Source organism: Tamandua tetradactyla, chromosome 6, assembly GCF_023851605.1.
Source record: "Tamandua tetradactyla isolate mTamTet1 chromosome 6, mTamTet1.pri, whole genome shotgun sequence".
Classification (NCBI taxonomy): domain Eukaryota; kingdom Metazoa; phylum Chordata; class Mammalia; order Pilosa; family Myrmecophagidae; genus Tamandua; species Tamandua tetradactyla.
The window spans coordinates 119191325-119313220 of NC_135332.1; the positions used below are offsets into that span (position 1 = coordinate 119191325).

General features: G+C 36.2%; 1 long non-coding RNA gene, 1 other non-coding gene and 1 pseudogene across 3 annotated transcripts; 1 reads left to right on the forward strand and 2 right to left on the reverse strand.

Moving 5' to 3' along the window:
* Positions 1-24662: 24662 nt before the first annotated feature.
* Positions 24663-121593, reverse strand: LOC143686315 (uncharacterized). 2 transcript variants are annotated; one of them, XR_013177021.1, is made up of 4 exons: positions 121371-121593; positions 27823-27925; positions 26845-27050; positions 24663-25403 (listed from the first exon to the last, which is right to left on the reverse strand). It is a non-coding gene; the product is annotated as an uncharacterized LOC143686315 (long non-coding RNA). The 2 variants fall into 2 exon arrangements; XR_013177022.1 differs by having other exon boundaries at positions 27823-28027.
* Positions 85701-85803, reverse strand: LOC143689142 (U6 spliceosomal RNA). Its single transcript, XR_013178608.1, has one exon. It is a non-coding gene; the product is annotated as a U6 spliceosomal RNA (small nuclear RNA).
* LOC143685716 (DET1 homolog pseudogene) lies at positions 96928-116043 on the forward strand (annotated as a pseudogene).
* Positions 121594-121896: the final 303 nt, after the last annotated feature.

The window sequence follows — 121896 nt, forward strand, 5'->3', positions numbered from 1 at the left end:
CCAGAATGCCCCAAAATACATGAGGAATACACTGCAAACACTGAAAAGGGAAATAGACTCATATACTATTATAGTTGGAGACTTCAATTCACCACTCTCATCAATGGACAGAACATCTAGACAGAGGATTAATAAAGAAATAGAGAATCTGAATATTACTATAAATGAGCTAGACTTAACAGACATTTATAGGACATTAAATCCCACAACAGCAGGATACACCTTTTTCTCAAGTGCTCATGGATCATTCTCAAAGATAGACCATATGCTGGGTCACAAAGCAAGTCTTAACAAATTTAAAAAGATTGAAATCACACACAACACTTTCTTGGATCATAAAGGAATGAAGTTGGAAATCAATAATAGGTGGAGTGCCAGAAAATTCACAAATACGTGGAGGCTCAACAACACACTCTTAAACAACGAGTGGGTCAAAGAAGAAATTGCAAGAGAAATTAGCAAATACCTCGAGGCGAATTAAAATGAAAACACAACATATCAAAACTTATGGGACGCAGCAAAGGCAGTGCTAAGAGGAAAATTTATTGCCCTAAATGCCTATATCAGAAAAGAAGTAAAGGCAAAAATGCAGGAATTAACTGTCCACTTGGAAGAACTGGAGAAAGAACAGCAAACTAATCCCAAAGCAAGCAAAAGGAAAGAAATAACAAAGATTAGAGCACAAATAAATGAAATTGAAAACATGAAAACAATAGAGAAAATCAATAAGACCAGAAGTTGGTTCTATGAGAAAATCAATAAGATTGATGGGCCCTTAGCAAGATTGACAGAAAGAAGAAGAGAGAGGATGTAAATAAATAAGATCAGAAATGGAAGAGGAGACATAACTACTGAGCTCACAGAAATAGAGGTAATAACAGGATACTATGAACAACTTTACGCTAATAAATACAACAATTTAGAGGAAATGGACGGGTTCCTGGAAAGACATGAACAACCAACTTTGACTCAAGAAGACAAAGATGACCTCAACAAACCAATCACAAGTAAAGAAATTGAATTAGTCATTCAAAAGCTTCCTAAAAAGAAAAGTCCAGGACCAGACGGCTTCACATGTGAATTCTATCAAACATTCCAGAAAGAATTAGTACCAATTCTCCTCAAACTCTTCAAAAAATTTGAAGCGGAGGGAAAACTACCTAATTCATTCTATGAAGCCAACATCACCCTCATACCAAAACCAGGCAAATATATTACAAAAAAAGAAAACTACAGGTCAATCTCTCTAATGAATATAGATGCAAAAATCCTCAATAAAATTCTAGCAAATTGTATCCAACAACACATTAAAAGAATTATTCATCATGACCAAGCAGGATTCATCCCAGGTATGCAAGGATGGTTCAATATAAGAAAATCAATTAATGTAATACATCATATCAACAAATCAAAGCAGAAAAATCACATGATCATCTCAATTGATGCAGAGAAGGCATTTGACAAGATTCAAAATCCTTTCCTGTTGAAAACACTTCAAAGGATAGGAATACAAGGGAACTTCCTTAAAATGATAGAGGGAATATATGAAAAACCCACAGCTAATATCATCCTCAATGGGGAAAAATTGAAAACTTTCCCCCTAAGATCAGGAAGAAGACAAGGATGTCCACTATCACCACTATTATTCAACATTGTGTTGGAGGTTCTAGCCAGAGCAATTAGACAAGAAAAAGAAATACAAGGCATCAAAATTGGAAAGGAAGAAGTAAAACTATCACTGTTTGCAGACGATATGATACTATATGTCAAAAACCCAGAAAAATCCACAACAAAACTACTAGAGCTAATAAATGAGTACAGCAAAGTAGCAGGTTACAACATCAACATTCAAAATTCTGTAGCATTTCTATACACTAGTAATGAACAAGCTGAGGGGGAAGTCAAGAAACAAATCCCATTTACAATTGCAACTAAAAGAATGAAATAGCTAGGAAATAATTTAACTAAAGAGACAAAAAACCTATATAAAGAAAACTACAAAAAACTGTTAAAATAAATCACAGTATACCTAAATAGATGGAAGGGCATACCGTGTTCATGGATTGGAAGACTAAATATAGTTAAGATGTCAATCCTACCTAAATTGATTTACAGATTCAATGCAATACCAATCAAAATCCCAACAACTTATTTTTCAGAAATAGAAAAACCAATAAGCAAATTTATCTGGAAGGGCAGGGTGCCCCTAATTGCTAAAAGTATCTTGAGAAAAAAAAACGAAGCTGGAGGTCTTGCACTGCCTGACTTTAAGGCATATTATGAAGCCACAGTGGTCAAAACAGCATGGTATTGGCATAAAGATAGATATATCGACCAATGGAATTGAATAGCGTGCTCAGATATAGACCCTCTCATCTATGGACATTTGATCTTTGATAAGGCAGTCAAGCCAACTCAACTGGGACAGAACAGTCTCTTCAATAAATGGTGCCTAGAGAACTGGATATCCATATGCAAAAGAATGAAAGAAGACCCATCTCTCACACCCTATACAAAAGTTAACTCAAAATGGATCAAAGATCTAAACATTAGGTCTAAGACCATAAAACAGTTAGAGGAAAATGTAGGGAGATATCTTATGGATCTTACAACTGGAGGCGGTTTTATGGACCTTAAACCTAAAGCAAGAGCACTGAAGAAGGAAATAAATAAATGGGAGCTCCTCAAAATTAAGCACTTTTGTGCATAAAAGAACTTCATCAAGAAAATAGAAAGACAGCCTACACAATGGGAGACAATATTTGGAAATGACATATCAGATAAAGGTCTAGTATCCAGAATTTATAAAGAGATTGTTCAACTCAACAACAAAAAGACAGCCAACCCAATTACAAAATGGGAAAAAGACTTGAACAGACACCTATCAGAAGAGGAAATACGGATGGCCAAGAGGCACATGAAGAGATGCTCAATGTCCCTGGCCATTACAGAAATGCAAATCAAAACCACAATGAGATATCATCTCACACCCACCAGAATGGCCATTATCAACAAAACAGAAAATGACAAGTGCTGGAGAGGATGCGGAGAAAGAGGCACACTTATCCACTGTTGGTGGGAATGTCAAAGGGTGCAACCACTGTGGAAAACAGTTTGGCGGTTCCTCAAAAAGCTGAATATAGAATTGCCATACGACCCAGCAATACCACTGCTGGGTATCTACTCAAAGGACTTAAGGGCAAAGAACCAAACGGACATTTGCACACCAATGTTTATAGCAGCGTTATTTACAATTGCAAAGAGATGGAAACAGCCGAAATCTCCATCAACGGAAGAGTGGCTAAACAAACTGTGGTATATACATACGATGGAATATTATGCAGCTTTAAGACAAGATAAACTTATGAACCATGTAATAACATGGATGGACCTAGAGAATATTATGCTGAGTGAATCCAGCCAAAAACTAAAGGACAAATACTGTATGGTCCCACTGATGTGAACGGACATTCGAGAATAAACTTGAAATATGTCATTGGTAACAGAGTTCAGCAGGAGTTAGAAACAGGGTAAGACAATGGGTAATTGAAGCTGAAGGGATACAGACTGTGCAACAGGACTAGATACAAAAACTCAAAAATGGACAGCACAATAATACCTAATTGTAAAGTAATCATGTTAAAACACTGAATGAAGCTGCATCCCAGCTATAGGTTTTTGTTTTGTTTTGTTTTGTTTTGTTTTTACTATTATTACTTTTATTTTTTTCTCTATATTAGTATTCTATATCTTTTTTGGTTGTGTTGCTAGTTCTTCTAAACCGATGCAAATGTACTAAGAAACGATGATCATGCATCTATGTGATGATGTTAAGAATTACTGATTGCATATGTAGAATGGTATGATTTCTAAATGTTGGGTTAATTTCTTTTTTTCCATTAATTAATAAAAAAAAATAATAAATTTAGTTTGAAATGTTAGTGATCAATGAAAGTGAGGGGTAAGGGTTGTGGTAGGTATAATCTTTTTTTTATTTCCTGTGTTTGTTTTATTTCTTTTTCTTTTGAATTTTTATTTCTTTTTCTGAAGTAATGCAAATGTTCTAAGAAATGATGCATATGCAACTAAGTGATGATATTGTGAATTACTGATTATATATGTTGATGTTTTATTTGGTTTGTTAGTTTTTTTAATTAATAAATAAATTTTAAAAAATTAAAAAAAATTATTGCTTTTTTCTTTCTTTGCTTTGCTTTGTATGTGTGTATAGACAGTATTTTACAAAAAAAAAAAAAGTAAAAGGAACACTACAGGCATCTTTAGTAATATTAGATAAAATAAATTCCTGAAATCAAAACACTGAAAATGTTAACTAAGATAAGTCACTATTATAGCAAAGTTGATATTTGTAATAACATTCTACTTGATATTTTGAGAGTATACACAGTTTTGATAGTTAATCAGATGGTATTTAAGATAGTGTTTATATTTAGAATTTAAGAAACTCTGATATCTGTATGTAAATTTTCCTTCCTTGCTTTAATTTTAAATTGGTTTATGAAAAATTGTATAAACAGTCTTTACAATGATTATTTAGATATTTTATTTAAATATGCCTGTGATAAGCTAAGATACCCTTTTTAGGTGGCTAAGATGTTCATATGTTTCATATGTTAATTGTAAAAACATTTTATCTTTATATTTTCCTAGAATCAGAAAAATGTTTAGTAACAGAGATCATTACTATAGCAACCTTGTTATTTGTAACACATTTTTACTTGATATTTGGGAACATTCACATAGATCATTATTATAGCAATATTGATATTTATAATAGCTTTCTACTTGATATTTTAAGAACATTCAGTTTTGGCAACTGATCAAATGGTATTTAAGTTAGTTTTTAATATTTAGAATTTAAGAAACTCTGCTATCTGAATTTGTAGATTTTTTCCTTGTTGCCTCAATTTTAAATTGGTTTATGAAACTTACTGTACAAGCACAGGTTTCACAATTGTTATTTGGATATTTTATTTAAATGTGTCTATGGGTAAGCTAGTGAAAATATCCAGTTTTGGTGGTTTTAAGTGTATTGTTTGTTTTCTTAAATAATTTTTTTTTTAAGCCAGGAACCTACTGGTTAATGCAAATAAAGTGACATATTTTTTTTTCAAAAAAAAGGGTGGTGTGACCATGGCTCAGTGGCAGAGTTCTCACCTGCCATGCCAGAGACCCAGGTTCAATTCCTGGTGCCCATCCATGCAAAAAAAAAAACAAAAAAAAACCAACCTCACCAGGAATGGAATTAATAAATATTATTTGATAGGATCAAATGTGACAAACACGCCATTATTCCAATGAAATTGCTCCCCAAAGTTTACATTATGAACCTAATCATTAGAACATATCAGATAAATCATTATAGAAGAGGATTAATTCTAGAAAATAAGTGACTATAATTTTCTCAAATCAAAATTATGAAAGTCAAGGAAAGACTGAGGAATTGTTTCATATTGAAGGAGGCTAAGAAACATGGCAATGAAATGGAACAAGTGCTCCTATACAAACGAATTCCAAGACAGTATAGCAAAACTTGAATGGAGTCTTAGATTGAAGGTAGTAATGCATCAGTGTTGGTGGTTATTATGGTTGTGTAAGAGAATGCCCTTCTGGAGGAACTACACATTGCAGTATTTGGGGATATTTGCCTTCATACTGGTAATTTATCCCAACTGAGTCAAGAAATAAAAAAGTTTTTTTTGTATCATTCTTGCAATTTTTGTGTACATTTAAAATTATGTCGAAAGAAAATGAAATAAAATCGTGTATTGTGAAAGTAACATTTAATTATATTTAAGAAGATGCTCAATCATTTATAAAACCTACTAAAAGAAATTATTATTATTTACTGGAAAATTATTTAAGAAAGAAGTTATAACTTTAAGGTAGAGTCCTTATAAGTATTTATTTTTATTTTTAATAATACATTTAAAAAGTTATCACCCGAATAGGATAAGCAAAAACTTAAAAGTAGAATAATTTCAGAAATTAGACGTGGAAGGCAAAAAAAAAAAAAACTATTCACAGAAAAATTAATATTTCTGATCCAATGATTTGAAAGTGAATTATTAAATCAGGCAATTTTTTAATCTTTTAAAATAACTAACTATGCAGAGTTATCACTACCAAGGAATGAGAATTGCCACAAATAAAACCATTATAAAACTGTGATTATGTCTCCTTTTCCTCTTGGGTCTTCACGATTTCTGAGCGACAACAACAAGAATCACCCTACCAATAATTATGCCCCTATAATGTAGACCCAAACACACTGAGTTCTGTCAATGAGACCTCTAGGGAATGGTCATTTCCCTAGATACTGACAACCAGCATTAGTTGAGTGTAACCCATTCCATATGCAGTAGCCTTCCTCTTTGCTGCTGACAGCGGACCTCTTCTGTGGACACTGCCCTACAACCCGCCAACTGACTCAAAAAGATTTTTGATCCTATTGTTCTGGCTACCATACAGATAATTTTGCCACGGTCCCACATGTTGGGCTGTGAGCAGGAACATCTTTTCTCAAAATACTCAGACAAATTTCTCCAGGGGCTTATTGGAAGGGGTCTTCTTATAAAGGGAAGAATTTAAGGGAAACTGTGTACCAATTGCTGAGATAGTGGGCTGAGACCACACAAAGGAGATTGGGACTGGATTTCCTATCCCATTTAGTCCTTGCAGTGGTGTAAATTGGATTGGATGCTAAAGTCTATCTGTCTGGAGCTTTATATTTCCATACCCTGAGAACCTCTGGCTCTGTAACTTACTATTTTTGTCTGTCATGTGGAGATTAAAACTTGGCATATATGACTGTTGCACACATCCCATTGGGCCACATATTCATTGACTGCACACAATTGTGGGGATGCAAAGATTGAATTCTAAATAGCCTACATAGTAATTCTATTAATTTTAAAGAAGGAGAAAGCAGATTTGGGGGATGAATAATAGCCTCTGTTACCCCAATTCAAAATATTGTTTTCCAAGGTAGGATGTAGCAAGAAGATATTCTGAAAAAATCTTCCTGGTTTAGTTTTCCTCAGATTTTAGTACCTAGTAAATGAGGAACTCCTGAGATGCTCAAACTGTCATCTTGATTAATATAAAAGTTTGCTTTAATGACATAAGGTAGATTTTAATTTTGTATAAATACTTGGCCATGGTGGAGTGGAGAATAATTAGGCATATATGATAAAGGACCATGCCCAGTCAGTCTCACAAAGTATGGAAGCATTCAGCAGAAACACAGTCTAGCCAAGGTGTTTGTTGCAAGCGCTCCTGCAAGGGCTGGGACATGATGATGGACTAGAAGAAGGTAACCAAGATCTTAATCTATGACTTATTTTTCCTCTTCCACTGTCATTTTAAATAGCATACCATTAAAGAGATAAGATACTAAGAAGGGGCCTCTTTTTAGACTCCTGCCCATCTCCCAACTGTCCTCCCTCAGCTCCCTTCCTTTTTGAGTTAAGGACAGGTAAAAGAAAACAAAATTAAAAATTATATACATCCATTTAACCTGAAAATATTTGAAATGTTTGTTCCTTTTTAATATGCTATTAAAATTAAAATAACTGGAGACTTATCCTCAGCATGTCCATGTTGTAAAGTAAAACCCTCGGCCATCAGTAAAATACCAGGAAGTGTGATGCACCCAGGAGCAGACTTAAATCCTGAAAACTCTCTAGAGCTGGTCATTGAATAATTAGCTTATTTACAAATAATTATAAGACTTTGATTATACTCTCATGAAGGTTATGATAGTTTAGGAGATGTATTAAATGGCATTATAAGAGTAATGGAAGTGTGGTATCCAGATTGAGTATAAACCGAATGGGAAGTGTAGGCAGTATGTTCTCTGATATACTAGTTTGAAACTCTTATTTACCCCAGAAAAGCCATGTTCTTTTCCTAATCCAGTCTTGTGGGGGCAGACCTATTGTTTAGGGCAAAGATCTTGGATTAGATTGTTTCCATGGAGACTGACCCACTCAATTGGGGGTATGACCTTTTGATTAGATAGAGATGTGATTCTGTCCATTCAAGGTTGGTCTTGATTAGTTAACAGGCAGTCTTTAAAAAGAGAGACATTTTGGAGTTGCTTAAAGCTGACAGAGACACAGACTTTGGAAATGCCTGGAGCACTAACAGAGAGCAGATGTCTACACATAGATGTTTGGAGATGTGGAGCCAAGCATGTCGCCATGTGCCTTCCCATGAGATGCTAATAAGCCAGAACCCAAAGTTTTGCCCCAGAGAAACTATGTGAAGGCCCACAGATTTTTAGAGAGGAAACCACTGGAAAGAGAAACTGGAAGCTAGGGAATCAGGAACAAGGGCCAGCAGGAGTCAACCACATGCCTTCCCATATGACAGACATTGGCTATTTTTGGAGCCAAGGTATATTCCTCTGGATGCCTTAGTTTGGACATTTTTATGGCAGAACTATACACTTGTAACTTAATAAATCCCTTATAAAAGCCAACCTATTTCTGATATATTGCATCTTGGTAGCTTTAGCAAATTAAAACATCTGAGCTTGGAGGACAGAACTATTGTCCCTAAGTACACTGCACTGATCAGTGAAGATTTCATGGAGGAGTCGTTGGAGCCCTCAGGGCTCCTGATTCCAGAGCAAATAAGAACATTCTTTGGGACCAGAACGTATAACTTTACTTCCTTGACTTCATTCAAGGAAAATTTCCCCTAGTAGTCTCTTTCTTGTTCATTTAGATCAGGGTCAGCAAATTCCTGACTGTGATATGTTTTGTATGACCTGTAGGCTAAGCATGGCTTTAACAGGCTTTTACAGATGAGCATTCACCATCTGTACGATAGGGAACACTAACTTTGATCTCCAACTAAGCAAAATTTTATCTCCATAAATAAAAACTCTACCATTTTCATTAGTAGACATAATACAATAACAAAAATTTCTCTTAATTATGATTTTTATACTTTGGATTTTATCAATAAAATTCTTATGAAATCTGGTTTCTCTTTTTTTTTTTTTATCAAAGTACCTATATAATAGTCTTGATATAATAGTCACTTGGCCTTCAAAGACTAAAATATTTACTACTTGCCCCTTTACAGAAAGATAAGTAAGATAACTCACCCCTGAGATAACTTAAGCAAAGTTTACTGATTTACATCTTGGCCTCAAGTTTTGCCTAAACTACAGATGTCTGCTAGGAAAATATTATTGCTAAGATTTCACTAGAATTTTCTATTTTGTTTTAGCTCTTCTCCCACAGAGATCCATCTCTTCCCAAAAGCTTATTTTATAGATTCTCCCAACCTGTTTTGACAAGCACGGCTTAGCTTGTTTAAAGCCCAGTTCTGTTGTAAATATTTTAGGATTATAGAGTGTTAACAAAAAAAATATCCACAGACAGGGAATTTTCTCACAGTGAAATCGAGGGGCCCCCAGATTCCTAAAGGCCTCAGTACTAGGAATGTTTAATCCTGATCTGGGTGCCAGGCGCACAGGGCGAGGACTGGAGCAGACTGGGTTTTTTCATCACATTCACTTGAATTTTTTTCAGCCATTGTATGTTTGCCATGTTAGAAGGGAAAGCAGTGGCTTTTATGTACAGATCCAATATGCTGCTAATTTTTTGCTCTGTGAAATATTTGAAAATATATTCAGAAAATCCTGCATAGGAAATGCTTCTGTTCTCATAGAACAACATATCTTTGTGCTACCAACATACTAGAGCAACAATAATTAATATAAGTAGAAATAATAAATATAGTTGTTAAATATTTATCTGGAATTATATATAATGAATATATTATTTATTATATTAGGTGTGCTGCATATAATATAATAAAACATATAAATATTAAAATAACAAAAATGTACTATTTACTGAGTGGTGGTCATTGTCTTAAAAACTTTGTTATAGAAACTAATATGATCCTCATTGTATTCATGAGAAAATTAAGTCTTAGAAAAGATATGTAACTTCTCTAAGGTCACACCCAGGCAGCAAATAGGAGAGCCGAATTTCAACCCAGCCCTATTTGCCATCAGATTTGTGTTTTAACCACTCTACTCTATTGCCTTTTGGTGCACTTTTCCAGTGAAAACTATTCTCTGCAAGAATCTGAAAACCAGGTTTATCACCCATCATTGCTTCCACGTCACTCGTAGAAATCACTCTATATGATGTCTGAACTTCCCCAGTGTGAAGCATCCCCATCTTGTGTGCTGAGAAATAATAAACAGATTATTTTAACTGTATTATATGTTTTCAAATTTCCATGTCAACATATTGAAGGAGGCAATGCTACTCCTCTTAAATGGCCTGCATGACCGTTATCTTACAGAATAAAAATGTCATCAGGCTGCCTGATTAGGTAAGGTTCAGATATCAGTCAGCAATGTGCAAAGATTATTACTGGTTTTGACTTATGGTAGGTTTTCTTTTAGCAATTCATTGTCTCTCCTTTAAATCTGACCTCTGTTGGGCTTCCTTGTATATTCCTGAACATTACTGGTTGAAAGATTCAATTACCTTTTGACCAGCAAACACCTCACGCTTAATGTAAATTGGTGGATGAAAAATTACTCACAATGAGAGGGGTTTGCCTCACTCCTCTCATTTGTTCCAGGACTCTGAATCCTGTGAGATAAGCATAATGAAAGATAGCTTGGGGCATGCAATTAGAAGAATGAAACTTGAGGACACTATGTTGAGTGAAATAAGCCAGAAACAAAAAGACAAATATTATAACGCCTCACTAACAGGGATTGACGATAATGTGCAAACTCTGAGAACTGAATTCAAGAGAATCAGTTATCAGGTGAAGTCCTAACGTAAACGTTCTTAGATTGTAAGCTCTTATAGGAGTCACATCTATTCTGGAGTTGTAGTTGTTATTTCTAAATTCTGAGATGCTAAGCTCTTTGTGTATAACCTAGTCCTTCCCTGGAACTTTGGGTATTTGTAAGATACCTGAGACTCAGAGTTAGAGTTCTGCAGCTATGAAAGTCAGTATTACCCTGTATAGCAACTATTAAAAACACTGAAAAAGCAATCAGTCTTTAATTAGAGATACTAATGAAGCTGATCTGGGTAGGTCTAAGGTAAATCAGACTAAATGGCAAAGGATGATTGTATTTTATAACTTCAACTTTGGTGTGAGACCAAAGGAAGAGATGTTTATTTGATGCAAAATTTATGTTTTCAGTAGCACACTATCTAATTTAACTTGGATAGTCAGCTTATTTGAACACCATAACTTCATGGAACCCTGAGTAAGAAGAGAGATCCTATTGGTTTGTACAGGTGGTTGTGATGCCCTGAAACCTCCCAGAATAACCTTGGCAGAAGATTAAAAAGTATTTGCAAAGTCCCCTTGAGGAAATGGCAAAAAAGGTGGAAATATTAAACTACCCCACCTGGGGAAGACCTGATATGCTCACAAGCATTGGGGACTGCCAATTTAATAGGCCAGGCTGTCAATCTTGGGGTTTGCCCTTATGAGACTTATTCCTGCTAAGGAGAAGCTAAACCTACGTATCATTATGCCTAAGAGTCACCCCCAGAGAAACTCTTTTTTTGCTCAGATGTGGCCTCTCTTTCTAAGCCAACTCCACAGGTGAACTCACTGCCCTCCCTACCATGCCCTACCAAGGTGGGCCATGACTCCCAGGGGTATAAATCTCCCTGGCAATGTGGGACATGACCCCCAGAGATTAGCCTTGTCCTGGCATCATGGAATTGAGAAAGACTTCTTGACCAAAAGGGGAAATAGAAATGAAATAAAATAAAGTTTCAGTGGCTGAGAGATTTCAAATAGAGTCGAGAGGTCATGCTGGAGGTTATTCTTATGCAGTATAGAGATATCCCTTTTCATTTTGGGGGGCACTGGAGTAGCTAAAGGAAATATCTGAAACTATTGAACTGTAATCCAATAGCTTTGATTCTTGAAGATGATTGAATAACTATACAGCTTTTAAGGTGTGACCATGTGATTGTGAAAACCTTGTGACTGACACCCCCTTTATCCAATGGAAGGACAGATTAGAGGAAAAAAAAGAAAGAAATTAAATGACTAATGGGGGAGACTATGGGATGTTTGAGGTGTTCTTTTTTTACTTTAATTTTAATATTAATTTTAATTTTTAGAGCAGTGAAAATGTTCAAAAATTGATTTTGATGACAAATACAGAGCTATATGATGATACTGTGAAACACTGAATATACAATTTGGATAATTACATGGTTTGTGGAAATATAATATGTATCAATAAAATTGCATATTATTATGTCCCCCTAAAAAAATAGAAAGAAAAGTAATGATTAGTTGGTCTAATTAAGTTTAATTATTCATTCTTATTATTGGGAGTATAAAAATGTCATTAATTATTATTTAAGTCTCCATTGCTTAGAAACAAATAAATCTGCTGCTATTTAATGTTTGGCAGTTTGAGCTCCTTCATTTAGTTCTATTCTCTCCTAAAATGTTCTACAGTGATAATAAAGGTGTTTTTTAAGGCATCAACTCAAAAGCACAAATGAATGGGTGATATGCAAGCCTGAAAAATGCTAAATTGGTAACTACTGAACAAACCTTAAGAAACTGCTAAACATTTACCACTTTGGGCAGAAGACTGAAGTAGTTTGTTTGGGAAATTAAGCCAGGAAGCTAGTTAGTAAACCAGCAAAAATATTTTTAAAAAAGATACTCATGCCAGGTGTTCTCCAAGGAATCAACTGGCTAGACCATCCTGCCTTCAAATTCCTAGTCAGCAAATCCAGCAAACATACACAAAACTTCTAAACAGCCTTTTGGTGTTTTACTCCTAAATATAAGTACTAGTCAAAGATTATGAGATACTTGAAGATACATATAACAAAAACAACAAAATTGGAAAAAACAGGAAACATGTAAGGAATGCAAAGCAAATTAAAAGTGAAAAATAAAATTAACTTCTGCTCAGAACTGTCAGAAGAAAAATGCATCCATGCAAAATGTCCCAGAAAAGAGAAAAGCTCATAAGACAGCAGCATATAAACAAAAAATATTCTGAATAGAAGGGATGGAAATTAATCTTAAGGAAATATCATGCAAAATAGAGCAATTTGAAAAATGGATAATAAAAAATATAAACTGAAAAAAAAAAACAATCCAGTAAGTCTGACATCTAACTCATAGAATTCATATAGAGAGACAAATGAGGAAAATGGAGGGAAGGAAATTACAGAAAAGAAATAATAATTATTTAATAAAGGTTTTCAAACTGAGATGAATTTCCAGAAAGTAAGAGGTTATTAATGGCCAAGCAAGCATGGATAAAAACTTACAACCAAGGCGCATCAATGTGAAAACTCTGAATGCTGTACCCAAAGAAAACACCCTATTATTTTTCAGAAAGGAGAAAAAAAAACAGTTTCAGACAAAAGGTCAAGTTTCAGAATGGTATAAACTTCCCACCACCAAGACCGAAAACTAGAAAATAATTTTTCCTTCATAATTCAGATAATGATATTCAACTCGAATTCTACACTGAAGCAAACTATTAGATCAGTGTGAGAATAGAATATATAAATCTTAAGGCAGGAGAGAACTCAAACATTTACTCTATAAGGATGTTTTAAAGGAAGAAAACCCTATTGAAATGAAAGATTAGACAAAGAAAGAGGAAAACATGGTATCTTCAAACAGAAGGGACAATCAAAAAGAGAGACCTAGAGAGCAATCGGTACTGACTGAAGTAGTTCCAAAAGTTCTGGAAGCATTTCTTCAAAAATGTGGAGAGTATGAATTAAAAAAAAAGGAAAAAAGAAACAAATGAAGTTGAAAAAGGTAAAATAATTTCATTTAGGACTCAGCTGTGAATTGCATTTTACGGTCATAAAAGTGCAAACATTAATACTAATTCAAACAAAGATTTGTGCAACTCTTGGGAAGATGGAGAAGTGGGAAACGTGTGGAAGAAGCAAGATATGGAGGTGTGAAAGAAAATTAAATTCTCGTCTTTCATTTCATGCAGAAGGCAATGCAAAAAATTAAAATTGAAAGAAGTACCAATCAAATCTACTATTTGTTATTAAAGTTAAGGAGGTAATTAACAAAAGACATCACAAAGGAGTTGAAATGGATCGCCCTTTGAAAGTAATGGGCTAGAGGACTGGGCAAGTTGGGAGTAGGGCATAGGAGAATACTCTTTGACTTACATGACTTGTGAAATGATGTGTGTGGAGAGCCGCCTCCCGGGTCAGGCCTAGTGGTCGCGCTGCAGCCTGCTCTAGAGTTCCCCCCGCCCATCGAGTGAGTCAAGATGGCGCCCGCATCCTGTTTCCGCGTATGACGTACGCGCCCACCAACCCTATCTTCCAATCACCTCTGTATACGTGGCACTAACCTATTGGGTTTGGGCACAGTATATAAGAGGTTACCCGGACAGGGTGGGTGGAGACGACCCACAGGGAGCCGTACCTGACGGCCGCACAGAGGTTGTCTCCCCGCGGGGTGCTTAGGCCCGCGTGGAACCTGTAACAGAGAATGCAAGCTTAACTCCAGTAAAGGTCTGTGCTCACAACTGCTACGTGTCTTGGATCTGTGTTTCTCACCAGCGCGGATTTGTCTGCGTCTCTCTGTCTCTCCTCATTGTCTCACCCGCCGGCCGGAGGCTTGACGCTGAGCGAGAAGTCGCGGACAAGTGGTGGCCCATACGGGGACCCCTTCTGCTGCCTTTCCCCGAGCTGGTGAGGACGTGCTTCTTGAGTTCGCAGCGGACTTCCCGTGCCTGATCACCGCGAGAAGGTAAGTGCTTCCTATTACGTGAGAGTTAAGGGCTGTGGGCGTTCAGGTAGCCCCAGTGAATCGGGAGAGCTCCCCGATTGATTAAAGACAGTGCCGACTGCAAGCATGGGGCAGTCAGGAAGTTCACCTTTATTACCCCCTTTAAAAACCCTTTTGAAGCAGCGGGGCATCTCGGTTAGGAAGAGTTCCCTCCTGCGGTTCTTAGACGATGTTGCTGCTTTTGCACCTTGGTTCGCCCACTCCGGGAGCCTTAGTCTGCCTTCTTGGTTAAAACTTGGTAATGACATAGAACGGGCGCGCCGGACGGGCCTTTGTATGGACCCGATCCTGGTCCCTATATGGGAGACCGTCCGTGCTTGTCTTGAGGCAGAAACTGCTACGGGCCTTAGTCCGTTCCCTGCCCTGCTAGAGGCACGGCACGCGCTTCAGGAAACTCGGTCGGCTTCGTCTGCAGACGGCTCCTGTAAGAGTGAGCCGCCACCTTGCAAGCCGCCAGAGTCAGACGTTAGTTCGGACGACTCTGACTCGGAGTCAGATAGTAATGACACCGAGGGTGCAGACGCGCCTCCGCTGATCGATTGGGGGAGGCCCCCTGTCTCACCCACGCAGCCTTCCGCCCCGCCAGCGCCTGCTGCAGGGGCGCGGCGGCTTCCGGTGAATGGTTTTGGTGATCTCGCCAAAAACCCTCACCACGGGCTCCCTCTGGTGGCCGAATCAGGTAATTACAGTGGCTGCTCTCCAACTTCTAAGCGCTTGTTAAAAGGAATGGGATATGTCCCCGGCAAAGGCTTAGGAGCCTCATTGCACGGGCGCGCAAGGCCTATACAAGCTGTCTCCAATTCTGACAGACGAGGCCTGGGTTTTTCCTAGGGGCCACTGAGGGGAGATTCCCACCCACACCTATAAAACTAAAATGGAAGACCAGTACCCCGGTATGGGTGCCTCAGTGGCCATTATCACAGGAAAAGCTGTCAGCATTGCATACTCTAGTGTCTATACAGCTAAAAAAGGGCCACATCATTCCCTCCACATAGAGGTCTAGTCCGATGGAAGGATGTCCTGTCAGGACAATGGCAAGGCCCTGACCCAGTGCTCAGCTGGGCCAGAGGCTCTGTTTGTGTTTTTCCCCAGGAACCAGGACGTCAACCTGTGTGGGTTCCGGAAAGACTGGTGAGAACCGTGACGTCGCCCGAGGACGCCAAGGAACTGTTGCCCAGAAAATTGATAAGCCTCCAACCAGAGCCACCGGATCCGGTCTCCAACTCTGCTGATGATGGCGACGACCGAAAAGATGACAACAACAGTGCAAGTGACCCTCCGACCGAGTAGAAGAGAGACTAACTTTAACCCCACTTTTCCCACTACGAGCTACTGTGGGACCAAGTCACCTCATGGTTCTCTTGGCCCAGGTTGACCACTTGGATTCTTTTAGCAGTGGGACTCTTAGTAACTCTGCTCATTGTTAAATGTTTGTTAGAACGCTTGTTCCAGACGCAGCAACAGCTACGCGTCACCACTATGTTGGCTATGTCACTCGCCCCTGATGCTCCTGGCAACGACCGTCCCGCTACCCAGTCCTTCCCCTCACTGTATGACCCGTCCCGGCCACTCAGGGCGGGGCGCTCGAAAACAGGATCTGCTGCAAAGTCCATGGCTGTGTCCCGGGTGTAAAAGGCGGCACCAGAAGTCATAATTTTTGTCTAAAGGATGATCTCTAAGGCAGAGTCACGGTCCTGGCCAGACTAGACTCCGGCCATTGCACAGAGACATCTAGTGACACTCTCGACTCTGGTTGCCGCTCTCCTGAGCCCCGCTTAGCCCAGTTGCGAGGCGAAGCACTGCAGGGAGAGTCACGTTGTTTCCAGTTCACGGGCTCTCCGGTCTCTATATGAGGAGGCATTCTGGTTGGTGCCTAGCAAGCCTAGTCCAGACTCCCCAAAGCACCAAAACAAGTAGTGGGCTAATCAAGCTCACGGGAGCTCACTCATCAATGGAGACACTGGGTCTAAGAAAGGGTCTACGGACCAAAAATAATAAAAAAGGGGGAGATGTGGAGAGCCGCCTCCCGGGTCAGGCCTAGTGGTCGCGCTGCAGCCTGCTCTAGAGTTCCCCCCGCCCATCGAGTGAGTCAAGATGGCGCCCGCATCCTGTTTCCGCGTATGACGTACGCGCCCACCAACCCTATCTTCCAATCACCTCTGTATACGTGGCACTAACCTATTGGGTTTGGGCACAGTATATAAGAGGTTACCCGGACAGGGTGGGTGGAGACGACCCACAGGGAGCCGTACCTGACGGCCGCACAGAGGTTGTCTCCCCGCGGGGTGCTTAGGCCCGTGTGGAACCTGTAACAGAGAATGCAAGCTTAACTCCAGTAAAGGTCTGTGCTCACAACTGCTACGTGTCTTGGATCTGTGTTTCTCACCAGCGCGGATTTGTCTGCGTCTCTCTGTCTCTCCTCATTGTCTCACCCGCCGGCCGGAGGCTTGACGCTGAGCGAGAAGTCGCGGACAAGATGTGATTCCCTAAATTATGTTCATGCAATCTTAGATTAAAATTAAGACATATCAGAAACAGGTTAGGAGCTTGTTAAAACACTGTTCCCAAAATGGGCTTCCTGTGGGCAGGCAAATTTTACTGTATCTACCCAAATTCACTTCCTTCCCCATCTCAAATACAGGTTTAGAACTTGAAACAGAGGGACCTAATTAATTTGAAAGCCCATGGAGGGCTTTTCTAAAGCATATGTAATTTATCTTGGTCTTGAAGGATGAGAAACATTAAGCAGCAAAGAGAGAGCGACTAGCACATGAAAAGGGTGTGAAGATAAATGGAAATGAACTCAGCAGCCACTGTGTAGGGGTGGGGATCTGGGAAGGAGGAGTCAGAGAGGCTGGGCTGAAGAGCCAAGGCCCAGGGGTTCATGATGAGACTGGACAGATAGCAGGAGCCTAATCATTCAGGGCCTTGAGAATTGTATTAGGGATTTATGGCCTTGTCCTAAGTTAAGGAAAACATGTAGCACTGCTTTAATAAAAGGGTAAAAACCTTTACTATTTTCTTCGTGTGTGTTTCTTGAGCATAGAGGTAGAAGGAGGGAAGCTGAAAGACTTGAAAGGAAAGCTAAGGATGAAACTTACTCATTTGAATGTGCAGACAATAGGCAGAAGTGGCATTTATTTAAAATCCTCTGTTTTGAGAGAAAAGTGTTACCAGGGAGGAGGATTGTTTGTCTACGAAATCTATTGTTTTCTTGGAATCTTTTCGTTCCCTGTTTGCTACATATTACATTTATCAACATTAGGATCAAAAATAGAATCAAGCGTGCCTTAGGAAAGCTGGCTGACTTACAAGTAAGAAAAATTTCCTGATTTATGAAATATTTTACTTGGATTATTTTGCAAAATATTAGCTTTGGGTTATAGAGTATTTAAGAACAAATCCATTCCTATATGTTCAGGAAGGTTGTGAGATTTTACACTCACACCAAAAGTTTATTTAGAATGGGTTTGGAAGATCCTGTTCTCAACTAGATTGTCTGTTTTGGTCCAGCAAATGTTAAATGGCATGTCTGCCCAGGTGATACAGCCTGGGACAGCTATTAAATATAAAACAAATAGTTGAAACATGTCTGGTGTATTTTTTGTGTCAAATCTTTTAGAGATGACCTATGAATTCAATGATTCAAAACACTGTGTCAAATAAGGAAGAATATTTTTTAAATACTTCTTACTAGACAATGACAGTTTTAAGAACATTCTCAAGTAAAAAGCAATCCAAAATTTAAAACATTAGAAATGCAGAATGGTAGAATATAGATATAATAGTAAAAACATCAAAAAAGGCTGTTATAGAAGATTAACCAGACTTCACCTTTTGAAACACTGTCACAGAAGAGAAAACTCATACCACTGCAAGCTGATCCAGGAAACTCTCAGAGCCCACTTCACGCAGGTTAGTTCATGCTTCAGAAATGTGAAAAACTTTAATGTCACATTCAAAACAGGATTTCTCAGAAAGATTCTGGGGGTTCTGATTTAAATTCCTGGGCTGGGGGAAGTGTGTCCTGAGACCAATACTTATTTTGATTTTGGATTAAATTCTGGACATGATTCAAGTATGCATTTTGCATGACAAGACATGCAAATGAAAGAAGGAAATAGATAAAGAGGGAAAGGAAGGAAGGAAGGAAGGGAGGGAGGGAGGGAGGAGAGGAAGGAAAGGAAAAAAGGAAAGAAGGGAGGAGAGGATGGGTGGGGAGGGGCGGGAAGGGGCAATAGGAAGGAGAAGATGACGATGATGAAGATGAATCTTCAGATGAGCTTAAGGAACTAGGGATATCTGGCATCCCAGACCTTTCCCAAACACCCTGATGTGCACCCCCCACCTCCTTTCCTGAAAAAGAATTTTAATGTGTTGTACAATGGAGATGCAGCTTAGTGCCAGGGGCACATTCCAAAGAAGATTTTAGTGTGGACTTCCCATCCCTGTCTATTATTTATAACTCACAGAAGCCAAAGCAAATGCAGTAGAGCAAAATCCTACAGGATGTGCAGGCATATTGCTAAGAGAGAAAGTGAATGCTGCATCCAGATTTAAGAATAATGAACTGACATTATTCCTGGTGTCAGCTACTAATTGGTTCCTGTAAACAAAATACACAGATAGCCAGCTATCCTTTTAAAGCACTGTTGTGAGCTTGTGGCATGCCTGATTGAAAAAAAGGAGGGAGGTCACATTTGATCAGGCCCTAAAGCAATTCCCAAACACCCCATGCAAATAGGAATCAGGTGGCACATTTTGTATAAGTCACAATTGCAGAAACCTTATGTGAAAATAAACTCTTCTAGTAGGCAGTACTTGCAAATAACCAGTGGTTGGTCCAATTCCAAGGAAAGGTATGGTATATGTTATGGATTGTTGACCACTTGTGTAACTTTCCTTTTTTGCACTTTCTAATGAGAACTGTTGGTTTTTCTCCTAAATTTATCTTAAACATCATTTTATTTCAGGCACTGCTAGTATGTTGAATGATTACAGTTGTCTTTAATCACACAGGTTTGTAGAGTCACAACCATATGTAGTTGAGAAAAACAGAAATCATTAAGCAATCTTGATCTTGGAGCTAGAGGGAAAAGCTGGGTGACTTTAAGTTGCCTAGACAGGTAAGTGGGCTCAGTACAATGGTGGTAATAATTGAAATGGTTGCACTGAATGCAGCAATAGAGCAGACACTATTTGTCACCTACCTACTATCCATTTTTCTCTTTTTTCATGTTAATAAAACCTACACTTTGTATAAGGCAGAAACCTGCTCAGCTGAAAAACTATGTCTTCAACCTTTCCTTGCAACCTTATGGTCCATTGTGTATAGTTTTGACCAGTGAATGGAAAATGTAATTTGATAGTGATTTCTATGAAAATTTTGCTTTTCTCTTATTGACTTTATCCTCCCACTTTGTGACTTTTGTCTTTTTTTTTCACTTTAAATAGTTTCATTTACACTCTTTGCCTTATTAGCATTGTGTTTGTAGAGCTTCAGTTGTAAAAGTCAATTTATATACTCAAGAAATTCAATTTACAAATACATGAGAATGAAATTCACTTGTTACAGAGGATAGAGAGAAAGAAAGAAGGAGCCTAGGACACTGATAACATCATGGAGATACTATACCTGTACTAGATTGTCTAAATCTGGATTCCTCATTTTGTGAGAAAAAATAACCATTACTTGGATAAACCACTGTTAGTAGATTTTGCTAATTCAAGGACTTATTGGAATTGTGACAAGTGAAAAAATAATAGGTGGGGTATAGTGTATGTGAAAGGTGTCTTGAGTCTTTTGGGAAAAAAAGTTTGAATGTGGAAAACATTGTTGTTCAGATTTCTCAGCCCCTTCTCTTCTTTGAAAAATACCCCTCCTTTTTAAGATATCAATCTTCTTTCCACAAACACACATCCCACTTCAAAACGTTCAAAATAGAAGCCACCACTTTAAAAATAACTTGATTCCAAATTCATGGGGATTAATGGAGTTATGAGCCATGGAAAGCATATGATTATATTCATAAGTTTTCCCACTTTAATCTCAAAAATTGGTTCAGGAATGAGGAAGGAGAAATTGCCCTCCTTCCCTAGAATTTTCAAACCTGTGTTGAAAGAATGAAGAGCCTGTGGTGGCTGGGAGCTATGTACCCCACAAAAACATTCTTAATCTTAATCCATTCCTTCAGTTGTGAACCCATTGTAAATAGGAGCTTTTGATGTAGTTATTTCAGTTAAGTTGTGGCTCAGTTGGAGCAGGATGGGTCTTAATCCTGTTAGTGGGGTCCTTTATAAGCAGAATGAAATTTGAACACACAGAGAGAATGTCAAGGAAGAAGTCAGAAGTCAATGGAACACAGAGAAGCCAGGAGAGGCAGCCATGTGCATTGCTATATGACAACAGAGCCAAGGACCAAGGATCACCAGCAGCCAGCCCCAGAATGCCATAGTCTCCTGGGAGAAAGCATCCCCTTGATGATGCCTTGATCTTGGACTTCTCCTAGCTTCATAACCATGAGCCAAAAAAATTCTTATTGTTTAAGCTAAATTATTACACGATATTTGCTTTAGCAACCAGGAAACTAAAAAAGCCTTTTCCTATCTTGTCAGAAATTTCGAAGATAAGAAGTTGGAGCTTTCATAATCCTATGAAGAGGGAATATTGGGAAGTTCAACCCAGCTAGAGAACCAAAGATGGGAAACACTGAAAATTCTGACTGTGAATGAATTCATGGACCCATTTCTTTCTACACTTATTGTGACTCTTTAAACCAAAGAATCTTCCCGCTTGCTTAATTAACTTTAACCAAGTTAGATATATTTCATTTACAGTCCAAATAATTTTGACTCTTTAAGGTAGCAGCACCAGATTTTACTTCTATTTTAAAAGGCAGACCAATTTAAAATTTGTGGCATCTATAATTTAAACATTAGCACAGTCATCATGGTCTTTTGTGAACAGATTTGTTATTCTGTATCAGAAATGTGTAAAGTATAGTCATTACTTTATTTTAAAATGTTCCATGATTGAAATCTTAGCTAATTAATAGCTCTAAATTCCAAAGATTTTAAATTTTTTGGAATTTGAAAACTATTTAAATAGTTTTAATTCCAGATGCAGTTTTGCTAACAGTATTCTCTGGAAATTATTACTCATAATCTACTGATGACTGTGAAATTAATTTTTCCCCCCCCTACCTTTTGGATTTCTATCTAATAGCTCAAGTTTTTAAACAGCCAGTCTAGTTCTATTAAACCAACATAGTTAATTAAGTCACGCAAAATAGTTTGTGCCCAAAAACATTTCTATTTTGAATAAAAGCTTAGTGGGTTCTCAGAAAATATTTTAGTTGCTATTATAAATTGCTATTATAAATTAATACCATTGCTATTATAAATCAATGTTTCGTAAACATGGGCAACAACAACCAAAAATCAACTTCAAAAAGAAACCATTTTGGGGAACACCCAGTGTTGGCAAAAATAATAATAAATAATGTGTAAATAATACTATAACTGGGTAATAAATTAATTTGTCTGACTTTTACACTATACACAATGAAAAGTCTACACAACTACATAGCATCCAAAACAATTACATAAAACAAATAATATGCTGTTGTAGTAAAGCCAAGTAACTATCAAGAATTGAACTATGGTACTGACCACTATAAGACTTTTTGCTTTGTCATTAGTATACCAACTCAACTCTCTAACCCTTGTTATCTATCTAAACCATGCAATCATTATATGGTACATGAAACTAAAACCACTTGGATTTCATTTGTACAAAAGTTCATCTACATATTAGGCTTAATTTCTCCTCTCTTGTATACAACCTGGTAATACTGTATATCACAGTGTTTTAACATGAGGTTAAAACACTAATTCAGAAAGTAGTTTATTCTATAAAAGTGTATATCAATTTGAATTATACCTATGAAGGTGTTCTTACTTTGTAATTGTAAAGAAATTTCACAAAGATGCAAAACAGAATTGGGACAATTATTGCCACTTTGATTTTAGAACAATCTAGTGTGAAACACTTTGGAGACATGATTACTCTAGACTCACATTATGGACACAAATGTAAAGATGAGCCCCTGAATTGTAGGGTTATAAAGTAATAGTAAATATGTTGATGGTCAGTATTTATCTTAGTTTATTAGCAAAATGAGAGCAAATATAAAAACTCAGAAATGGACAGCACTATATTACCTAACTGTAATACAATTATATTAAAACACTGAATGAAGCTGCATGTGAGAATGATAGAGGGAGGAGGGCTGGGGGCATAAATGAAATCAGAAAGAAAGATAGACAATAAAGATTGAGATGATACAATCTAGGAATGCCTAGAGTGTATAATAATAGTGACTAAATGTACAAATTTTAAAAATGTTTTTGCATGAGGAAGAACAAAGGAATGTCATTACTGCAGGGTGCTGAAAATAGATGGTAATTAATACTTTAAAATTTCAACTTATGTGCGAGACTAAAGCAAAAAATGTTTATTTGGTACAAAATCTATATTTTGACTAGTGCATTTCCTAATATAACTTATGTAGATAGCTTGATTGAACACCGTAAGTACTTGGAACCTTGGTAGGACATGAGATTTTGTTGGTTTGTCCAGAGTGATGCCCCAATGAATCCCAGAGTGATTTGATCAGTGAGTTGAAAGGTATTTGCAAAGTCCCCTTCAGGGAATAGTGAGAACGGGGAGAAATTCAACTTCCCCAGGTTGAATTCTTAATATTCTCACAAGGAGTGTGGACAACCAAAGCTATAGGCTGAGCCCCCAGTCTTGGGGTTTGTTCATATGAAACTTAACCCCACAAAGGATAGGTCAAGCCTACTTAAAATTAGGCCTAAGAGTCACTCCCAAGAGAGCCTCTTTTGTTGCTCAGATGTGGCCCCTCTCTCCAGCCAACACAACGAGCAGTCTCACCACCCTCCCCCTGTCTACGTGGAACATGACTCCCAGGGGGCAGGCCTTCCTGGCAATGTGGGACAAAAATCCTAGAATGAGCTGAGACTCAGCATCAAGGGATTGAGAAAAATCCTAGAATGAGCTGAGACTCAGCATCAAGGGATTGAGAGAAACTTCTCAACCAAAAGGGGGAAGAGGGAAATGAGAGAAAATGTCAATGGCTAAGAGATTCCAAACAGACTCGAGAGTTTATCCTGGAGGTTATTCTTATGCATTAAGTAGATATCACCTTGTTATTCAAGATGTAATGGAGAAGCTGGAGGGAACTGTCTGAAAATGTAGAGCTGTGTTCCAGTAGCCATGTTTCTTGATGATGACTGAATAATGATATAGCTTTCACAGTGTGACTGTATAATTGTGAAAACTTTGTGTCTGATGCTCCTTTTATCTACCTTGTCAACAGATGAGTAGAATATATGGAATAAAAATCAATAATAGGGGGAACAAATTTTGTTTGAAATTTGTTTCGAATTTAGCTTGAAATGCTAGTGATCAATGAAAGGGAGGGTAAGGGATATAGTATATATACATTTTTTTTCTGTTTTCATTTTATTTCTTTTTCTGAATAGATGCAAATGTTCCAAGAAATTATTATGATGATAAATATGCAACTATGTGATGGTATTGTGAATTATTGATTATATATGTAGAACGGAATGATCAAAATAGGAATGTTTGCATTTGCTTTGTGTTTTTTGGTATTTAAAAAAATAAAATTAAAAAAATTTTTAAAAGTGCTTGGTACACAGAAAAAAAAACATAGAGAATGTGTTTGTAGCTAGACAAATCTTTAATTTGTAGATGATTTACAACTGCATGCCAATAAACCAAATCTTTAGATTAAGAAAAATGAGAGCAAATAAATTTCCATTTTTGGCTAGAATGATGTAATTTGTACTGGTATTAGGTTTCTGCTCTAAATAAATAAAAATTTGAAAAGAAAAACCTTCGAATACAACTGGTTCAAACATTTTTTGGACACAAAAAACACAACATAATATTCTATCTTCTCTGATAGAAGGGAAATAAATATGGAAAGGCTTACAACTGTCCCAGATTTCTGGCTGTAGGCAATTTTCAGATTGTAGTACATGAAGGGAGATCACAACACAGTAATAGCAATCTTATCAATCTTGAAAAAAACAACTTTGGGACTTATACTACTTGAATTCAAGACTTATTATAAAGCTACTACAATCAAGATTGATATGGGTGTAATGATACATCAATTGATCATTGAAACTAAACAGAGTTCAGAAATAGACAAATGCAATTGTTCAATTAATTTTTTAAAGAGTGCTTTCATTCTAGAATATTTTCATTGGATATAGAATTATTGACTGACATTTATTTTCTTTCAGCATCTTAAAGAGGTTACTCCATTGTCTTCTGACCTTTATGGTTTCTGATGAGAAGTTTGCTGGAATTGGATTTGTTTTCCTTGTTTATGAACTGTGTCATTTTTCTCCGACTGCTTTCAAAATTTTCAGCAGGTTGTTTGTGATCTGCCTGGGCATGGTTCTCTTTGATTTTATTCTGTATGGGTCCATGAAGCATCTTGAATCTGTAAACATATATCTTTCATCAAATTTGCAAAATTTTCAGACATTATTTTTTCATATTTTTTTTCTGGTTACATGCTCCTCTCTTTCTGAGACTTTAATACTTATAATAATTGACTTTAAAAAATTTTCCCAGACATCTATGTTGAAATGTTTATTTAGTTTTTCAATCTTCTTCTCCCTATTCTTAAGATTGTATAATTTAGTTTGATCTGGCTTCATTTACTCTTTTCTTTATCATCCCCTGGTTGTCATTAAACCTAGCCAGGGAATTTATTTTTAGATATTAGATATTTAGTTCTATAATTTATATTTAGCTATTTTTTGTTTTTGTCTTTTATTCAGTTATTTTTATAGTTCACATACCTTTGCTGAGATTTCCTATCTTTTCATTCATTATGAGCACTTTTGCCTTTACTTCACTAAGCAGAGTTAAAATAGCAGTTCAGGTGCCCTTGTCCAATCATTTTAGCATCTCCATTATCTTGGGTACCTGTTGATTGTCTTTTCACTTAAGGTTGAATAACATTTTCCTGACTTATGTTATGTCAAGTAATTTTCTTATATATCCTGGACATTGTGAATATTATGTTGTGTGCCTTCTGGATTATGTTATATAGCTCCAAAGAATTGATATTTTGGTTTTATCAGACAATTAACTTGGTTAAACTCAAATCTAGGCAGCAGCTTAAATAATACAGTTCTATAAGCTTTAGTTGTAAATTGCTTAATAGTTTTCTCAAGTAGAAATAGTTCCAAGAACATCATGGATTTATGGTAAATTTGCACATAAAATAAGTGTCTTTGGTATCTTTTCTGGAAGTCCCGTCAATCTTCAGAGACCATGTACCCCCAAGACTCCTTTGTATGATCCTAGAAAGGGGGTAAAATTTTCTAACAGAATTTTGGCCACTTGACATCATAACAAAGGATAAGACTTCATATATCTTTAATATATAGAAAACAATTAGAAATGCACTCTGTCAGTTGTTTGCCTCTGACTGTTGACTCCTCTCCAAAGATTGTCTGTCTTTGTTTAGTCTCCAGAGCATTAGGGAATTTTTGTTGCTGTTCTTGCAGATTTTATGACTGTTATTTATGGGACAATAAGTTCATTAGGCACTCACTTCTCCATGTCCATTGACATCTATTAATTTCTAATGGAGAAAATCCAAGGAAATTTTTCTTTACTTTGTATATATTTGCATCATATTAAAGTTGGGACCCTGCTAGGAAGTTCTTATTTCTTATGCTTGGAAAACAAGTAGCAAATGTGTCCACATGCAAAGCTTGAGAAAATTTTCCCAATTCCTTAATTTAAGCGAAATGTGACGATGGGTAATTTGAGTTCTATGATGTAAAATAGAGGTGCAAAATTGTGCATTAACTCTAAAATGACCAATATACCATACTTTTACTGCCTTTCTGCTCTGCAGCTCTCACCTGGTTTGCAATTTTTCTTGGATCTTTCACCGTACTCAAATCTATATTTTAGTACTTCTTAATAGTGCTAGTGACTCTCCAACCAGACATAACCTGTTTCTTTCCAGGTCTTATTCTGCTCTCACAGGCCATGCCCCAGTAATCAGATTCTTAAGCTTCATGAATATAGCTGACGTTTTTTCTTCTCAAATCTTCTCCACCATCTCCTAGAGAAGGATAAACAAAGTCCACAAAGTTCTGAACTCTTTGAATTTCTTATTCATGGGTTCAAATAATCTGTCTATCCACTATGATTTTTTAAACAAATTATTGTATAGTCCTAAAGAATTTGGATGCAAATTGTCAAGCTTTTGTCTTGGAAAGAGTCCCCTTTACTATGGGTGCTCCTTTAGGACTTGGATGATACCCATGCCTACTCTTTCAGGGATTTACATTCCATAATGTAAAGCTGGATTTGATATCTCAAAGTCACTTTCAGTTCTAAGGCACAATGATATACTCTGCATCATATCTTTATCACGATACCCCCCCAAAATTATTTTATTTAACAGTGTATATTAGTTAAATAATAACTAACAGCCTTTTTGATACATAGACACTGTTTAGAGAATTCAACTGTGCTCCTTTTCATACTATTCTAAAAATCACAAAATTAAAAGAACCCATGTTAATAATTAGGGGCTGATTTATTGCTTAACTGCACAAGAAGTCTGCCATTAACCTAACAGAAGTTCCATGCAGAAAAATTATTCTGCTGGGGAAAAAGCCAAAATGAAAATTAGCCCTGTGCTGAAAGAGAACCTATTATGGCTGATTTGATGATATTAATGGCATTTTCCTTCCTTTACAGTATTGTAAAACCTAAACATTTTATGAGATTCTATTTCTTGTATTGAGGGGAAGAACTGCATTATTCTAAGACCTCTGTAAATTTTATGGCATAGGTTAATAGTGATTTTATTCTCATATTTTACTTACTGAGTTTAGGGAGTTTCTTTCCTTTGATCAAAAGCTGTGAAGCAAGAACCACTCAGGGCTCCAGATCCTGCTTGCCAACCATTGGCGCTCATGATAGTTCACACTGCCAAGTGGACAGAGACCAATCATTTTCTGGTTCCCAATTTCTGAGTCCTGCACTGTAGGTTAGGTCAGCCCATAAAGTTGACTTTGTGTGTATAGTACCCTGAAATGGCATAATTGACACATTTTTCTTCCTGTACATGGCAGCAGAAAAGAAGAACATGTTCCTTTAATTGATCTGCTGAAACCTTGGACCACAGGGAAATAAATCTTTCAATCCTTGAGTTATAAGTACTGTAGTTTTCCTATGGCAGTGAGGATCTTTTAATTTACTTTTCAGTGTAATACTAAACCTTAGTTTTCAGCATTCTCAAATACTGATGAACACTAGGAATAATTCTTATCTGCAACTATTTTATAACTATTACTCTTTCTAATATTGGATTCTCCTACTTAGCATGTCCAGAATGCATATCTCTAACAATGATCTCATTCAAAAGAACATAGAAGTAGAATAAATTAAGTATATGTATATATATAGCCATTCTTCAGTCTCACCCAAAGCACCTATTATTCAACCAGATTCAATTATCTGAGAAGCAAATTATCAATAAAATAAAATTAAAAGCCTGCGGCAGATTAAATTGTAGAGACTTAATTCTTTGCTTTTCTCTCTCTCTATTTTGTGGGTTTTCTAAGTAAAAATGAGCTATAATTCCTTCTCCCTTTGGGCTTGGACATTTGACTTGTTTTGGTCAACAGATATTAATGAATGTGGCATAACAAAGGCAAAATAAGAATTGCATTAATGGGTTTGTTCTGCTGTACTTTTGCCATCACCAAGAGAAGTACTTGCAGCTAGCTCTGTGGTCCAAGAAGACGAGATACATATGTGGGAGGTGTGCATGGCTCACCTGCTAACATCCAGCCTATATACTGATATCACCATATCAATAATTGATAAAATTCCTAGACAGAAAATCATCAAGAATATAGAAAATCTGTACAACACAATCAAGCAACAATCAATGAACAGGATTTGGTTGACATATATACAGGACACTCCATATAACAGAAGAATAAATGTATTTCTTCAAAAGACCATGAAACAGCCACCAAGATAGACCATATTTTGGGCCATAAAATGAACTTCAACACATTTTAAATAACTTAAATAATAGAGTGTTTTCTTTTAGTATAAATAAAAAACAAAAAAGCAACAGGATGTTACGTATAAATACATGGAAATTGAACAACATACCTCTAAATAACATAATTCTTACCTCTAGTAACTAGTGAAAAAAGAGCAAAATAAACTAAAAGTAAGTAGAAGGAATGCTTTATTATTATAAAGACCAGAGAAGGTATCAGTGAAATTGAACTTGGAAAAATAATAAAGATAAATAGTGAAACATACATATAAAGAAAAATTAACACTAATTTTACACAATTTATTCCAGAAAACAGAAGAGGAGGGAACACTTTTAAAATCACTTTAGGAGAAAAACATTACACTGATGTCAAAACCAGAAGGCAGTAAAAAAGAAAAAAGAGGAGAAAATTGCAAATCAATATCTCAACAAAATGAGATGCAAAAATCCTAATAACATATTAGCAAACTTAAAACAGCAACGTATAAAAAGAATTATACACCATGACTAAGTGTGATTTATTCCAATTATGCCAGGCTAGCTTAACATTCAAAAATCAATGTAATCCATCATATCAACAAGCTAGAGAAGAAAAATTATATAATCCAGCTAGTTGGAACAGAAAAAGCATTTGACTAAACCCAACATGCATTCATGATTTGAAACAAAACCCCCTAGTAAGTTAGGAATAGAGGGGAATTACCTGAACTTGATATAGAGCATCACCAAATACCTACAGCTAGCATCATACTTAATAATTTCCTCCTAAGTTTGGGATCAGGAAAGAATGTTCATTCTCACCATTCATATGTGAAATACTAGTGGAAGTTCTAGCTATTTGGCCATTCTTTTTCTAGACAAAATTAAGAAAAAGAAATAAAAGTCAGGTGTATTGAAAAGGAAAAAATACAACTATCTTCATTTACATATGACAAGATTGTGTAGAAAAATCACAAGAAATCTACAAAAACAAACAAACAAAACACTATTAGCCTAGTAAATGAAGTTTCTGTTACAGGATACAAGATCAAGACACACAAAATCACATTTCTTGTATACTAAAAATGAACATGTGGAAACTATAGTTTTAAGTGCACTATCATCTGTAATCACTTGAAATAAAATGAAATACTTAGGCATACATTTAATAAAATATGTAAAAGATTTGTATGCTGAAAATAAAAATAAATACTTATATTGTCTAAATAAATGGAGAGAAATAATGTGTTCATGGATTGGAAGACTCAATATAACAAACATATTAATTCTTTCCAAAGTCATCCATAGATTTAATACAATTCTTATCAAAATCACATCTAGGACTTTGTAGATACAGACAATCTTATTCTAAAATTTATATGAAAAGGCCGCTAGAATAGCCAAAGCTATCACAACAAAGAAAAATAAATTTGGACTAATTCTTAGCTTCAAAGAGTTTATATTCTACTAAGAAATACTTGTACCAAGGCTTAGTGTAAGATGTTAATAATGAAGAAATAAAAATGCTGGAAGAATTTAAAAAGCAAATAAATCCTAAGAAGACCTCATAGAAGACTTGACACTTGTAAGACCTTTAAATAAGAAAATAGCATTTAAAATAAATAGAGCTATGAACTTGTGTTTTGGAAACCATAACTTAATTCTGTAAACTAACATATTCCTGGTGTCATTTGCCACTTGGGAAAAAATGTTGTGAAAAACTTTTTTTTTTTTTCTGGATATAAATCCCTTAAATATTGAAAAGGTGATTATATTTCAAACTTGGGGCTTTTTTTTTTCGACCTTTGAAGGAAATATTAAATTGATTTAAAAACTTTTGGAATATTTTAGAGTAATCATTTGTGTGTTCTGAGTATAAAGCATATACTCAGAACACCTGACTGTGTTCCAAACCCAAGTATAAATTTCTTCCAGAAAATAGAAGAGGAGAGAATTATTTTGTAGTATCTCTGTCTCTTCTCACCTTCATGAATACAATTATTTGAAGGAAGTATGAAGTTTCAAAAAGCTTTGTGGATTTTTTATCAAATTTATTTCTGATTATGTGCAGTCTGGATAAAAAAAAAAACCTCTAGGTGGAATGCATATAGAAAGTGGTAGAAAGTCTAAGCAAATGAATTTTGTTTGTTATATTCACTTTTGACTGCAAGCCCTAATTGTATTTAGAAAGTGGCAGAGAGTTGAAGGAAGTGAATTTTGTTTGTAATAGTCATTGTTGACCATGAGCCCTGAATGAATATGGAGAATTGTAAAAAAAAAAAAAAAAAAAAGGAGTTAAAGAAATGAATTCTGTCATAGGCAGTGCTGAACAAAATTTAATAAGTGTTTACTATGTATTTCAAAAAAAAAAGAAAGCTGTTGTGTCAAATCAAATATTCATACAAAACTAAAGTTTAGTTTCTCCCTGTTAATAAAGATTATTAGTCTGATCTTAATGCAGTGTTTAAAAAGTTTCTCTTAAACATCTGAGTACTCTGTCTAGAAAAGAAAGATAATAGACTTGTTCTTAGAATAATATCCTTATTAAAACAAAGATAATATCCTTGTCATGAGAGTAATACCCTTGTTAATGTTTATGTTGGCCTTATCCTTTATTTCAGAAGACATGTCTTCTCACTGTTAAGGGAAACACTGTTACAAAATAATTTGCTTTTTTCACCTTGTAAAAGTAAGGTGCTAAAATGGTTTACCCTATTGCATAGGAGGTGTTGGGAAGTATTACAATAGTTAAAAGACATTTTCTATCCTGTTGCTGGTTACATTTGAGTAGGTAAAATAGTATCATTCATATATTTAGAGACAGTATTTTGACAATGTTCTCAGTGTCCATGTTATATCCTGAAACTAATTTGTATGATGTTAAACAATGGTATGGTATCAGTAGTCATGGTTTTTGTTATTCTCATAAAAAAAAAAGCTACAGATCATAGAAACAACCAAATGTACTTGTCAGTTGCCCAGCTTTGTTCTAATACTTCTCTAAAAGTATATGTGGTCAGCTGTAGACAGGGCTCTGTCTGTAGCAAGGAAAGACTTTTTTAAAAAAAGCAGGATAAATATATAAATGATATTTTATCTGTTAATTAGCATAACTCTGATAAATGTGTGAAAATGAAACAGAACAGAACCTCTGCTATGGTTTGTTAATACAAAACTGTCTAATGTTTTTATTTCAGAAAGTAGTTTCATTAAAAAATGCTTATAAAAAAGTAGAACTTAGATTGTAAGCAATAGCTGTTATCTTTAAATTCTGAAATGCTTTGCTGTTTATAAAAACTAGTAGTTTCCTGGAACTTCAAGTATCTGTGTGACACCTGAGATTCAGATTTAGTTGTTCAACTCTGAAAGTCAGCATAAGTCTATGAAAACACTGAAAAAAGATCAAACTCTGATTAAAAATGTGATGAAACTGATCTAGTTAAAACTAAGAGATTTAAAACCTCTGGATTTTTCCAATGCCAGAGAAGCTCTGAAACCCAGAAATACTGGACTTTCCAAGAACAACAGCCAGTTGTTCATTCCTCTGTGCCTTAATGACAACACCTCTTTTCAGCTTTGAAGCAGTTAGAAGAGTCATTGCCCAAATATCCTTCAAGATTGAAAGATAATTATCACATAAAAGGGATGAATTGTAATCAAGAAATTAGGATTTAAGGGATGATTTTAATTTCTAAATCATCATAGAGAGTTTCCTTTTTATTTTCTGGTATATTGGAGTAGACAGGGAAATACCTGAAGTCTCTAAATTGTAATCCAGCTGTCTTGATCTCTGATAATGATTGCATAGTCCTTATCTTCTGCCCTGTGATTGTAAAAACCTTGTGGCTGGCCTTTGTTTGTACTCATTTACCCAGTTTTTCAACCCCTAATGTTTATTAATGTAGGGTCTTGGGTCAGTCCCAGAACTAACCCACCACAAGTCCAAAGTTATCTTGATAACAGACTGGAACTAACCAAAGTGGGCTCACCTGACATGCACAGTAGCCTAGACTTTAACCTACAAGTCACCTATACCTCATTACAATACTAAAAATCACACCCATCATCATATTTTCTTACTGTGACTAAGCATATAATCAATAGGTACATGGTCAATAATTAGGTCACCTCTAATTACATCAGCTGAGGCCACTCCACTCATTATCCTAACCCTCATTATCCTAAGCCTGCCCATCTTTTAATTCTATAAAACTATCAAAATTACTGCATTCAGAGAGACAGATTTTGGGCTGATAGGTCATCTGAGCACCAGCTTGCTATGTGCCTAGTATATCTTTTTTTCCCTTTGAAAAAAAAGAATAAGGTTATTTAGACCTACAATATTCAAGATTACATAATATTATCAAAAGGATAGACACAGATCAATGGAACAGAAATAGAGGATCCAGAAATAGATCCACACAAATATGCTCACAAAGTGCAAAAGAATCTCAGCGGCGGGGAGATGGCATGTTCAACAAATCATTGTGAAGCAATTGTATATCCACAGACAAAAATTTAAAAAAAAGATCCTTGACCTAAATCTTACATCTTACACAAAAATTAACTGAAGTTGGATCACAGACACAAATGAATACTATGAAACTATAAAACTTTTACAAAAAAATAGGGGAAAAATTGTTGGGTTCTAAGGCTAGGCAGAGAGTTCTTAGACTACATACCAAAAGCGAGATCCATAAAGAAGAAAAGTTGATAAATTGGTCCCCATCAAAATTCAAAGTTTTTCATAATGTAAGCTATATATTATATCTAATAGTACCATTTAGTAATATTCTTTCATCAGTTCTGACAAAGGTACTACACTAATGCAAAGTGTTAATAACCGGAAGAACTGAGTGGAGGTGGGGGTGGGGTGGGGAGTGACACGAAAACTCTATTTTCTCCATGATTTTTCTGCAAACCTACAAATTCTCTAATATATATATATGAGGAAAAAATAAAAATTTTTGTTATATGAATGCCTATATAAGTAGGATAAAAAGACAAGATATAGATTAGGAGAAAATATTTACAAACCACATCTAAAAATGATCTAGTACCTAAACATGTAAAAAATTCTCAAAACTCAACAATTAAAACAATTTGATAAGCTAATTAGAAAATAGGGACAAGACATAAACAGTTATTTTACCAAAGAGGATATACAGATGGCAAATAAGCAATGAAAAAATGTTCAACTCTATTAATCAACAGGGAAATGCAAATAACAATCAATGAGCCATCAGTTCACACCTATCAGAATAGCTAAAAATAATAAAAATAGTGGCAACACCAAATCCTGGTGAAAAGGCAGAGAAGCCACATCACTTGTACATTGCTGATGGAAATGTAAAATGCTACAGCCATGCTGAAAAACAGTTTGACACTTTTATGGACCTAGACATGCAATTACCACGTGATCCAACAATAAAATTACAACCTTGAGAATGTACCTCAAAGAAATAAAAACTTCCTTTATGCAAAGACCTGAAATGTTCAGAGCAGCTTTGCTTTTCACATCCCACACCTGGAGATAATCTAGATATCTTTTGACAGGTGAATTTCTAAACAAACTCTGGTACATACCTATCATGGAACACTGCTTAGCATTAAAAAGTAATTAAACATTTCTATATGCTGCACCTTGAATGATTCTACAGGGAATTATGCTGAGTGAAAAAAAAATGCAAAAAATGGTTATGGACTGTATCTTTCAGTTTTTATAACACTTTGAAATAACAATATGTTAGAAATGAAGGATGCATTCGTGATTGCCAGGAGTTGGGGATGGAGGGGAGGGATAGGAGAAAAATGGCTGCAATTATTAAAGGGCAACATGAGGTAAACTTGTTGTGTTAGAACTCTTGTGTATAAGCCTACACAGGTGGTGAAACTGCACAGAACTTAATAAATGCACACGCACATACACAACTTTCATAAATTGTTACATAGAGCTGGAGCAATTTGAATATATTTGGTGGATTTCATCAATATAAATACTGTAGTTGTGACATTATATCATAGTTTTGCAAATGGTTACCACTTGGGGAAACTGGTCAAAGTCTACAACGTGCCTCTTTGCTTTAGTTCTTACAATTGTAGGAGAATTCACAAATATCTCAAAAAATTTCAGTTAAGACAAAACAAAGTATACCTCTTAGTTAATTAGCTTAAATAAATCCGGTAATTTCTACTTTTTTAGTTCACTAAATGGGAAAGCAAGAATACTGATAAAAATAGTTTGAAATTTTTTAAGAACAAATATAAGAATCACTTTCAATTATAAATATTTGATTAAAAACTAATTGTAACCCATGTACACACCATATTCTGTCCCAATATATGTTACATATTTTTCATTAATGAATATTAACATATTTATATTATTACAAAATACTTAGAAAATCAATAAGTGATTACAAAGTTAAAGTTCTATGAAAACAACTTTAACTGAAACTATCAGTTACTGTTAGAAAACATCCACATTGACACTTAAGGGCTTATCATAAGGGTCAGAATATTAGGTAAGGAGATTTGAGAATCTTGCATTATTTTAAAAGAAAAAATATAAATGATTTTTATGCTAATATTTAATGAAAGCATCTCAAAATGCCCCATGTCCATGGTGACCAAAAAGTATTCATGGCTTACTGATTTTATATTTTGAAAGATAAAATTTTTATTCTCACATTTGTCTACTTTAAAACTCTTACAATATATTCATGGATTTACTTATCTGTATCTTCTCATTTGGAAGAATCTTAAATTTGAAACTCAAGCCTTCCTACCTAGTACTTGGGGGATAGGCTATCTTGAATTTAGCTTCTATAATCAACCTGTCATTGATCCCGTAAGTACTGCCAAGCTGAATGAATATTCTTTATTGGGAAGACAATTTTTTAGCAATATCAGAACAATTTTTCTCCAAAATTCTGTTTGTAAACCTGGAGATATCTTTTTATCCATCTAACAAATTTTGTCTGTCTGTGAGTATGTTGGCTCACATAAACTTCTGTAATTTTCTTTCCTATACCCCATCACAGAATTATTGCCAAGCTCATTCAAAATTATGATTGCAGTTTATGACATCATCTTCTCTTTCTGCTTGTTAGCAACCATATCTAGGCCATTCTCCTGGAATTGTGTACATTTCACACCTAGCTGGTTATTTTCTTCAAGCTCTAACACTTTCCTTCTCTCCCACAACTTGTGGAACCTCTACCAAATGGACAAAGAGTAGCTTGTACAAAAATCTAAGAAAAAACCATCAGATAGCATAAGTACAATAAAAATGAGATTTTTGTCAAAGAAGGAAACAGATTCAAGTAGAGAGGCCAAAAATGTTAAGATGTTAAGGTGGTTCTGGTGGATGCCTTACATTGATGGAAACTATAATAAATCTCTTCAAAGAAAGTATTCCAACATAAATGTATCTTTTCTTCATTAACCTAGCAATGGTGTGCTGTTTAGCATTTGGGTGCCTTCCAAAATTATTTTAAAAGTCTCAAATAGCTATATCTGGGTAGATATATTGTCCAAATTAGGAATGTTGGGACCCAGAAATTTAGGCTTGTTAAATGTATTAATTAATTCATTCCCAACATATATTTATTTAAAATATGCCATGGACTGGATATGGTGTGAGTGGTTAAGGGGATGTTGGTCAATATAGATCAGTACCCTCATGGAACATACATTCTGGTGGAGTTTATAAACAATAAACAATTATTATGATTAATTACTTCTGTGGGAAATGCTATGAGAAAAGAAATGCAGAGCTCAATAAGAGTGATTAACAAAACCTTACTAAGAGGAGGAGGGTATAGAGAAAATGATGTTTAGATGAAATGCAGCTTCAGAGACGTAGTTAACTAAGTGAAAAATTCTGGGGGCATAATTTTAAGGCAGAAAAAAATAACATACACAAATACAGTAAGTTAACATTTGAGTATCAAAACAAAGGCAAGTAGGACCAGAGGTTACAAAGTGAGAGAGAGAGAGAGAGTGGCCATAGCAGGTAGAGAGGTAGAAGGAGCGATGTTGTGTAGTTGTGTAGGGAAAGTTTAGACATTTGGATTCTGTTCTAAGAACAATGAAGCTCTGTGAAGACTTTGGAGTCAGATATTGTCAGACATATAGAAATAGACACAGCTATATGTCAATAACTGCCAATACCATTTAATGAAATGAGCATAGTATTTTTTTACAAATGATCCCAGGATAGCTGGATTCCAACATAGAAATAAACAACCACTGTTCCTTACTTCAACACATATACAAAAATTAACTTGAAATTGATCATAGATTTATATATGAGTTAAAATGTTGGCATTTCCAGACAATGCACAGGAAAATCTCTTTATGACATTTATATATGCAAAGGTTTCTTGGATATAAGTCAAAATCCTTGAATTACTAGAGAAAAATGATAAATTGGAATTTATCAAAAATTTTAAAAATCTGCTTTGAAAGAAACACCATTAAGAATATAGTAGGACAAGTCACAAATTGAGAGAAAATATTCAGAATATGTATATCTGACAAAGGTCTTCTATCCAGAATACACAAAGAATACTTGGAGTTTAATTTTCAGAGAAGACAACCTAATGAAAACGTGGGTAAAAGATGTGTATATACATTACAAAAGAGGATATTTTAATGTCCAGTATGCTCATGGGAAGACCATCAACAGTATCAGTCAATAGATAAACAAAAATTAAAACTGGACTGAAATAGCATTACACAGCTACTAGAAAAGGTAAAATTAAAAAGACTAAACATTCCAAATGCAGGCAGGATATGGAGCAGTTAGAACTTTTACACATAGTTGGTGGGAATGTAAAATGGCAAAAATATTTTGGAAAATAATGTCTGCAAGTTTCTTATGAATTTCAATATATGTTTACTTTATAATCCCACAATTTGACGCTTAGGTATTTACTGAAGAGAAATCCAATGTCTACAGAGACTGGTACACAAAAGTTCCTGGAAGATTTATTCACAATTACCAAATTTGAAAACAACCTAAATATCCATCAACAGATAGACAAATTGTGGTATATGCATACAATGGCATATTTCTCAACCATAAGATGCAATAAACTATTGATGCACACAATAACATGAACAAATCTCCGAAATCATATGCTGAGTGAAAGAAGCCAAACAAAAAAGATTACTTACCGTATGAGTTAATTACTGCAAAATCCTAGAAAAGACAATTTTCATCTGTAGTAACAGTGATAGCCTGAAGGAATGTTTTACTGGGAAGGGGCCCAAGAGATCATTTCTTTGGTGATGGAAATGTTGAGGGACTATTATGTATTCATGTAGCAGGATGAAGGTGTTTTTCTTTGATGAATCCCTCTATCTTCCCTGAAACCAAGCATAATTGGTATTACTATATCCGATTTACAAATGACTAAATTAGAGTTTTGTGAAGACTAACTTCCTGGACTGTGCCACTGATACAGAAAAGAACACTGGTCTATCTGACTTCATTTCCTCATTCCTTTCATGACAGATGCTCCCCAAAATGGTGGCCAATAATGGCAAGGACCACTATTGAACCTAATTATCACTCAATAAGCAGGACCACAACCAACTAAATGTACTTAAAAATAAGTACATTTGCAATAACATGAATGAAGTCTGCATTTCAGGGTGGTTATGAAAGATATGTGAGAAAGGGGCTTTGGATTTTTATATTTTAGTAAATCCATAAGATATTGTCCAAGTTTGCCAGACTGCTATAACAAATACCACACAATGGGTTGGCTTAAATGATAAGCATTTATTGGCTCATAGTTTTGGAGACTACAAGGCAGCAAGGAAATTCTTTTTCCCCATATAAAGTCTGTAGCGTCCTGTTGCTGGCTTGCTACAATCCTTGGGATTCCTTGTTTTGCCTCGGAATATGTGGATCTCTCACTCCTGGTGTCTGCCTTTCCAGCTTCATTCACTTCTGGCTTCTGTCTCCTCCCTGAGGCTTCCTCTGACTCCCTTTATAAAGTCTCCAGTAATATGAACTAAGGACACCCTGATTAGGTTGGGCCACAACTTTAGAAATATTGTCTTCAAAAGTTCCTGTTTACAATGAGTTCACACCCACAGGGATGCAAATGAAGATTAAGAACATGTCTTTCATCACAGTACACAATTCAATCTACCACAATTCCCAGTTGAATTAGAAAAATGCAGAGGGTTTTCTAGTGACTTCTATTCTTCTTATGACTCTTCTTATAACTGTCATCAAAATTCAAATGTTTAACTCTCATCCACTGACACTGATAGAATATTTATTTCTACTGAGTAAAGTAACTGCTAATTGGCATCTAAATGCCTGAGAAATATGTAAAATGTGTGTCCATTTCATGAAATCACTGTATTTGTTATGAATTTTTGTTTAGAATTCTAAACCAATACTGCTGTTCTCTTTAAGTGTTCCACTCTTTAATAAACACTTTAGTTGATCACAGAGTATTTATAGAGCATATGCCAAACTTAATTGAACTAAGAGCCTGGATTTGTTTTTCAATGTTTTGCAAACTGCATAAATTTTGATGATTGACAATAGGGTGTGATTCTTTTTCCTGGACTGAAAAATAAATTAAGTCTCTCTACTTTGGATAATAAACGCCCACAATTTAAACAGGTAAAAGGACTTTAGTTATTTGTTTTTTCAAAGTGAATTCACTATTAGAAAGTAACTTAGAAGAAACAACTCTTTATGTCCATTTGAAAGACTTCTCAGGAAAGAAGTTGGTGACTTACGTTAATACTGTTCTGGTTTCTCTAAGATAATGTATCCCTTCTCAACCAAAAATAAATTCAATTCAGCATTGTTACTAATGTATATTCAATGTTTTCTGATAATACCATATGGGTTAACTCATCAAGTAAACAGAATATCCTACTCAGACTATTAAATTATATATTTTGTATATAATATTACAATTAATTGATTGATTCGAATATTACCTTTTAATGCTTATTTTTATAACTATGTAATCTTATCTAAAATATATTAGTTACCTGAAGTTTTAAATAATTCGATTATTACTAAAAGCTTTTATCTCTAGCATATTTGCATCATGAAACATTTTAAATAATTTAGTAGTTTTCTTAATTTCTTCGTTAGCAGGCAGATGCCAAGATTTTTTATAATGCTTTAAAAATATATATAAGGCAGATAGCGAAAGCCAAATGCAATTTAGATAAAGCAATAAAAACTGCCAAAAAATGAGGAATCCAAAATTTTATGATGATAAATCCTGAAAAGAATTGTCTATGATAGTGACACTCAGGAAAAAATAAACCACAGTACATTAGATTTAAAAGCTTCTAATTTTTGTTTCAGCCAGAAAATTAACTTTTTTTTTTTTACCATTCCCATATGTCTCCTTAGTTCATGGTTTTGATGTAACTGCCCCATATACACTTTCCTTATATCACTTCTTTTTCTTTTTATCTTTATCTGTTTTATTTTTGCTTTTTTGTTAATATTACTGTTGGTGATAGATTCTCTGAATTGAATAAATAAGAGTAAAGGGGAAATTGCTCATAAAAATTCTTCACAAGCTACCTGGTTGGCACCACCATACTCAGTATACATAAATTTAGATTAACCAAAATGAGTATTATTAACCTATCCATTAAAAAATGTCTAGTGCTCAACACAAAAGAAGAAAAACTAGAAAGTAACATGAACTGTCCATCATCCATCACTCATCCAATCTCTTACTTCTAGCCTTTAGGATAATCGCAGAATGGATGTAACTGGCAAATGGATACACTATTTATTACCCACTTTGAGATAATTACTTGACTTCACTGGTATCCTCTTCAATCTCTTACTTTGAAGTTGGTGTAGAGTGGTGGTACAGACAGAGAACCCTGGAATAAATTTGGATTTTGTTCATCTTTCAACAAGCAAGGTATAAACGTACAATTCAACCCCATTTCTGGGTCCCAAGCTGCTATTGCACTCCCCTAATGCCTGCTGTTCTCCCTGAGTCTTCTCTTTATTGTATCTTCTTGTTAAGGTCATTGGCTTGGAATTGTGGAGAAAATTCCTTTCATCAACTTATTGCCTCTAAGATGGATTCATCATCCTACCTCTAAGATGGAGTCATACTCTGATGAAAATAACTTTGGCCTATTATAATTTGACTTTTTTTATTAGAAAATCAAACTAGCTTACTGTCTTAGTTTTTCACTGTGCAAGGCTCCTTAGGGCTGCTGGGTCGTGTGTCACAGCAATGCCCTCTCCTTTCACTTCCAGTTTCCATTGACTTTTGGTTCCTGGCTCCTCCCCGTGGCTTTCCCTGTTAATATCTATATTCCCAGTAATCTTAATTAACACTTGCCTTTATTCAGTTGAGCCACACTTTAAAATGCTATCTTCCAGCAATCCTCTTCACAGTAGGGTCACACCCACAAGAATGCAGATCAAGACCAAGAACATGTCTATGTTGGGGTACAAAATTCAATCCGCCACACTAACTCCTTAGCAAATTGTTGCCTGACAACTAAATCAGAGAGAGCAAGAATTTGCTTATTCAGGTTGTTGGCTGGATTCACTTCTTGAAGGCTGAGGTTCTTATTTCCTTTCTGGCTTTCAGTGGGTTTGTGGGGTGGGTGCAGGGGGCTGGTCTTTGTTTGTACAGGCTGCCTGCATTTCTTCTCAGCCTTTCAATGTCACCACCCCCATACTCCCCACTACCACCCCAAAATTCCCTCTTATGCCTTGAATCTCTCTGACTTTCCTTTCTGCTGCATCTCTTTAATTGACTCTCCTGCTTTGCCCTACTATTTTAAGGACTCATTGATTATATTAGGTTCACATGGTTAATTCGAAATACTCTCCCTTTTTTGAGGTCAGTTAATTAGTAACCTTAATTACATCTGCAATGCCTACAGAGTAGTACCTAGATTAATATTTGTTTGAATAACCAAAGGATGAGAATCTTGGGGGCGGATGATAGGAGGCATCTCTAGAATTCTGCCTACCAAACGGAATAAGGGCTAAACTAGTATTAATACAGAAAATTGACAAAGCAGAAAACTGACAAAATTCTCTGTTTCATTTTTTTACCTCTTAGTAGTACTACACACAAAAGTGCATGTGGAGGCCTTTTACTTTTCACCTCTGTCTTTGCGAGAGTGCCTGCATGTCCTCTCACATGTGCTCTCAATAACTTCTCTACTCGCTCACTCAAAAAAAAAAAAAGTGCATGTGGATGTACATGTCAGGGAATGTTTTCCCTAAGTCTATGCAATTAAACAAATGCAAGCAATCTTGAGAAATTTTTTCATAGTGTATTTATGCCCAACTAAAAAAATAGTAGTGCTTTCATAGAAGATATTGAAGAGGTCAGATTCAAAGTTGTGATACACCTTTAAAGAAAGCATTGTAGGTATAGATTACATCATCATATTCTCTCCCTTATCCGTCATCTTAAATTCTATATTTGAAAAATGATTTCTTAGTTTCCAAGAACATTGGAAACTTGCATTTCCTGCTGCAAAAATATTTATTATTCTAAAACAAAGCTACTCTGCATGCATAGTCTCCTAATAAATAACATCCAAAATTTTAATATTTAAAACACTTGGGTCATTATATATGCATCTGAATTCTTTACCTTGTTTTTCTACTTATCAAAACCTCATTTTAAAAATATAGATATATCTTTATAGACTAAATAAAACAGGAAAGAAAAGCTCCTAAAACCTGTATCAGTAGACATTAATTCACAAAAATCATCTATGATTTCTTAGCATATCCAGTTATGATTATAATGGGGTTTCTTAATATACATACTTTTTTTTTTTAACATGGGCAGGCTCTGGAAATTGAACCCAGGTCTCCAGCATGGCAGGCGAGAACTATGCCACTGAGCCATCACTGCCCGCCCAATATATGTACTTTTAACATTTATAATATATTGTTTTTCTTAGCTAAAAAAAAAAAAGGCTGTTATTTATACATTAAAAAGTACTTATTGAGCACTTAACCACATAAACTGTGGTTCAGTATTTTAAATACTGAAATTTCACTCAACTTGCAATGATTACTTTTCTCTTGGGTTGATACAGACATATTAGAAAACATGAAATATATATATGGTTTACAAAAATATAAGGAAAGGAAATTTTATTTTTCAAACACATTTTAAAAGACAGTAAGCTCTGGTGTTAAATTCCTTGCTTGGGCTCCAAATTCAAACTAAAGTAAGATTGACTTACCTTACACTCCTAGTTTTATCATTTACTGGAGAATTTCCTTTGGGAAATTTCATAGCATTTTGAGGGGGGTGGGTTTTGAGTTCCAGTTGTCTATGAAATGAGAATAAGGATTCCTAACTAGCTGCACTGTTGTGAGGATTATATGCATGCAAATAAGATTTTATATGGTACCCAGGTTGGCAGTAAATGACTAATGTGACTCATTATCATTATTATGTAAATGTCAGTGTTCTGAGCTTAACAGAACTTAACATGTTACAAAGCTGTAGGAAAAATAATAAGTCCTAATATATTAAGAGAACTCATTGCTCTCTTCTTACTTAATTGCTTTTTCTTAGACAAAGACTTTCATCAGCTTCCAAACCTTTCTTATTTTATCCTCTGGTAACTAAAATGTACTTTGCCTGACTCTCAGCAGTTAACTTTAAAAACATTGCAGTCCAAATTTCAGCTGCCAACCCATTCACAAAAAGGAGCACCTTCTTTCCATAACAAGCCAACTTCTGCCCACATGTTTCCTGGCTCCCATTCATTGGGATTTTCTATACTAAAGACCAGTTACCATGCCCGAAGTCAGGAATAAATGTATTCTTTTTAATTCTGTGTAACTGAATCACAGCCTTTTCCTGTTTCCTGTTTCCCAACCCTCATCTCTGCTATTGGATAGACACATGCCATAAGACTCCATTCTGCTGTTAGGCTTGGTAATCCCCACCCCAATATGAAACCAAAGATCAGGTTTATATGTGCTATTGTAACCCTTGCAAAATGGTGTCTATATATCTGGAAGACAATATAAAAAATGTTAAAATAACTATCTCTGGGAGATAGGTTTACAGATGAGTTTTTCTTTGTTTTGATTTCCAATAGTCTATTTTTGTTCTTATAAACAGCATGCTTTATGTATGTATTAAGCAAAAAGTAAAAAATGTTATCATATTAAAAGTAAATTATTATTCTAGAGGTGTGGTATCCATTCTGGACATTGAATTTTGTGGGTAATATTAAAGTACCACAGCATAGAAACCTATTTGGCATTTTTATTCTTGTAACATATGTTTTTGTGGTTATTTGTGATTGTTGTGAATTTCCTGTTCAATTTTGTTTCCTGGCATCTTAGGGAGTTTGAACCCTAGAATGCCTTCTGACTGTGTCTTAACATTTAATAAATAAATTAAATTAAATGAAGAAAATTATTTTTCTCAGCTGGTTTGGGCTTTCTGGGAAATAGGATTTCCGCCACCCTGCTGATGTGTAAGATGAAATACAAAAGGTCTGCCAATATGAAATCCAAAGTGGAATATATTTAGAATTCAAATGATTTCATGTAACAAAGTGCACCTTTAGAATTTCTACATCCTGGCCCTATTGGAGGAAATGGTCCTTAATGGACCATGGGAAACAATGGTCCAAGTTCCATAAACTCATCTCAAGTTGAGTTTTCCCACATCTTTATAAGCAGTGTACAGCACACACATACTACTCTACTTGACTTTGAGCATATTGTTTTAATTTATGGACTACAAAGACTAAATACAGATTAAATACATGCCTGATGTGGTAAGTAATACAACAGATGACATTTGCCCTTCTTAGTTGGAACTCATAAATTTCTGCATCAAACTGTCTGGAACTAAAAAGTCAACATGAGTGGATGGTCAGTACTGACTGGAGAGGTTCCATAAACAATGTAGAATATGTCACTTCAGTGTTATCAAGTCTCAGAGTCAACTAGAAAAAGTCATTGGATTCTCTCACTAATAAAATTGCTCTAAATGTTAGAAAAAAAAAATTAAGCGATAAAAATCACAGCTGACCCATATACCACAATAATTTAACAGCCTTTGAAAGTATTACTAATAGAGTAAGTATAGATGTATATAATCGATGATGATTATTTTGCCAGTATCAGAAAAAAATTTGATTCAAAATGCTATGAGAGGGTGGACAATGGTGGCAGAGTGGCAGAGTTCTTGCTTGTGCCAGAGACCTGGGTCCAATTCCTGATGCCTGCCCATGTAAAAAAAAAAAATGCTATGAGGGTGGGCAGGCAAGGCAATGAGAGGGTTCTCTGATGGGGCATCGGTGTTGGGGCAGTAGGCTGACCTGTAGTCTTTGTTTCCTATCTTACACAAGACCACTCTCCTGTTTCTAAGAGTAGATTTTTAAAAAATGCTATGAGAAAGTCAAACAAATAAGCACAAAAATAAATGATCACAGCAGCATGTAGCATCATGTTGTAGAGTGTGATCACTTTGGGACAGGCATTATGAGACAGATGTGCCTGCTGACTGTCGGGTAGGTATGTGCTTGCTCACATGCCTGGTCTCTGACTTGCCCAGAACCATAAAAATTCTTATAGGACCCAGTGGTTCCAAAAGAGCCTTGTCCTAAAATTTTCTTGGGTCACCTTCTAAGATATGTATACTAAGAAAGGGTAACACTTTATTTTAATACTCAAACCAGGTTTGAGTTAAGTGCATCAAACTAGGTACATACTAACTACTTTTTATTATCAAAAAGTTAGTGCCTTTAGATATCAAAAGACCGAAAATGTTTAGGGAACACTAAAATAGTTGGGGCTGAGATAAATTAAAATATATAAATCTAATTTTTGCAAAGATAGGGAGGGATAGAGACAAATATGCTGAAATTAGACATTCATGATGAAAATAGAGATCACATCTAATTCCCATGGCAGATAAAAGATGATGGATGGGAGGTTAGCAGGACCCCCCACGCATTCCAGTGCCTAAAGTTGAACACAAACTGATTCTTGTGAATGGATACCTTGCATCATTTTTCTCCTCTTTCTCTGGTAACTTGGAAGAAGAAATCTTTTTTATGCCTTCAAAGAGACCCTAAATGTAAGGCAATTTATCCTGGTTCTGAGACCATTAGCAGCAGGCTCTCAATACTAGGATATAAATGGACCCCATTACCGCAGCTTTCATGCCACTTTGGCTCATCAGAACCTGGGATAATGTATTGAAATAACTGCTGGTGGATAGGAACTGTTTGAATGGCAAAGTCCTGAAGTTAGTAAGGACACTGTCAGAAAAATGAGGGAAAAAATTTTTAAAGAAATTGGATTGTGAATGTTTACTACTTTTTTCACTTGTTTAAATTAGAGAAGTTATAATATTCTAGAAAAATCAAGCAGAAAGTAGAGTTCCTATATACATCTTCCCATACAGTTTTCCTTTCAATGCTTTGCATTAGTGTATTACCTTTGTCACATTGATAAAACAATATTATTATGTTATTAACTATAGTCCATAGTTTATATTAGGACTCATTGTTTGCACAGTTCTATGATTGTCAGAAATTTTATGATAGTTATATGTATATATATACACATATATATTCTAGTTGTATATATATACACACACACACATACATAAAACTTAAAATTTCTCCTTTTAGACACATTAAGGTAACATGTCAGTGCTGTTAATTACATTCTCAATGTTTTGCTACCATCACCACCATTCATTACTAAACCCTTTCCATCACCTCAAACAAGAAACTCTGAACTAAATAAGCATGAACTTCCCATTCCCTACCCCTACTTTGGCCCCTGGTAAATGGTATTATGGTTTCTGACTTTATGAATTTGCATATTCTAATTATTGCATATTAATGAGATCCTACAATATTTGTCCTTTTGCATCTGGCTTATTTCACTCAACATGATGTCGCCAAGGTTCATCTATGTTGGCACAAGTATCAGAACTTCATTTTTTATGGCCAAATAATATTCCATTGCATGGATGTACCACATTTTATTTATCTATTCATCTGCTGATGAACACTTGGGTTGGTTCTATCTTTTGTCAATTATTATTAAGTTTATTACTTTTTAAAACATGATTATTCATACTGGGCTACAAATATTTCCTGTCCCATATTCATTGAGGTCTTGTTTTTCATCTATAAAGTTATATTTTATATTTATTTATTTAGTTCATGAGAGATTAATAATATGACTGGATCATTGAAAGATGACAAATAATCCATATAAACCAAAGGTCAAAATACTCATGACAACTAAGGCTTCAAGATTCAGCAGCCCATGACTCCCAGTGTGTGTGCTTTAATGCACTAACTTTCACAGTTGTCAAAAACAAATTTTAAAGTATAAAAAATCAGATTTGATTCTGGGGCCTACCCATACCAAAAAAAAAAAAAAAAGGATAAAAAATATCAGCATCTATGAAATCTCAATAAAAGGGTCTTAAAATCTGAAACAACCAGAAAGTATTTATATTTTGTGGAATATAAGCACTGTTTTTCTTGTTTTATCTTTCTTTAAAGTTACTCAGGTAGTGAAGAACAAAACTACTTTTAAAAATTCTCTAGTTGGGCGGGCCGCGGTGGCTCAGCGGGCAGGAGTGCTTGCCTGCCGTGCCGGAGGACCCCGGTTCGATTCCCGGCCCCAGCCCATGTAGAAAACAAACAAACAAAATATAATAAAACAAGAAAATGTTTCCCTTTCTTCCTTCCTTCCATCCTTCCTTCCTTCTCTGTCTTTCCTTCCCTTCCTCCCTCTCTCAAAAAATTAAAAAAAAAAAAAAAAAAAAAAAAAAATTCTCTAGTTTATAATGCTATTTTTAGGTTGAAAATTATCAAATCGCCTAAGCAATGACTAGTTAATATGAAATGGAAAAATGTAACATGAGAGTCATAACAAAAGCCCAAATTAAATTGCGTAATATGTATCTTATTTTTCAACCTACCATAGTTTGCTAGATACTTGTCAATTGTTCCTCTAAATCCACTCTCCTTTTTTCCTTACCCAGCTCTGTTTCCTGGTAAACAACATTTATTTACTAGTGTCTACTACATATTTAGTCTACACTTGAATGTAACCCAAGTTTCTGTAGGCAAAATTATTTTTTAGAAAATACCATATAATATCACAAAAATAATAAAAGTAAAAAATAATCCTTCCTAGAAATTGGGTGACCTGGTATTTCCTCACTCTGTACAAGAGTTTGTCAAAATACTATTAGACCCTGCATGTTTATGAAACCTTTCTTAAATGCCACAAATGAAGCTTGATAGGAGGTAGTTCCACTATACAGACTTTCTAATTTCAAAAATGAAAATTTATTTTGATTCTTAGCCAGTTGACTTTGCAAATGCATAAAATTCTTGGCTATTATCAGATTTCACTAAAATTTGAATTTTGCCAAAACATACATTTGATCTAAACCATATTGTTTCCTTTTATAAGGTTGGTGTTAAATGTAATTTTTCACATCTATTTCATCTTCATAGTATTCATCTATAACTTTAATTGAAAAGTGCATTTTTTTTGCAATTTTCTATTTACAGATGGTTTTTCATTAATTGAGGTAACTATTCTATGAAAGCATTTATAAAGTTCTTCATAATAAATCTTGAAGTCAGGCAAGTCTGTTTCTCTTCATTTTATTAAAGGCGAAAATTCACCAACGAGAAGTTAATTAATTTGGATTATTATCAGTGTCACCACTCAGCACGTAGGTGCCTATGTCATCTTCCCTGACTTTTCACCTACTTTGCCATTCTGTACCAACTCTCCTCTGACATCTTAAACCTCATTTTATTAACTTTTCAACCTGTCCCTTTAGGGCATGATGCCTGGAATAGTTCTCGGATTCTTGGCATGGACAGAGCCCTGAACCTTCTATTTGACTGGGAGAGGAATCTGAATTTAAACCAGCTGTACTTCAGTAACAACCATGAGCTACACAGGTGTGGAGGAGACTCACTCCTGGCCTACTGGAGTCTTTTTACAATTTAGAAAAAAAATCCCTTTTCCTCTAGAGGGGACAGCTCTTTATTGGAGCACCCACACTGGGCACTCCCAAGTGCCATGTGGCCCAAGTACTGCACAATCAACAAAACTGTGCACTGTTAGCTCGGCACTAAGACAAACCAAGTAAATGAGACACAATCTTAGCTTTTGATGAATTCACATACACACTGGGGACATAATGTATGAAAACTGTAATATTAAAAATAGTAAATCTATAATCAAAATATGAAAAGTGTGGTGTGGAATTCCATCATATGCAGCAAATATCTGTAAAAGTTAACAAATTTCTGCAGCTCTTATGAGCAAAGAATTATAGGCCTATGGCCTCAACTGCTGTTTTTGTGAAAAATCTGAGCACACCAAATGAATTTTTCCTGGACTTTTTACACTCAAAGGACATCTGTTTGTGGAAACTGGTAGAATCATTAACTAATGTCAGAAGGAACATGTAAAACCTCTGCCAGATCAGACAGACCCTCCTGCTACAGCAAATAAAGTTTTTTTTTTCCTCTCACTTGTTTTCTACTGGCTGCACTCGAGAAACCTACGTAATACTTCTTTGTAGGAGATGTCAGTAAGATTTTTCAGAGGCTTTGCTTTACCCCAGTACTGCAGGATATTATATGAAGAAATCTGTGATAATGGATCAAGTGGTAGGAGAGCGTTCTGGGTTGAAGCAGCACTCTGCCCAAAGACCCTGAACTGCAAAACACAAAAAGGTGCGACATATATTCAGTCAGGGACCTGAGAGGCTGCAACATAGGGTCTATATATGGGAGATTGTGGAAGAGAAAGTGAAGAAGACTGGCAAGGAACAAGGGCCTTGTGGAGAATATGGATTTTTCCCTAAAAGGTAGCTAAGAACCAGTTCAGTTTTTTTTTTAAACAGCTTTATTCAACACACATAACATACATCTTAAGTAAGAACCAGAAGTCATTAAAGTAAAAGATGGACATACTCAGATTTTTTGGGGGGAGGAGGGTGCATGGTTGGGGAATGGAACCCAGGTCTCCCAGGTGGAAAGTGAGCATTCTACCAATGAACCACCCATGCACTCTCCAGATTTGGTTTTCAAGGGAAACTTGGGCAGTAGTGTGCAGCAGGTGAGAGTGGGGCAAGACAGATGACAGTGAGAACATACTGGAGATCACTGCCATAACACAGGCCAGTGGTTCTCAACCTGGGGTGATTTTGTCACCCTGGGACATTGTGAAGGATATTGATGGTTATACCAAAATGTACAGACGGCACTCAACAACAAAACATTTATCTTGACCAAAATTTTAATACTTCCAATATTGGGAAAATCTGCTTTAAGTAGGATGCTGCGTGTGGTATCACATTGAGGGTTTAATTTGCATTTCAATAATGACTAATGATGTTAGCTCAAGCTAATAATGTTGAGCATCTTTCAATTTTTCATAGCATCCATATATTTTTTTGGTGAAGTGTCTGTTCAAATAGTTTGCCCATTTTTAAAAACTGGAATATGTTCGTAGTATTGCCTTTTGAGAGTTCTTTACATATTGAAAATACCAGTACATTATTAGACATTGTTTTGCACATATTTTCTGCCAGTCTTTTGCTTATCTTTTAACATTATTTTTTGTAAAGCAAACTTTTTATTTTTGATGAAGTCTAATTTTTCACTTTTCTTTATGTATCATGAACTTGGTTTTATATCTAAGAAACCTGTACTTAATCTCAGGTCACAAAGGCATTTTCCTGTGTTATTTAATACTTTCAGATTTTATGTTTACATTTTTGATACATTTTGAGTAAAATTTTCAATTAGATGCAAAGAATGAGGTTCATTTTGTCACAATGGCTTTCCAATTGTTCTAGAAAAATCAGTTGAAAAACTATCCTTTTTCCACTGAGTGCCTATGCAACTTATAAGAAATGAATTGATCATGTATGGGTGGACTTAGTTCTGGATTCTCTACACTGTTCTGTTGATCTATTTAGCTATCTCTAGCCCAATACCACATTATCTTGGTTATATAACTTTATAACAAGCCTTGCAGTCAGGTAGTGAAAAACCTTTCACTTTAGTCTCTTTGAAAGCTGTTTGGCTCTTCTAAGTCCTCTGCAATTCCATATGTGTTTTACACAAAGCTTGTTAATTTTTATGACAAGTCTGCCAAGATTTTTTAATGGGACTGCATTATAGATCAATATGACAAGAATTGGCATCTTGAAAATATTCAGTCTTCTGATCCATGAACACAGCATATCACTTCATTTATTTATGTCTTTAAATTCTGTCAACTAAGTTTTATAGATTTGCCTGTAAGTATTTCATATTTTTCATGCTATTGTAATTGGAATTTTTCTTAAAGTTCAGTTTCCTATTGTTTTTTACTAGTGTATTGAAAAACAAGTGACTTTTTTTTTATTGCTCTTGTATATTGTCACCCTGTTACATTTAGTTGTTAATTCTGGAAGTGTTTCTGAAAATCTCTGAAGATTTTCTACAAAGACAATCATATTGTTTGCCAATTAATCAGTTTTAGTTCTTCCTTTCAAGTCTGGATGTTTTTTCTTCTTGCCTCAACATACATGATTGAATGTATGAGTTATTTAGTTTCTAAATATTAGAGAATTTTCCTCCTATATTTCTGCAAATATATAAATCTGTATTTATAAGGACACCAATGTCCTAATAAATATAGATGCAAAAATCCTCAACAAAATACTAGCAAACCAAATCCAACATCACAATAAAAGAAACCATCAGGCATGCAAGTGCGGTTCAATTAATGTAATATAGCACATTAAAATAATGAAGGGAAAAAAAAACACATGATAATCTCATTTGACTCAGAAAAGGGATTTGACAGAATCCAGTGCTCTTTTTTGAGAAAAATGTAGACAACTAGGAATAGAAGGAACCTTCCTCTATTTGATAAAGGGTATATATGAAAAACCCTACACTAACATCACACTCAACAGTGAAAGATTGAAAGCTTTCCCTCTAAGATCTGGAACAAGACAAGGATGCCCACTTTTGCCACCATTATTCAACATTGTACTGGGAGTTCTACGCCAGAACAATAAAGCAAGAAAAGGAAATACAAGTCATCCAAAATTAAAAGGCATAAAACTTCCACTATTTGTAGATGACATGATCCTATACATAGAAAGTCCTGAAAAATATACAACAAAACTACTAGAGCTAATAAATGATTTTGGCTAAGTAGCAAGGTACAAGATCAACATACAAAAACTAGTAATGGCTTTATAAACTAGTCATAAACATTCTGAGAAGGAAATGAAGAAAAAATCCACTTAAAACACAACTAAACATATCAAATACCTGGGAATAAATTTAGCCAAAGATAAAAAGACCTTATACTTAGAAAATTATAAAACATTGCTAAGAGAAGTCAAGAAAACCTAAACAAATGGAAGAATATCCAATGCTCATAGATTGGAAGAATAAATATTGTTGATATGTCAACTCTACCAAAAGCTATTTACAGATTTGATGCAATCCCAATCAAAATTCCAACATTATTCTTTGCAGAAATGGAAAAGTCAATCATCAAATGTATTTGGGAGGTTGGGGGCCCCGAATAGCCAAAAGCATGTTGAAAATGAAGGACATATTTGGAGGAATCACACTTTTCAACTTTAAAACTTGTCACAAAGCTTCAATGATCAAAATAGCATAATTCTGGTACAGGGGTAGATATATAGGAATCAAATTGAGAGTTCAGAAATAGACCCTTACATCCATGGCCAATTTATTTTTTTTCAGATTTTAAACTTTTTTTTATTGTATAGTTTAACATATATACAAAGCAAAGAAATAAAAAAACAATAGTTTACAAAGCACTCTTCAACAAGTAGTTACAGGACAGATCCCATAGTATGTCATGGAGCTACCATATGATCCTCTCAGATATTTCCTTCTAGCTGATCCAGAATATAGGAAGCTAGAAGGCGTAAATATTTTTACCATCACAATCGACCTTTTTCCTTCTTTTTGTGTGAAAAATAACATATATACATAAAAAAAGTTATAAATCTCAAAGCACAGAACCACAATTAGCTGTAGAACATATTTCCGAGTTTGACGTGGGTTACAATTCCACAATTTTAGGTTTTTACTTCTAGCTGCTCTAAGATACTGGAGACTGAAAGAGATATCAATTTAATGATTCAGCATTCATATTTATTTGTTAAATCCTACCTTCTCTGTATAACTCCACTATCACCTTCGATCTTTCCATCCCTCTCTGTAGGGTTGTTTGAGCTATGGCCGTTCTAAATTTTTGATATTCGAAGGGCCTGTCACTAATATGGGGTAAGGAAATGGAGCTATCTGATATTCTGGAGAGGCTGGGCCCTCTAGGTTTGAAGACTTATCTGGACCAGAGACCCATCTGGAGGTTGTAGATGTCTGGAAAGTTACTCTAGTGCATGGAACCCTTGTGCAATCTCTTATATTGCCCTAGGTGTTCTTTAGGATTGACTGGGATGGTTTTGGTTGGGGGTTGGTAGGTTATAATAGGTAACAAGATCTAACTGAAGCTTGCCTAAGAGCAACCTCCAGAGTAGCTTCTTGACTCTATTTGAACTCTTTCTGCCACTGATACTTTATCAGTTACACTTCTTTCTCCTGTTTTGGTCAGGATAGAATTGTTGATCCCATGATGCCAGGTCTAGATTCATCCTTGGGAGTCATCTCCCACATTGCCAGGGAGATTTTGCTCCTGGATGTCATGTCCCATGCTAGGGAAAGGGCAATGATTTCACTTGCAGAATTTGGCTTAGAGAGAATGAGGCCACATCTGAGCAACAACAGAGGTCTTCCAGAAGTAACTCTTAGGCATGCCTATAGGTGGTCTAAGCTTCTCTGCCACCTACGTAAGCTTCGCAATTGTAAGCCTCATGCTCAATAAGGACAATTTATTTTTGACAAGGGTGCCAAGTCCACTCAATTGGGAAAGAATAATGTGTTCAACAAATGGAAATGGAAGAACTGGATATCCAAATGCAAAATAATGATAGGGGCCCCTAACTCATACATATTCAACAGTTAGCACAAAATGGATCAAAGTCTTGGAAAAAGAATGAAGACTATAAAACTCCTAGAAGAAAACGTATGGAGGTATCTTCAGGACCTTGTGTTAGGCAGTAGTTTCCGAGACCTCACAAAAAAGCACAAGCATCAAAAGAGAAAATAAGTAAAATGGGACCTGATCAAAATTAAAAACTTTTCAGCATCAAAGGGCTTCTCCAAGACAGTAAAAAGATAACCTATCCATTAGAAGGAAATATTTGAAAGGCACCTATCTAATAAGAGTTTAATTTCCAGAATCTATAAAGAAATCCTATAATTGAACAACAAAAAGATAACTCGGTTAAAAAAAAAAAAGGATCAAAGACTTGAATAGGTATTTCTCCAAAGACATACAAATGGTTCAAAAGGACATGAAAAGGTGCCCATCATTAACTACCAGAGAAATGCAAACCCATACCACAAAATACCACTTGGACCCATGAAAATGGATATTATTAAAACAATAAAAAATCAGCAAGTGTTAGAGTGGATATAGAGACACAGGAACACTCATTCATTATTTTTGGTAGTGTGAAATGGTACAACTGCTGTGGAAAACAGTTTGGCAGTTCCTTGAAAAGTTAAAAATAAAATTAATATATGACTCAGCAGTCCCACTTCTGGGTATATACTTAAAAGAACTGAAAGCAGGGTCTCAAACTGATATTTTTACACCAATATTCATAGCAGCATTATTCACAATTGTCAAAAAATGGAGGCAGCCCAAATGTTTAACAGATGAATGGTAAAGCAAAGTATAGTATAAACATGTAATGGAATAGCATGTAAATGTGAAAAGGGACAAAGTTCTGATGCTACCACAACATGAACGAAACTTAAAAACCTCATGTTGCGTGCTGAAGAGGATATGGCGAAAGAGGCACACTTATCCACTGTAGGTGGGAATGTAAAATAGTACAACCATCATGGAAGGCAATTTGGTGGTTCCTCAGGTAGCAAAGTACAGAATTGACATATGATCCAGCAATCCCATTGCAGTGTATCTATTCGGAGGACATGAGAGCAAGTACACAAATCGGCATTTGCACATCAAGATTTTCTGCAGCATTATTTACAATTGCCAAGAAATAGCCCAAATGTCCATCAATAGATGAGTGACTAAACAAGTTGTGGCATATTCATATGATGGAATATTATGCAGCTGCAAGACACTAAAGCCTTGAAGCATATAACAACATGTTTGGAACTTGAGGACATTATGCTGAGTGAAATTAGCCAGAAGCAGAAGGATAAATACTGTATGGTCTCACTGATATGAACTGACATTAATGAGTGAGTTTGAAGAATTGAAGTTAAGAACACAGGTTATCAGGAGATGATAGAAATAGGGTAAAGATTGGGCAGTTGGTACTGAAGGAATTCAGATTGTGCAACAAGACTGATTGTAAATATTCAGGTAGGGATTGCACAATACTACCTGCTTGTAGCACAATAATGCAAGTACACTGAATGAAGCTGAATGTGAGTATAGTTGAGGGAGAAAGGCTGGGGGACACATATGAAATCAGAAGGTAAGATAGAGGATAAAGACTGAGATCATATAATTTAGAAATACCAAGAGTGTACAATGATGGTGATTAAATGTACAAATTTAAAAATGGTTCTGTAGAAGGAAGAACAAAGAAATGTCAGTATTTCAGGATGTTGAAAATAGATGATATATGGGAAAAAGTACAATCACTGTAAGCTAAGGTCTATACTCAACAGCAACATTACAATATGCTTCCACTGTATGTAACAAAAGCATTATGCCAAAACTAAATGTTAACAGGCAGGGGTACTGGGAAAGGGATATGGATTCTCTGTGGAAGAAAAGGAAATGCCTTCAGATAGGGTACGGTGGAGAAGGCATGTCTATACAATTAGGCTGGATTGAACAATGTGTGAATAAAACTATTTAAAAATGGTCAGAGAGAAACAAGTGCTAGAGAAAATGTGGAGAAAGAGATGTACCTATCATTGTTGGTAGCGAAATGAGAAGTGCAGCCCCTGGAGGGCAGTGTGGTGGTTCCACAGGAGGCTAAGGCTGTGATTGTCATAAGATCCCATTGCTCAGTACATGCCCGGAGGAACTGAGTGTGGGGACATGAATGGGCATTTGCACACTGATGTCCCTGAACTGATGTTCATGATACACAATGACTAGAGGATGCCTCAGGGTATAATGAATGAGAAATGGAAGGGAGAACTAAGGGGTATACATACAATGGACTACTGAGCTTCCACAAGAAGAAATGAAGTTGTGAGGCGTACAACTAGATGAATGAACATTAAGAGCTGTACATTGAATGAAATGTCAGGAACAAAAAGACAAATCTTACCATGCCTTAATTATATGGAGTAGCTATAACATAAAAATTCAGTGAACTAAAGTCTCTTAAGAGCATGGGTTATCATGTTCGGGCTTATTGTAAAGGGTCCTAGATTATAAATTCTTATAGCAGTTACATATATTTAGGAGGTGTAACTGTTAATTCTAAATTCTGAGATACTGAGCTGTTTGTGTACAACATGGTCTTTCCCAGAAACATCAGGTATTTATTTGACACCTGAGACTCAGGGTCAGAACTCTGAAGTTAGGAAAGTCAGTAGTATCCCATACAGGAACTGTTTCAAAAGTGGGAAAAGTGATCAGACCTTGAGTAGAGATCTGAATGAAGCTGATCTGGATAGGACTAAGATATATCAGAAGACTGGGTAAAGGACGATATTGCCTATGTCTTAAAACTTCAGCTTCTGTGTGAGACTAAAGGGAGAGATGCTTATTTGGTGCAAAATTTGTGTTTTGGGTAACGCATTTCCTAATTTAACTTGTATGGTCAGTTTAGTTGAACATCATAAGCACAGAGAATCTTGAATTGAGCATGAAATTTTATTGGTTTGTCCAGGTTAGTGTGGTGTCCCAATAAATTCCAGGGTGATTTGGACAATGAAAAAAGAAATATTTGCAAAGTCCCCTTAGGGGAATTTGGTGAAAGGGGGAAAGATTCAACTTTCCTGTTTGGAGAATTTCTGATACTCTTGCAAGCAGTGGGGACAACCAAATCAATAGGATGAGCAATAGATCTTGGGGTTTGCCCCTATGAACCTTATTCCTGCAAAGGATAGGCTAAACCTATTAAAATTAGGCCCAAGAGTCAGCCAGAGAACCTCTTTTGTTGCTCAGATGTGGCCTCTTGCTCTAAGCTGACATGGCAACTGAACACACTGCCCCCTACCCCTACATGGGACATAACTCCCAGAGGTATAAATCTCCTTGGCAATGTGGGACAGAAATCCTGGGATGAGATGTGCCCCAGCATCAAGGGATTGAGAAAACCTTCTTGATCAAAAGGGGGGAAGAGAGAAATGAGAAAAAATAAAGTGTTAGTGGTTGGGAGATTTTAAACAGATTCAAGATGTTATCCTGGAGGTTATTCTTTTCTTTTTTTTGGCATGGGCAGGCACCAGGAACCAAACCTGGGTCTCCAGCACAACAAGAGAGAACCTGAAGGTTATTCTTATGCGTTATATAGATATCTCTTTTCAGTTTGTGGTGTATTTGAGAGGCTAAAGGGAAGTACCTGAAACTGTAGAGCTGTGTTCCAGTAGACTTGCTTCTTGAAGATGAGTGTATAGTGATATAGCTTTTATGATGTGACTGCATGATTGTGAAAAACTTGTGTCTGGTACTCTTTTTATCAAGGATATAGACAGATGAGTAAAAAATATGGATAAAAAAGTAAACAAATACTAGGGGGAACAAAGTTTGAAATTGGGTAGATGGAAATACTAGTGGTCAATGAGAAGGAGGGGTAAGGGGTATGGGATGTATGATCTTTTTATCTTTTTCTTTCTTTTTTTTGAACTGATTCAAATGTTCTAAAAAATGATCATAATGATGAATACATAACTATGTGATATGAGCCATTGATTGTACACCATGTATGGAATATTTGTATATTAAGAATGTTTGTGTTTGTATGTTGTTTCATCAGTAAAAATATATGTATTTTTTAAAAAAGCTCACATTGAATACAATAGTCCAGGCACAGAGGACAAGTATCATAGGATTGCACTGATATGAAACAATAATATAGGCAAATTCCTAGATTCAGAAATTACAATACAACTTACTGGCTAGGAAAGGGGGATTTAAAGTTTAATTTGTACAGAATTTCTGTTGGAGAGTGATAGAAAAATTGGATAAAGGAAAGATAGTGATGATTGCACAACATTATGATGTAATTAACACCAGTGAATTCTATATCTGAATGTGGTTCATACGGGAAAATTATGTTGTATATATGTTATTAAAATAAGCATTTTAAATGAATATGTGAGATGTTGGGACTCACTTCATAACATGAAGTAAATAATGATTTACTGTGTGGATTGTGAAAGGATATTTTTAAAACTTTAAAGAAATAAAGTTCTAATTTTTCCATCTGTAAGTCAAAACTGACATAAAATTTCAATTTTAAGCCAATGTTTAACAGCAAATAAACATATTTGAAACAAACAACAATGAAAAACTTAATGAAACTTGCCTGGATGGTTTTGAAATTGTTTAGAATTGTTGATTCTTTTCTTCCTTCCATTTTTTCCATTTTGGAGTGGGAATGTCTATAAACTCTTAATATGATTTCTCAATATGTCTGTAAACTATTATACTACACCTATCCACTATTGTATTGGGGGAGCAGAGGAATTATGACTCACAATGGATTGTACCCAGGACCTCATGCATACTTGATTTAAATGATGAGATTTCTGAGCTGATTAGATTTAGATGAGATTATTTTGAAATTTTAGTTGATTGAGACTTTGGGGGATGTTATATGGGGCATATACATTTTGCATGTGAGATAGATGTGAATATTTTGGGGCCAAGGAATGGACTGTTGTAGACAGTATTATGCTCTTTCTACAAAGATGTTAAAATCTTAAACCCAGAATATATTAATACGTTATGCTACATGGCAAGGAGGTATTAAGGTTGCAGACGGAATTAAGGTGCTAAACAGCTGGACTTACAATAAGGACACTATTTTGCATTATCAAGATGGGCCCAGTGTAATTATAAGCATTCTTTAAATGTGAAAAAGGGAGGCAGAAGGGTCAGCATCAGAGTAATGAGATAAGAGAAAGACTCCACTGGCACTCTTTGGCTTTGAATATGGAAGGGGACCACTAGCCAAGTGTATTAGACAGGGTTCTTGAGAAAAATAGAACCATTAGGAGATTATATGTGCATGTGTGTATGTGTATGTGTGTGAGTGTATTTTTAGTTTAAGGAATTGCCTCACGCAATTGTGCGGACTGGCAAGTGTGAAATATGTACAGTAGACTGGTGAGCTGCAAACTCAGTGTGTTAGCTTGCAAGCTACCAGAATGCAATATACCAGAAATGGAACAGCTTTTATAAAGGAAAATTTAATAAGTTATGAGTTTATAGTTCTAAGCCTATAAAAATGTCCAAACTAAGGCATCCAGTTAAAGATAACTTAATGCAAGGAAGTTCAATGGATCAGGAACACCTCTATCAGCTGGGTAGTCATGTGGCTGGCATCTGCTGGTCTCTTGCTTCTGGGCTCCATGTTTTCAGCCTCTGTTCCTGTGGGGTTCCTCACTTTTCTTCTCTGGGACTAGCTTTCATCTCTTCATTTCCCTTGGCTCTCCCCAGGTTCAGCTTGCTTAACATCTCATGGCGACATCTGCTAGGCTCCAAGCATCTCCAAACATTTGTGTTTCTGTTCTCCAAGTGTCAACAACATCTGTGTCAGATCTGCTCTGAAGATTCTGTTGGCTCTGTCATTTCTCAAGTTATGTTCTCCAAAATGTTAAAGACCCAGCGGTAATGCGTGGAGTCACATCTCCATCTAATCAACAGGCCACACCCACAATTGGTTGCAGCACATGATCATGGTGATAATCTAATCAAATTTCCCAAATTACAGTACTGAATCAGGATGAAAAGAAATGGCTGTTTCCATAAGACTGAACAAGGAATAAAACATGGCTTTTCTGTGGTACATAATACTTTCACACTGGCACACTCAGGTAAGAGTACATGCTGCAGGCTTGAATTAGTATTTCTTCTCTGAGAAACCTGTTATTACTTATAAGGCCTTCTACTGATTAGATGAGGCCCACTCACATTCTCAAAGGTGACATCTTTTACTTAAAGTCAATTAATTGTAGAGGTTAACTGCACTTACAAACTACCTTCATAGCAATATCTTAGATCGCTATCTTGATTAAATAAGTAGATACTATGGTCCAGCCTAGTTGACAAATAAAATTAATCATCACACCAAGGGAAGCAGACAGCTTCTAGAAGCTGGAAAAGACAAAGAAATGAGTTCTCCACTAGAGCTCTAGAAAGGAGCACAGCCAGCCCAATACTGATTTTAGCCCACTGAGACCGATTTTGGACTTCTGAGTTGCAGAACTGTAAGGTGATACATTTGTGCTATCTACGCCACTAAATTTATGCTAATTTGCTATAGCTGCAAGGAGGAACTAATACTAGGATGAGTGGTACATTTTTCTTATTGTTTCTGTTTTCTAAACTCCTTGGAATGACTATATTATCTTTGCAATTTAAAATAGTAATGATTTTTTTTCTGAATTTCAGAAAAATTAGGGAATTTTCCCAATGTTCCAATATTAATAAATGGAAGATCAAGTAATCAAACCTAGGCATCTAATTAAATCATGTATGGTATCCTCCCTACTGCCTACTTACTTACCTACCTACCTACTTAAAATGCCAGAATTGAAAAAAAAATTAAAATAATTTAGTCCAGATTCCAATTTACAGGTTTATATATTCAACCAACTATGATTGTGCTTCTTCTAGAACCAGCTTTTGCAGAGCATTTAAAATATAAAAATAATTAGAGAGCACCTCCTCTTGAAAAGCTAAAATTTCATATACATGAAAATAAGAAACTCTGCAGTTACTGCCTTTGCGAGGTGTGAAAGTCTCCTTTTCGTCATGACAGAAAGACTGGACTTAGTAAGGATGAATGTTGGGGAATTGAGGGAAATAAATTCTGATATGTTGGATGGGATCATATTCTGGGAGATCTTACAAATCAGAGGACTTCCACATTGATGGGGTGGTAAAAATACATATTTAAGAATATATATTGGCTTGATAGTAGCATAATGAAATAATTATTTAAACAAGATCGATTCAGAAGCTCTATAAAATGGGCCTCAAAAAGGGAAATGGAACATAGAGTGAGAGATACCAAATAAGGAGCTGTGCAGTAGTTGAGATAGAGTGCTCTCTGGGGTCAAATGCAAACTTTCAAAAAGAAAAAAAAAAACAATTTGGAGGAAAACATAGAGCAGAAAATGGCACCTGGTCTATCTTAGAAAACATTTGTAAGAACAGGCAATAACAGCTGCAAGAAGAAAATTAGACTGAACCCATAGGGGCTTTTGGGCCTGAAGGACTCAGTGCCTGAAAGGAGAAATGGTCCTGAGTTCTCAGCAATCAACAAGCAGATAAAAAAAAAAAATGGTTTTAGTACATAGACTTTACCACTGACATAGCATGTCATCTGGTCTTGAATTCAAAATTCTTAAAAAATATGATTTCACTGATACTACCACCCCATAACATGTCTAGCAAAGTGGTATCTTTGGAACTGCGCTATATACCTTTGTCAAGTACATAATGTACATTCAATATAAATCATTGGAGTTTTTAATTAAAAAGATCTATGTTCATAAAATGTGTCAGTAAATGAATGTATAAGGACTCAAAGATAAACCAAATGTGTCCATACCTTCAGGAAACTTAAAATCTAGTTTTACTTATTTACTCATTGATTGAGTCAAATATGTTGCACATTAAAAATCTGGTCTTAGGGAAATAATATTTGAATATTGAAAATTGGTTAAAAAGTGACTTTTAAGCTAATACACTCATTTTTCATTAACTTTAACTATTGATAGTTCAATTATATTGTTAAAGTGAAAACGGGCTCCATTTTCTTATTTATTCGATTAAACAAGAACTACTTTCTTTTACCATCAAAAACCCTCCTTTATTTTAGAGAGAGCAGTTGTTGAGGGCCCTCTAGTGACCACAAAGAATATCCTTGCATCTTGCCTTATGTTCAAGAATGCATTTTGTCTAGAAGGCATTTAACAGTTCAGACATATTAATTTAACTAACATTACATTTTAAATATTCCATTAATTCTTATTTCATTTTAAATTTCTTACTTCTTATTAACTACAGGAATTCTAAATCAAATTCTAACCTCTTAGTACAAAGGAAAACATATCCTATTATATGTTTTCTAGATGGGGTTTAGTTTCAGATAATTTTATACAAGTAACACAGCAAAAGCTATAACCAATATGTGCAAAAAGAAGTGCATATGTAATTATACTTCCCCCCAATTTTTAAGTCATTTGGGGAGGAATAAAATTAACATGGAACTGAAACAGTGATCTAAAATTTCTATGTAGGCACTGTTATTTTGATATATGTATTTGTTATGAAATCTGTTATGAAATATGATATGAAATCTTCTTGCCATCATTTCTTCTTGCCTCTTGGTCTTTCTATCTAGGTTCAATTTTCTTTTCCCTGAAGTATATCATAAAATATTAGTTTCTTAAAAGATCTTATTGTAGATAAACTCACTAGGTCTCAGTCTAAAGGTCTTTATTTTTGCCCTTACTCTTGAATAATAATTTAGATATATATATAGAAGTCTAAATTGACAGTTATTTTCTCACAGATTTTTAGTATATTAGTCCATTGCCTTCTTGCATTATTTTATTGTAGGTAATCTGTCTTCTACAAGTTAAATTGCAATACCTTTTGTTATTGCTTTTTTGTGCAATTTCTTTATTCTTTTTAAAGATGTTGATTTATTTTTTATTTATATTGCTTAGACTCATTGTGGTTATTGAATATTAGGATACATACATCCTTTTAAATATTCTGTAAAATTATCATTTCAAATATTCCCTCTACACTATTTTCTCCATGATAATCTTTATTTCTAAGAGCATATATTCCAAGTTCTCATTTTACCTTTTGGGTCTTTTTTTCCTTCTCTTTATGTCTCTGCGCTTCCTGAATATTTTTCTCATTTTTGCTTTCCATTTCCTTATTTTTCTTTTTCAGAAAAATCTGATCTATGGTTTTCATACAAATATATCAGTCACCATTTCTAGAAATTGTACTTAGTTTTTTTCAAGCATTCCTCCATTTTTCAGTGGTCTTTTTCTTTTCTACTGTTTTTGTTCTTTATTTACTGAGTCAATTATCTAATGACAGGGTTAGCTTGCCCTGTTCTGTGGTAGCTCTATTCTTATCTCTAGGGCACCAGAAGAGTGACCTGCATTAAATACATTAGTGTGTGATTTATAATGTGTTCCTTAAAGCCCAAAACTCCCCTAGAGGTACCCTGTACCAGTTTGTCTACTCTGTTTATTGGGAATGTAACAGCTTGATGATTTGTACTGGTTTCACCTAGTTGCACAGCCCGTGACAGTTCCATGAACAGGGAGAACAGAAGACCCATCAGTGAACTTATGCCTTGTCTCTACTGAAATCAGAGCTTCTCACACATGTCTTGATAGCTCATGATTCAAAGATGAAGCATGTTCTGTGCAACCGAGAAAGACCCTCAAAATTGAATCTACATGTCTCCTCTCTCTGATGTTTGCCTGTGCTTTTTATCTCCTGGTCTATATCTTTTATCTTTTTTAAGCCATTATGTAGATGTCTGTGGAGTCCCCCGAGGGCTCTCCATTTTCTGACCATGGGTCCCTGCTGCAGTTGACACTCTGAGGAAGAAGCCTGAAATGGATCTTGGGTTGATTACTGAATGACAGATAAGATTTGGTTTGGGAGGAAGAATGATAAGGAAATGGGGCATGAAGAAACTTTGATACCAGGCCAGCCTGTATTTGAGTAATGCTGTAACCACTGACAGCAGGAAAAACCTATCAATGTAGCAGTAGGTCTGGAGCTGAGGGCAATAGCTAAATGGGTTAAAAATAGAAATTCATACAGAAGGGAAGTTAGTCAGTGATTCTGTGCCTTGGCTCCTTTGGCAAAAATGAGAGAAACTAACAAAAAAGTACAAGGCTTATGGCTTGCCAAGTTACCTTCAGCGATTCTGTCTGTAAAGAAAAGGAACATGATGAAAGCAGGGCGTACCACAGATATGTCCTGAATGTTACTCTATCTAAGGATAACCATTTACACACTACAGACCTGGGGGTGGGGAAATGGAGGAAGAGTGGAGAATAAGAGACATCAAAAGCCCAGGAACATTCAAAGAATTAAGACAGTGCAAGTTTGCAGAAATGCAAATGCCCTAATCTATTGAGCTGTTTGAACGCAGTAACCCCACTAGAGGGAATAATTCAACTCTACCCTTATATGATAAATTGGATACCCCTCAAGGTACTGAAATGTTGACATACAAGCACCTTAGGAATGATTATATACTTCAAATTTAGGCTTTTTAATCCAAGGAAGGAGAGATGTGATTCCAACTGTTTGAACTTCATGTGTGACCCTCTTGGTGTGAGAACAAAACCATATGTGGGAGGCTGTCACAAACCCAATGGCTCAGATTTGTTGTGGGGTGCACCTAAAAGAGAGACCACACAATTCAAAACTGCAAGCCAATTTGGAGTCTTTATTAGCCGGCCAGCGACTGCCTCAGAAACTTCCAAGAAGGAAGATTCAGAGAGCAGCCCCGAGAGGTTTTTAAGGTGAGCTTATAAAGGCTAAAATCGTGTTGTGGTTTGCAGTTGCTAGCAAGCAAGCATAATCATAGAAGCAGAAAAATGCCGTTAGCTGTTGCCAAAACACATCCCATTCCCTTAGTTCCCTAACACTGGTTATTGTTTAACTTTTGGGGACTCTCCCTGCTCGGGCCTGATTTATTGTTCCTGGCCCTCCACAAGATTCCCTAAATGGATGGAACAATGGGAACACACTGAGGAATATTTAGAAAAAAGAGTTCATTAACAATGAAAGGTTGAGGTGGCATCATCAACATGGTGATATAAACAGCGACTGAAAATCTCTCCCTGGAAATTCAATGAAAAAAAGGACACTTCTGAATTTTTTAGAACTCTGGAGGAAGATATAGACTGAAGAAAGACCCTACAAATAGCAAATTGAAGGAAGAGAATATGATTAGATAGGAAACCTCAGTGCCGAAGTGGCTGATCCTCTTCCCTCCCCCACACTAGGTCTCCACACAGCACAAAAAGGTATAGAAACAGCAGCTAGGAAACCTCCCATGGGGTATACAGAATTTAAATTCTCTCACAGCACTAAAACAGACTTCCCACCTTTAGGATACCTGAGGGGACTGGGGAGGGCATTTCAAGTGGGGGATAAAAAGTCTGAGAAATCATGGACAGGGTCTTATTTCCAGCCCTGGTTCCAAAAGCCCTTCCACCATCCCTGAGAGAAATAACAGTGGGCAGACTGTTCCTTACCTGGGGGCCAGTCGAAGACTTATTTCAGCTGGGGGAGTCCTCTGCCACAAATAAAGAGGGGAGACCTAGGCTAACACTGAGTCATATTTGGCCAGCAAAGGGAGGGCACAGGATGCCCACAGACCCAGCTCCATCCAGCCGATGTAGCCTGAGATACTTGGCAAACAGCTTCTGAGAATGATTAAGTTATCAAATAGAGCTATCTGCTTAGGCAGACTGAAAAGGGCAAGGGAATTACAGGGCTTTTTCAGAAAAATTTCTGAGACCTATTAGAGATGGTCTAGATCCACTGCACAGGAAAACACCCCTGGTTTGACTGAGAAATACCAACTATTAAAGAAGTGCCTTAAAGCAAACCCAAGTCTTGTTGGTTGGCTAAAAAATAAAGCACCACTGGGATCCAGCAGACTTGTGTTGCCCATAGACAAAGACATTGCTGCAGTGCCCAATACCTACCCCCATCCCTGAGGCAGGCTGCTGTGGGCATCTGGTCTTTGGGGTAGACCAGGGGCAGAGCCAGTTCAACAACTGGTCAGCAAAAGATATGAAAAGATATGGAACAAAGCCAACCAACAAAAAACAAACAAACAAACAAAAAAAACCCAAGCAAAAGAGATAGAATGACCCCCAAAATAAACTAATAAAGAAAAGCAGATGCATCAACACCAACCGAAAATCATGACTTAGACCAGGAAACATGATGATATAGCCCAACCAAAGGAACAAGCTAACACCTCAACTGAGATACAGGAGTTGAAACAACTAAGTAAAGATGTTCAAACAAATCTTCTAAATGAGTTCAGTGAGTTGAAGGGAAATGTGGGAAAAGAGATGAAAGATATAAAGAAGACACAGGGTGTTCATACAGAAGAACTTAAAAGCTTGAAAAACAAAAACAAAGACAAATAGCAGAATTTATGGGAATGAAAGGCACAAAGCAGAGATGAAAAACACAGTGGAAACACACAACAGCAAATTTGAAGAGGCAGAAGAAAGAATTAGTGAGGTAGAGGGCAGAACATCTGAAATCCTACACACACAAAAGAACAGATAGGGAAAAGCATGGAAAAACATGAGCAGAGTCTCAGGGAATTGAATGATAACATGAAACACATGAATATATGTGTTATGGGTGTCCCAGAAGGAGATGAGAGGGGAAAATGAGCAAAAAGAATAATGGAAGAAAAAAAATCACTGAATATTTCCCACCTCTCATGAAACACATAAAATTACAAATCCAAGAAGTGCAGTGTACCCCAAACAACATAGATCCAAATAGACCTACTCCAAGACACTTACTAATCAGATTGACAAATGTTAAAGACAAAAAGAGAATTCTGAAAGAAGCAAGAGAAAAGTAATCATCACAAACAAGGGAAGCCTGGTAAGACTAGGTGTGGATCATCAGCAGAAACCACAGAGACAAGAAGGCAGTGGTATGACATTTTTAAGATAGTGAAAGAAAAAAACTGCAAATCAAGAATTCTATATCTATCAAAACTGTCCATCAAACATGAAGGAGAGTTTAAAATATTTACAGACAGATAAACAGACAGTGAGAGAGTTCATATACAAAAGAACTGTTCTACAGGAAATACTAAAGGGAATGCAATGCTACAGGCAGATAGAAAAAGACGGGAAAAAGAGGTTTGGAGAAGAGTGCAGAGATGAAGACTGGCAGTAAGGGTAGCTAATAGGGTAAAACAAGAGAGAAAAAAATAAAACTAAAATATGACAGATAGAATCCAAAAGACAAAATGTAGAAGAAAGTACTGCCTTTAAAGTAATCACATTAAATGTTAATGGATTAAACTCCCCCAATTGAAAGACAGATTGGCAGAATGAATTAAAAAAACAAAAACAAAAACAAGACCCATCTGCATGCCATGTCTACAAGAGACCCACTTAAGACCTAAGGACAAAAACAGGTTTAAAGTGAAAGGTTTGAAAAAGATATTTCACATAAACAACCAGAAAGGAGCAGGAATACTAGTATCAGACAAATTAGACTTCAAATGCAAATAAATTAAAAGAGACAGGGAAGGACAGTATGCATTAATAAAAAGGACAATTCAGCAGGAAGACGTAACAAGAATACATACCTATGCGCTGAGTAATAGTGCCCCAAAATATATGAGGCAAACACTGACAACACTGAAGGGAGAAAGTAGACATTTCACCAATAATAATTGGAGATTTCAATACACCACTTTCATCAAAGGACAGAAACATCTAGACAGAAATCAATAAGGAAAATAAATCTTGAATAATACAAATGATGAACTACACTTAACAAACATTTACAAAACACTGCATCCAACAATAGAAGGATACACATTTTTCATAAGTGCTCATGGATCATTTTCCAGGATATACGCGTTTGGCACACAAAGCACCTCAATAAATATATAAAAAGATCAAAATTATACAAAGCATTTTCTTAGATCACAATGGAATGAAGTTGGAAATCAGTTACAGGCATAAGGTCGGAAATTTCAAAATATATGGAGGCTAAACAACACACTCTTAAACAACCAGTGGGTCAAAAAAAGAAATTGCAAGAGAATTCAGTAAATATTTCGAGGCAAATGAAAATGAGAACACAGTATATCAAAACATATGGATTCAGCAAAGGCAGTGCTGAGGGGGGAATTTATTGCTCTGAATGCCTATATTAAAAAAGAAGAAAGAGCAAAAATTGAAGAATTGACTGTTCACCTGGAAGAACTAGAGAAAGAATGGCAAACTAGCCTCAAAGCAATCAGAAGGAAAGAAATAAAGATGAGAGCAGAAATAAATGAAATTGAGAATATGAAAACAGTAAAGAGAATAAATAAAACCAGAACTTGGTTCTTTGAGAAAACCAACAGAATCAATGCACCCTTAGCTAGATTGACAAAGAAAAAAAGAGGGAAGACGCTAATAAATAAAATCAGAAATGGGAGCAAAGACATAACTACTGACCCCACAAAGAAGAAAATGAGAGAATAACATGAACAGCCATATGCTAACAAACTAGACAACTCAGACAAAACGAATAACTTCTTAAACAAGCATGAACAACCAACATTGAATCAAGAAGAAATAAAAGACCTCAACAAACCAATCACAAGTAAAGAGATTGAATCAGCCATCAAAACATTCCCCAAAAAGAAAAGTCCAGTACTAGATGGCTTCACATGTGAATTCTACCAAAAATTTAAGAAATAATAAGTGACATTCATGTTCAAAATTTTCAAAAAAATTGAAGAGGAGAGAAAGCTATCTAACATCACCCCGGTACCAAAGCCAGATAAAGGAAGAAAATTACAGACCAATCTCATTAATTAATATAAATGCAAAAATCCTCAAAAAAAAAGTACTTGAAAATCAAATCCAGCAGCACATTAAAAGAATTATACACCATGACCAAGGGAGTTTTATCCCAGGTATGCAAGGTGGTATAACACAAGAAAATAAATTATTGTAATATACTACATCAGTAAATTAAAGGGGTAAAAACACATGATCATCTCAACTGATGCAGAAAAGCCATTTGAAAAAAATTCAGCATCCTTTCTTGATGAAAATAATTCAAAGGATAGGAGTAGCAGGGAACTTCCTTACCATGATAAAAGGAATATATGAAAAGCTCACAGATAACATCATACTCAATGGGGAAAGATTGAAAACTTTCTTCTAAAATCAGGAAAAAAACAAGGCTATGCATGTCACCATTGTTATTCAACTTTGTACTGGAAGTTTTAGCCAGTGCCGTCAGGCAGAAAAAAGAAATAAAAGGTATCCAAATTGGAAAGGAAGAAGTAAAACTTTCGCTGTTTGCAGATGACATGATCCTATGAATAGACAATCCTGAAAAATCTAAAGTAAAGCTACTAGAGCTAATAAATGAGTACAGCAAAGTGGTAGGATACAAGGTCAACACACAAAAATTAGCTGTGGTTCTATACAACGGTGATGTACAATCTGAGGAGGAAATCAAGGACAAAATTCCATTTATTATCAACCAAAAAAATAAAATGTTTAGGTATAAAGTTAACCAAAGACATAAAAGACCTATACACAGAAAACTACAAAGCAGGGCCATGGTGGCTCAGCAGGTAAGAGTGCTTGCCTGCCATTCCCGAGGACCCGGGTTCAATTCCCGGTGCCTGCCCATGTAAGAAAACTACAAAGCAGTGCTAAAAGTAATTAAGGAAGACCTAAAGAAATGGAAGGACATATCATGTTCATGAATTGGAAAGCTAAATATAGTTAAGATGTCAATTCTATCACAATTGATTTATAGATCCAATGTGATGCCAATTAAAATTCCAATAACTTATTTGACAGAAATACAAAAAAGGAGCAATCAAATTTATTTGGAAGTGCAGGGTGCTCTGAATAGCTAAAAATATCTTGAGCAAGAAAAATGATGTGGGAGGTCTCCCACTACTTGACATTGAAGCATATTACAAAGTTACAGTGGTCAAAACAGCATGATACTAGCATGATAATAGATGTATTGACCAGTGGAATTGAATAGAGTGTGCAGAAGTGGACCATCGCATCTATAGTCAATTAATCTGTGATAAGACAATCAAGTCAATTCAACTGGGACAGAGCAGCCTCTTCAACAAATGGTGCTTGGAAAACTGAATATCCATATCCAAAAGAATGAGAGAGGACCCCTATCTCACACTTTATTAAAAATTTACTCAAAATAGATCAAAGACCTAAACATTAGAGCTAAGACCATAAAACATTTAGAAGAAAATCTAGGGAAATATCTTAAATATCTTGTGATAGGAGGCGAGTTCCTAGACTTTACACCCAAAGCTTGAGCAATCAAAGAAGAAATAGATAAATAAATGGGATCTTCCCAAAACTGAACACTTTTCTGCATCATAGGGCTTTGCCAGAAAGATAAAAAAGCAGCCTACGCAATGGAAGACAATATTTGGAAACCACATATCAGATAAGGGTTTAATATCCAGAATATATAAGTATATGCTACAACTCAGTAACAGAAAGACAAACGACCCAATTAAAAAAAAAAAAAAATAGACGAAAGACATGGATAAACTTTACACTAGGGAAACCCCAGATACTGTGCCAAAAACTAAGGACACCCAAATCAATTGGCCAAGCCCTTGATCTTGAGGATTGCTCTTGTGAAGCTTAGGTATGTAGCAGAAAAGCTTAGCCTGCCTATAGATATGCTTAAGAGTCACCTCTGGAGGACTGCTTTTGTTGTTCAGATGTGGTCTTTCTCTCTCTAAGTCCAACTCTGTAAGTGAAACCATTGCCATCCTCACTATGTGAGACATGAAATCCAGGGATGAAAGTCTCCCTGGCAGCATGGGGGATGACTCCCAGGGATTAGCCTGGCCCTGGCAAACTGGGATCACCAATGAAATCCTGACCAAAAGGGGAAAAAGAAGTGTACCAAATAAGGTATCAGTGGCTGAGAGAATTCAAATAGAATCAAAAGGCTATACTGGAGGTCACTCTTACCCGTGCTTCAATTAGACATTGTTACCTATTATAACTTGCCAAAACCCAACCAAAACCATTCCTGCCAATTCTAAAGAATACCTAGGGCATTCTATAAGAGTCTACAAAGATTCTATGCACTAGGCTAATGCTCCAAAACCTAAAACCTCCAGATTGGAGGGTCCCTGGATCAGATAAGTCTTGAAATGCAGAGGGGTCTGTCCTTCCAGAACATCAACTGCTTCCATCCCCCATCCCATATTATCAATAGCCCCTTCTGACTCGAAAAAGTTAGAATGGTCATAGCCCAAATGCCCCTATAAAGTGGGAGAAAGATCAAAGGTGATGGTGGAGTTATACAGAGAAGGTAGGGTTTAAAAAGTAAATATGAGTGCTGAATCATACTGATATTTCTTTTAGCCTTCAGTACCTTAGAATAGCTAAAAAAAAAAACCTAAAATTGTGGAACTATAACCCATACCAAATTCTGAAATCTGTTCTACAACTAATTGTTGTGATGTACTTTCAAATTTATTTCTTTTATGTATATATGTTATTTAAAGAGAAGAAGGAATATAACAGAGAAGATAGGATTTAAAAAATGAGTATGACTGCTGAATCATTATATTGATATTTCTGTTGGTCTCCAGTGTCTTGGAGCAGCTAGGAGAAAAAAAAATTGCAGAGCTGTAACCCATACCCAACTTTAAAAGCTGATCTATAACTACTTGTTAAAATGTACTTAGAAGTGTATTGCTTTTTTGTATACATGTTATATTTCACAATAAAACAAGAAAAAAAAAAAGACACGGCAGACACTTTTCTGAAAAAGAAATACCAATGGCTCAAAAACACCTGAAAAGATGCTCTATTTCACTTATGATTAGGGAAATGTAAATCAAAACCACAATGAGATATCATCTCACACCTACCAGAATGGCCATTATCAAAAAGAAAAATATGCAGAAACAACAAGTGCTGAAGAGGATGTGGGGAAATAGGTACACTCATTCACTTTTGGTGGGAATGTAGAATGGTGCAACTGCTCTGGAGGGGCAGTTTGGCATTTCCTCAGGAAGCTAAATATAGAATTGTTGTATGATCCAGCAACCCCATTATTAGATATGTATTCAGGTGAACTGAAAGTAGGAACACAAATGGATATTTGCACAATGATGTTTATAGCGGCATTATTCACGATTGCCAAGAGATGGAAACAGCACAAATATCCATCAATGGACCACTGGATAAACAAACTATGGTATATATGTACAATGGAATATTGCACAGCAGTAATACAGACTAAGTCCTGAAGCATCAGTAACGTGGATGAACCTTGAGGACAATATATCACACAAAATAAGCCTGTAACAAGAGGACAAATATTGTATTGTTTCACTAATATGAACCAACTATAATCAACAAATTCTGAGTGTTAAAGTTGAAAACACAGGTTATCAGGAGACAGGAGGGTAGAGTTTGGGCACTTGATGCTGAAGGGGTATAGAACTTTCATCAAGGTCGATTGTAAAGATCCAGAAATGGACAGCACAATACTATGTGATGGTGGCACGATATTGCAAGTATTCTGAACAAAGCTTGAAGGATACAATGGTTGAAAGAGGAAGGCTAGGGGCATGTATGACACCAGAAGGAAAAATAGAGGATAAAAACTAGGACTGTCTAACATATGAAACCTAGAGTACACAATGATGATGATTAATGTATAAATGTTAAGAGCACTTTTACTTGACAGAAAGCAATTGAAGGTCACCATTGTAAGGTATTAAAAAAGGGCTAGTGTATGTAAAAAAAATACAAATAATGCAAACTAGGGTCCTTGGTTAACAGTTCCAACAGTAACATGTTAAAAAAGGGATAGTATATGGAAAAAACACAATTAATGGTTAACAGCATCAGAACATTGTCATGTTCTTTCATTAATTGTAACAAAGACAATATCCCAAAGCTAAGTGTCAATAATGAGGGGGATATTATGGAGGGGTATGGGATTCTTGTTGCTCCTCTTCTTTCCTCTTTTTTCCTTTTATTCTCCTCTTCTCTCTTTGTGGAAGAAATGGCAATGTTCTCATATAGATTGTGGTGGTGAAAGCATAATCTATGTGAATGCATAATCTATGTGATTATAACTTAGGGATAACTATGTGATTATAGTGTAGGAAAGTAGAATGATACACCCACTCTGGAGGGCAATGTGATGCTTCCATAGGAGACTAAATATTGGGTTGACACATGATCCTGCAACCCTGTTAATAAACAAAGACTTGGAAGAAATGAAAGCAGGAACACAAATACGCATTTGCACACTGGCATTTATGGCAGCAGTTTTCATGATTTGCAATGTATGGAGGTGGGCTAAGGGTACAATGGCTGATGAAAGGAAGTGGGAAACGTGTTGTATACATAGGGTGGAATAATGAGCAGCTGCAGGAAGGAATGAAGTCATGTAGCATGCAACTAGGAGGATGAACTTGAGGACATTAGGTTGAGTGAAATAAAAAAAATGGACAAATAATGTATGGTCTTACTAAAATAAAGTAAGTACAATGAGCAATTCTGAGAAATGGATTTGAGTGCATAAGTTATCAGGGTGTAGACAGTAGATAGAGATTGGGCAATCAATTAAGGAGTTCAGAATGTTCAGATAAGACTCATCATAAAGGTTCCTAGATTGTAAATGCTTACAGCAGTCAAATCTATTCCTTAGTCATAACTATTATTTCTAAATTCTGAGATGCTGAGCTCTTTGTGTATAACCTGATAATTCCCTAGAACATTGGATATCTGTGGGACATCTGAGACACAGAATTGGAGTTCTGCACTCTGAAAGTCAGCATTACTCCTTCTAGCAACTGTCAAAGAAGCTGAAAAAGAGATCAGACTACAATTAGAGATATGTATGAAATAGATCTGGTTAAGACTAAGGTAAATCAGAATACTGGGTAAAGGATGATATTGGCTTAAAACTTCAACCTCTGTGGGAGGCCAAAGGAAGAGATTCTTATTTGGCCCAAAGTTTAAATTTTCTGTAGCACACTATCTAAAATAACCTGTCTTTTCAGTTTATTTAAACAACCTAACTATATGGAACCTAGAATAGGAAATGAGATCTTATTGTTCTGTACAGGTTAATGTAATACTCAGATACATTCCATAGTATTCCAAAAACCAAAAAAGTATTTGCAAAGTCTCCTTGAGGGACTGGGGGAAAATGTAGATCTCTTATACTTCCCTCCCTAGGGAAATTCTGATATTCTCTCAGGCATGAGGGACTCTCAATTTAATAAGCCAAGCCCTCAAACTTGCCCTTATGAAACTTATTTCTGCAATGGTGAAGCCAGGTCTGCATGTAATTATGCCTAAGAGTAAACCCCAGAGAGCCTACTTCGTTGCTCAGATACGACCTCTCTCTTTTAGCCACTCAGAAAAAAAATAAGTTTGAATGTGTCCAGAATTTCACAGTTAACATTGCAATTTGGGGATATAATAGTGACAATTACATAGAACTGAGTAAATGAAGAAAGAAAAAGGAGACAGTAATTAATTCCAGGGACAATAAAACTTTGTACTAGAAAGGACCTAATAAAGAGTGAACATGGTTCAGGTGTGAATGGTGATTGTAATTCAGAGATAATTATAATGCACGGGGAAAATACAGAGATAGACTGGAGGGGAAGAGGGAGTGAAAGAAAGGATTAAATTTTCTTTGACCATGGGAATTTAATTAACAGTGTCTAAAATAGAAAAAAAATTGAGCAATAGATTATATGCATATTATTTAGAGCTGTGCATATAAATGTCATAGGTCTAGAGAAGGTAAAATCTTCTGTAGAATGGGAACTAGGAGAAAGGGGACAAGGATTCCTATTTTTCATAATAGGCCTTTTAGAACTATTTTATTTTTAATTTTGTGCACATTTAATATTGGTTTAAAAGTTAAATTTAAAGAATACTGTCATATGTACACTTAGTATACACCTAACCAAAACAGTTTTAATGAATCACAAAAATCATATCATCACAGGTAAGGAAGTAGTTTGTCTTCCCAATTATTCCCATTATTTTTTGATGCTAATAGATAAAAATATATTTTAAGTAAAAGAAATATGGTCCCCAGTAATTTGACTGTATAAAATACGAAAGAGAAAGAGAAAAGATGAGAAATTAATAAGGAGACTCTCATACAAAGTTATTAATTAAGAAAGCAAAAACAGAATTCCAATGATTAAGCTAAGGTAGAAAATGACATGCATGGAATAATTGCAGTGGAATGCCCTATGCTGACACCTAATGCTCATAGAGAACTGTAAGAAAAGTTTGGATATGGACCCGGGCAAGAAATCAAATTAGGTCAACCAACTGTGTGGGTGTTCTTACTCCATGAGTTTCTTTTAAAAAAAAAAAAAGTCAGATAGTCTGCAAATACATGCAACTCATAGCAATCATACACCAAGAATGGCACTTGTTGGGATGAATAATTCTTTATTTTGAAAAGTAACCCTGACACAGCCAATATTATAAGCTATGGGAAAGTATAAAAATTAATCTTTATACTCTGAGTAACCCAATAAACTATTGGTATAGTAGAAAAGAGTGTGGTAGCTAAAATACTTCATAGATCTATATATCTATGAAGAAATGGATATATCTTCCTTACAAAATTTCAATATATCATTTTCACAGGCAGTAAGAAAGTACACACATAACTTCCTAAGCTGACTCTGAAACAGAGCTAAAAAGTAGTACCAGGTGCATTAAGCTTCCATTCAAAAATTTATGCTTAAAGAAAGCCTTTCACTACACTGCCTTTTTTGTTCAATATATAGCCTCATCAAAACCTATATTCAAATTAAATGGCAAGTTTTTATTCCCTGCAAATGGAGTGACATTTACCAGCACATCAAAAGCTGGTTAAGGTTAATATTTGAGTGGGCACTGAAGAAAAAAAGGAAGCACAAACCCACTGGGCTTAAGATTTTCCATGTATCAGCTCTTGATTAGCACATCAAATAGAATACTGCTGGGCTCTATTGCTCAAAAGGTATTGTCCTCACCCTTTCTCCAATTTCCATGATAATAATATTAGAGAGATAAAATTATGAAAGATCTTTAAATGTCAGTTCTGTTAAAAGTCTGTGTTTCAAAGTCTGCCTCAATTTTTCCATTTAGCTTTCAGAAACTATTCTCTCTGCAGTAGACCCAGTTGAAATTTAGTCAGGAAGACCCATTGGAAAAAAATCACTGAAAATTCAGACATGATTAGGCATATATTATAATTCACCTATAGGTAGAGATTTAAAGGGAATGCATGTACTGTCTTAAAATACAGTACATGGAATCAGATCACCATTGTAATATTAAAGTGCTTTTTGTGGTTGTTCCTCAGGAACAAATTTATAGATCAGGAAATATAATATTTTTTAAATCCTTGGGCCACATAAAAGGAGATACCACATGCTATATAAAGGCTTGAATTCGTGTGCAGCATTACCTAAAATGTCTGGATTCCTGAAAGCTGTGGACATATTTATCAAAATATTTAACATTTAGGGGAAGTGCATCTTTGTTACAAATGCTACCGTTTGAAAAAGTCGAATTGTTGAATCTCAGAGTACTGGCTTTTAAATATACAGTTCTTCAAAGAGGAACTATTTTGGAAATAAGAAAAGTTTGTATTTTCAGCAGCAACAGGGTGTTGTTTTTTCCTCTTGAACTGAGAACAGCAAGAATGACCGAGAGCGGTAGGAAAAACTTCCTAATAAAGCCCTGCCTCATAACCAAACCTTTCTGAGTCTTCAGATCACACTTTGCCTAGTTCAATATTTCTCTATCCATCAAAGAATAGCTTTGAATAAGTTGATTTATTAGCATTTTGGAAAGGTTACTTTTTTTTTTCCTTTTCCCTCTTTTAATTTACACTAAGGATAGTAAAAAGAAATAGCTGCTTAATCCTTTCAAAGGAAATATCATTATTTCTTTTCAAAATATTTTATATAGTTTATGACTTGACTATAAATCACCATGCCTAATGAACAAGAACAACACTTTCAGGGATAATCACAAAGAGTTACTGATCCCAAAATTACAAATAGATATTTAATGTTTAAGGTCTGTGTTTCTGGGATCATAGGTAAGAAAGTGCTGATTTTCAGTTCTTCCTTAATATCTGACAAAAATCTTACTCAAAATCCCACTCGAAGGACTTCTTTTTTTGAGAAGCTACTCTGAAATTCTTCCAGTTAATTGCTGCCTCCTCTGTAAGTTCATCATACTTCATAAATTATGAAGTACTTTTTTGACTGATTTATCTTAACTCATGGCTAGACTGTGAGTTCCTTTAGGCCAACCCTATTTTACTCATTTGTGTATCGTCAGCTCTCATTCATTAGCTCATTCATTCAACAAACATTCATTGAGCGTTTATTATGTGCCAGGCATTGTCCTAGGCACTCAGGTAAAAAAAAAAAAAAAAAAAAAAGCAATGAAAATAAAGTGGTCCCCTCCTTTCTTAAATTTCAGTTCAATAGAGAAGACAGACATGACACTTATTTGTTTAATCCTCAATTGAATTATAATGGACATGTGTTATGAAGCAAATGTACATGATTATGCAATGGTGATAAAGAGGAACATATCAACTACTATGAATTTAAAGCCTAAGCTGAGATATGAAGCATGAATATAAGCTAATTCATCAAAATGGTGATGACGAACGGATGGGAAAAATTTTTTAGGCAGAGAGAAAAGTACAAGAAAATGTTATGTGGCAAGAGGGAACATGTGTAGCCCAAGAGGCTGTTACCAGAGTGAATGAAGCACCGTATGAGGGTTTAGGGATGGAAAAAGCTGGAGAGATGGGTAAGGCCAAGCCAGTAAGGGTCTTGTTGATCATGTTGATGATTCTGTGCTTTATCCTCAGAGTGATAAGTCAGTGAAGTGGGTAGAAGAGATGATGTTTCAATAAGATCAGTCTTGACTCTAGATTTTCCATGTATTGATGGTTGTAGTGCAGAAACCAGATCCAAGCAAAATAAGAATGGAAGCCCAGTGTGATGATCAATGAATTGTTAGGTCAACCTCAAATACATCTGAGTAGTTTATAGTCAAATGAGAAAAGACTGCTCCTGGGATTATGTTATAAACTCTTCCAGTCTATAAGTAATTTACTGAGATGTTAGAAGTCAAGAGAATTTGTGGAAGTGGTGATAATCATTAGAAAAGATTATTTAAAGAGAATTAATTTAATTAATAGATGTGTAGATATGTATTGCTTATCCATCTTTTTAAAGCTGATGTCTGTTCATTTGTTTTGTATACAGCTCTCTATAGTCATGAGGTGCCAAAAGGAGCTAAGTATCTATTTGCTACTTCTAGCGGTACATCCAATTAATCAGGGTCTGAGACCATAAATGGGTGATTGTGGTTTTGAATTAGTATTCGTGTGAGTGTATGTTTGTATGAGGGGGAGAAAGCGACAGATAGACAGGAAGAAAGAAACAGCAAGAGAAGATGCACAGGGTATCTGAGAGTGGGAGGTTGGTCATGTTTATTCATCAACTCATTTATACTGAGCATCTACAATGTGTGAGGCACCATTCAAGGCCCTTGAGATATACAGCGAACAAACCGAAGGTCCTTTTCTCCTGGAGGATGACAGAATAACTAATAAGCATAATAAGTACATTTAAAGCATTTTAGAAGATAATAGGTGGTGTTTAAAAAGCAAAGCAAAGGTAAGGATGTCAGGGAAGGCCGTGGGGAGTAAATTAAAGAGAGGTCAGGACAGACCCCAAGGTGAAGGTGATATTAGAGGGAAAACCTGAAGATGGATTTGGAGTCAGACAAGCAGATAGACCTGGGGGGTGGGGAAAGCTTTCCAGTCTGAGGAGAGCAAAAACAAGGACCTGAAATGGCAAGGTGCCTGGTGTGCGGCAGGAGCAGTGGGAAGTGGGCTGGAGTTGAATTAGTGTCTGGGAAGGGAGTAGGAAATGAGGTCAAGAGATAGTGGCAATTTGTGAAGTGGAGGAAGAGGCAGCTCTTACTAAGAAGAATTGCTTTTTATCTGAGTGAAATTGGAGTCGTTGCAGAGCTCCGAACAGAGGAATGGCATGACTTAAGATTTAAACAGATCCTCTGTAGCTGTACTGAAAACAGAATGTTGGGGGAAAGAATGCCTTTAGAGTCTTATGCTTATATTAAGGTATTCAAAATTATGGACATTGATATGGGGCTAAAATATAAATTAGACAATGCTGGAAACACCCAATTTAGGGTACTTGGAACTCTTCTGGTTTTCCTTTCTCTTCCTTCTCCCTATTCCATCCATCTACAGATCGGGCTAAACCAAGCTATCCATTCTCTCTAAGCTTGATTACTCTAGAAATTATATGAGTATTAAAAAAAGGTTATATGTCCTAGAAATAAATTTATACTAAAACAAAACATTCCCATAACATCCCCTAAATTCAAAACCCAATTTACACATCAAATAGTATTGGCAACTATTCCACAATTTTTGGTCTATGTGATAATTATACTCAGTATTGGCCCACCACAAATAATTGAGCCAAATGCATTGAGAAAGAGCAAGAATCATCAGAGAAAATTAAAATTTATATTCAGATGAATTTTCAATAACTATTAAACTATGAAAGGAGAAAAATAGAACAGAAATCTAACCATCAATGTTGAGCTCAAAGCACTGCCCCTCAGACCCTTTCCCATAGCCTGTGTTAAAAAAAAAACACCCTGTAGTTACATGCCAAAATGATGCTTTCAGGAATATAATGGACTGATACCAATAGACAAACAGACACACACACAGAAAACTGGCTTGTGTCATAAATGAAAAACAGAAAATTATGAACTGGAGGAATTTATTACCTGAAAACTCAATTTGTTTTCTAACTAATCTCATGCAATGACAGATTTGAAATGGAGGAATGTCATCTGTGGCTTTGACATTTCAATAAAAGAAAAAAGTAGGAATTCAGAAAGAACGCATGTCCAGTCAATCTGGTTATAGTTCATTGACAAGACATTCCTTTCCAGCCGTAAACATTTTCTGATACCTGCAAGAGGTTTCAAGAATACAATTCATTTAGGTATTCAAATTAAATGAACAAAGAACCATCTTCCCTGATTGTTCTTTGCACTGATTCTGATTCTTTTTGTCTTTAAGACCTTTTCTTGGAAATAGGATTAAAAACACAAAGGGCACTCATAAGCTACCATTCAAAGAATCTAAATTGTGCCCCAGTATATGGTAGAGACTGCATTTATTCTTTCTTCTCTTTTGTTACTGTTACTGCTCCTGACATCTGGCCTTGGACTGAAGGGCATATTCCCACACCTATTCTGCAGTCAGGTGTGGCCATGTAACTAAATTTTGGCCAGTGGACTGCGAGCAGAACTGATGTGTGAAATATCTACATTGTGACACTGAAGGGAAGGAATATGTGTTCCCAGGTATGCTTTTTTTTCCTTCATGCTGAAGTGGTGGCAATTCATTTTGGACATGCAGTTAAGAGCAGCACTCAAGAATGGTGGAACAAGAAAGAGGTCTGGCACACTGACAGCTTCATGGAAAAGTATCCCTCTGACCTGGGACTTTAGAGAGAAATGAAACCCTGTCTTTTTACTTTTCTTCTTTCTTTTTGGCATGGGTAGGTGCCAGGAATTGAACCCAGGTCTCTAGCTTGGCAGGCGAGAATTCTTGCCACCGAGCCACTGTTGCACCGCCCTGAAACCCTGTCTTTTAAACCACTGTTTTGGGTGTCTGTGTCTCCTAGCAGAAACCACATCACCACTAATAGACATTATGAACACATCTTGAAAATAAAGACATAATTATCAATGGGTTAGTGGAAAGTACATGGAAAATAGCATAGAATAAAGGCCTAATTATCAGTGGATTAGTGGAAAGTAGCATCAGTGTGCTTGAGTTCAAGTTCCACACTGGATACTTTCAATAGCTGTTCATTTATGGTAAGTCAGTTAACCTCCAGAGGTTTGGCTTTCTCATCTGTAAAGTGATGATACTAAAAGTGATCTCAATTTTGATGCAGTGAAAATACCTTAAAACCCAAGTCAATGCATAGAAATCTTGGTTTCTATAGTGATATATCTGACTTTAATATAGAAAGAAATAGTAGAGAGGTGCACAAATTCTCTTCAATTATATAAGATATATATCAAAAGGACATATCTTACTGGTGGTCTGAAACTGATGGTCTTTTTTGTGGTTGTTTTTTTCTTTCTATTTATTAACTGATGGAAAAATATAGGTGATAAAATTGAGCAAAGCTAACGTGATTTTCTTTTTAGTGTTTAGGCAAATTGGAAACGCATGCCTGTACTCAAAGCCTTTTGCAGCATGAATAAGTGGTCATAGAAAAAATGTGATTGTTCTAAATATGTGAGGAAATTGTCTTGTGCCACCTCATTTAGAAATAGCAACCTACCTGCAATTGCTGAGCAGCAAACTTCAGCTTTGGTGTATGCAGCATTTTTGTAGAGTATCAGATTGGGGGAAGATGTTTTTAGCCAAAGATGCAGACTCTAAATTGAACTTAGGGGAGCTTCCCTTTGCCCTAAAGTCCTTAATGGGGCAACCCTCTGCCAGTGTCAGTCTCATTGAGGAAAGTTTTCACCAGATCTGAAAAGCTTAGTTCTTGCCATTATACTTCTCTTACCATAGGCTTATACCATTATTCTGAAAGAATGTGCATAATAAATTGCATGTTTCTGTTTAGAAAGGCATTTCTTTTGATTCTTGTAGGTTTTGAAACCAGCATGGCATCAAATAGGTCTCATCCTCATTGGGTGGTTAGTAGGATCAGAATCAGTGCTTCAAGTAGCCTGGTATAGCATCTCTGCTTACAGTTTCCCTGCTTATATACCCTGGTATGGATGCCTATTCTCACACACATATGTTTGTGTAAATGTTTGTCTGTGTACACAGGTACCCTAATGACATGTTAAATATGTCACTATCAAGCTATGAGCATTAATGAAGATATTTTCACCTGATAGCATTTCCTTCCTCTATACATGCAATCCATTTTGATGGATCCTAGTAGTGACTTGAGGCTCAATAAAAGTCTCACTTAGCAGAGTATACCATGAATGCAAAAGAGCAATGAAATCATCTCTGAATCGTCTTTGAAAATGGAGGTATAATGATATGAAAATACAGAAGTGATTTCTGTTTAGGTTTAGCATTTATTTATTTATTTAATGTGCAAATGAACTTTTTTTTTTAAAGACTGGCATGTAATTGTACTTTATTTCAAACTTGTTAACTAAAAGTAACCATGAAGCTATAACTTAGAAAGGTATTTAAAATTAATCTCACTTCTTAATCTTTACTAGAGCTAGAGTGCCTCCTGCTGACCCTGGAACACTGACCATGTCCCTTGACAGTTATGACACCTCATTGTGGGGTGGGGACAAATTGAATATTGAATTAGGACAATTAGAGCACTCATCACCCTGGGTTAATGGGTACAGGAAATCAAGGAGGGAAAGAGATGAGTGACATTCACATGACCTCTACTCTTTTACATAGATGAATTATTTAGGATTCTTGAATTGGTCAAAAAAATTGGACAAAGAGGTAAAATTATAATGAGTGTGTCCATTATCATTCTTCCTAGAAATGTTTAAATATGTATACAAAATATATACAATATCCCTTTGTAAGCTTACTATATTCGGAGTTCCAATCTCTGCAGTTTGAATGATAGGTTGCCAACAACACTAATTAAACATTTCCATAAGCCACAGAACTGAAAGGGACATGGAAGAATCCTCTGTTGACGTTTAAATATCTACTGTGGAAAGTGGAAAGCAAGATTTGCATCCAACAATGCCACATAGTTAATTCAGCAATTTTCATAACCTGGCAAGTTGTTCTTATGAAATAGTGCATTTTTGTGAAATCAGATGGACATTGTCAATGTTATAATCAACCTTTTTCCTCACTTCCCTTGCATTGGAGTAGCTCCATTGTAACAGATGTTTCCCTCTTTAGTACAGCGGTAAAACTGCATGTATCTTGACATAGGCAGGCAGTACTTGGCTTTATAACATTAAGTCTTCTACCAGGTTTCAGTCATTGGCTTAAGTAGGGTGATTTCTTCCAAGCTCAACAATTTGGTATCCAAACACTGTTTCTCCATTAGTCACCTGGTCCCAAACTCCAAAACGTAATTCAGACTTGGAAACAAGTGTGTATCCCTGACCTTTCAGGTCTAACAAGGTCTGGTAGAAAGTATTGGAACAGTATTAGCCTCATCAACTTGCTAGGTGATCTTTGACAAATGTCTTGACCCAAGAAGTTAGGATTTAAGAAATGATTATGTTCACTGAATACAGATACTACATATTCAGCAATTATTACATGATATTCCTTTTTTTACTTTATGGTGTATCAGAGTAGACAGAGGGAAATACTTGACATCTTTGAACTGTAATCCAGCTGATAATAATTATATAGCCTTTATCTTGTGCCCTTGTGACTGTAAAATCCTAGTGACTGATCTCACTAGTATCCATTATATATGGTTTTTTGACTTCCGAGTCTTATGATCACTAAAGACAGCTGCTGATGCTTATTAATGGAGAGTCCTGGGCCAGCCCAAAACTAACCCACTCCAATTCCAAAGTTATCTTGATAACCAAAACTGGATCTAACCAAAATGGGCCTGCCTGACATGTGTAATAGCTTAAACTTTAACCCACAAGTGTCCTATACCTCATTATAATCCTAAAAATCATACCCATCATCATATCACGGATGCCATTTTCTTACATACACTCTCTGACTAAACATGTCATCCATCTGCACATGATCAGTAATCACATCATCTCTAATTACATCATCTAGACCTATTGTGCCCATCTTCTGATACCATAAAACTATCAGAATTATTGCAGTTTGAGACAGATTTTTAGGCTGATGGGCCATCTGATCTCCTGCTTTGCATCTAGCAATAAACTGTCTTTGAAACCCTGGTGTATCAGGCATTGGTCATTTGAATTCATAGGGCAAAGAACCCACCACTTTTTATTGGTATCAATTGTGTCTGATTTTCCTTTCCAAGTAGGGAATGTGGAAGCAATAATATATAGCTTCCTTCCCTACTGTATGGGGATTTTGAAAGGCTATGGTAAAATAATTGTTTGTCTTTTGTTATGACATGTTGATGCTGAAATGTCTCCCATTTCTGTGCTGGTAGAACCATGTCAAAAATTTTATAATATAAATTATTGGGAAATGTTTTAGAAACAGAGTTCACTCCACTTTTACTTCTAGAACACACTTATTCCATAAAATGTTGTATGTTTTAAAATCATAAAAGTTGGTGTGTTTCAAAATGGTAAAAACGCAAGACTTAGATTTCAGGTCTGGATTAAAGTTTTGATGAGGCTACTTAAATTTTGATGTGACCTTCCAATTGGGAGACCCGGGTTCAATTCCCAGACCATGAACCAACACCGTCTGTATTAGTTAGGGTTCTTGAGAGAAACAGAATCAATAGGAAATATTCGTAAATATAAAATTTGTAAAAGTATCTCACATAACTGTGGGAAGTAGAGTCCAAAATCTGTAGGGCAGGCTGTGACGCTGACAATTCAGATGGAGAGTTTGGATGAACTCCACAGGATAGGTTCGCCGGCCAAAGCAGGAAGAGAGCTTGTCTCTTCTGAATCCTCCTTAAAAGGCTTCCAGTGATTAGATTAAGCATCACTCATTAAAGAAGACACTCCCCTTGGCTGATTACAAGTGGAATTAGCTGTGGATGTAGCTGACGTGATCATGATTTAATTCTATGAAATGTCCTCATAGCAAAAGACAGACTAGCACTTGCTAGTTTAAAAAAAGATTTAAAAATAAGTTTCTGCTTCATTTTCAGAGACTCTGCTACATCTATCTCTACATATTCAGGCCCACTAATGCCTTTCCATCTGATATGTAATGCAATCCAACATAAGGGACAATCTTAGCAGAAATAGTGAGTATCTTAACAGCCAAAGGCAAACTTCTAACCTCAAAATTCAGTAGCACATACACAACTATTGGGCTGTGGCATTGTTCAGTTTGTTTCTCTTTTGGCAAATGGGATGTAGAAAACAAGATTATCAATTATTATTACCAGTGTGTATATACTTCAAGTCACAGCTCTACCAACCTTGAGCCCTTCTGAAAGAGCAGTACAGTTCTCATTCGAATCTGGAGTCCTGATCAAAACCCAACCCTAGTATGGTGCCAGGTGTTCAGTAGACATTTAATGCTTGTGAATGAGAATGGGTTCTCTACTCTGGTTTTGTTTCTCTGTCTTCCTCCTTAGAACTAATTACTTACCCTCATCAATTGGGGTCTAAATTCCTGACTTACAAGAGATATCCCTTATATGATAATAGTCCATTCTCCTGGCAACTGTTTTCTGAAGTTGTGCCAAATTCCAAATGGAAATATCTTTTTCTAATCATTTATAGAGTTTTAATTGAGATTTTCAGTCATCCAACACTAATGGCCTAGTTACTAGAACCTGTGAAGTAAATTTTTTTTTTTTAAATATGGAATGCTTCACGAATTTGCAAGTCATCCTTGCGCAGGGGCCATGCTAATCTTCTCTGTATCGTTCCAATTTTAGTATATGTGCTGCCAAAGCAAGGACTGAAGTAAATTTTTGAAGCCAGATTTATTCTCTTGTCTCTATTTCATTTTGATTTGCAAATCTCTTATGAAGCACAAATTCCTTCCAGTCACTCATAGCATGTATTGACCATCTGCTATGCATCAAGCTTAGTAGCTGAGTGGGATTATAGTGACTTTGTATTCATTTAATACGTTCTATGTTTCAGGCATTTTTCTAGGTGCTCCTTTCATCCTTACAACAATCTCATGAGGAAAGTGGAATTTTGACCTCCACTTTTCAGATAAAGGAATTGAGGCACAAGTTTACACACCTAGTTAGTGGGAGAGCTAGGATTTGAACTCAGGCAGACTGTTTCCAGAACCCATGCTCTTAAGAGCTATGCTACACTGAGAAGGTAGGAGGAGAAGGTTAGAAACTATTGGCTAGAAGAGAGGATGTTGAGATGAGATTTCAAGAATGATCAGAAATGACCCAGTCAATAAAGTAGAGAGAACAGCATTCCCTACAAAGACCCTGTGCAGAGACAGTAGAATGTGAGGGTTCTCAACTGTTTTGGGGAAGTATGAAGAGTTCAGCATTTAGCAGTTATGGGTTAATAAGTAGTGGCAGGAAACATTAGAAAGCATTTAGGAGCAAGAAGAGTCATGCCTAATGTCTGAGTTGTTTGGATTTTATCATGACAATGGAAAAAGATCATAATACTTAAAGGAGTACATATAGTGCCACCTTTAGACATGGGCAAGAGGGGTCCCTGACCTGTGATCACACATATTACAAACATACATGAAAATTTTATTAAAAGATATATAGGCTTTCTAGTAGGGTGGTTGACTCATCTGAGTTAGTCCAGGATCTTCCCGATTTTAACAGTGAAAGCCCTGTCTGCATCCCAGGAATCCCTCTCAATCCTGACCAAACCAGACAATTGACCATCTTAACTTCTATCACTCGAATCCAGCTCTCACTGCTGGCTCAGTGAAACTCACAACCCTAAACATCCACTTCCATGACTAATCGCAATGAAGCTTCACAGAGATACTTCCCCACCTGTTTTTATACATATTATCAAAACCAAAGGTAAATGCCTCCAAATGCCATGAGGATTGCTGGGCTGTGACATTGTTAATGTCATAGGCAGACTCTACTTTGGCCAGTGTGCAGAACCTGAGTTGCAGAAATACTTAACATAAGAGAAAAGGAAAATTTGCATTGATGCATCAAATTTTTCCCCTCAGATATCATAAATATAATGGATTTTGAAACCATTTTAGTGCTTTCCAGTAGTACCAAACACCCATTTTCTTGTTTATAATTGTATTTTAATTCATGTTTTAAAGAAATTCACAAAATAGTATGATATAGGCAATAGTTACATATGGTAACTAAGAAAACCTTTACATTATAAATAATTGATAATACTAAAATTATATAAGAAGTGTAATCCTTATACTATAAAAAAGTTTAAGTATAACACAGATTCTTTATAGTAATGTGTGGATTTAGATATTGTTTTAAGAGAAAATTTAAAATGTGACATCACTAATAGTGATTTATATATAATAAAATTAAAATATTTTGCAATATTTATTGCAATAAAATAGTTTATCATATGTGGCCCTACTACAAAGTTTGAACACAATACATAAAATTTATTGCTTCTTTCTGATTTAAGTTTCCTTTAAGTTATTTTTGACAGCTCCAGTTGCTACTGCCTCAGCAGGGAAAAGTTTCTCCCAATTGCCATTAACAAAACGCTATTCAAGAGCTATAACAATTCAAGGTGAGGTCTCTAACTTGGTAATAATGTCCCTAGAATACAGATTACGAGAAAATTTTGAAAATGACAGTATAATTTGTGATTTTGCTAAAATGAAGTCAAGAAGCATCAATTTTGTTGAAAAATATGCAATAACTAAATTATGTATATTTTTATTAGTTATGCAAACATCACAATCCTAGCATCAGAAAATATAGAAATGAGCAGTAATAACTCACTCAGTTATCTTTGATATTTTACAAAACATTAGTTATATAAAAGAGATTTGTAGTATTTTCTGTTGTTGTTATGAAAGTAAATTTTTAAGGTAAGCAGATACAGCATATTTTATTAACAGTTTGTTAAAATGGTTTGGTTTATCATTTCTAAATATTTGGACCTATGATTTGGAAGTCTGCCTCTGTTCTCTTGGCTTCAAGCCCCACTACTGTGAGTAGGAGGCACAGGTGATTAGATATGCTTTTTTGTGTGTGGGGGTGGTGGTGCTTGGTCCGGGATTTGAACCTGGGTCTCCTGCATGGAAGGCAAGCATTCTACCACTGAACCACCAGCATTCGACCAGTGAACCACCAATAAGCATTTTTAAAACAGCTTAAATCCTGGATTGGAGGAGAATCATGGTAGATACAGAAAGATCATTGAATAATTTGCAGCAATTTCAGAGTCAAAGGATGACCTTGAGGTTTCTGGTTTGCATGATTGACTACAGAAAAGTGCAATTTGATAAGGTACTAGAAAACTATGGATGAGGTAAAGGGTTGTGGATAAATTTCATGAACAATGCTTGGGGACAAAGTTGAGTTGAACGTACCTGAAAAAAATGTTATGGGTGGTTATCTGTGTGTGGTGTGTGGAGGCGTGTGTGTGTGTGTGTGAGAGAGAGAGAGAGAGAGAGAGAGACAGAGACAGAGAGAGAGAAAGATGGGAGTAGGTGATATGTCTGAGCTCCACATTTACAATCTTGTGCTTTCAGAATGTGTAAGAGTGGTTTCACATGAGAAAATATATATGGTATAGAGTGTAATATTCTCAAAACAAAGGAAGAAGCTGATTTTATGAGAGAGGAGGGATTTTACTTATGTCAAATGCTATAATATAATCAGAAAAGTTAAGAACTGAAAATTGTCAATGGAGACATCAAGAGTACAAAGCAAATTGCAGTGGGTGAAGAATACATAGGAGGAAAGTAATTGGAAACTTTGTGATCAGACTGACTTTGGCAGTGAAGGGAAAGGAAAAGGTAAGAAGGTTACCTGCCAAGTGGAATTGTGGCAAGTGTAGCAGTGCTTGAACAAAGCAAGATTTTAAAGAATGTCCTGTTGTTGTTTTTCCAGGTGAAAGTGATGTAAAGATGCTTATATTCCAAGTGGAAGAAGGGAGTTTAGAAGGTGAGGTTGAGAGAGGGTCTATGACCAATGGTTTCAGGTCAAAGAAAGAGGAATGATGCAGACCAGAAGTGGAGGGAGTTATCTATGATAGAGACTGTCTCATTAAAACTGGAGAATGAAAGGATATGGATACTCATCTGAGTGGAAGCTATTTTTGGTTAAAGTAACTGCAACCCCCTTAAATTGTTCAAGCAAAAAGGGGGAGTAAGGTTCAGGAGTATCAGGGCGGTGCAAAGGTGGCTCATGGCAAGGATTCTCACCTGCCGAGCTGGAGACCTGGCTTCGATTCCCAGAGCCTAGCCCATGCCAAAAAAAAAAGAGTACAGAAATATCTTGTGGAACCTAAGAGCAGGAAATACAGTTGCACATTATAGAGACTGCAAATAGGAATTAGAAGTTCATCAGGATCCAAAATCACTCTCTCCGGGGCTACAGTTCTCTTATCCCTGCTTCCCTCGGCACCTCTGCTTCAATCATCATGCCCTATAGACTGTCTTTCCCTGCTGTTCCAGGTTCACATGGCTCCTGGGTTTGCATATGGTAGTTCAAATAGTCAACATGAACCACTGGTGACTTCTGAAATCAAACTTCTAACACTCAGAAGGGGTAATCTAATTAGCCCAACTTGAGCTGATGTGCTGATAACTCAACTAGGGTCAGGGAACAGAAAGAGCTATTTTATTGAACTTTAGCAACGATGAATGCATTCTTGCAGGTATTAATGCCCCAAACCCTGAATGCACCTCAAATCATTTATTACAATTCAGATGAGTTAGCTAGTGAAGGAGGAATAGGAATGGAAAGATTTCCTGTCAGATGGCCTGTATTTAGTCACTGAGTCAGGAGGCAAGATTTTCCACCAGGTGTGATTGCAGAAATGTTATATAAGAGTTTTATTGAGGAGTGACGAAGGTGAGAAGTAGGATTTTTGAGAAATGTGAGGTGAATCACTACGGGGACCTAAGAAAGTTCAGTGAAATTGTACTGAGTGTCCAGCTGAGACTAAGGAAACTGAATTTAACACGGTGCTAATCAAACCATTGTGTGCAAAGAAATTCTTGGCTATCTGGCTGTAAGTGAGACGATAAATAAATGGACTAAGCTAGGGTTAGAATTTTGTGAGGGAGTATTGTAGAGTTTTGTCACTTAGACATTAAAGAACCAGCAGGCAAGGTAATGAGAGATTACCAATTTAATGATTTAGGTAATGGAGTTTTAAGAGTGAGAGCGAGAGCAAGAATGAGAGAGAGTTGAGAATCATGAACCAAATCTCTCCATGAGGTCAAAGGAAAAGGTCTGACAGGAACAAAGGAGTGAAAGACTTGATGAAAGTGAAGTGGTATTAGAGTGAAACATTAGAGTTTCTATTTGGAATGCTGAGCGATTCTGAGTGATCATCAATTCCCAGGTCTGACCGTGGGTCTGGATGGCTGCAGTCAAGTCGAGGGAAAGGTAGTTCGCATTAGTAAGGGCAAGGGTGTGAGACAAAGGTATTGGCTACATAAGCCACAGACATTAAAGTCATCTAGGATGTTGGTAGAAATTTTGATGAAGAGAGGACTGTGCATCAGGTACAGTGAACAGTGTCTGACCATGAGGCCAGCAGACGCCAGCAGCAAACCGGAGACTGGAATAGCCGGCTGCTTCCCGTGGCTGCTCTCTCTGTGCCCTTTCCTGTAAGGCCTTCACAACAGGATTAAGATGCATCCTGATTCAGATGGGCCATAACTTACTTAACTGAAGTAATCTCACCAAAAGGTCCTATATACAATGGGTTCACATCCATATGGGTGGAATAAGTTTAAGAATACGTTTTTCTGAGGTTCATAACTCCAAGCCACCACCTGCTCTTTCCTCCTACCCTGCAGATTATAGAATTTTTGGAGAATAAATATTTCCATTTAAAGACACAATACAGAAAGCAGAATTCATATGAAGAAGGTCAGGTTTTAATCTCGGCAAAGCTAAAGGTTAAGAATAATTGGGAGTTTCTTTGTCACAGAATTGGATTATATCTGGCTCAGATGAAACTGGATTACATTAAGAAATGATTGGGAGAATGAAGGAGTGTTAATAATAGTAAAACATATTTTTGAGCCTTCCTATGATTTAACCACTTCTAAGAATCTTACATGCAATATTATCTTATTTTTAATCATCATAAGAACCCATGAAGTAGATATTATGAAGCTTATTTTGTGGAGAAGAGAACAGAGACATCAAATTATTAAACAACCTGCCTAACGTTATGCTGGGAGGAAAAGGTAAAACCAAGTTTTGAAACCTGAAAGTCTGATTCTGAGCCTACTCTCAACCCCTATGATTTAATGATGGAAAGATACAAATTAGGGAAGAAGATGAAAAATTTAGGAACTTTTATGATATGGTTAAATCATATAATCTCTAGAAACCTTAGTATCTTCACTTGTGAAATATAAATATAAGCTTCAGGGTCTTAAGGTAAAAATTAAAAATGAAACCATGCAAATGAAAGCTATTGGGAAACTAAAAGCACTAAATGAATAAAAGCTTCTCTTACTAATGAATAATAATAGGTTTCATTCTTGGAGCCTTTGCAAAGCATTCAGCTTTTTACTAGCATTTACACTTACTAGCTCACTAAGTCACTACCCACAACCTTTAGACATAGTATGATAATATCTTTACAGATGGAAAAAACAGGGCTTAAATGTCACAGATCAAGCATAGAGCTAAGATTCAAACCTAATCTACCTGACTCTAAAGCCATGTTATAAATATATATACTGTCTTAGTTCAATAGGGCTGTTACAATAAATGACCTAGACTCACTGGTTTAACAACAGGAATTTATTGTCTCACAGTTTTAGAGGCTAGAACTTCAAAATCAAGGTTTTGGCAGGATCATGCTTCCTCTGAAGTCTGTAGCATTCAGGTGATGGCTAGACCACAAGCCCTAACTCAGTCCTGCCTCTGTCCCCTGGCCATCTCTCCCCATTCTTTGTCCTCTTCCTATGTCTATACTTCCTCTGCTTATAAGGTCTCCAGTCATGCTAGATTAAGGCTCACCCTAATTCAATTTGATCTCATCTTAACTAACAATGTCTTCAAAGATTCTATTTACAAACCGGGCTTACATCCTCAGGACTGGGGTTTAGGATACGAACATGTCTTTGTGGTAGACATGGTTCAACCCAAAGCATATACTATTCTGTTACTTCCTGGCAAATACCAGCACTACATAACAGTAAGGGCAATCATTACAGCCTGTTGATATAGTTAGATCTCCAAAGATGTTGTCCTTCCTATCTGGTTTGAATATAAACCCTTTAAAGGAAAAAAAAAGAAAATGAAAAATTTTATAAAGCTTAGGACAAACTGGGCCATAATCAAGTTAGAATAGGCTAGGATCTTTAGGGTATTACTGTATCTGTGACACCCTCATCATGTCACCGGCAAGTTTAATAAATAAAATAAGGGGAAAGTCTGGTTAAATCAGGGAAAGATCAACTTCCATTGTTTGCCATAAGCTTCCATTGTTTCCCATATCACCTTTTAAGCCTGTGTCTCCCAGGGCAAGGTCATAAAGTTTCCATGAAGCAGATCAGACATATACGGAGCCACATATTGAGTGACTGTAAGCTCCAGGTGGCCCAAGATAGTTTTCCTATATGCTATTGCCATGGCACAATCTGTTGCCTTTTACTCTTAAAAGTGTCCTTGTTTGGCCCATGAATTATATGCAAACCTACTCTGTTTCTCACTAAACCAAGAAGGGCTCGATCATCCCATTGCTGTCACCAATAACAGATCCATTTGCACTCATGGAGACTTCATATCAGTAGAATATCCTCTGAATATGACAGCGCTACCTCTAATATGCAAATTTGCTAGTACATACTTAGGGCAGTTTTAAATGGAAAACAAATCAGAAATCATCAATTGCATGGAATGGTAATTCACATTCACTGTCTTCTAATACAGATACAATTTAAATGTAATTTTTTTTTCATTGTTCACATAAAATGGCATTACATCGATTTTGACTACAATTTTAATATGGGGTAACCACATCCCTTGTGCTAGATGTCATAAAATAAAATTGTCCTTTTGAAAGTTTCCACTCTCAGATAATAATTTTTTTTAATTTTATACTTAATTTTAAACTTTCCCTCTGTGAACGGTGCTTTCCATGGTGAATAATCGTTCTTGCCCAAGGCAATGCAATTCTGATCTTGCAGCACTTTCAGTTCCACCTTGTCACATTAGGAATATTATCTTTTTTCTTATATGTTTAAATATAATATTGATAAATAAAAGTGTCAGAATGATTAACAACAAAAACATATAAAGAGATTGAATTTTGCTTTTTTTTTTGAAGTCTTCCCAGTCAGAGAGAATTTATTTCATTCTTCAAGTTATAAGGCTTAAATCTGAATGATGATTTATGCTAATATGGAGGGATTTGGATCGAGTATTTTTAATAACATTGTTTTCCCCAACCAGCAAAAGCAACGGTAAACACGTTAACAACAAATGTTCATATAAAGCATCTGAAAATATTAAAATACAGATAAATTCGTAAGAAAGGGTTAAATCCAATTTGCCAGCATAATTCAATTCTTGATGGATTTTGGAAAACAAAATACCTTCCTATGGAGTTTGGTACACAGCATCTTCCAGCAGAGGGCTCCACGAGACTGAATGATATTACATTCCACAGACCTGAAGCGTTACCTCTTGTGAAGCCATTTTATGATTATACTCAACACAGTGAATAATATTTCTAAACTGAGATCTCAGCATTTTCTACAACTGCCCAAAGTAGATAGAATCTTTTTTTTTTCTAATAATGATCCACTGTTGATTGCAATGGGATCGGATCATTGGTTTGATTTAAATACTGTCAAATTATATGTAAACTAGCTGGCTTCTCAAGACTTGTCTGATGATACAAAGCAATCTTCTGTCTGAAATGCAGGATGCATGTGGACAAAAGAAGTTGTTTCCTTGGAAACGACTATGTGAAAGCTCTTACAACATCTCCTCCACAGGAGTTAATTTGTTTCAGATGGGGAAAGGTGATTACTTATGAGCCATAAAGAGAGAGAGAAAATGAATGAGAGAAGAGAGAGAGAGAGAGAGAGAGAGAGCAAATCACTTATTATAAAGATGATATTTTAAAACCTGAGCTCATAGGTTTTTCCTACCGTCACTGTTATTTTTTTCCCAAAATAGAGTAGATGACTGCAGCGAAAGTAAATATTAATGTTATTATCACCATCTAAGATTAAAACTATACAACAGTTCTTACCCTATATGTAGAGAATGCAGTGGATGGAAAAGGAAAATCTTTTAACAAAAACAAAATAGACTAAAGTGTGCTGTCAATCCTTTCCAATTTGCTGGAAATTTTCAAATATTCACTTCACTTAAGGCTGATCAATAAAAAATAGATATTTACCACTTGACTTGAATTACCAAGAAGATAATTAGCTGTCATATAATAAAGACAGAATTACATGATTTCAACCTTTTTTTCAGTCAGAGAGAAATATTTGTCTTGCTTAACCTACTCTTTCACTTTATTCCTTGATTTTTGTCCCTTCTAGTATGGATTCATTTAGAAGCTGCTTCGATTCTTGACAAGTGATAGTTGGTCTTCAGCAAGGCTCTGTTGATTGACTGGTTAATTGTTGGCATTGCTGATCATGGTTGAGTCGTGGTTTGGAGGTACAGATTTGAATAAAACAAATCAGTCCATATATGGAAGGAACTTAGGACCTATTCCTATCATTTTTCTGATGAAGCAAGTAAACTAGACCACAGAGATCACTATATACATTAAGGGGAATTAGCCAAAACAAAGTGTACCAAGTCATTTCAGTATATAGATGTATCAAGAGCAGTAATTGTGTTAAAATTTATAGTTTTTTAACAAAATGTGATCTAATATACAGAAGTAATTTTTATTTGAAGGCTAAAGAAGGCAGTGCTCTTATACAGTTCTGTCTCTTAAACTGACCTAAAATATTTGGAAGTAAAATCAAAGCCAAATGTCTCCACTATATAAATTCATACTATACTTGGATAGATACTATTGATAGTATTATCCCTTATATTTTTCTATAGATTTTTAGAAATTTGAATTCACGTTTTTTTGTAATTCTGTGGATCCACAAAGTGAAAGAAAGGAAACTTTAGTAAGGCTTTTTCCTAGCAATTCAACTGTAATTGGCATGTAAGATTCTTAAAGAATTCCCATAAAAAAGAAGGAATTCTTGATTCTCAGAGATGTTGATCAACATCATTCAGAAATTCTCAATTTCATATCTTAAAGTCCTCATGAGATATTCTAAACAAATAAACATAAAGTTTTATATAGATAAATTATATTTAGATTCACAAAAAATAAAGTATGTTCATTCAAACAGCTGTAACTTAAAATGTGCTTATTAGGTGATGTTGTACTTCATTTATGATACTTATGGGATTTTTAAATATGACCAAGTTACATGGAAACTACTGGATCACCATAACTATACAACACATTGACTGTCACCAGAGAAAGACATACATTCCAAAAAAACACAATTCCATTTGGCCACTTTCTCCAAATATAAAATCTAGGACAACTTAAATATGCAGTTATGCATCACACAACCAATGACAATGTTTGGATATATTTAAGTAAAAAGAAAATTTATGGTCTTTGCAATTGACTATTTAATATCCTATGCCTTTCTTTCAAAATAAATAATTGAAAACTCTGTGTTGAAGGGATTAGAAAGCATTGTTAAGCAGGGGTGAGCTCATAATCTTGGCCAGGTCACATAATGGAAAAAAAATAAATAAATAAAACACTCTATAACATGAGCCAAGCAGTATACCTTGCTTTTATCCAGAGCTATCTTTCAAATAAGAGATGTTTTTTTGATTGTAAAATCTGGTTAGAAAGAAGTAGAATTATGCTGCACAGGTATACAAATAGCTGTCATAAAGATGTTAGGGAGCACAGGTGGTTCAGTGGTAGAATGCTTGCCTTCCATGCGAGAGACCAGGGTTTGATTCCCAGACCATGCGCCCCCCAAAATAAATAAATAAAAATATTATAGGGGGGTGTGAGGGTGGTTCAGTGGTAGAATTCTCCCCTGCCATGCGGAAGACCAAGATTAGAGTCATGGCCCATGTACTTCCCCTCAAAACCAAACAAACAAACCAAATTCAACAAACGGTGCTGCCATCTTTCACATCTTTATTTCATTGCCCTTACTCATTAGTTTTCTTCTGAATCTTGCAATAATATATTGCAAAAGTCTTTTCCTTTTCAATTAATTTGACACATTACTCTCAGTATCACTTAATAAAGGACTGATTTGCTCAGTTCATGAACCTAATCCACTTCAGTAAAATACAAGTCCTTAACTTGTCTTTCCAGACCTTCTGTATTGAGACTTTAACACACTGTTTTAAATTTTGACCCCTACAAATATTTATGTACATTATACTCCAGAAAATTCAAATATTTGATTTTCCCCAAATATTCCATGAAATTTCTTAGCTCCATGCATTTTCTTATGCTATTGTTTCCACTGGGGATACATTTCAATCTCCTTACTTCTACTTATATCCATTTATCTGAAATTTTCTTCTCTTTAATGGCTCTCCTACTAGTTATTTTTGATTGTGTGCCAAATTACCACCATATTTGGCAGATTAAAACAAAACAACAGCTATTATCTCATAGTGTCTAGGGTCATGAATCTAGATACCTCTTAGCTGGATGCCTCTGATTTAGGGTTTCTCACAAGAAAGTTGTCAGCGGGGCTGCAATTATATCAAGATGCAACTGGAGTAGAATCCACTTCCAACCTCACTTATGTGGTTGTTGTTGACAGGAGTTATTTTCTTTACGGGTTGTTGGACTGAGGGCCTCCAGCCTTCCTTGGCTGTCGGTTCCCCATTCCTCGCCACTGCACAGGGAAGCTCACAACATGTCAGTGTCATCAGAGCAAGACAGTGAGAGAGCAAGAGGAGCCAAGCAAGATGGAAACCAGTGTCAGTCTATCATGTAATCTCGCAAGTGATAGGCCATCAGCTTTACGGTACTCTACCCAATATCAGAAAGTGACCCAAAGGGAGAGGATCACACAAGGATGTCAACGAGGCAGGCATCACTGAGAGTCGTCTTAGGTGTTGTCTACCACACATTTCAGTTTTCATTCCCTTTCTTGGTCCTCTCAGAAAATATAAACCTTTTTTATCTCTGAATTCCTACACTATTTGATTTGCACATACTAGCCATTCTACTAGGCTATAACATATTTAAGACTCTCAATATAGTTCTACCCACCACATTTTATACATAGTAGGTCTTTGATAATAATTTTTGACTAAATTTTGCTGAATGGGTCCTATTGCTGTCATAATCCCTCCTAACAGGGGAGAGAAACAGTTCTTGGTACTTTTCTATTCAGATATTACGAACACTCCTAACTAGAAATACCAGCATAAACTTCCAAAATCCATTGAAGAAAACTTACAAATTGATCCAACTTTTATTGTCCCTTACTGGGTTCAAGGGCATGTTATTGCAGTTTCGAACAGTGTAATCTTTTTAATAAAATTCTACTACAACTAAATAGTCTTGAAACTAGGAAACTATTCTAATGGCATTTCATCTTTATATGCATCACTTTCCACAAAAAGCATTCAGAAATTGCTGATTGTCACAAAATCTAAAAGAAGTATACTACAGGGTTTCTGTTTTCTGCCATAGAGATGCAATCTTAGTTCTCAGAAAAATTAATCTAAAGCTCATACTAAAAAAGTCTGGTTTACAAACTAAAGCCCATTCCTTCTTATTGAAACCTAGGTCCAGACAATAATTTCATAAGATATAATATAACAATGGACTGATATTATCATCCTTACCACAAAAAATTTGGGAAAAGGGAGTAATAATTATTTTTTGTCCATTACTTTAAACAACCTCTATTTGTTTCTAAACCTTGTTGTAAAATTATCTGTGTCTATTTAGATAGTTTGCCTATACATTGTGTACATTAAATGATACTCTCTTAGCAGAAATGCTTTACTTGTTTTGCGAAAACCCAGTAATGGCCAATCACAAATGGATATCTATTATGAACAGCTTTCAAATTACAGTGATTATTATAATTTCTCCTTGAACACAGATGCAATTTTTCTTTCCATTCCCTTTAAAAATCTCAAAAATAGCTTTTTAAATACCTATGCAAATTATGAATATATCATATCATTTCTCTTCTCTTTACATTTCTGTACTCTTTACTATTAGTATCTAAGAATACCATTGTGCCTGATTTGAATCATTGATAATGTAAATTTTTTAAAGGGTATTGCTGATTGTCAGGCCAGTGGAATTGCTGGTGATGCTACAGAAACTTTAAAAAGAACAACACTGTCTCACAAGAAAACTGTCGTAAATTAAATATACCGTCTGCTACTTTTAAATGAAATAGAAGTTTAAAAGCACCACATAGCATATACAAACTGCAGCGTACATTGTAATTTTGATACAAATGTAAGATTTAATTTTAAGAAAAAAAAAAGAAACCACAAAGTCCTTGAGTTCCCTCTGAGTTTGAATTAGAATTCAGATCTTCCTGAATTTGGTTACTTTCAATATTTTGTATCAGATCTTTAGTTGATCTGATTTCCCAAAAGATATGTTTCACTTTCATAATTTATTCCCAGTTTGGCCTGGAATAAGATAGCTTACCTCCACATTCTTGGCAAGAAACATTTCTTTGCTGGAAGAAAAGTTCACCCCTTAACTGAATGCTTGGCTAGAGATCAGGAGAAAACAAAATCCTATTTCTTTCATACTCGAGTTCCTTTTTCATGTGACCCTTACCCAGAACTATCTTTATTCTTCAATTTTATTAGCGGGAATATAATAAATTATGCCCGATCCTGTTGCTCTATCACTCTTGGGAATTCTTAAACAAATTCCACAAATAATACATCTTTTAGATTATTGAACTCTAGCAGTTTGAGAATTTATTCATCTCCAGAAATGTGAAATGTGCCTTCTTTACTTCCTAAGAGACCAATGTACCAGCCACCTCTAAACTGTTATTTGATTTTCCAGGCTTCTGACTAGTGCCAATGTTCTTTCTTTACAATGTTGCTGACGCCTCAGTTTTAACATCCTCTCTTTTTGCCTCCTGGGCCTGAAAATTTCCCTTTCCCAGTTTTTACACCGCTGCTGCTCTGTTTACTCAAGTTAATCATCCCCTACCAATTCTCCTTCCCCTCCCTGCTCTCTACCCCCCTCCCTTCCTTCCTGGCTAGTGAAGAAGAGCAGGCATATGGAGGAAGGAGGTAGAGAAAGCTGTGGATTCTCGAGCACATTTAAGTAAAAGAATATTTATATTTGACTCTGTTTAATGTTAAACTTTTGCTAATCCAGTGTATCAATGAGAAAACAGAATCGACCATTTAAAAAATAAGTAATGCTCATGAAATAAGTAAAATTATTACATTATTTGAATCTTATGATGAAATAGAACAAACATACCAAGAATAATGGTTGTTTAATAAAGTTTACCAATTGTTCAACTGATTTAAGTGACTTTTTTGACTGGCAAAAAGGGATCTAGGTTCTTATACTATAGGTAGGGGGAAATCTCCTGTTATAAAACCACCACTGCACCATTAATATTAATATCTCTATAGTGCGTAGTACCCTGTCTTGACCACTGCATAGTCCCCAATGCTTGTTTAACTGGTTTGAAGTGAGTCTGTATTTGAGAACAAAACTACATAAGATCGAAGAAGCCCTTGAAAATTCAGGAGCAACAAAGGTGCATGATGTGTTTTCAGCTCAATATTTAAAGGGAGCAGAAACAAAGAGACATATGAGTCAGTATCCAGGCACGAGAAGAGTAATTTCACCAGCTATCTGAATGGAGATAATTTAATAGAAGGAATAAAACAATACAAAAGAGCAGCAAAGGGAAAAAAAGAAAAAAGAAAAAGAGCACTGAAATAACAATTTCAAGAGGCAACTGGTGGAACAAGGGGAAAAGAGTGGTTATTAGACTCTAGAATCTTGTAGGAAGATCCGCATGGAGTGGGATCTATGCCTCTAAGGAGGGGTTCTGCCAGGGAATGCTGATTCTTCAGGAACTCTGAGGAGGAATCCCAATGGAGCTGGGACCCACATCTCTGAAGAGTGGGGCACTGGGTGGCTGCTGCCAGGATCTCTGATACTGCCATTTCTGGGTTATTTAGTGTAAGAAACAAACAGAGAAACTGAAGACTGCAACTAGTTGCTTCTGTTACCAACAATTGCTGCAGGAGGTGAGGTGGGGTGGGGTGGGGTGAAAAAGCCTTGCTGAGGTGACACTAACAAGAATGGCAAGCAAACAACAAGGACCATGTCTTTCTCTCTCTTTCAACCTTCCAGTCTTTCCCCATTGGCAAAACCCCATAGTAGCCAGCAGGCAAAGAGAAATGCAGTTTGCCAAGCCCCAGCCCCAGCATCACAAAACAAAGCATAAAAGCATATGAGAGACAATAGCTTAAAACAAGCAAAAGAAAGTAGAATGAACCAATGGACAAGCAAGATACACTACGTGAATAGACTGGAGCAAACTGCCCAGGGTATGTGATGATTGTGAAGTGCTGTAGCTAAGCTAGGGAAGGTTGCTCAGGATTCTATGGGCTAATTAAGCCTTGTTCCAGTCCTCTTTCTCTGTATCATCGTTGTCTCTATTTATCTCTCATACTTTTGATGGCACATCATTTGTGTAGACTGAAATTCAACTGTCTTACTCTAGGGTTCACATTCCATCATGGTACGCCCCCTTCCTTCCTTTCCAATCTTATCTCTTCTTTACAAGAAATCTAGGATCAGGTACCCAAAACTATTTGTAGTTCCCTGAACATGACATGTCAGGACATTCGCACATGCTGTTCTTTCCAGTAGGCTTCTACTTGTCATTCAGAACAGAACTGAATTGTCCCCTTCAGGTGAGCCCTGTCTGTGCTGCCCTGCAGCCAGCACTTGTTTCCCATCTCTGATAAATAATCCAAACACATCCCTTTTTTTCTTTTCTGACCTCATGGCACACCTTTCTCCTGCTTACGCGTTCTGCGCCAGCCACAATTTCTTTTTTGCTCCTGTCTTGGATTTGGAGCAAGCTTTTCCCCTGCTTGCAAGGTTCTTCCCCCAGATTTCCACATGGCTCATTCTTCACTTCCTTTAAGTCTTTGCTCAAATGGCACTTTTTCAGTAAGTTTTTTCCTAATAACCCTATTTAAAATTGTTAACTGCAAATCCAATTTGTTCCTCACTTTCTATCCCTTTTCTTGCTTTATTTTTTTACATTGTCCTTATCACTTTCCAATATACTATCTGTGCCCGTTTAAAAGGATTATGTCCCCTAGAAAAGGCATGCTTCCAATCTTGTGGGAGCAACCATTCCTTTTAACCCTTAGTCAGGACTATGGTTTGGAAACTGTGTTAGATGATCTCCACAGAGATGTGACTCACCCAATTGTGGGTATTAATTGGAGGGAGATGTGACTCCACCCATTCCAGGTGGGTCTTGATTAGTTTATTGGACTCCTTTAAAAGAGGAAGTATTTTGGAAAAAGCTTCAGAATGACAAAAAGTCCATGAAAGACAAGAGAGCCTATGCAGCTAGAGACCTCTGGAAATGAGCGCCCCTGGGGAAGCTCCATGAAACAAGAAGCCTGGAGAGAAAGCTAGCAGATGTCACCATTTTTGCCACATGCCTTTTCACTTGAGAGACCCTGAACTTCATCGGCCTTTCTTGAGTAAAGGTAACCTCTTGTGAGTGACTCAATTTGGACAATTTTGTGGGCTTGCTTTAATTGGGACACTTTCAGGGCCGTAGTACTGTAAATTTGCAGCTTAATAAATTCCCCCTTTTTAAAAAGCCATTCCATTTTTTGGTATATCGCATTCTGGCAACTAGCGAATAAATAATATCTAACTAGCTTATTTTATAACATCTTCTCTCTGTGGACAGGTGTTTGGTCTGTTTTGTTTATTGTATATTCTTAGCACCCAGAATAGGGCCAAGCACATGATATGTCTCAGAAAATACCCGTGAATGAATGAACTGGGGCTGAATGAGATATGGCAGAGCAGCAAGATGCTGAGAAATGCTCACTGTACAGAAAACCAACGAAGAGTGACAGCAGACGAAAAGGCTGTTGGATTTGGTGATTATATGGTCACCAATGTCTGCTGGGAGGGCAGTTTTAATAGAAAACAGAAAAATATAAATTGCTTTTCAAATGGCTGAGAAGACAGTGGGTGCTAAAGCAGTGAATTTAAATGCTTTTTTTTTTTTAAGGTATTGTTCATTGTTCTTCTTGAATGTCCATAAAGACATGGACAGAAAAACCAAAGTGTATTTTTGTAAGGAAAAGACAATTAGAAAAAATTTTTAATTTTAGACATAGGAAGATATTTTAAAAAACCCTACCATTTGATAGCTTTTAAGAACAAATTCTTGAAGTAAAAAGGATGTAATTGGATGTAATCATAAGTAGAATCATTAGCTTAAAAAAGAAATGAGTCAAGGAAAAGCAGAAAAGTGAAGGGAGAAAATTGACTAATTGAAAGAGGAGAGTTGCAGAACACCTCTGAGTGAAGTAGAAAGTTATCTCATCAGATTGGAATGAGAGGGGAGATGGCACCCAAAGGCCAAGTTTCTGCAGGAAGAGACTTGGGAACAGAAACTCTGACGGCACAGTGGTTACTCAGTGAGTCCTGGCAGAGCACACCCACATGAAGACTCAACTTTCTGCAGCAGCACTTCACAGAGCAAGCCCCAGAGGAAGGGGATGGCATTCGTCAGAGCTGCTTCTGCATTGAAGAAATGGTTATGATCTGAGAGCAACTGTCAGAAGCAAGGACAGCATTGATTTCAACTTTTCTCTAAGGATTGGCAAGTAGGAAGTGGGGAGGATGTTAATAGAACAGACATCATTTGATTAGGTTTTGAGGAACACAGTGTGTGTGGCAGCTTTCATTTAACATAATTGTTAGAAAGAACATTTGCAGTCAAGTTAGCACTGTAAGAAGTTACCTTCAATTGAAGCCGATTCATACCACCAGAGTACACAGTGGAAGAAGATAACAGGATGACAAGGACAACTGGAAATGGGACAGGGCTGGCAAAAGGGAGCCAAAGTTGAACCAAGCAAAGGTGAAGACAGAAGTGTGGGGATGATGACCATGACCCCGAGAATGAAGATCCCCAGTCTTGCGTGAGTAGGACATGGGGAATTTAGGAAAATGTTTCCCTCAAAGTAGAAAGTTCAGAGAAAGTATCTGTTCAGTGTAGTGAGTTTCATGCTTGACTTTAGTATTCTTTATGCTCATTCCTCAGTTCACCTAGTAAGTGAAACAAATGATTCTGTAAAACTCAAGGGAAAATGCCAAGACACCAGTCAGCTTCTGTAAAATCCATGTGTTTCTCTGAGAGTAAGAAATGCATTAATTAAAGCACACAATTTCGGGTGATGGTTTTCTGTTTGGTTGCTTTCAAGCAAAGCTTGTAGACTATGTACAAATATCATTGACATGCTTGAGTTCATTAGGTCTGAGATAGGTATATAATAGGTAAGGAGATTAAAACAATATTGTACACCCAGAAATGAGTAGAGAAATTCATTTGCATCTGAATAAATTCCTTGGTTCTTTATCAGGTGTTCTTTCTCTGTCTTTTTTTTAAATTATTAAATTCTGAGTAATTGAGGGCATTAAATACTGAGCTTTTTGGTATATTACATGGTGCTGCTTATACATTTAATACATTATGCAAATTCAATGTCCTCAAAATAAATGCTTAAGAAGTAAATTATAACTCATCACTTTACAGATTAAAAGTATAAAGTCAATAAAATGGATAAAATTAAGAACTGTTCCTAAGAAGCAGTTTTAAACAAAGCTACATTTTAAAAAATTACTACAAAAACTTGAAATTTTTGAAGTCACTATACTTTCACATATTAGCTATTTATTTTCTATAGTTCTGCACTGCTGTGGCTTGGTCAACTCTCACATCTTTAATATTGTAGTCATGCTACTTATTGTAACTGGTAGCACTATGTCATGCCTAGCTATAATGTATCTCTATTTCTCTTGATCTAATGAAATTATATTATGAAAATTCTACAAATACAGCCTTTAGATGGACATCATATATAAAAAGCTTTTAGCTAATCTATATTTGGAATGCCAAATCATCTATTACCTAATCATACCTTTAAAATCAGGAGGATCAACCTGGTTTTCAGTTTTGTTTATAGTTATAAATAATGGCAAACCACATTTTCTTATTCTGATACTTACCCAAAATTTAATATGTGTAATAGAGAATCCACTCACTTTTTACGTATTTACTTTTGTAAAGGCCTTCTTTATGTAATTCATTCAGATTACAGTTTTTTTTCAGATTACAGTATTTTGAATTCAATGGAAAATACTGAAAGGATCTTTAAAAACTTCATGTGTAAGTTGTCTTTTCACTTTCATCAAAAATTTCTTTGAGGCAAAAAAAGTTTTTTATTTTGAGGAGACCTCATTTATCTATATTTTCTTTCCTTCCTTGTGCTTTGGGTGTAAAGTATAAAAAACCATTGACTATCACAAAATCCTAAAGATGCTTCCCTATGTTTTCTTCTAAGAGTTTTATAGTCCTGGTTGTTATATTTAGGTCATTGATTCATTTTGTGTAAATTTTTGCATATGGTATGGGATAGGGGTCCACTTTCTTTCTTTGGTATATGGATATCCAGTTTTCCTAGCACCATTTGTTGAAGAGAATATTCTTTCTCAGTTGAATGGATGTGGCAGCCTTGTCAAAAATCAATTGGTCAAAATAAAAGAAAAAAAGGAAAAAAGAAGAAAAAAATTAATTGGTCAGAGAATCTATGATAGAGGTGGAAAAAAATGGCTGCATAGTGAGGTGTGGAATTTAAATCATCCTCCAGAGCAGCTACTAAATAGCCAGGAACAGTTCAGAGCAACTTCTTCGGGGACATCAGTGACTGGACATACAGTGGACACCAGTCTGAAATAGGTGAACCAGCTGAGATCCCATACAGAATTGTAAGACTCCTAAGCCATGAAGACTGGTGCCTGTCCCCCAAAGGCACAGCAGGCTGTTTCCTTGAGGGGAAAGGAAGCAGATTTTAGTAGTAGTAAAGAATTAAACTCAACTTAGCTCCAACTACAGAAAGAATTAACAAATTTTGACACTGAAAACAGGCCCCAAGCACAGAAAAACCTGGAGTAAGCACTAAAGGGACCAGGAGTTCTTGCCTTGGCAAAGAGGGGGCAGGCCTGACAGCAAAAAAAAAAGAAAGAAAAAAGAAATAGGAAAGAAGACAAAACAGGCTTTTTTAGTTGGAAAGACAAAATACTGGAAAAAAGGATACAGAGAGCTGGGGACACATAGAATCAGACTCAACTCCAACTCTTGACTGGAAAACTGGGGGAGCAAGGGTCCAGCTCTGAAAATGCTTAAAAATTTTTTTTAACAATTCATTAGCTAGAACTGCAGGCACTCTCAGGCTCCAGCACTGTCCCAAGCAAGGGCGGTATTAAAGTATGTCTGAGAGAGAAACTAAATAGTCAGGTAAATGGAGTTAATTCCCTAAAGAGTGGGTCTTCCCAAGAAAAAGGAAGGTTAGAATCCAGCTCATGTGGCAACCCTCTTTCAGGGAATTCAAGCCCTCAGGGCTGGAAAACAGAAGTAACCTAAGCCTGTCTGCTACCTCAGCCTCTGCCTGAATCATACTACTGGCAGGGATAGACTGCTGAAATTAAAGGTACTATATCATTTATGCTGGTGGGAAGCTGCATGCAGACAAGCACCACATGATGGGCAGGACAGGAAAAGTCTAGAGGCATCATAGGAAAGTCTGACAACTTTCTGGGTCTCACTATCTGGGAAACTTGATGCTATCTACTCCTTCCTCCTGAGACATGGGTCTGTTTGGTCTGGGGAAATCTGACTGGGTCACTCATATCTGAGAAGACTCTTGTAAAAAAAAAAAAACGTTCCATATATGCAGGACAATAAACAGAAAAACAGAGGTGAAAAATTCTGATCAGTTAAGCAGAACTTATGCTAGAGATCTAGAATAAGTTGAACTGAATGCCAAAGATCAGACAGAGAACAAAGCCATCCAACAAGAAAATCCTAGGTAAAAGTATGAAAAGGGCCTTCAGAATAAACCAATTAAGGAAACCAAATGCCTACATGTCAGCAAAAAATAATGTTATACCAGGAAAATTGAAGATATGGCCCAGTCAAAGGGAAAAAGCAACATTTAAAATGAGATACAAGAGTTGAAACAACTAATTCAAGATGTTTGAACAGACATGCAAAATTTCATCAAAAATTAAATCAATGAAAAAAATTAAATCAATGATTTGAAGGAAGATATGGCGAAAGAGATGACAGATATAAAAAAGACAGTGATGAAGATAAAGAAGAACTTGAAAGTTTGAAAAAACAAATCACAGAACTTATGGGAATGAAAAGTACAATAGTAAAGATAAAAAAACAACAGAGACCTACAACAGTAGATTTGAAGAGGCAGAAAAAAGCATTAGTGAACTAGAAGCTAGGACATCTGAAATTTTGCACACAAAAGATTAGAGAAAAGAATGGAAAAATATGGGCAGGGTCTCAAGGAATTGAATGACAACATGAAACATACGAATATATGTGTTATGGGTGTCCCGGAAGGAGATGAGAAGGGAAAAGGGGCAGAAAGACTAATGGAAGAAGTAATCACTGAAAAGTTCTTATCTCTTATGAAAGACATAAAATTACAGATCCAAGAAGTGCAGCATACCCCAAACAGAATAGATCCAAATAGACCTACTCCAAGACAATTACTAACCAGATTGTCAAATGTCAGAGACAAAGAAAGAATTTTGAAAGCAGCAAGAGAAAGCAATCCATCACATACAAGAGATGCTCAATGACATTATGTGTGGATTTCTTAGCAGAAACCATGGAAATGAGAAGGCAGTGATATGATATATTTAAGATTCTGAAAGAGAAAAATTAACAATCAAGAATTCTATATTCAGTAAAACTGTCCTTCAAAAACAAGGGGGCAGGGTACATGGGTGATTCAGTGGTAGAATTCTAGCCTTCCTTGCAGGAGACACAGGTTCAATTTCTAGACCACGCACCACACCTCTCCAAAATAAAAGGGGGTGGGGGGTGGAGATTAAAATATTTTCAGACAAACAGTCACTAAGAGTCTATGAGTAAGGGACCAGCTCTACAAGAAATACTAAGAAGAGTGCTACAGGCAGATAGGAGAGACAGGAGAGAGAGGTCTGTAAAATAGTGTAGAAATGAAGGCTATCAATAAAGATAAGAAGAGAAAAAGATTAGATGTGACATATAAAATCCAAAAGACAAAGTGGTAGAAGAAAGTACTGCCTTTATAGTAATAACATTACATGTTAATGGATTAAACTCCCCAATCAGAAGACACAGATTGGCAGAGTGGATTAAAAAACAGGACACATCGATATGTTGTCTACAGGAGACTCATTTTAGACCCAAGAACAAACACAGATTGAAAATGGAAGGTTGGAGAAAAGATATTTCATGCAAATAGCAACCAGAAAAGAGCAGGAGTAGCTATACTAATATCTGACAAATTAGACTTCAAATGTAAAACAATTAAAAGAGACAAAGACAAAAAAAGGAACATTTCAACAAGAAGACATAACAATCATACATATTTATGCACGAAGCCAGAGTGCTCCAAAATACATGAGGTAAACATTGACAACACTGAAGGAGGAAGTAGACACCTCTACCATAATAGTTGGAGACTTCAATTCCCTGCTTTCATCAGTGGATAGACCATCTAGACAGAGGATCAATAATGAAAGAGAAATTTTGAATAATATAGTAATGAACTAAACTTAATAGGCATTTACAAAATATTAAACCCCACAACAGCAGGATATTTTTTCAAGTACTTAGGATCATTCTCAAGGATAGATCATATGCTGGGTCACAAAGTAAGTCTAAATACATTTAAAAAATCGAATATATGCAAAACACTTTATTGGATCATAATAGAATGAAGTTGGAAATCAATAACAGTCAAGGGCCAGAAAATTCACAAATATAAGAATGTTAAACAACACAGTCTTAAATAATGAGTGGGTCAAGGATGAAATTACAAGAGAAATCAAAATATCTTGAGGCAAATGAAAATGAAAACACAACACATCAAAATTTATGGGATGCAGCAAAGGCAGTGCTGAGAGGGAAATTTATAGCTCTAAATGCCTATATTATAAAAAGAAAGCAATTTCAAGGATTTGACTGTTCACATGGAAAAGCTGGAGAATGAACAGCAAACTGACCCCAAAACAAATAAAAGAGAAAAATAATGGTGATTAGAACAGAAATACATGAAATTGAGAATATGAAATCAATCGAGAAAATCAACCAAACCAGAAATAGGTTCTTTGAGAAAATCAATAAAATTGATAGACACTTAGCTAGGCTGACAAAAAAAAAAAAAAAAGAAAAGAAAGAGAGAGAGAGAGGATGCAAAAACTACAATCAGAAATGGAGGAGGGGACATTACCACTGACACTGCAGAAATAAAGGAGATAATGAGAGGATACTATGAACAACTATATGTTAATAAACCAGACAATACAGATGAAATGGTCAACTTCCTAGAAAGGCATAAACAACAACATTGACATGAGAAGAAACAGATGACCTCAACAAACCAATCACAAGAGATTGAATCAGTCATCAAAATGCTCTGAAAAAAGAAAAGTCCAGGACCAAACAGCTTCTACCAAGCATTCAAGAAAGAATTGCTACCAATCCTGTTCAAACTCTTCAAAAAAATTGTGGAAGGAAAGCTACCTAACTCATTCTATGAAGCCAACATCAGCCAGATAAAGATACCACAAAAAAGGAAAATTACACACCAATCTTTAATGATTATAGATGCAAAAATCCTCAAATAAAATACTTAAAAATTAAATCCAGCAACATGTTAAAAGAACTATACACCATGATAAAGTGGGATTTATTCCAGGTATGCAAGGCTGGTTTAACACAAGAAAATCAATTAATGTAATACACCATACTAAACAGTCAAAGTGGAAAAGCCACATGATCATCTTGATTGATGTAGAAAAGGCATTTGACAAGAAGGGATTCAAAATCTTTTCTTGATAAAAATATTTCAAAGGACAGGAATAGAAAGGAACTTCCTCAACATGATAAAGGGAATATATGAACAACCCACAGCTAAAGTCATCTTCAATGGGAAAAGACTGAAAACTGTCCCTCTAAGATCAAGGAACAAGAGAAAGATGCCATTGTTATCACTGTTATTCAACATTGTGCTGGAATTTCTAGACAGAGCAATTAGACAAGGAAAAGAAATAAAAGGCATCCAAATTGGAAAGGAAGAAGTAAAACTCTCACTGTTTGTCATGATACTAGATGTCATGATACTATATGTCAAAAATCCCAAAAAATCAACAGCAAAGCTAATAGAGCTAATAAATAAGTTCAGCAAAGTGGCAGCATGCAAGGTCAACACCCAAAATTCAGTAGAGTTTCTATACACTAGTAATGCGCAATCTGAGGAGGAAATCAAGAAAAAGATTCCATTTATAACAGCAATCAAAAGAATAAAATATTTAGAAACAAATTTAACTGAAGACACAAAAGACCTATACATGGAAAACTACAAGGAATTGCTAAAAGAAATCATGGAAGACCTACATAAATGGAAGGCCATACAGTGTTCATGGATTGGAAGACTAAATATAGTTAAGATGTCAATTCTATCCAAATTGATTTATAGATTCATTGCAATATTAATTAAAATCTCAACAACTTAATTTGCAGAAACAGAAAAAAAATAACCAAATTTATTTTGAAGGGCAGGATGCTCTGAATAGCTTAAAATATCTTGAGAAAGAAAAATGAAATGGGAGTTCTCACACTACCTGTCTTTAAAGTATATTACAAAGCTATGGTGGTCAAAGCAGCATGGTATTGGCATAAAGATAGATATACCAATTAATGAAATAGAACAAATGTTCAGAAATAGACCCTCTCATCTATGGACAATTGATCTTTGATAAGGTGGTCAAGCCAACCCAAGTGGGACAGAGCAGCCTCTTCAATAAATAGTGTTCAGAGAACTGGATATCCATGTGTAAAGGAATGAAAAAGAATCCACATCTCACACACTATACAAAAAGTAACTCATAATGAATTAAAAACCTAAACATTAGAGCTGAGACCATAAAACTTTTAGGAGAAAATGTAGGAAAATATTTTTAAAATCTTGTGATAGGTGGTAGTTTCCTAGACCTTATACCCAAAGCTCAAGCAAGGGAAAAAAAATAGATAAACAAGATGTATTAGTTAGGGTTCTTAAGAGAAGGAGAATCAACAGGGAACATTCACAATATAAAATGTATAAAAGTGTCTCATGTGCCGAAGCAGGAAATGAGTCTGTCTCTTCTGAATCCTCTTTAAAAGGTTTCCAATGATTAGACTGAGCATCACTCATTGCAGAAGACACTTCCCTTGGCTGATTACAAATGGAATCAGCTGTGGGTGCAGCTGATGTGATCATGATTTAATTGTATGAAATATCCTCATTGCAACAGACAGACCAGCACTTGCCCAACCAGACAAACAGGTACCACCACTTGGCCAAGTTGACACATGAAGCTGACCATGACACAGGGTCTCCTCAAAATTAAACACTTTCATGCAGCAAAGATCCTTTTCAGGAAGCTTAAAAGGCAACTTACATAATGGGAGGCCATATTTGGAAACCACATATCAGATAAGGGTTTAATATTCAGAATATATAAAGAGATTCTACAACTCAACAACAAAAAGGCAAACAACCCAATTTAAAAACGTGCAGAAGACATGAATAGACAAATTTCAGAGGAGGAAATACAAATGGTTAAAAGACATATGAAAAGATGCTCAACTATACTGGCTATTAGGGAAATTTAAATCAAAAGCATAATGAGATATCTCACAGCCACTAGAAAGGCTATTATATTAAAAAAAGACACAACAAGTGCTGGCAAGGATGTGGAAAAAGAGGCACACTTATCCTCTACTGTTGGTGGGAATGTAAAATGGTACAAACACTCTGGAAGGCAGTTTGGTAGTTCCTCAGGAAGCTGAGTATAGAATTGCCATATGATCCAGCAATCCCATTAGTAGGTATATATTCAGAGAACCTGAGGCAATGAGACAAATGGAATTTTCACACCAATGTTTATAGCAACATTATTTATAATTGTCAAGAGATGGAAACAGCACAAATGTTCATCAAGAGACAAGTGGATAAATAATGGCAGTTCCTCAGGAAGCTAGTATAGAATTTCCATATGATACAGCATCCCCATTTCTAGGTATATATTAAGAGGAACTGAAAGCAAGGACACAAATGGACATTTGCACATTGACATTTATAGCAGCATTATTTATGATTTCCAAGAGATGGAAATGTCCATCAACAGACAAGTGGCTAATCAAGTTATGGTATATACATATGATGGAATAATACACAGTGGTAAGACAGAAGAAAGTCATGAAGCATGTACCAATGTGGATGACCCTTGAGAACTTTATGCTGATTAAAATTAGCCAGAAACCAAAGAACAAATACTGTGTGTTCTCACTAATAGGAACTAACATTACTGAGTGAACTTTGAGAGTTAAGAAAACAAGGTAATCAGCAGATAGAAAGAGAGTAGAGATTGGGCATTTGGTGCTGAAGGAATACAGAATTTGCAAAAGGACTGATTATAAAAAATTCAGATATGGATAGCACAATACTATCTGTTGGTAGCACGTTAATATAAGCTCAGTGAATGAAGGTTAATGTTAATATGGTTGAGGGAGAAGGGCTGGGAGCATGTACGGCACCAGAAGGAAAGGTAGAGAACAAAGACTAAGATGGTGATAACTTAGGAATGCCTAGAGTGGACAATGATGTCTATTAAATGTACAAATATAAGAATGTTTTGCATAAGGGAAAACAAATAAATATCAACATTGCAAGGTGTTAAAAATGGGGTGGTATACAGAGAAAAAATACAATCAATGCTTCCACTAAATGTAACAAAGCCATTATGTCAAAATTCAATGTCAACAAGCGGTGGATATGGAGAAGGTTATGGGATTCTTTGCAGAAGAAAAGGAAATGTCTTCATATAGATTATGATTGTAAAAACATGGCCATGTAATTATACCAGGAACCATTGACTTTTTGCTTAGGATGGATTGTATGATGTGTGAATAAAACTGTTTAAAAAAATGAACAAAGAAACAAGCTCTAGAGAAAATGTGGAGAAATAGATACACCTATTCACTGTTGGTAGGAAAGCTTAGAGGTGCAGGCTCTTTGAAGGCTAGGGGTGGGGTTGCCATTGCTAGGTATATACCTGGAGGAACTGAGAATGGGGACAAGAATGGAAATTTGTACACTGGTGATTATGGCAGCAGTGTTCAAGACTCACAAAGGATGGAGGTGGCCTAAGGGTATAATGACTGAGGAATGGAAGGAGGAACTGTGGTGTATACATGTAACTGACTACTGAGCAACTGCAAAAAGGAATGAAGTTGTGAGGCATGCAACTAGGTAAATGAACTTTGAGGATAGTATGTTGAATCAAATGCCAGAAACAAAAAGACAAATGTTATCATGCCTCATTCATATGGACTCAGTATAATATATCAACTCAGAGAATTGAAGTGGAGAGCATGGATTATTCGTATAGGCCAATTGTAAAGGGTCCTAGATTTTAAGATCTTCAGCAGCCATAGCTATTCCAGAGTTGTAACAGTTATTTTTAAATTCTGAGATACTGAGTTATTTGAGTATAACCAGGTCATTCCCTGAAACTTTTGGTATTTATGTGATGCCTAAGACTCAGAGTTAGAGCTCTGAAGCTATGAAATTCAGTATTATCCCATGCAGCAACTGTTAAAAAGTTGAAAAAGTGGTCAGACTTCAACCAGAGATGTGAATGAAGCTGATCTGGACAGGACTAAGGTAAATTAGAAGAGACAGTAAAGGATGATATGGTCCATATTTTAAAACATCAATTTCTGTGTGAAACCAATGGGAGAGATATTTATTTAGTGCCAAATTTATATTTTTGGTAATGCATTATCTAATTATACTCATATGGTCAGTTTATTCAAACACCATAATAACATGGAATCTTCGGTAGGAAATGTCATCCTTTTGGTCTGTCGAGGTAAGTGTGATGCACCCAATACATCCCAGAGTAACTTGGGTAGAGAACAAAAATATTTGCAAAGTTCCCTTGGGGGACTGGGAAGAAAGGAAGAAATATTCAACTTCCCCATCTGGAGAGTTTCTTATATTCTCACAAACAGTGGGGACAACCAATTTATTAGGCTGAAACCTCGATCTTGGGGTTTGCCCCTCTGAAACATATTCCTGCAAAGGATAGGATAAACCTATTTAAAATTATGCCGAAGAATTACCCCCCCTCCAAGAGAACCCCTTTTGTTGTTCAGATGTAGCCTCTCTCTCTAAGTCAACTTGGTAGGTGAACTCAGTGCACTCTCCCCTACATGGGGCATGACTCCTAGGGGTGTAAATCTCCCTGGCAACGTGGGACGCTGATCCCAGAAAGAGCTAGGACCTGACATCATGGGATTGAGAAAGCCTTCTTGACTAAAAGGGGGAAGAGAGAATTGAGGCAAAATAACATTTCAGTGGCTGAAAGATTTCAGAGTCAAGATGTTATTCTGGAGATTATTCTGATGCATTAGATGGATATCCCTTTTTAGTTTATGGTGTATTGGAGTGGCTAGAGGCAAGTACCTGGGACTGTTGAACTGTATTCCAGTAACCTTGATTCTTGAAATATAACCATATAGCTTTTACACTGTGGCTGTGTGATTGTGAAAGCCTTGTGCCTGATGATCCTTTTATTCAGGGTATGGGGAGATAGGTTAAAAAAAAAGAGGAAAATAAATAAATAAATAATGGGGGGAGGAAATTTGGGGTAAAGAAAATTGGATAGATTGAAATACTAGTGGTCAGTGAGAAGGAAGGGTAAGGGGTGTGGGATGTATGAGTTTTTTCTTTTAACTTTTTATTTCCTTTTCTGGAGTGATGCAAATATTCTAAAAATGATTATGGTTGTGAATACACAACTATGTGATGATATTGTGAGCCTTGGATTGTACAATTGGATGGGCTATATCTGTATGAAGATAACGCAATTAAAATTTTTTAAAAAAATCAACTGAGGGAGTCCAGAGGCATAAGTAGGGTGGGGCAAAGGGAGATACGCACTGAGCAGGCCTAGGGCCACTTGCCTGTCCTTTGAGCCCAGATCTGACAGGAATGTGATAGTGGATCATCATGTTTCCACATCAAACCTCAAAGAATCCAAAACTAAAATGTCATTTATTGCTTGGAATGCCAACACGTGAGCTCAGGCAGGGCAGGTACCTACTGGTGCCCAAGTGTTCCACCAGAATATCTCCCAATGTCACAGTCATCAACGTTGAGAAACCTCCTGATTTCTCACCTGTTGGGTGCTACTTGGTTGCTTTTTCTTCAGACCAGAGCTCTCTTGAAATCTATGAGTACCAGAGCTGCCAGGCCCTGTGGCAGGGATTTGAGGGGGAGATTCTCTCTAATGGCAATGACCAGTCAACATCCAGGGCTGGCTCTTTGAATGCTTTTTTTGTCTTCCTGCACATTCCCAACGTGGTGACAAATGGTGAGCACCTGAACCAAGAGTGCAGCCTCTTCATTGATGACCGCCGCAGTGTCATTGTGGGCTCTGCCATTTTCCTTCTAGAAGACCCTCATCTTCTTTTCTACGAGGTGTGTTGAAACAGTGAGTCAGTGACTCCCAACCCGCGATCGCCTCTAGAGGACGAGTCCCTCCATAGCATTGACCTTGTCACTGGCCACTTATGTGATACTTGCACATTCAAGTGTGGCAAAGTGGTCCTATCGCACAACCAAGAGCTGTACTTGTACAAGAACATACTGGCCATCTTGTCAGTGCAGCAGCAGACCATCCACATCCTCCAGGGACTCCTGAAGGCATTGTCATTGATGTGTGGACTATAGGCCACATATTGCTCACTGGGTCAGCTGTTCTTCCTGAGGTACAGCAGGACAGTAATGCAGACATGGCCAATCCCTTTAGAAATCCTTTCATCAATTCCCTGAAACATTGGCTCCTGATGTACGTGTGGCACTGGGCAGAACAGGAGGGTAGGGCAATGGCCAAGAGGTGCTTCTTCCAGTATTCTGACCCACTGCATCAGCCACGCAGGTGGAAATGCAGCATCTGTATGAAAACCATCTGTTTATCAAATATATAAGTGAAGATGTACTGACAGTGTGGGTCACAGGCCCATCACAGGCTTTTTTTCTGTGGTATAAAATACAGTGACAGCAGAGGTGATTTCTGTGTTGAAAATACATCAGAACAGCTTTTGGAACTCTGAGAACATCTGTAACCTCTTCTGTCATGCTACACTGCACAGTGAAGTCCAGTTTTCCTGCTCAGCTTCCAACAACATTTTGCAAGACAGATCCAATACCGGTTCAAATTCACTATTATAAATGCCAAATATGGAGGGCACATCGAGGCAGTATGCCAGCTGCTGGGTCAGCTTCCCATCAGTGCCACGTCTTACAATGGCAGTCCCTACCTTCATTTGTTTCTCTTCAGCTACAATGACAAGTGGGTGTCAGACATGGAGCAACCCAAGACTTGTGGTGATACCTTATCAGGTTCTACGCCCAGGACTCTGGTCTGCTGAAGTCTGAGATCCAGGCAGGCCTACTGGACTGTCCTATCAGCCACACAGTATGACACCTGTGGCCTTCCCGTTTCATCCTTTTGAGCTTTTTGCCATTTCTGTGCAAAGGACTATGTTGCACAGTATGCATAGTATACTAATGCTGAGTATGTTGTCAACTTCCATATGTGACACTGCTGCACATAGTGCCTCACCAAAGCCAGTCTCTGGTTTTCCATAACTTGCAAGACTTCCTAGATTTATTATCTCAGTAAACTCCAAAACAAAATCTCTGACTACTAGCCACATTCCCGTGGTTGCCAACTGGTACACCTCAAATGATAGAACCAGAGGAGAGGACTGAGGTGGCTCAGCCTAAGTGAATTCTTTTATTGTCTACAACCCAACTGCTGTTTGATTTAAAGTCTTCTTGCCTTTTCCCTGTGGAAATGCCTGGCATTAATTAAGTCCAGCTAATTTTTATTTTATTTTGCATTTTATTGCTGTGAAGATGAGAGCATTACAACTGTACACCCCTCATGACCCTGCTTTGGTATTGTGGTTTGCAGCCTCAAACAAGTAAATCTTGTTTCCTCATGAAAGTAGGGCTGTCCAAATAAGAAAAGAAAAAAGAAAGAAAGAAAACCTTGGTATTTTCTTAAATTAAAAAATTCAATTGACCATTAATGTGAAGGTATATTTCTGAACTCCCAATTCAATTCCATTGATCTACATACTATCCTTGTGCCAGTGCCATGTTGTTTTGATCAGTGTAGCTTTGCAATAGGCTTTAAAGAATTGACATCTTAATGTTATTTAGTCTTCCAATCCATGAACACAGGATGTCCTTCCATTTATTAAGGTCTTCTTTGATTTTTGAAATGAAAAGACAACTACTCAATAGGAGAAAATATTTGGAAACCACATATACAATAAGGATTCAATATCCAGAATGTATAAAGAAATCTTACTACTCAACAATAAAAAGATGAATCATCCAATTTAAAAATGGTAAAGGACTTGATTAGACATTTCCCCAAAGAGGATATAAAGGACTAAAAAGCACATGAAAAGATAGTCAACATCACTATTAGGAAAGAGCAAATCAAAACTACACTGAGCTATCATTTCACATCTACTAAAACAGCTACTATTTAAAAAAATAAAATTACAAGTGCTGGAGAGGATGTGGAGCAATAGGAACACTCATTAATCACAAGTAGCAATGTAGAATAGTACAGCTGCTGTGGAAGACAGGCAGTTCCTCAGGAAATTAAGTATAGAATTACCATACGGCCTGGCAATCCCATTCCTAGGTATATACCCAGAAAAACTGAAAGCAGGGACTGAGCAAATATTTGCACACCAATGTTCATATCAGCTTTATGCACAATTGCCAAAAGATGGAAGCAACCCAGGCGTCCATCAACTGATGTATGGATAAACAACATGTGGTATATACAAACAATAGAATATTATTCAGACGTGAAAAGGAATAAAGTACTGATGCATGTAACAAATGGATGGACCTTAAGGACATTAGGCTGAGTGAAATAAGCCAGACACAAAAGCACATATATTGTATAATCTCATGGAGATGAACTAATTAAAGCAAGCAAACTCTTAGAGTTAAGTTCTAGAATATGGGTGACCAGATGTGCCAGTATGAAGTTACTATGTACCCCAGAAAAGTCGTGTCCTTTAATCCTCTTTCAATATTGCTGGGTGGGCCCTTTCTGATTGTTTCCATGGAGATGTAACCCACCCAATTGTGAGTGGTAACTTTCTATTAGATGGTTTCCACGGAGACACGTCCACTCATTCAAGGTGGTGGTGTTTACTGGAGCCCATTATGAGGGAATTATTTTGAAAAAAGCTTCAGAGCCATCAGAAACAACAGAGTCCTTCAAGCAGCTAGAGACCTTTGGAGATGAAGAAGGAAAACATCCCCAGGGACGCTTCATGAAACAAGAAGCCAGGAGAGAAAGCCAGCAGATGTCACCATGTACCTTCCAGCTGAGAAACCCAAACTTCATCAGCCTTTCTTTGAGTGAAGGTAACCTCTTGTTGGTGCCTTCATTTGGACATTTTCATGGCCTTAGAACTGTAAACTTGCAACTTAATAAATTCCCCTTTTTAAAAGGCATTTTATTTCTGGTATAACACATTCCAATAGCTTTCAAACTAGAACACCAGGGAATAGATTGGGGGAGGGGGTTGTTGAGAAGGGGAGTTTGTTCTTAATTTTTACAGAAGTTTTATTTAGGTTGTTTGTAAGATTTTGGAAATAGATGAATGGTGATGGTAGCACATTATTGTGAGTGTAATTAAGAGCATTGAACTGTGTATGTGAATATGGTTCACAGGAGAAATTTTAGGTTGTTTATGTTATCAGAAAAAAATTGAAAGATTAGGCATAGGACTGTATAATACAATGAACCCTACCATAAATGATGGGCTCTTGTTAATAAGACAAGTATAAGAATGTTCTTTTATGAATTATAACAAATTATAATAATTAATACAAGATGTTAATAATACAGTAGTATATGGGAAAATCCACCTAATGTAAGTTATGGGCCATAGTTAATAGCATAATTTTAATATTCTTTCATCAACTGTTACAAAGTTACCACACTAAATATTAATGTCAACAGCAGTGGGGTATATGGAAACGATGTATTTTTTTACATGATTTTTCAATAAACTTACAACTTCTCTAATTAAAAAAAAATCTAGCCCTACCACTTACAATGAGCTTGGGGAGTTTCTTAACCCTGCTAGCTCTTAGTGTTCTTACGTGTAATAAATGAGGTATTAATGCAGTTATGGTTAGTCAGTTATATACCATAAATAAAGCATATAGTTCAGTACTTAAAAAAATAGAGTAACAAAGGCCATCAAGGGAAAAAACAAACAAACTTCTTAAGCATGCATAGAGAACACAATTTGCTAGTCTCCCTCTCCATTTCACAGAAGAAATACTCATATTAGTCAAACTTAATGGATATGGATGAAGCACATATTGGGACAATATGTTAGTTTAGACACATTTCCCTCCTGTAGAATATTTTGGGTTCAGCTTTTTCCAAAATAGTATTTGTATACTATCACTCTATTAGTCACATTTTTTCATTAATATAATTTTATATACTGAAAAATTTTCTTCAAAACTGTATTCAAATTTTAACTGAGCCCCACAGAGATTTTAAAAGTACTCTCTTTTATCAATGGAGCATTCTAAATGGCATGCCAAAATCTACATCTTCAATATGGATGTGCAAGAAAGACCCAAACTTCAAACCAGTGTTAGGATTGTTGAAACAGATCTGAATATCCACTTATCTTCTCTCTGGATTGTAATAAGTTACTTAATATATCTTCTCCATGTTCTGAAGTTTAGAAAGACATACTGCCAGGACACAATACATGTCTACAGGGCAAATATGAGCTTGCCCATTAAACTCCCCTACACTGCAACTATGAAACATCCTTTGAAACTTAATAGCATTAATGTAAGCAAGAATATAAAGAAGAGTATGAACTCATTGTCACAAAAAAGTTTTTATAAATGTTTTACAAATATAAATGGCTACAGAACAATTGAAATGTATACAGGAGTACTAGGAATCATAATGCTTTGTCAGTGGAACCTAGATTATACTGGGAATGGCCATAAGTACTAGGGTTTAAATCAGGGACAACTATGCACTCTCAAACTTGTTTGATACATTTCTCAGACATGCAGACTCTCTATGTGTGAATCTATTTGACCAAAGCCTCTCGCCTGACCAGAAATCATACCCCAGGAAAGCAGATACCCTGTCTTTTTTCTTGTAGTGGTTCCTCATTGTATCCCAAGGTTTAGTACTGTGGCCAGCACATGTTAGGAGCTAAGTAAATATTAACCAAATGAATGAATGAATGAATGAATAAGACAAATCTTAGATCCCACCAAACAGCCTACTTTTTGGTGTATTCCAAAGACTTTGTTATAATCAAAATTAACTAAATATCTGAAGAAAACTGGAAGAAAAGGCTGTGGAAATTTATTATTTTTTTTATTTTCAACATCCAACCACATAGAAATGTTTTTCTAGGCTCTGACTACATGACCACAGGTGATTGGATCAGTATTAAGAAACTAACTGAACAGTTCCAACAATCTGTTTTGCTAAAGGTGGTTTAATACATAATAATCAGGACTAGTAATTCTAGTTCCCCACTGCTGAATTCTGTCAGGCACGGATGAAGCAGAGGCCATATGCTCGCTGCAGAGAAACAGCAAAGCTGTCCCTGTGGGAAAAGGCACCTGATGTCTTGAAAAGGCTCGTGGGGACCCTGCCTGACTGCAGTGATGTCTAAAATCTTTTCTCCCTTATTGGGTAATTCATGCCAAGCCCTCTGGACAGCTACAACAATCTGTTCATAAGTCTGTAATGTGAAACAAAGCTGTTGTTGTACATGTTGAAAAGGACCCATTCCCGTAAGCATTTCTGGCATTATGGGAACTTGATGCTATCGATTATGCCCCCTTGCTCCACACAAAGTTCATGAAAACTAGTTTTCCGCAGCAAATAATCCCCAGAATTTAGCTATCGTCAGTCATACACGGGGAGCCATGGGAGTTCTGAGGGTCTCTGACAGGCCAAGAACAAAAGGGGAATTGGTACCGTACATGGTGGTAGCTGATTTCAAGTCTTTCAAAGTTTTAAAAGGGATTGGCTCATGATAACGCCAAAGAATTAGTGGGATTGTTGGGGTCTAGTCTCTCCAGGATAGGAAAACCCCAAAACCTGGTAGTATCTTCACCTGCAGCTTGAGTCCCAAGAATCTTTTTTTGTAGGGGAGAAAGCAATGTAGAAGAAGGGGTTTTAGACTTAAAGGTCACTTTCCTACTACTTGGAGCCCCACTAGCAGCAGTACTCGAATGCCTTGCAAAACTGAATTTAGATAGCTCTCCTTCTCCTCTTCAGGGTCAGAATTATACATTTCTGTTCTTGCTCCCTCCTGTAATTTTATTTTGTCACCCCCATCTGACAGTTTATGCAGGGTCGGTTTCTCAGAACTGAGGTGGGGTGGGGTAGGTTCTATGGAAGCAGAATTCTTTGAGGATAATTTAAGACTGTCATATCCCCATACAATTTCTTTTAAATTTTCCTCACAACTTGATTCTGCTGTCTCAGTTTTCGAGAGCTGGCCATTATGTGGACCAGATGAATACATTCCTGAATTAAGGTCCACATAGAAAGGTGTAAATGGGTATTTTATCTGGACCCTCCGCTGTGGGTTTCCCCACCTTGACCCAGCCGTTTCCCCACCTTGACCCAGGTCTCCGATTGACCATTCCTTCCTTGGGAAACCAAGGACAAGTTTCTTGGACAAAGTTTAAAAAGGTACTAAGCTGGCTTCTCCTAACATCTCCTCTCCTAGCTTTAAGCATCCTCTTTAACATACATAGAATTCCTGTTCCTTTGAACCAGAATGTCCCGTGATTATGACACCCGGCTATACTTTCATGCGCTCCCCCTTACCTTAGTTCCAAATCCTGCGCACAAGTTCCTCGGTATTCAGTTCCCTGTTTCGGCGCCACCTGCTGCGACCAGCGTGGCTCAGTGTCAGAACTGAAGGGAGACAACGGGGAAATTGAGAAAGAAACACAAGAGACAAGCATATAGTTAAAGCTGGGACCAGGTGGGACTCTGAGCTCGAATGGAGACTCAAAGACCCCAAGAGGTTCAGCACGGTTTATAGGGCTGTGAGGTAAAGAAAGTAAAAAATGTAACTAAAGGGTGGGAGGAGGCTGAGCTCTCTGCTTCCTTGTGACAGGATGAGTCAAAAAGTTACAGGTTTCCCAAGGCCTCCTCTGCCCCAGACTCAAGCAGCTTTGCAACGCTTTAGTCTTTTCAGGACATCAGGTACCTTTTCCCACAGAGGCAGCTTTGCTGTATCTCTGCAGTGAGTATGTGACCTGTCTCATCCACACCTGACAGAATTCAGGCATATAAATGTGCCACGATTAAGTGTGCCAAAACCGTTTTCTGATTTTTCTGCTTCTTA